Genomic DNA, 124,727 nt, shown 5'->3' on the forward strand with positions numbered 1-124,727 from the left:
AAAACTGAGGCTTAGGGAGTTGGAGTGAAGGACCTGGACCTCACAGTTTGGACAGATATCTTCTGACTCCAGCCTGCCAGGTCACCTGACAGCCCTCTGTCTCTCTCCCCACCTGATGTGGGGTCACACAAAGTGCAACCTCCAGAAAGGCATCGCCTTTGGTCTGGAGAGAAAGTCTTTGAAGACAACTGAAAGCTCCTTGCAAAAAAGACGATAGACATAGCCGTCAAGTTGGAGCAAGGCTGGGGTTGCCCTCAGGGTTTCTGGCCAGATGGAGACTTTTGGTGGGGCCCAGCAGTTCCCGGTGGAGGCCAGCTCTGCCCAGGCAAGAGGGCGCTGCTACTGAGCCAGCACAGCCAGCGTGATGAATTCCATACTTCCTCCTGCCCCGGCAACTCAGAGGATGCCAGGTTTTCAAGCAGCACAGGTATGCTCAGGGATGCTCTGAACCAGTGAGGCATCAAGAAGCAGCGAGGCATTCTTACTCTTGACCAGACATGAACAGCACCCAAGCTCTCCTTTTCTTTGTTTTTTCCAGGGCCCATGGTGGCACAGCTACCACTTTCTGAGATTCAGCACAGAGAGGCAACTCTAAGTGCCTGCCTGCACCGTCACCCGTCTTCCCCACGAGGAGGGAGAGTCCCTAGTTACATGTGTCAACTGGGATTCAATGAGGTGAAGTAACTTGTCTGAAGACCTGGAGCTGCGTCAGTGTGCAGATCCAAATCCAGGTTTTTCTAAAGCCAATATCAACAACCTCTCCACTGCTGCCCTAAACTGTCATCTCCATTTTCCTGCTCATTAACACTGCATCTCGCCTAGGCCAGGACATTTGTTTTTAATTCTATTTCTTTATTTGTAATAGGTCATATATTCAAAAAGCCCAAAACTCATGTTACAAAAGAACATACCATGAAAAGTCTTCCTCCACTCTTGATCCCCAAACATGTAGTTACTCTTCCCAGAAGCAACTACTGTTACCTGTTTTCTATACCTCCTTCCATGAATACATTGTGCAAAAGAAGTAATTATGTATAAATATTCTTTCCCCCCTTTTAAAAGAAATGCTCGTATATTAAACACATTGCTCTGTGCTTGTATTTTTTTACTAAACAATGTGTTCCTGTAATTATTCCATATCCATACCTAAAGTGTTCTCCACTTCTTTATTATTTTTTTTTAAGAATCAATTTTATTTATTTATTTTTGGTTGCATTGGGTCTTCATTGCAGCATGTGGGTTTCTCATTGCAGTGGCTTCTCTTCTTGCGGAGCACGGGCTCTAGGCATGCGGGCTTCAGTAGTGGCACACGGGCTTAGTTGCTCTGTGGCATGTGGGATCTTCCTAGAACAGGGATCGAACCCGTGTTCCCTGCATTGGCAGGTGGATTCTTAACCACTGCACCACCATGGAAGTACCTCTCCACTTCTCTTGATGATTGCAGGGTATTCCATTGTCTACAAATCCATTTAACCAGTCCCTTATGATGGACACTAGGTCGTTTCCAATCCTTTGCTATGAAAAAGGATGTTACAGTGAGCAACTCTGTATACAAGGTCATTGTGCTCATGTGCAAGGACATCTGTAGGATAAATTCCTAGACATGAAATTGCTGAGTGGCAGGCTCTGGAATTAAACATTCCCAATGGGAAACAGAACAGAATGGTGAGGAAAAGACTGCTATCTTTCATCCTGGCTCTGTCACTAACCAGCTGGGTGACCTCCAGCAAGCTATATGACCTCACTGATCCTTGGTTCCCTAGTCTGTTAAAATATTTGCTTCCTTGTAGGGTAGCTATGAGGGGTCAAGTAAAAGGTAATGTATATAAAGTGCCAGGCACAAAGCCTGGCTCACGGGGGTAAGGAGGCAATGGAGCAGTGATCATCCCTGCCCCCCTCCCGCCCCATTCCCCATCCTGGGAAAGAGCTTCTCCCATCGACTTGTCCTTCTCGCCTTCTCTATCCCCCTCCTGTATGAATTTGTCATGCTCCCAGTGCCTCCTGCGCCATCTGCCTAGTACCACAGTTCTTTGTGTAGTTCAATATGTCTCTTTGCCCATCAGACAATAAGTTCCTAGAGGACCAAGACCCTCTTACTCTTTCTGAAACACCTCACCACCTGTCAGAGGTCCTGGCACACAGTAGAAGCTTGGTAAAAGTCTGCTGAACTGGGCTTCCCTGGTGGCGCAGTGGTTGAGAGTCCGCCTGCCGATGCAGGGGATGCAGGTTCGTGCCCCGGTCCGGGAAAATCCCACATGCCGCTGAGCGGCTGGGCCCATGAGCCATGGCCACTGAGCCTGCGCGTCCGGAGCCTGGGCTCCGCAACGGGAGAGGCCACAACAGTGAGAGGCCCGCGTACCGCCAAAAAAAAAAAAAAAGCGCCTACTGAACTGAAATCAGCTCTGGAAATTACTCCTCACGGTGCAGCCTCCTGGATTCTTGGTACTTTAGCAAAGACAGGTGTCACCTCCAGCTGTCAGGCTGAAGAGGCAGCCAGCCTCCCTGTGCCGCTGAGGTTTGGTAATCAGGAAAGGTTTTCCAAAGGTGCCATATTTAAAATCCCCGCTTCTGCACCCCACCCCATCTCCCACACCACCCCCACACCCAGAGCCCAGTGTAAAGCATTCAGATATTCCACCCCTGGGAAGGGGGTGGAGGATCCTCCCTGGCCCCTGTCCATCCCTTCCCTAGTGAGTCCCAGGTTTGGACAGCACACCACCAGGAAGATCATCGCTAGGGACCGTTGCCCAGAGAGCGTAGGGAGGTGGGAGGAAATCATTTCGATTTCTCTCTGGAAGCATAAATGCTTTTTTAATTGCTGTCAAAGGCGGCTCCTTGGGAATGTATTATTGATAGCGATTGAAATGAAAGAGACAGAAAAAAGCAGCAACCTCTCCTTTGCTGGCTCACTGCCCTCCTCCGCCCTCCCTCCCCTCTCCTCCCACCTACCTTCTTCCCTGGGGCCTGAGACGGCCCACTCCTCAGAGCTCACAGGCCTCTTTCTCCACACCCCCCATCTCTCTCCCCCCAACCTGCCTCCTCCTTTCCTTTTCCCCAGCGTTCCTGACTTTCTCTCTGTCCCTCTGCCTGCCTTGCAGTAGCTCTGTCATTCTCACCCTCCGCCTCTTCTCTTAGCCTGTCTCCAGGTTCTCCAACCTCACGTCTTGCTTCTCCTCACCCTGCTGTAGATCCCTGGCCCACCAAAGTTCCTGCCATTCAGCCATTGCTTTATTCTCTCTCCTCCCTTCCTTTCCCATTCCAGCTCCTCTAACCACTGCGTTCTTACTTTCCCTTAGCCCCTCATTCTCTCCCTTTTCTGCCTGGGCTCCTTTTTTGGGGACCTTGGACCCTCACCAACAAGGAGAAAGGCCAGGCTATCATGTGGTTTGAGCTGTTTCCTGACCCCCAAACTTAGGATTTGAAAAATTTTATTTCCATCCTCTGACTGTACCTAGGCCTCTACCCATTCCCCAGATTCCCAGCCTTCAATCTTTGGTTCGAGTCACTCGGTCCACTGAACTTCTATCTATCCCGCTGGCTGTGTTTGGGGCCAAAGCTAGCAGTACCCAGGGAAGCTGCTCCTGAGGGTGCCAGGTGTAGAAAACCCCCACGCTCCCTGCACCACTCACACGGGTGTCTCTTATCCTGTGCCATCAGCGGCTTCTCCTGCAGTAGGTCTCAGTTGCACCTCTCTGTTTTAACTGGAAGATGCCCCGGGTTCCAGTGTGGGCTGGACCCAGTCTCTCCAGCAAGGGTCTCCTGTGCCTTTAAGAAAGCAGGAGCCTGGGGCTCCCCTGGTGGCAGAGCGGTTGGTTAAGGATCTGCCTGCCAGTGCAGGGGACACATGTTCGAGCCCTGCTCCCGGAAGATCCTACCTACACACCACGGAGCAACTAAGCCCGTGTGCCACAACTACTGAGCCTGTGCTCTAGAGTCCGTGCTCCTCAATGAGAAGCCACCGCAATGAGAAGCCCGCGCACAGCAACGAAGACCCAATGCAGCCAAAAATAAATTAATTAATTTTAAAACAGGAAAAAAAAGAAAGCAGGAGCCTGCAGGCAGCACCAGCTCCTCCCCTCCCCCTTCCCCGGCTAGGGGGAGGGAAGCAAAGATGGATATGCCCGCAGTGCCCCCTTCAGAGGAGCTCATAAATAATGGCTGATCTTCCCTCGGGGGACAGGAACCGTTCTGCTCTGTGGAGCCTGGGAAAAGGGTGACAAGGCTAATTTATCTATCTCCTCCTGTGCTCACACACCAGTGAGAGAACAAGCCACTTTCCCCTCTTTCCTTGCCCGGTACTCCCTCCCAGAATCTGTGAGAGAAAGGGAATGGGATGAGGAAGAGAAAAGCACCAGTCTCCTGCTTCCCTGAGGCTTTGGATATGCCCACCCTTCACCACCGCCCCAAACTGGTTACAGAGCAGCCTCAGAGCAGCAGACACACCCACCCTCCCTCCAGATCCCCACTCACCTCTCACCCCACAGAGCCAGCGGCCATGGTCAGAGCCTACCCCACACCCCAAGGGGCCAGAGCACTTGCTGTGAAAGCAAACCTAGCTGAATGTGACGCTCACGCAGTTTTAGGTTTTAGACCAAAATGCAGTGGACTCTCCAAGCCCCTCTGACAGACTTCCAGTTCCTTCTTCTCCTCCCATGTGCCTCAGCACCCGCTTCCCTCCCCACAGAACCCCCCCCACGCTGGGCTCGCCACAACCCACCAGTTCAGCCAGCTCACAGTTGGCTTCAGCTCAGCTGCTCTGCCCCGACTCATTTCCACATCAGTGCTGCCAGGTCATTGCTTCCACCTGCCTGTTACGTCCATGGCCTCCACAGGGAGGGGTTTGAAGCTAAGGAAGAAGATTTCTGAGGCTGCACTCTTTCGCTATACTATGTCTTAATCCTACCCTCACTCGGGACAGGCCATCCTGAAGGGCACACCACCACCGTCATTACCACCCTACCCCCACCCAAGGCCAAAGGCAGACTGGCTGGGACCCTAGGCCCCTTAACTACTGCCTTGGGGGTAAGGTAATGTCAGGTCTGGCTCCTAATGAAGATGTGGGGAGGCAGGCAGGGACCTGGAGAAGCGCACTGTCTCTGTGCTAGTCATCACCACAGCACACGATCAATTAGCAAGGGCTTTCAGCGGGTGGCCAGACCCCAGACCTGGGCCATCCCAACCTATCCCTATCCCAGGCGACCTCTGTTGTTCCCCCTGTGCTCCCTCCACCAAGCTAGCACGTTTCACCAGTCGGGACTGCTGAGATTTACTGTCCTTCCCAGGGACTGACTGATCTCTATCTCTCCAGCTCTCTTTCTCATCTCTTTCCCTGCAACTCTTTTCTGCATCTCTTCGTATTTTCTCCCCATTTCTTCCATTTCTTCTCTGCCTCTCCCCTGTTCTCTCTCTCTCCCTCAGACCCCTGCTGCCTCTTCTTTCTCCCTCCTTTCTTCCCTCCTCCCACTCTCCTCCAGGCTTCATTGCCCCCTCTCCTTAGTCCCTCCCCACCTCCCAAACCAGCACCACCTTGCCTCCCGTGACTATATTTAGCTCAGAGGCGGGGTTTTACAAAGGCGCCTCAGGAGCTGGCGTCTAGGCTTGAAGGGTCTGTCAGTGTTTCCATAAGAGGCTCAGCTGGAATGAGTTTATAAGTGAGCTGTTTCCTTTCCTTACCGGCACCAAGTCCTGGGCTGAGTGAGGGCGGGGAGGAGGGCTCCAAGTACATTGAAGCTTTCTCCCCAGAGGTGGGTAAGCTCTTCAGGAGAGAAAGAAACTGCAGGTTAATTTGGAGGGCAGCGACCAGGTGCCCAGCTGACCAGGCAAGTTAGGACTCTGCCAGTCCGCCTGCTAATGCAGGAGACACAGGTTCGAGCCCTGGTCTGAGAAGATCCCACATGCCGCGGAGCAACTAAGCCTGTGCGCCACAACTACTGAGCCTGCGCTCTAGAGCTCACGAGCCACAACTACTGAGCCCGCACGCCTAGAGCCCGTGCTCTGCAACAAGAGAAGCCACCGCAACGAGAAGCCCACGCACTGCAACGAAGAGTACCCCCGCCCTCCACAACTAGAGAAAGCCCACGTGCAGCAACGAAGACCCAGTGCAGCCAAAAATAAATAAATAAAGTAATTAAAAAAAAAATTAGGACTCTGCCATGGGTTAGGACTTTCAGGAGCCTAAGGATAGGGCCCATCCTAACTACAGAGCAAGCAGTAACGTGACCTGAGGGGAAGTGGCTCAAATGTCAACTACTGGTGTGTGCCCAGACCTTACTGTGCATAAACATCCATCCATTCATTTCCTCCTGAGGTTTGGGGGATGGCTTGGAGTGAGAGGTAGGGCCAGCATTATAATACCCCTTTTACAGATGTGGAAATCAAGATCCAGAGGGAGAAGTAATCTGTCCAAGGTCACAGCTAATTATTTCATTCATTCATTCACTCCATCCGATATTTAGTGAGCACCTACTACCTACAGATGTCGTGTTATATACTGGGCATACTCAGTGACAGCTAGAACCGGAACCCAGGGTCGGGATACATAGGCCCATGAGTTCTCTATGATGAAACCACAATGCAGCCTTCAGGCCAGAGTTATTGGTTCAGCTGGTAAGTGGTGGTTGAGTCTGAGCAGTAAGCAAAGCCACGGCCCTATATGGACCATCACCAATGCTTTCTTTGGCCTTTCCCCTCCCTGGCTTGAGAGGGGCCCCACTGCAGAGTTTCTTTGACAGGTGGGCAAAGAACAAGAGGAAAGAGAGCCTGAGCCAGCAGAATTCTTGGCTCCTTGGGCCTTTGTAGGTACTTTACCTTTCTAAGCCCAACCACAAATGCCATATTGACCACCCCATGGGAGGCCGGGTGGGAAGAAATCCTGACTCAGTTCAGAGCAGGGCTTCAGCAAATGAGAAGAGGTATGGGGGGGGGTGGGGACGGGGGGACGGGATTCCATTCCATCCATTCCTCCACCTTTCTGCAACAGAACAAGTTACTTCCCAGTTTCTCTCTAGTGCCACACCTATTTCTTCCTCCTTGGCTGGGAACATCGTTGTCGTTTATAACGTGAGGTCTTGTGGATGGGTTAAAGGACCGGGGAGCCGGGAGAGTTGTTCAGGACTTGTAAGAAGGACCATGCGGTGCGTTGCCTGACTGGATGTGCAGTTTTCCTAAGTCTCATCCATCCATCCATCCACTCAACCTAATTTACTGGACACCTAACAGACAAAAGCTGCCGTGCATTTTTCCTCTTTCTCTGGCTTCTTTCTCTTCACGAGATCTGCGGGTAGGAAGGGGGAGACTTTTTAGAGGTCATTTCTTCAGCAGATAGACTGATTTCCCCAGGTAGCTCACACCTATAGTGAATAATCTTTGCTGCCCAGAAGCTTTTATTATGTTGAACCTGAAGGCCTCCAGCACCATCTAAGCTGTGTTCACCGCCTCCCTGACTCTTCCATTTCTCCTCTTTGCTGCCCTGGTTTTCATTTGTTTCCTCATTCTCATGGCTCTGGGACAGAGCTGTGGACTGCAAGTCAGAAAACTTCCTTTTGAATTCCAGCTCTGTCACTCACAGTGGAATGACCATAGCCTTCAATTCTTTGAGCCTCAGTTTCTTCCTCTGTAATGAGTACAATAATAATACCCAGTTGCTGTGAGGATCAAATGAGATAATGAATGGGACGCAGGTTTGTAAACTGCCATGCTCGTGTGAAAGCTTAGCACTAATTTCCCGTTTGTTGGACACCACAGAGAGAGGAGCCGGGAAAGCAGCAGAACTCCAGGTCAATGCATCTGAATTGGAACTCTGCCCTCTGGCTCTCCTGGCGACCCTGGGAAAGTGGCATAACCTCTGAGCCTCGGTTTCCCCATCCGAAAAGGAGGAGTCATTAGACCCATTTTCGTCCCCTAGCTGAGGAGGTGAGTTGCTCATAATCAGTGTTGCTCAGTCTATGTCAGAGACACTTCTGAGCTCACCACTGTCAATTACAGTTTATTGAGCACACAGATGCAGTCTCCTGGGCTGAATAAACAGATCTTTCAAAGGTCTAGGCCTAGCCCAGCCCTGCCAAGGAGCACAGCAAGGTACCTTCTCACCACACATGTGCCTCTGCTCCTGGATGAACTGACCTGAGCAGAAATGACAACTGGGTCTCTCTCCTGGCATAGGCCACCAAAGCCAGTGAGACCCTAAATGATCAGAAAGAAGGAAGGGCTTCCTCATCATATCTGGGTCCTCTCTACTGTGGAGATCTACTGACCTCTCCTTCTCAATGTCCTTTCTGCTTCTGCTGTCCTCCTGGAGGTGTCTCAAGGTGACATTGTGGCAGTAACCTCCTAACTGGTCCTCACAGCTTTGGCCTCGCTTTTCTCCCATCCATCCCACTCACTGCTGTCGAATCAATCTTCCTAAAATACTCCTGTAGCCTCTTGGTTTCCTGCTTGGCACCATGATTCCCCATGGCCTAAAGGATAAAGTTCAAGCTGGATGAGGTCTGACATAGAGGGAAAAACAACTTCAGAACCAAGAGAATCCTGGCTCTGCCCTTGACTGGAAGGTTACTGCAACCTCTTTGAGTGTCAGTTTCCTCAACTGCCAAATGAGGCCAATAGTACTGGTAACCTACTGCTGCAATTCAACTTTAAAACATATATAAGGTACTGTGCCTATAGCCCATGGGAGTCACTCAGTGTGCATTAGCCCCCTTCTGCCTTCCTTGCCACTACTTCCCTCTACATCCCTCCACAAGACACACAGAGTGCACCTAACTGCAACCGCACCCTGGGAATTCTGGGAGACAACCAATACACCATGTTTACAAGGGCCGGGAGAGGGGCACTGAGAAGAAGGTAAAGGGCTTTGGGATAATGAGCAAACTTCTGGCACATCAGGCTTAAGGCTTCAAACGAAAAGGGACGATAAAACCTGTTCCAAGTACTGTGAGCATATGGGGAGCTCCGGAAAGGCAAGAAACTCACCTGAAATGACAACTCCTGTTCTTGATGTAGAAGAAAGGCTTTTTTAGGTAACTGAGCACATCACTTAAATGGCCTTGGCTCAGCCCTTGGGGAACCTGGTCCATGTTCTTTTAAAGAAGAAACTAAAACCAAAAACCAAAACAAATGAACAAACAACAACAACAAAAAAAAAACAGGCAATATTAGCTACAGAGTTCCTGCTCCAGCAGCCAAGAGCCCTGAGGAGCCCGCGGACATGGGGCCAGTGGGCGCAGCAACATCAAGATGACTTCATTTACTGAGTTATCAAAAACCACAATGTCTGCCAAGAAGGAGTATGAGTCACCAGGACCCACAGGAAGGAGGGCCAGGGGTGGGGTGGGGTAGGCAGCATGACATGGTAAGAAAAGCAAGTATTTTGAGGACACACAGGTTCAAATACTGACAGAGCTCTGGGGCCTTAAACTCTCTGCGCCTCAGCTTCCTTATCTTTAAAAACCCGGGATAACCTAAATGCCGATTGCATAGCATTGTTTTAGGGATTAAATGAATTAATCTGTGCAAAAGACTTCAGCAATAAATGTTACTTATTTTGACAGCTGAGTTCTTAATTTTCCCCAAAGTTAGAGAAAGAAGGGTCACATTCTCTCCTCATCTTCCACTGCCCTGACAAGAATCCTTGGCTTCAATTAGACGGACCTCAACTCTGATATTCTTCAGAGGGATTGCTCCCCGAAGTCTGGGCCTCCCTGAGTTCCAGCCACTCCCTGGAAGGTCAGACCCACTTGGTCCAGATCCTTCAAAACTTCAAGACCTGCATCAATCCAGACAGACTTTCCCTGACAATCCCAGTGCCAGGCATCTTGCCATCCTCGGAACACCCACAGCACTTCCCTTCTGATTCAAGCAACGACAAATCACAGACCATATTCTGGGACATTCTTGTGTCATTCACATCTCATTTTATTATGCTGTTGGGTAATTTTCATGGGTGTAAGTTTTTACAGCCAGCTACACCATAGCCTTTTTTTTTGTTTTTCTTTTAAAGAAGATGTTGGGGGTAGGAGTTTATTAATTAATTTATTTATTTTTGCTGTGTTGCGTCTTCGTTTCTGTGCGAGGGCTTTCTCTAGTTGTGGCAAGCGGGGGCCACTCTTCATCGCGGTGCGCGGGCCTCTCACTATGGCGGCCTCTCTTGTTGCGGAGCACAGGCTCCAGACGCACAGGCTCAGTAGTTGTGGCTCACGGGCCTAGTTGCTCCACGGCATGTAGGATCCTCCCAGACCAGGGCTCGAACCCGTGTCCCCTGCATTAGCAGGCAGGCTCTCAACCACTGCGCCACCAGGGAAGCCCCCCACCATAGCCTTTTAATAACTCTTCCTGCAGCTACAACAAAACTAGTCACATACTTGATGCTAAAGCTCTTTTGAATGAGCAAAGGAGCTGAGCTTAGCTAGACCATTAGGCTAATGAGATCAGGGCTTAGGGTTCAGGCTATAGATGGTTCTCAGAGTCCAGGCCACCCAGGCTGTCCTGTGCCGCTGGTCAGTCAAGGATGGGACAAGTGAGCATGAATGAACCTTCCACCACTTCCCACCAGCACAGCCAGAACAAAGGCACCTGCCCTGCAGAGGGGGCGCGGAGCCTTTTCCTCCTTCACCTTACTGCTTTCTGTGATACTGATCTAGTTCAAAGGGACCTCGTAGGAGAGGAAACGACCAGAAGGAGCCGGATTGAGACAGCAATGTGGACGCTGCTGCACAGACTAGGGCTGGAGAGAACCTCAGGCAGGCTAGGACTAGAGTCCAAAAGAACAGGTGTCGCTGTGCTAATGTGAAAGTACATGGTGCTGGGTATCTAATCGGCCTGACAGGGCACAGCAGCGGGGAATGCAGGGGGCAGCCAATTGTTTGGAGTCCACGAGGGTGGTGGCCACTGGGAGAGCAGTTGAAATACAGAAGGACCCCAGCCAAGGTAGCATCCAGGCTTGGGGAGGCACCTGTGGACTGGGCCACAATCAAGCTGAAGACAGAAGGGCACTGGTTCCCTGTCTGATCGGAAAGGGCTCCCAGAGAGGACACAGGAGCCTGGTGGGTGTGGCTGACTCATTAGTCCTAGGTTGGAACATTCTTCAGCTTCCCTCCCTCAGGCATTTCTAGCTAGGATATTCTTTCTTTCATCTCAGCACAGGCCAGAGGGGAAGAACATTGTGGAGATAATTAATACAAGCCCTGCTTCTCTCAAGGTAATTCAAAAACTGGATATGGCCAGAAGCCAAGATAGGTACAGGAACCAGGGAAGACAGAGGGAAGGAACAAACAAAAGGAGTGACTGACAAATCTGTCTGCAATGCACCAAAGAGTCCTGTTAGTCTAATGCATTAAAACAATACCTTGTATGTAGAGAAATCCCCTAATAGGGTGACCTGTCCAAAATGTGACCTCCAGATGTGATAATGCATACCTGCAAAAGTTCAGGTCCCTTTGCTCTTGTGGGTAAAACCACCCCCAGCTGATTCCCTGGATGGTGGGGTCTTGGATACAAAAGGATAGAAGCAAGACCTCCAAGTATTGTGGAGTTTTGAGGCAAAGAGTACAGCTATTTCAGTATCAGGAGTCAGAAGGTGCAGGGTGGACAACATCTCAAGAGGCTGTACAATTGCCCATTGACGGACTGCTACTCCCTCACCCAGTCTTAGTAACCTACCATCCTTAGGGCTGTTCCTGGGAGTCAGTGCAGCTGGGGCCACCCTAAACTGAGGACTTTGCTTCTGAATCCCTCCATGGCCTCACCTGCCCCATCAGGACAGCAGTGTCTGGAGGCTTGCCCCTTCCTCCATCATCTATACACTCTTATCCTGATGAAGTCAGGCTAAACCAAACTCCAGGGACAGCCTGGAAGGGGAAAGGAAGTAAGACAAGGTCAGTGTATAGCAGGAGATGTAGGAGGAAGAAGAATTCACTCCTGTTCCCTGAGGCTAGTGGGAAAAGGCAACTTTTTTTTTTTTTTCAATGACTATGGGCCTCAGGTCCAATATCAGTCAGGACTTTTTCCACTGCAATGAAAAGAACCCGTCTATACCTGGCCTGAGCAAAATCCATGAGTATATCAGGCCTGGCTGCATACAGAGATCTCATGACATGGTCAGGACTGGTTTCTTTCCCACTTGCAGCTGGACTTTCTACATTGGCTCCACTCTCCTGGAAGCATTGACAAGATGGCCCCACAACTCCAGGTGTTAATCCTACTAGCTTCGATTCTACCAGAAGGGATTTCGACCAAAGTCCCAGAATTGGATCTCATTGCCAGGTTTGGAGTCAGGAGTGGGGTCAACCGTTCCCAAACTGCAAGATTTTAGCATGAGGAAGCAGTGATTTTTCAAAGAAAAATCAAAGTGCTGTTACCAGAAGCAGACAAACATACAAATGACCACTACTGACCCTATCTTTAATCAGTGGGTCAAGTTTCCTTAATATGAAGACAACCAATTTAACTACTAAAGTATGTTTCAGGGGGCTTCCCTGGTGGCGCAGTGGTTGAGAGTCCGCCTGCCGATGCAGGGGACATGGGTTTGTGCCCCGGTCCGGGAAGATCCCACATGCCGTGGAGCGGCTGGGCCTGTGAGCCATGGCCGCTGAGCCTGCGCGTCCGGAGCCTGTGCTCTGCAACGGGAGAGGCCGCAACAGTGAGAGGCCCGCGTACCACAAAAAAAAAAAAAAAAGTATGTTTCAGGGTTAGGCAAAGCATTTAAACAAATGCATGCCATGAGGAACTTCTGACAAACTCCTGGACCCTCAAGAGCCAGAGTCAGTCTTATCTACCTTCGTTTCTTCGGTCTTAAAACAGCGGTCAGTGCATTTGACTTGAATACCTCCAAGGTATTTTTAAAAAACTGTGAGTTCAAGAAAAATGAAGAATGTTTAGCAAAAATTTCATCTCTCCTGGGTGTCCAGTAGAGGTAGAAACCACTTATAAAATTCTGGTTTTCGTAACTCAGGGGATGCAGTGACTTCAGACTGAGAGAGCTGTGATGAAAGCCGAGATAATTCAGAGCCCAGACAGAGGAGGTGTTGCTTCCTGTGTGACAGGAGAAGGTAAGAGTAATATCCCTGGCTCTGGACTGGGATGGAAGGAATGGGAATCCAGGAAAGGGAACTGGAAATGCGGCTGTGATAGCTGGTGTGTAAGGGAGCCCCTGCCAACCCATCCTAGAGGGCAGAGACTGCATCAGTTACCTCATTGGGGTTGAGTTTATACACCAAGATGCCAGACCCAGTAATAAACTATTCTGTGAACTCTAAACTTCTGACTAAATGTTAAGAGAGGGCGAGTAAAGGCAGAGGGATAGGGATGGAGGAAAGTCAGAAGTCCAGAAGCCATGGGCCCCAGGCTTTGGAAGAGAAAATATGGGCTTTAGAGTAAGGAAACTAGGTTTGAAAACTAGTACTGCTACATACCAACTGTGTGACCTTGGATAAGTTACTGAACCTCTCTGACTTTCACTTTCCTCTTCAATAAAATGAGGATAATGAGTTTTCATAAACTCAGATACAGTAGCCTAACTAAAACCTTTATCACCTTGGAAATTCAGAAGCCTCTGATCAATGGTGGGTACAGACCCCACCCAAGACTTCCCATTTCAAAGGGTTCTGAGCATTTCAACATTGTTCTGCCACAGGCAGCCTCAGAAACAGATGAGGGAGAAGAGGGTGAGTTCCCAAAGGGAGAACCATTGACCCTACTCTTCACCTCCTCACTTAATATCTGTGGCTTGCAAGGAGGTCAGAGGCCTATATCCCTGTTCCTAGGTCTGGCAAAACCAAAATTAGCCCAGACCAGGCAGATGGCATGTTGCTCCTGCTTAAAGACCTCCAGGTGGCAGACTTCTCGGCCTGCCTGCCTCTGGAATCTGTTAGGATGCTCTTGTGACTAACTCCAAGCCCTCCAGCACCAACCAGAGTTTATATTCATTCAAGTATTCATCCAGCTGTTGGTTCATTTTTGCTATAATAAACTACTGGGCACCTGTTGTGCCAGGCGCCATGCCAGCTTCTGGAAATACAAAATGAATAAGATGCTTTGCCCTCAAGGAGCCTGGAGTCTAGTGGGAAGGAGACACAGCAATAGACCATCATCACAGTACACAGTAAGGGCCTCAACAGAGGTCACCTCTGAACACTTTGGAAGCCCCAAGGGGCACCTAACCTGGGTTTGGGAGAGAGAACTCAGGGAAGGCATCTCAGAGGAGGTGACACTTGAGCTGAGTCCTAAGGGACTGCTGAGCAAGCAGATCTGAGCAACAGTTACTTTGAGAACTATTTCTCAGCCTTTATCACATAAGAAGCCTAACAATTGGTTACTGTCAGGCTGATTATCTCATGGAGATGATATCATGCTGAAGGCGCTGGGGTAATTACCAAGCAGAAGTTACAGCCCAATGCCTGTGATTCCAGGGTGATGACAACTTGGGCACCATGGACTCTTATGGTGAATGATGCCCTAAGGTCCTTGAAGCAGGTGGTCCCATTGGAATGCACCACAGGGATTGCTGCAGCCTCCATGTTCAATGGAAGGTGCAGGAATGGAGGCCTGGTCCTCACAGACACTGGGCGTGGTGGCCCACTGGGGAAGGGTGTGGAATCATTTTCTCTTCATGAAGAATCAGCTAGATGGGATGGTGACAAGGACCATCCGGCCTGGAATGTGGAAGGGAAGAACCAGATGACCTCGGGAGGCTCCTCTGATAAGAAGTTTCAGAATTTGGCTTTATTTCTAACTTATCCCAAGGATCTTGCCTCAAAGCGCTGCCATTGGTCTTTCCCTCAAACTAATTAGCCAGGTTTCACACCACCACAGGAAAGGCATCCATGCATCCCACTCCCATGCTTCTATGCCGCAGGTGTGGGGAGCCCACAGAGGCCTACAGAAGTTGAGCACTTTGCAAAAGGCCACTCAGGGAACCAAAAATAGAACATTGTCTGTGGCCACTCCAATGGGTCAGGTAAGCCACACCCCTCCAAACAATGCAAAGAAAAACAGCTTTTCCTGCCTACACACTTTCTCTCCACCCCCAACCACCAAATCCCAGAAGAAACTAAGCAGATAAATGAAGCCAGCCTAGAGCCAACGGCTGAAGCAGCCCCTACACGCCTGTTCTTGGCTCTGGTGGACGCACTCCCTCCGGCACCCTCACTTTCAGCTCCAGCAGACGAGGGTGCCTCTAAGGCAGAACCGCAGACCCCAAATGTCAGTGTGGCACGGGGTGCTGGGGAGACTCCGTAAGTCTTAAAACGCCCCCTATCTCAGTTATCGTCCTCTTTCTGTTTCTGGTGTGTGCCTGTCAGAATCTGAATAAGAAGGATTCAGATTAGACCTTCCGAAGAATTTACTTATTTCTAATAGATAAAAGAGGAATGTGTGATAACCCAAGGAGGCAGCAGAGTTTCCTTCTCAGGGGGATTTTGAGGAAGAGGGCACTCTACCTGGTGAGCCTTACAAGGGTCTGTTCGGAGGCAGGGGTGTGGACAAAGTGACTTCCCGGGAGCACAGGGCGTGGCTCCTCCAGAGGTCAGGCTGAGACCCCAAGGGCTCGGGGCAGAGTGGGGCAGACAGTCGTTGGGGAGGGACACCACCCCAGCCCACAGGACCCTCCCTTCACCTGGGGTCTGCCCTCCATCTGCCTACTCTCCCTCTCCCCAACCCTCCCCACGTCCAGGTTAAATACAGGAAGTAGGTGTCCTTTTCCCAGAAATGTTCTCCATCCTCAGTCCCTGCTTTCTGGAGGCTGTTAAACTGAGATGGAGGGACTTCCCTGGTGGTCCAGTGGTTAAGAGTCCGCCTTCCAATGCAGGGGACGCGGGTTGGATCCCCGGTCGGGGAACTAAGATCCCACATGCCGCGGGGCGACTGAGCCTGAGAGCCACAGCTACTGAGCTCGCGCACCTCAACGAGAGAGAAAACCCGCATGCCACAACTAGACAGAAGCCCGTGCACCGCAACGAAGACCCGATGCAGCCAAAAAATATAAAGAAAATAAATAAATAAATATTTTAAGAAAAACAAAACTGAGATGGACAAGCAGACTAGCCAGACATTTAAAACCTCTCTTTCCTCCCTGCCCCGGCCACTCTGGGTTGGTCTGGACACTGTACTCATAAGTTCATTGTTTCTTTTAAGTAGCACAGAAGGGTGAGGGCACAGCAGGCTTGGTCAGAATGTCTAGAACTGGCCCCACCTCTGTGACTTACTGGTTAGCAGCCCTCTCTGAGCTTCATTTCCCATGAAATGAGCGTAATGCCACCTACTTCTTAAGACCACCAGGGTGAAAGGAGATAAGGCAAGTGAGGTGGCCTGCCCATTGTCTGGCACATAAATATTAGTTGGATGAATGACTGAAAGGCAAGTGTCCAACCTAAGCATTTGCCCAGGCCCCAGTGGGAACACTTCAGTTCACTCTGTGTTTGGAAGGGGTCATGAAGATGGGGCCTAAGGAGCTGCCTAAATAAGGGGAGAGACTGAAGGGCCCTAGATCCCGGGGTAAAAAGCCTGAGCCTCCCCTGCAGAGCAAATTCCACCCTGGGTTTCTGTGAGGGTCCATCTCCTGTGGTCTTTCCCAGGTGAAAACATGAAGGAAGGAGGATTTCTGGAATCCAGGATCCAGTGTCAGCTTGAGAACAAACGAGAGGGGCTAGAATTCATTTCCTGGGATGGAGGCAGAACTACTGCTACCTCCCCTTTGCTGCAGCCCTTCCCAGCCAGGGGTGCTCTCCCCAGGTCTCCCTGGTACCACCCAAGCCTAGAAAGCCTGAAGCCTGAAGAACTGGCCCAAGGTGTGCAGGGTGAGAAAGCCTGTCAACTCAAGGTAGGGGCAAGAGCCTAGGTCAGCAGGCAGAGGACCTCGTTACAGTCCTGCCACATGAACTGTGTGATCTCATGCAATCCTGTCTGAGCCTCGGTTCCCCAACTGGAAAATGGGAATAATAGCTCACACCCTATTCTCCCTACCATATAGGACTACTGCAAAGATCCAATTATTCTATGCAGAAAAAGCGCTTTGTAAACTGCAAGTACTGTGCAAACACGGAAGAGCTATTAAAGGCTCTGGAACAGAGGACATGTGAGATGGGACAGATTGTAAATTCTTCCTGTCTGGCAGGGGGGCCAGAAAGAATCCTTCCAATTGGTTTTGCTTTGATCTTCATTTGAAACTTAATGAGCACTTAAGGCATTGCTGACACTCTAAGTTTAAAAATTAGGGACTTCCCTGGTGGCGCAGTGGTTAAGAATCCACCTGCCAATGAAGGGGACACGGGTTCGAGCCCTGGTCGGGGAAGATCCCACATGCCGCGGAGCAACTAAGCCCATGCGTCACAACTACTGAGCCCGCGTGTCACAACTACTGAAGCCCGCGCGCCTAGAGCCCGTGCTCCGCAACAAGAGAAGCCACCGCAATGAGAAGCCCACGCACCGCAACAAAGAGTAGCCCCTGCTCACTGCAACTAGAGAAAGCCCGCACACAGCAACAAAGATCCAACGCAGCCATAAATAAATAAATAAACAAATTTATTTTAAAAAAATTAAATTTAAAAGTCATCACTTGTTCCCTTCTTTCCACGCTCACTTCCTCAGCTCTATTGAGCACAACCATTAACCAAAAACTATTTTTAACTGTCACTAATTTGATGTAGACTGAAACAAATGAAAGACAAATATTTTGTTAGAAAAACAGATTATGAACCAAACTTGAGTTTAAAAAAACCTAGCTAATGAGTTCAAAATGAAATTAAAACCAAGCCACTGCAGCTTCTAAAACAACTGAACCATAATGAAGTTGGAACAGCAGAATATGCTCCCAAGTAAATCAAACTGATTCTACATATCATCAAAGGCCCTGGATCCAAGAAGCGCTTCTGGCCCTCACCTCTGCTGGTCCACGCTTTCCCAAGTCAGATTCTGCACTCCTTCATTTAACAGGATGCCCCAGATGTCCCAGATGTGCTAAGTCACCAAGGATGCAAAGATAAGGAAGAGACAATCCCTTCCCTCCAGGAGCCTATGGCCCAACACACAGGTATTTCCTATTCAAACATGCTCCCACTGCCCATCTCAACCGCCTCCCCACTCTAAACCCTCTTCTGCCTGAGACCACAGAGCGAGATGGAACTCTCGGCGCCTCCACAAAGCCTCATTATTGCCAGAATCAGAGCGTGACACCAGCCATAAAACAAAACACCAAAAACCCAACAAATAAAAGTTGAGCCCCAAAGGCCTCTGTGGTGAGGTGCTCCTGAGACCAGCCCTTCCCAGCCAGCAGAGAAAGCATCCTTTGATTTAATTCTGCATCGTACCCTTGCAGCTCAGACATGCTTTCTAATGATCTCAGTAAAGATTGTCCCATCATCCAGTCCTCTCCACAGGAATCCCAGAAAGTGGAAAAAAATGAGACTGTTTCTTGTCTACGGTAGGCGACCACCCACACTCAGCAAGGGGGTGAGCTGGGAGCCAGGCCTCCTGTGGCGGGCCCAGCAAATTTCCTGCAGTGGAAAAATAGCCCTGGCTTGCTGCTGCTACTGCTGCTGAGACAGCTGCTGTGATTTGCTTCTCTCTCATACTAACAGCCAGAGCTATCCATCCTTTAATAGTCCTTGGACCCTCCCAGCTGAAATCACTATTGCCTTCCAGGATAGAGTCCTCCCTATCTGGTTCCTGGAACAAACCTCACCACAGACTTGAGAGTTAGTTGTCTGAGTGCAGATGAGCTTGTCTTGGCTATCTGTGTTCTTATCTAGTTGCAGCCTTCTTTTATCTCCTGTCATCTTGGCCCAGGCTAATTCTATGGACTTCTGTCTTGATATCTCTGCCTAGCAGTCTGACCCCCAGTTACTAGCAGGTACTCTTGTCCCCCAACCTTTGAGACCAGCCTGCGGCCAAATTAATTTCCTAAGTTCTGTCTTCCAGTTTCCTCCCCATCAGTAGCCTTGTCCTGGGTTATGTACAAGGACAAACAAAGGGCATGGAGGCAGAAGTTGCTTGGATAAATACCTCTGTCTATCCTGCCTTCACCCATCACCAGAATTGTTCTGCAGGGCAGTGGGAGGAGAGACACTGGGAAGAATTTCAAAGTCCAGCTGGAGTCCCACCAACTCCAAAAAGCCTTCCCCAAAGGCTCCAGCCCATCTTTACCTTTCCCTTCACTAGATCCTCACTGGATTTTTCACCTGGATCCAAGTTTTAGACTTAATCACACACTTTGTTTTGTGATCTGTTTTATGTGTCTCCACAACTGATCAGAAACTTCTAGAAAATATGGACTATGTTAAATATAACTACATTATATAAAATTGCCCAGCATTGCACTGGGCGGGGATTATCCCTGCCTGCCACCTAGGTTTCCAAGCTACCAGACACACTGCTGCCACAGCCAGCTTGCTAAACATAGACCTGAAGTGGCCACTCAGGGCTCTGGACAGTCCATTCCCAGCCCATCTCCCAGCCTCCACTCTCTACACTTTCTGCCTCTGGACCTTTGCTCACAGCTCCACCCCAACCCACCTGCCCCCCCTCCCAACGCCAAAAACAGGCTAAAGCTTACTCTTCAAGATTTTCCAGGTACCTCCAAATACCATCTCTTTCCTAGAGCCTTCTAATGTTTTTGTCAGAAGTAATCACTCCCTGGAATTTCCAGAGAAATATTTTCATAATCCATATTTCAACATATACTGTCTAGCACATAGTAAGCACTCAATAAATATGTTTAAAAGAATAACTAAACACCTTCTATTGTGGTTATTTATGCTATGAATATCTCTTTTTCCTCTACTAAACTGTAAGTTTTATTATCTCTGTATACCTCATCTGGGCCCAATAGATGTTGAAACAGTAGACATTCAATATACGTGGACTGAATTGAATAGTAGATATTCAGTAATGAATAAAATGAATGAATAAAATTCGCTGAAATGAGTGTATCTAAGTAGTAGGTACCAGCATAAAAGGTGTCTATATTACATTTCTGTAATACTTAGTACAAGTGACCAAAAAACCCAGTTTAGTCTAGATTATACATTCATAATGAGTCATGTAACTAACTCATTTGTAGGAACAGCAAGGGTACAGTAGGATATGAGGTAGAGTTGATTCAAATGCTTCCAGAACTTGCTCTTTAGCTTCCTTCTCTGTCTCTCTCTGCAGGTAAGCTTTATTCTTTCCTATGGCAGGCGTCTTTCATGTGGCAGGGAATATAGTCCCTCATACTTCCAGAGCTTCACTCCTCTGAGTGTCCACTGCTGGAGAGAATCAAGCCTCATTTTCTTTTTGGCCTTAAACTCAAAAATCTCAGGAAAGAATATAATTGGCTCAGTTTGGGTCAGGTAGAGATGGGGAGGATATTTGCTGTTCTAGGCAGATAAAACAGTGGATATTCACAGGAAGGAGAGGTATAGTCTGCATTCAAGAAAGCTGGGGAGAAATGACACAGGTAATTTGGGGAACTCAAAGTGGGACTCTCAAGAGGCCAGAGGAACATACTCTGTTAACAGCTAAGGGAGAGACAAGGCTGACTGCATTTTCTTCAAGTAAGAGTCAGCTTGAGGACAGGGTCCACAGTGATGGAAGCGCACTAGACTGACCTGCTCTGGGGAGGCCATGACACATGGATGAGGAGAGCAGGGCTAGAGCTCAAGAAGTAGAGAACATGCAAAGTCAAAGGCATGGCAGGGATAAGAAGGAAAAGGGTCTAGTCAGAGGCTAGTCAGCCAGCCATACATAACAGCCCAACTAGGAACTTTGGATGCTAGAGACAGTAACCCCCCTCTTGCCATGGTGGGGGAAGGGGCACAACTCTACTCTCCCACACTTGGCAGTTACTTTTTTTTTGGCGGTACGCGGGCCTCTCACTGTTGTGGCCTCTCCCGTTGCGGAGCACAGGCTCCGGACGCGCAGGCTCAGCGGCCATGGCTCACGGGCCCAGCCGCTCCGCGGCATGTGGGATCTTCCCGGACCGGGGCACGAACCCGTGTCCCCTGCATCGGCAGGCGGACTCTCAACCACTGCGCCACCAGGGAAGCCTGGCAGTTACTTTTATGTGTAGATTTATCTTTATCCATTCTAGATTTCAAGCCCGCTGCTAAAAGAAACAAGGCACCAAGGCTCTGGGTTTCCAGAAAACACTGGAAGGCTTCAGGGGCTGGCTCAGTGATAGAGATCAGGTAGGTGGCAGCCACCCCACTCCCACATTCTCCCTCCTGTCTACAAGGGGGCTGGAGTTGGGATGGGGTCGGGGAGTTCTTCTCTCATCCCACAAACCCCCACCGGTGAAGGGGACACTGGGCAGATCTACCTGACACTGGGGGCCCAGGGACCCCAGCCAGCCAGAGGTAGGACAGACTTCAGAGCCCCTTTTGGCAGTACCTGCCCTGCACAGCCTGCCTCCCTGGAACCCAAGGAGTTTGAGGAGAGGATCTAGCCTTTCAAATACTAACCAGGCATCATTTCCCGGCCCCCACATGCCAGGCAGCCAAAGCAGACTCTTCCTTTAATGGGCCCACACATCTGGCCTAAATTGTTCCTCCTCCAAGACAAGTTTACGGAACAGTTAGGCAAGGCCTCCGCGCACAGCCACTGCAGACAAGCTTAAAATACACTTTAATACATTTAAAGCACCATTTCAGAGACTGCCTTTCTCATGATAAAGATGCAACTGACACTCACTGGGGACTAAAATGTCAAGCTGTTGCAGTCCGGCAGGGAGCCTGACAAGCCATTAAATCTGAAGTTCTGTTCTGCTGATTCCTTTCCTTCCATTGCCCTGTCTTCCCCAACAATTGATCTGGGCTCCTGAAACTGACATTTTGGTAGGACCTTCCAAGCTCTAACAAGGTACCGTCTCTACCCCTGCCATCAGTTCTTCCACTGAAATGCCCTGGGGAGTGGAGTGGGATGGACCAGAGGAGATGGAAGAGAGGCGGGGAGTGAATGAGAGCACACCTCACCTTTGGTGTCCGCTAAATGCCAAAGAGGAGGAGACTTTCAATCCCTAGGAAAAAAGGACTGCTTGAAAAACAATCCATGATGACTTCCAAAGAGGGTGACCCTAAACTCCCCTCCACACCCCTGGAATCTTCCATCTGCTGGGCTGGGCTGGAAAGGAGAGGCACAAGGATAGGCAGGGGCTTATTCTGGATTCAGCTCCCAAAATAGATGGCAGTAGGCAACCTCTAGCACCACATTAGGAAACTCTGAGTTCCGAGCCCAGCCCAACCACTCTAAAAAGTTTCTTTACTTTTGTCTCTTTAACTTTCCCTGGCTCAGAAATAGGACATAGATGAGTTATTGAGAAATATTAGGATAGAAAAATAAAGAGAGGAAAGAAAGGACCCCAATGTTAGGACACTGGGAAGGGTGTTAATAGGCAGAGGGAAACCAGTTGTGTCTAATCCACAACTCTGTCTCTCCACGTGCACATGGTTCTTCATCCGCGGGTAGGGAGGTCGGATGGCAAAGGAGGACAGGCGTGGTGTGAGGTGCTGAGTGAGGATGGGAGGATCAAAGAGGTCCCTTCCCCAACCCTGAAGTTGTGGCCAGTCACCCGTCTCTCAGCATAGTTTACAACTCTAACCTCTGAGGTGTGTGTTAACCTGCCTTCCATTAGCATATGAATGTGTGTGTGTGTGTGTGTGTGTATGCGCCTGCTGAGGTAGGTGTGGGACTATATCAGTCAATGAAGACATGCAGCGGGAACCAGTTGATGGTGCACGTTTGCACCTGAAAGCCAGAATTTTTCAGGCAAAATCTAGGAGTGGCACTGTTGCACAATGCTGGTGGGTGTGTGGCTGCTGGGTGTGATTAACAGTTTATAGTCTATGTATAAGTGTGCATGGATGTCTGAGTGTGTGCAAACTAAAATGGAAATGGGTGCCGGAACATGATACAAGTGCAGGAGAGTACACAGGCTTTGGAGTCAGTCTGACTTGGCCTTGCATCCTTGCTCTGTTATTTACCAGGTGTGTAATCTTGGGCGAGTCACTGATCCTCAATCTCAACTCTGAAATGGAAATAATAAGGCCCCTCAAGATTGCCATGAGCATTATAAGCCATGTATACGAAGCTTTCGGTGCCCACACATAGTTGAACTCAAAACTAGGCAGCTATTGGGACTTCCCTGGTGGTCCAGTGGTTGAGAATCCGCCTTCCAATGCAGGGTATGTGGGTTTGATCCCTGGTCGGGGGAACTGTGGGGAACTAAGATTCCACATGCCGCAGAGCAACTAAGCCCGTGCACCACAACTCCTGAGCCCACGCGCTCTGGGCCCCAACGAAGATCCCACGCGCCACAACTAAGACTTGAAGCAGCCAAATAAATAAATATTAAATAATTTTTTAAATGTAGGCAGCTATTTTCATGCACTGTGGATGTGGGAGCAGCCACATCCATGAGGGATGAGGGAGCAAAATGTGACCTGGGAGTGTGTGTATGAAATATGGGTGAGGAGTGCGTACTAATGTGTGTGTATAAGCAAACGGTGTACAGGTGTGTGCATCTAAAGCAATGCCTTCGCCTTCTCCAGTGGGCCCCCTACTCAGACAGGGGCAGGAGGGTGGCAGGGGGCGGTCCAAGTTTTCGCAGACACCTTGGGTTTCTGGGTCCTGGGTCTAAGTGAGTAAGAGGTTGAGAGGAGCTGCAGGAAGCCAACCGCCGGCAGAAGCTTCCTTTTTTCCCTCCACCCAGCAACAGTTGAATACCGCCACCCACATCCACTCCCGCTCCACCCACACCCTACTTTGCTTTCAACAAGGGAGAGAAAGGGCGGGGAGGAAACTCCACAGGAAAGAGGATTCCTCCCCTTCTTTCCCCATTCCGCCTTAAAACAAACCAGGAAGCAGCCACAGCTCGCAATCGAGCCACCTTAACAGTGGAGTAATGGTCTGGCTTCTCGCCAAGTCCCACCCCCGTTCCGTTTCTCGCTCCTCCCCTTTCTCCTCCCGCTCCGGCCGGGCTGGTGAGCCAGAGTCTGCCCGAGTTGGCTGGAGCTGTTGCCATGACAAGCATTTTCTCAAGAAAGCTCTGCTGTTGAAACCGTCTAAAGCTGGGGGTTGAAAGGGGGCACGAACTTCCTGGGGAACTATCCCTCCGAGGAGAGTAAGACCAGAGACACCCGCCCAGCTCCCCTGCACCCTTTCCTTCCAGAAACCTGAGAGGTCCTTCCCTTTGGGAGGGCCGGGGGAGGAGACCCAGCCCACTCCCTGGTCGTGGCTGGAAAGGCAGAAGAGACCAGCCAGCATCTCCGGCGTGGTTGCCACATTGGACCGCTGGGTGGTCACCCCCACCCTACCCCTGTGCATGGACAGCCAGAGGGAGAGTCCCGCGTGGAGAAGCCTGGATCTTTGCTAGAAAGAGAGGTAGGCTTGCAGAAAATGAATTGAATCTTGATTTGTAAACTTAGTTTCTTTCTTTCCTCTCAATGGCTTCTAAAACTCCCTGAATTTCCTCTGACTAGCATATTTCTTGCGACTGGGTTTAGGGTGTGTGTACGTGTGTGTGTGTGTGCACAGATTTGTCAAATACTGTATTTCCTTCCTAGATTCAGCTCTTGGAAACCATATAATCAAACAAGTGATTTCTCCTTTTTCCCCCCCTAGTTTTTGTCATTCCTGGCCTGTGGGTGTAGGGAAGTGGAGGGACTGTATTCTTCATACCCAAATTGAGCTTTTGGAAAAAGCATTTGTTTTCCCCCATTCGTTCCTGCCCTCCCCCTCCCCCTTGGCTTGGGAATGAGACGCAGAATGGAAAACTGTTGCAAAAATATTTTCCGGGTCCGTTCCCTTTCTTGAAAGCACCAAAGAAAAACGGGAAAAAAAAATGAGTATGAAATCTTCAACAGGAAGGAGGGACACCAGTGGGGGAGGGAGGGGCTCACTGGGGGGATGGCTGGAGGTAGGAGCTAGGAGAAGCTGGGGGTAGGGAAGGGGAATGTACAAATTAAATTTCCTTGGCTTTGTAGAGAAACCTCAGCAATTTCTCTCTACCGCTGGCAAAACATCCTCAGACTTTCACGTCTATAATTAGTCGTGGAAAAAGCTGGGAGTTCCCTCGTACCGTTGTTGTTTGGTTGTTGTTTGAGTGTGTGCGGAGAGTCAAGAACCAACTGTATGAGTGTCTCTGAGGGCACTGCCCCATATATAGCTGTTCCCAAAGGGGAGAAGAGGTGAAGTTGGAAAGTTTGCAATTTCAAGGCTGGTGACTGTGGGGCTGGTGAGTGTTTGGTGGTTGGGGGTTGGCCACAGGCATCCTTGGGAGGGTCCCTGAGCATCCTGGGCCACTGCGCTGTCTTGCTGAAGAGCTATAAATTAAGGCTGGGATTGTCCCTCCTGCTTTCATCCACAAACATACTCGCTCAAACACTTGGCTTGCTCTTGGTGTGGAAGAGGCAGGCTGGCATCCTTTCCAGACGAGTCCAGCCTCACACACTCTTCCATCTCACTGAAGGATCCACCACTCTTCTCTTGCTGGGTGTGGGGGATGCGAGAGTGGCTAACCACATCCTGGGAGAGAGTGGGCACTCTGCTGGCCAGAGACAGTACCCTCGTGGGCATTCCTGCCGGACTTACAATAACTTGCAGTCAGTGCCAGCCAGCCTGGTAGGGGGGAACCTCAGCTGAAGAAATAGGCGGGCACTCAACTGGCACCACGTGGGGAGGGGAAGTAAAATCCCACTCTACCAGGCTACCTCCTCCTCTGGGTGGGGTGTCTGGCAGGCAGTCTTAAGATCCTCTTCTCCCTCCTTGAGACTCCCCCCAGAGCTGCCCCTTCTGGTCCTTCCTGTTTGGAGCCCCCCACCCCACCCCTTTCTGCTCCCTCAGGTCCAGGCCCTCTTTACGAGGAAGGAGGGGAAGGGAAGAGACCTGGGTCACCCTAGGCTGCGACAGGCCACAGAGAGGGACCTAAGGGGTTAGGAGGAGCTGGGTGAGGGAAGGTTTAAGAGAAGGAGGAGGCCAGGAAGAGTTGTGGAGCTAGGTTCCCTCGCTGGTTGGCTAGGGGTGGTGGCCTGGGAAGCTGACTCTGGGAGGGGGTAAAAGGGTGCTCTATGAGGTGGGTCCTGTACCGAAGCTGGGGAGGGGGGTGGTGTGCGTGGAAAAGAAGCACCTGCCCCCTGTCCCAGCTAGTTTGGCTGGAAGAGTGGTAAAGGCAAGAGGTTAGAAACTGGAAAGAAGGAAGCAAATGAATTGGAGGATAGCAGAAATGGGGGCCGGGAAGCAACAGGAACCAGTTTTCATCCTGAGGTTTTGGATGACTGATCCGCCTGCACCCAAGGACAGACAGCTCCTCTCTCCCTAGATTCTGCTGGAGATGGGAATGAGGCCTTACCCAGTGGGCAGGGGACCCATGACAGGATCCATGCCTTGGTTCTGTAGAAAGCCAGGGAGGAGAACCTATTTCTTTGCTTCTGCCCGGGAGCCCCATCCTCCCTGCCACCATCTTGCAGAGGTACAAACCCCGAAATCACACCGCCCGCCACCCCACTGCCTGCGCCCTCCCATTCTGGGAGCCCATAATCCCACCGTTCCTGCAGCCGACCTTCCCGTTTTCAGTGCTCTGACTAGGGGTAGATTCTGGTAGGCTCGGAAGAACTTCTCCTTGAGAAGCAGAGCGCGCGCCGAGGCGCCTGTCCCGTGGCCTGGAGTCGTGGGTGGGTGGGGCGGCGGGGGGGGAACTCCCCGCAGCCCCTCCCTTCCCGCCGGGGCCGCGGGGCGGGGTCGGTGCTGCCTCACACCCTCGGCCCCCTCCCCTCGGCGGCTCTGCGGCCACGCCCGGTCGCAGCCACTCCTGCAGCGCCGCTCCACCCTCGGGCTCTGCGGGAATCTGAGTACTCCTTGCACCGGGCGCTCGGAGCTGGAGCGGAGGTTACCTGCCTCTGGGGCCGTGCTGAGCCTAGGTTCCTTCCACTCCCAGTTACCATCTCCGTGTCCCTGGCTGGATTCAAGGTCAACTCGAAGGAACACAGCTCGTTTTTACCTCTAGGATTCCTAGCACCTAGGCGCTTGGTCAATGTTGGAAGAAGGAGGTGGCATTTTGGGGGAGTCTGGGAATCAGCAGATCCGGGGATCCACCTCATTCGGGCTGACTCCTAGCTTGCCCTGTGGTCTTCGGTTTCCCCCCTGCAAGGTGGAAAGCCTGCTCCCGCAGTAATGGTGGGAGGGAGTGCTGAGTCAGATTTGTGGGATTTCTAGGGCTTTTGGTGTCAGAAGAAAGTCAAAATGGGAGGGCGCAGTTAGGGGCAGAACTGGCGCAGTTTGCCTGAGGTGTGAGCGCCAGAAGTCGTCAGGTGGTGTGGGGGAGGGGCAGAGGTCCCTGAGCAAGGGTAAGGGGGAGCCTTACTCTTTGCCACTCTGACCGCAGCCTCTTGAAAAGAAGAGGGGTCCTGGGCCCCTCAGCCCAACACTGACCCAGCAATTCAAATATTACACAGGAAACTGCCTCTTATTCAAGAATTTAACTTCTCTCAGCAACCCCCATGGGCCCTTTTCTCTTTTTTTCTATTCTCCTGGCCTTGGACCCAGCACCTAGAGAGAGGGATAAGGCCTGCCCATTCCAGATCCACCAAAGCCTTGGAGGGAGGAAAGGAGGTTGTTCATTCTTGGTCCCAGGACCTTAAGAATCATGTTTGGCTTAGGTTGACACAGGTATTTGGTTTGACTTTGAAGAGGAATGCCCTACGCTAGGCCTCGCTGCCTTCCCAGCGTAATTCTTCCTGCCCTCTCATCTCTTCCCCCCAGCCTACCCTGAGACAGGGCTCTCTTCCCAGCCAGTTCCTTGCTCCTCAGACATGCATGCATTGACTTCTGTCATCTCTGATTGCTATTTGGTGGGTAGAGGTGAGAAGGAGGGAGGGATGAGAAAGGCCAGGTCTCTGGGTCACAAGGAAGGAGAACATCTGGGCAGAGTCAACTGTGATGACATCCTTTCCCCACTCATTTCCCCCTTCTGTAGAATGGGTCAGAGGAATAAAGCTGGCCCCCCGGGGCTGGAGTCCAAAAGGGTTGTGTGGAATGTTTTGTACTCTGCTTCCTCTCCCAGCATCTCTCTTTGTCTCCTCTTTCCTCTTTCCCTTGTATGAGCCACTCTTGTTCCACTGACTTATTTCCTCTGCGCGTGTTAAAACACAAATGACGGGGACTTCTGCCTCCACCTTAAGCCAGTCCTCTGTGTTCAGCCCACATAAACGCGGGCTGAGGAGGGAAACCAGGCAGGACCTAGTTAGAACCAGAGCCAAGGACTCCCAGTCAGGGGAGGAGCTTTTGGAGGCAATTTGTGTTGGGAGAGGGGGTAGCAGAGACGCCAAAGGAGAGAAAAGGGAGGTGAGAACATAAGTGTCAAGGGCGAGGGTCCCTCCCTCTATTTGGACACCCCTCACTCTAGTTCTTCTCTGGCTACAGCCTTCTGCCTCATCATTTCTCTCTGCTCTGTTTTCCCAAGTTAAGTAGACAAATCTTTGGGATAACTCAGGGAGATGGACAGCAATGAAATCAGTGAGATTCCTTTGCTTTTGCCTTCTTGCCGGATCGCTAGGGCAGAGGGAGCTTGGGGTATTGTGTTTATTGGTGGGGAGGTTAAGGACTCTCAGGTAAGCTCAGGGTAACTCTCAGCTCAGAACACTTCCTAGCATCTTGCTATGATCTTCCACCTAGGTTGCAAAATCAATGTCAGGGGTACAAATTAGTACGGCCCCTATGGAGAGCAAGTTAGCAACATCTAACAAAACAACATATGCATTTACCCAGCAATCCTATTTCTAGGAATTCATCCAGAAAATGCACATTCACAAATACAAAAAGATGTGTGCACAAGGTGATTCTTTAAGACATATTTGTAATAGCCTTACAATATTTTTCTTTAAATACCCTTCTAACAAACTTATTCACTTGTTAACCATTCCTGTGTGGTAAAAGTCACACTTTTTGGTGTCCAGTTCTATGAGTTTGGACAAAAGTGATCATCATATAATCACCACCGCCATGAGACACTGAACCACGGTGTTTGCCTTTCTCGAATGTCCTATCGATGGAATTGCACAGGATGTGGTCTTTTGTGTCTGACTTGCACTCAGCATGACACAGTTCAGATGTTCCCATGTTCTTGTGTGTCTCAGGAGTGTGTTCCTTTTTATTACTGAGTAGTGGTCCATTGTTTCAGGTTGTTTATCCATTCACTAGTTGAAGGACATTTGGGTTGTGTCCAAATTTTTGGAGATTGTGAATAAATTCGCTATAAACATTGGATTCAGGTTTTTGTGGGAACATCGTTCACTTCTTTAGGGTTATAATTTATAAGAAACTACCAAACTGTTTTCCAAAGTGGCTGCAGCATTTTGAACCAACACTGCATGAGAATTCCATTTGCTCTACATCCTTACAAGCACTTAGCATGGTCAGTTTTTTTTTTTGGGGGGGGGTAGTGTTTTAGCTGGTCTCATAGGTGTTCAGAGGTACAAAATTAGTTGGTAATTAGACTTATTTGATGTCATCAGCCTGAAACGCAATCACCTAGTAAGAAATAAAGCAGGCATCTCTGGATGTTATCAACCAAAAAAAGAGCATCTGCTGGGGTAGAATGAGAGCCATCCTACACGATAACTGAGACTTCAAAAAAGTGAATTCATTAAAAAATAACATTAAAATTATGTGTTTGCGGAAAAGGGTGGGGAGGTGGAAACCGGTCTAGATTTAAAGAAACTAAAGAGATATTATAGCCAAATGCAATGCAGAAACCTTAATTGGATCTTGGGTCAAAAAAAAAAAAAGACCATAAAAGACATTCTGGGACAATTGGGAAATTTTTAATATAGATATTAGATGACATGTAATTTTTGTTAATCTTTAAAGGTGTGCTAGTGGTCATGACAATGGTTTTATAGGAGAATATCTTTATGAAAAAGTATTCAAGGGCACAGTGTCTGCAAGTGGTTTTCAAGTGGTTCAGCAAAAAATGTATATATATACCTCAAGAGAGGGCATACAAGATGCTAACAATTGGTGAATCTAAGTGAAGGGTCTGGAGTTGTTTATTGTACTATTTTTTTCAACGTTTCAAATTTGAAATGTTTCCTAATACCAAGGTATGGAGAGAAGTACATGCTAGGAAGGACTCCCAGATTCCTAGACTGCCCTCACTCATCGCCCTGACTCCGGACCAACTGACCAAACGGGGCATATTTTCTCAGCTCTCTAGCACCCCCCACCCCCCAGCTCGCTCGCCACCCTCCCTGGGGAGTCTTTGTTTTCATTCTCACTGCTGTCAACATCAGGCTTTTCTTTCTGGGTGGGAGTGGCTGGGGCACAATGGGCTGGGCAGCTGGGCGGGCCAGGAGCAATGGGTGGAAGCAGGCACTTCCCCACAATGCCATGGGCCAGCTGAGGAAGCCTGCGGTTTGAGGGCTTCCAGAATCACCCACCTGCCTTCCGAGGAGGGTCCCCAATTGTAAGAGGAGGAATCCACCAAGAGACCAAAAGCTGTTTCTGACCAACCTTTCACATCCCTTCTGAATTCTATAATGAGGTGCTTCTGAGAGAAGCCAGCTGTGCCTGCCCTGAGCCTTCATGTGTGGGCTAAGCAAGGGCTCCTAGGTCCTCCCTTGCTGGAGCCTGCATAGCGGCTGCACTGTCACTGACCCAAATTACTGTGCTGTCCACCACTGCCTTTTCAGCCTGGTCCTAGCTCTGGAGAGATATCAGGTTTCCAGGAGGTGTATCTCTCTCTCCCCCTCTCTTTTCTCCCTGAAAAGCTTGGGACTAAGGCTCTGTGTGACTCAGGGTTTTTTTCATGTAGCAGAGGGCTCTTGATCCTTTAGTCAATTCACCTTCTGTCTTGCTGAGGGAGGCTGAAAGAGCAGAAGCCAGGAAGTTGAAAGGGGGCAGACAGGGAGGAGTTTGTTCTCATGCGCTGCCAGGCCTGCCAGAAGAACATGGGACTGGGAGTCAGAAAACTGGTGATCATGGGACTTCCCTGGTGGCGCAGTGGTTGAGAGTCCGCCTGCCGATGCAGGGGACACGGGTTTGTGCCCCGGTCCGGGAAGATCCCACATGCCGCGGAGCGGCTGGGCCCGTGAGCCATGGCCGCTGAGCCTGCACGTCCGGAGCCTGTGCTCCGCAATGGGAGAGGCCACAAGAGTGAGAGGCCCACGTACCGCAAAAAAAAAAAAAAAAAAAAAAAAAAAAGAATCCTCCTGCCAATGCAGGGAGCACAGGTTCGAGCCCTGGTCCGGGAAGATCCCACGTGCCATGGAGCAACTAAGCCCTTGAGCCAGCCACAGCTACTGAGCCTGTGCTCTAGAGCCTGTGAGCTACAACTACTGTGCCATAACTACTGAAGCCCACGTGCCTAGAGCCTGTGCTCCACAGTAAGAGAAGCCACCGCAATGAGAAGCCCGCATGCCACAACGAAGTGTAGCCCCCACTACTAGAGAAAGCCCACGCACAGCAATGAAGACCCAATGCAGCCAATAAATAAATAAATAAAATAAATTTATTTTAAAAAAAGAAAACTGGTGATCTGGGCTTTTGACTACTGTGTGACCTTGACAGAGTCAGGTGATGTCTCTGGGCCTTCGTCTCCCCCACTATAAATTGAAACCAAGCTTGGACAAATAGGCATTTCTTTTTTTTTTTTTTTTTTAATTTATTTATTTATTATTTTTTATGTTTTTGGCTGCGTTAGGTCTTTGTTGCTGCGTGCGTGCTTTGTCTCGTTGTGGTGAGCAGGGGCTACTCTTCGTTGTGGTGGTTCGTGGGCTTCTCATCACCGTGGCTTCTCTTGTTGCGGAGCACGGGCTCTAGGCACGTGGGCTTCAGTAGTTGTGGCTCGAGGGCTCTAGAGCGCAGGCTCAGTAGTTGTGGCACACAGGCTTAGTTGCTCCGAGTCGTGTGGGATCTTCCCAGACCAGGGCTCAAACCCGTGTCTCCTGCATTGGCAGGCGGATTCTTAACCACCGCACCACCAGGGAAGTCCCAAACAGGCATTTCTGATTCAAGATTCTCTTTTTCTACAAAGGGGCAAAACTCTCAACACCCAAACCAAGATCTTTATCGTAGTCTAGCACAATGTAACAGCCTGTAGCTAAGTTCCATCCTTCTTCCCAGGATGACCAGACATAAGGAGACCTAAAAAGATCTGCCTTGTGGACAGCCACACCCTCAAGTTTTGGGACTAGAACAGGTTCTTAGAGTCCCCATCTCCACCTGTCTGTAAGTTCAATTGAGTACCTACTCAACACCTTCTAAGGCCACGATTCTGCTATGTCCTAAGCTAGAGAAAGAAAGATTAGCTAGAGATACAGAAATCCAAGCCTTCAGGTAGTTTACTATCTCCTAAGGAACATGATCCCCCCCCCAAAGAGTTATTAGGTCCAACCATATGACATTGCCAGTTTGCAACCGCTTTTAACCTATAAAAGACAATTTAATATGATTCAACGTAATATTAATATTATTAGATGTTGGAAATCAGGAACTACAGTCAGTGCCGTGGGATGGAGAGATGAGATTTTCATCTGAACACTGGATTGGGTTTGGAGAAATTTGGGTAAAGCCACCAGTTGCTAGACCGGCCTGTCCTATTCTCTCTCAATCCAGACTTTTGGCCCTGGAGGTAGACACATTGGCCGAGCCCTTGTCCAGACTTCGGTTGAGATTTCAGCATTAGCATTTCTGGTAACTGGCCGGGGCAGCTGCCCACGGGTAGAGAGGAGAGTGCTGTCCATCTATAGTCCACTATTGCTGTGCCCTGAATGCCCTGCTTCATATCTTGGGAATTGAGAATGGAGGAAACTAAGAAAGGAAGAAATAGGAAATATCCGTCTAATTTTTCCCCCCTCTAGTGGCAGACAACAGCGGGGACACACACTTGAAGCCTCATCTGGCACAGTGATACGGGAGCTGAAGGGGTATTAGAGGGAATGTGGGGACCAGAATTTGGCAGGGCTCACCTGAAAATTATTCTTGGGGGAGGTGATTGCCAAACAGGATTTGAATGAGGAGAGAAAATAGCTTTGATGAAGGAGAAGATGGGGGTGGGGGTAGATTGGGAGGAAGGGTTGTGCTGCTGCATCTGGCTGAGGACACTCAGCCGTCGTGGAGAGTCGGATGCTCTGGCAGGTGAGGGAGGCTGTCTGCTCCCTCCTGCTGAAATGCCTCCAGCCCTCTGTCTGAGCCAGCACCTGGGTCTCAAGCAGGATGGCATCTGGCCTCAGCAGCAGCCTGCTGCCTGCCTACTCTCCTGGTGCTCATGGACCATTAGGATGAATTTTGATGTTTTCTCCCCTGCCTGTACTACAACCTTCTTTGTGGGGAGCACTCATAGGACATCTGTTAGGATGCTAGGATAGGCAGAGCTGGCATCCAAACTTCCAGGGGCTTTCTGACCTTGGTACAGGGGAGGTCGGTCACCAGGCTTTGGGCTGGGCGGTAGCTCATTTTATTGAGCCAGGCATTTGAGATGGATAGAGTTGGAGAAATGGTCCAATTTCCCTTTATCGCAAGTGAGAAAACTGAAAACTAGAGACTCGCCCAAGGACACCAGACTAGTTGGAGGCCAAGCCCAGTTCTCCCCACTCCAAGTCGGTGACTGGGCCCCTGAGCCCCTCAGTGCATCACTGCGTGAGCCAGATCAATACCAAACCACGCTGCTACCCGATTTCTCTACCCATGTAACTGGGAGAATTATTCCAGCCCCTCTTAGGATGACGTGTGACACGATGAGGTCATGTGCTGGAAGCTTTTTGGAAGAAAGATGCTAGAAACCATAAAAGTGCTGTGCTGTGATTGCTATTATTAACAATTAAGGTCATTAGGACTAGGGACTATGCAAAGGAGAAGCACTTTGGGCACCACCCTTATCACTGTGTATCTCCTGATGGACCTGGTTTTCTTCCACAGCCCCTCCCAGGCAGCTGGGCCTTGAGCTGGGAGAGGCAGGATAATGGAGAGGGGAAGCAGAAGTCCTGGAAAAGGACCTCCTTCTGCCTGGGTGTCCCCAGCCCAGCCCTTTTCTCAGGATGTGGCCTCTCGGAAGGAGTGTGGAGGGGAAGCACTCTGACCTTCACTTCTTCCTTGGCAGCTGACTAGCCCAGGTTGGCTGGGAGCTCTGATTTTGGGGCTAAGAATCAGCAGGGTTGAGCCACTGTAGTGGGACAGCACAGATCGATTTTATTGCCAGAGACAATCTGTCACTCATTTGCTCGTTTATTTATTTATTTGTTCATTCAACAAACACAAAGTAAGCACAAACTGTGTGCCAGGCGCTGTGTTAGTATTTGGAGAGAAGTGGCGTCCGGAAGGCAGGGAAGGACTAAAAATCACCTACTTTCAGCTCAAGGACAGGTATCCTGAGCCTGGGCGCCCACAGCAAACTCTGATTGTAGCAGTGTTCCAGAGAACTTGCATTTGTGTTCTTGGAGAATACCTTTAACCCCCGAACTCAGGAAGATAAGGCCTAGATTACATGAAGGATTGAGCTGGGAGAGGCACCTCTGTGTTACCAGTGAGACTGTGGCCTGATGATGAAGGACTTGCCCTTGTCCTTTGCGTTCTGGGCCAGGGCCTGGTGCTGGAGCTGGGTGTTTGTGCAGCCTGGTATACCCAGTCCTTGGGCTGGCATCCCAGTGTCATCTGACTTTGTAACCCCCTGCTTATGTTCTCAGAATCTGATGGGGCAGAGACGTTCCGTTGCCGGGATGTGCGGAGTTCCATCTGAATGGAACCTCGGAATGAAAATAAACTTCAACAGAAACCCTCCAGTTTCTCCTCCAATCCTTACTTCTCATTTCAGCCCTTCCACCCTACTTGTGATATTGAAGGATAAAAGAGTGGATTTAGATTCAGTTGATACATGTTATACACATCTTTATTGAGCCTCAGTTTTCCCATCTATAACGTGTATATAATATCACCTTTCCTTATCTACCCTATAGAGTGTTGTGATGGACAAACGAGATACAGTAGATGACAGCATTGGGTAAACGCTGAAGTGCTGGATGTATGTAAGGCTTATTATTCCAGTGGCCCCCTTCTCATTTTCCAGTTCGCATTTCGGTCCCCTCTACTGCCCAGTCGTTTGACGCCACTTGCCAGCACATCCTTCTCTGATCTCTCACTGTCCACTCCAGATTCTGCTCTTACCGTGTCTTCTCTCCTTGCCTAGATCAAGATCTAAAACAACACTTGTTGCATCTTAAATAATACCAACAGTAGAAGTAATAGTCTGAGCTAACATCCATTATGTGCTAGGTATTAAATTTGGATTATCTCATGTAATGTTCTTTTTTTTTTTAATTAATTAATTAATTTATTTATTTTGGCTGCGTTGGGTCTTCGTTGCTGTGCACGGGCTTTCTCTAGTTGCGGTGCGCGGGCTTCTCATTGTGGTGGCTACTCTTTGTTGCGGAGCACGGGCTCTAAGCATGTGGGCTTCAGTAGTTGTGGCTCACGGGCTCTAGAGTGCAGGCTCTGTAGTTGTGGCTCAGGCACTTAGTTGCTCCGCGGCATGTGGGAGCTTCCTGAACCAGGGCTCAAACCTGTGTCCCCTGCATTGGCAGGCGGATTCTTAACCACTGCGCCACCAGGGAAGTCCCATCATTTTAATATTCTTAGCAGACAATAAAGTAATACTAGTATTATCTTCATTTTACAGATTAGTAAAGATGTTCATAAAACACAGGCTGAGGTCCAACCCAAGTGTAGGCCATTTCTGAATTTCCTCTTTCCATTGCTGAATGACTGAGTGGTTGACAAGAACAGGGAGAGATTCGACAGCATTTATTGAATGTCGACTAAATACGCTGATTTCAAATTATGTCACAATAACCACCTTCTGAGACAGGTACTGGATTTGTCTTAGACATCATCTGGTTGCAGAACAGAACCAACCCAAAGAAGCACAAGTAAAAGGGGGCTTTAGGAGGTTACAGAGAAATATCACAGGATTAGCAGTGCGGCACCCGATGGACCGCGTCTTTTCTCCGGAGCTGCTAGCACTCTCTTCTCTGCCTCCTGGTCCACATGCGCAGCACCCATTGTGGTTCACCAAGCAACAGGTTCGATCTCCAAATTGATGTGACCTTCCTGCTTAGCTCTCCAAAGTAAATTAACTCAGTTTCTCCATCCAAATGTCAAGAGATGCTGATTTCCAGCTCACGTCCAATGTCCACCCCAGCTAATTATCCGTGGCCTGCTTGAGGAGAGTGTGGACTGATCAAATCATGACCACCCAGGTCTATCCCTTCAACAGGGGCTATGGGTGGGAGCAGGTGTTTCTAGAGGGGAAATCCTGGACCTTAGGTAGATGCAAACCCAAGTATGCTCTTTACCACACTGGACTGTCACTAAGGACATCATGGAGATGATGCCCTGCATGCAGCCCCTAAAGAAGAGAGCATGTGAGTTGTCCCAGGATCTGCATGTTCAGGTGGGCCTGGAAAAATAAGAATACCATTTTTGAACTCTTGCTATATGCCAGGCATTTTATGTGCGTTATCTTTTATCCTTACAACATCCCTACAATGTGTCATTGTTTCATTTTATAGATAAGAAAGCTAACATTCAGTAAGCTAAGTTAGGGCTAGGCTGAATCTGACCCAGGCCTGTCTGACACTAAGACCCTTTCTAGTAACCAAGACTCACCAAAAAAAAAGATATTTTACGTTGATCCTGCTGTAATGTATGCTCCATGAGGGCAAAGATCTTAGTCTTTTTGTTCACTTATGTATCCCACCTAAAATAGTATGTGGCATATAGTAAGTGCTCAATTAAAAAAATCATTGAGTGGATTTTGTTTTAGTATCTTCTGCACTCCTGGGCTTCCCATGGTCAGAGGGAAAAGGGTAATATTCTAACTGTTGGAGGATGGGCCACTGAAATAACTGGAGTAACCCTCTGGGTGTGCCTCTGATCCCTACTCAACTCTACTTTGATGGGAGACATTAGGAACAGTCCCTCAACATGGAGGAGTCTAAAGGAAAGTATGGCCCTATATCCATCTGTGTCTCCTGTCCTGTACGTCTGACCTAAGACACTTAGCCCTGTGAAGGGAGCAGGTGAAAGGAGATTTCTCAAACACTGGAAAATACACTTAATGGAACAGGAAATAGGATGCCAAGCTCCTCTATCCCTAGAGAAAATAATGCTAATTTCCATTGGGTTTCCAGCCCCAGGATCCAGAGTTTACCAAATCCTGAATCTCTTCCCATGCCCTTCTATATAGCAATGCCCTCTGTCTTCAATCACCCAGACAGCCTTCCCAATCCCAGATTTGGGAGAGTCAAACGGAACTGGGTTCAAGTCTGCCTTGCCATCCTTCTGACCATGGACAAGTTTTTCCGTGACTGGACTCAACTTTCTCTGAAAAAAGAGGATAACATATTAATAAAGAGTGCTACATGTTCTGAGGGCCTGGCCCATAGTAGGTCCTCGTTGAATTTCAGTTTTTCCTCTTCCATCCCTCCAGTTCTCCCTTCCTTCTCCATGGATCCCACAAGCCTGCCCACCTGCTCCCTGCTAACTTTTGGGCTGAGTACCTTTATAAAAGGGTCATAGCCCATTGTCTCCAGGTAACTGAAAGGCCCAGAAGGCCCCAGCTTCCTGCAACTCTCCACCAAAGGGCTTTAGGGGCTGACTGCGGACTCCATCGTTTCCACATGGCAGGTTACCCTCTCAGTGCCAGTTCCAAGATTGTGCTCGATCCTTGCACAGCAAGAGTCCTGGCAAAATAAGGCAGAGTGGCAGGTGGAAAGCTACAGTCACCTCACCTTATTTGCTCCTGCCTTGCATTCCTCCCCCGGGAGGTATACTGTAAGAGCCATGCCGGGAAATCTCTTGTTGATGCAGGGAGCCAGACTGGGTGATGGTGCTCTACTTGGTTGTAGAAGCTGTGGCCCAAGGATGCCATTGCTATCATGCAGATCATCTGCCAGCTGCCACTGGACTCAAGCAGGCTACTTAATAAACAGGCCGGGGGACTTCCCTGGTGGCGCAGTGGTTAAGAATCCACCGGCCAAGGCAGGGGACACGGGTTCGAGCCCTGGTCCGGGAAGATCCCACATGCCACAGAGCAACTCAGCCCGTGCGCCACAACTACTGAGCCCATGAGCCTACATCCCACGCTCCACAAGAGAAGCCACTGCCATGAGAAGCCCACGCACCGCAACAAAGAGTAGCCCCCGCTCACTGCAACTAGAGAAAGCCCGCGCACAGCAACAAAGACCCAACGCAGCCAAAAATAAATGAATAAATAAATAAATATTAAAAAATAAACAGGCTGGAGAGTCCCAGTCTGGGATCTTCTCCTCTCTGCCCACTACGCACCCACACAAACTTTAGCTGGTATGAAGTGGCAGCTTGGCCAAGGTAATGCATGAACCAGAACTTGCCCTCCCTGCGCTGGAAGGGGCTTGGCAGTGAGAGGGTGGGTTCTTGCTCCTGCTTCCTATGGATTACTTAAGTGCTCCAGGCTCTCTTGGAGCGGAGGATATTCTCCAGCCCCCTCCCAGTCTCTCAGGGATGGCATCCAGTGACAGGAGATGCTTTCAGAAGAAGTGAGCATGTGAGTATTAACCAAGTTCGTGTGAGCAGGCCTATGGCAGTGTGGTTGCCGGGACGTGTCAACTTTTGTGGCTCTGGCTACAGCATCAGCCTGGCCCACACACAGCCTATGAGCTGCTTGAAGGGAGGAGTGGTGCCTTCGTTAGCTCTGTTTAGCCAGTGTTTAGCACAGCTCTTGGTTCAAGGAATGATCATCAGTAAACGTTGGATGGATGAATGAATGAATAAACAAATAGAAATGTTTCTGTAAACTAGAGTCAAGATCACAGCAGAGTTGATGTTTTTTCTTCCCAGGGTCACCATCCCTGTTCAACACTTCATCATCTCATGCTGAATAATTGCGAAGGACTCCTAGTGACGAGCAGGGTGGTCTAGAGGAACGAGTTCTAGATTAGAAGTTGCGAGATGTGGAATTTGAACCCTTAAAATTGCTCTGTCACTTTGGGGATAGATCGGGGCTGCCGTTTGTTCAGGTGCAAAATGAATAGTCTGGCCTAAGTATACTGCAGGGATGTTTTAACTCCCAATTCTCCTCATACCCAAACAACCCTGCAGATTACTTAGAGTTGGTTAGCAAATTTTAAAAATAAGATTTTCCATAGAAATCCAGATTTCTTGCCTCTTCTCCAAAAGTGGAAGTCTGACAAAACTCCTGCCTTTTTTCCATGGCAACAGTTAGCAGGAACTAAGTAACTGCCGCCCCCTTCAGACACGCGTATGCTTGCTAGTTTGCCACAGACTCCTCCTCTCCCTGCTGCCTACTGCCTAATGCTCAGCCTGCTTCACTCATTTCTGTGCCTGCCTGGTCTGTGTAGGCATTTGAATTTGCAAACCTAGAATGGGGAAAGCAAAACTTCTAAGGGTGGAGGCAAGGGCACCTAGGAGGGGGTAACAGCTCAGCTGGGCTTGGTGGCAGAGACTGGGGGATCTTCCTGGGAGGTTGGTGACTGGGTTGTGAAAAGAAACAGTAGCCAGTGCCCCAGGAGACTTTGCTTAGGGACTTGGCCTCCAGGATTTGTTAAGCCTGTCTGAGGAAGCTGTCTCCACTTCACCTGTTTCCTTTTCCTCGGACCCCTGCTGGGAGATTTTGAGGCTCCCTGGGGCTGCCTCTGTATAACTTTACCTGGCCACTACAAGGCGGGGAGGAGGGCTGGGGCTCCATCTTAGAACCCTGGCAATGGTGGTAATTCCCTTTTCACTTCTCTCACTAGTGTTTTGGGCACAAACAGGTCAGATCATTGGAATAAATACAACATGAGGCACCCCAGGATCCCAGCTGTATTCAGATTGGTGAAGTGCACGTTCTCCTGTTAACTTACTCAGCTTATCTCATGCACCTGTTGCTGTAAACAGCTGTACTTCAGAGCTCCGCAAGGCTGGCCAATCCCAAAGTCCCTTGTCTAACTGGAAGCTAACTCGTGCGCCAGTGTAAGTCAGGGCTGTTTCTTACTCAGCTCCTTAGTTATCCTGTCTAAGCCCTAGGCAACTCTGCCTCTCTCTTACCCTAAGCAGGCAGAACATCCCCTGCATACCCACTCACAGAATCTGTTTTTTGTACTTTCTGGTTTGCATGCTTTCCTTAAGGGATAAGTGAGACTTGCATAAGTCCAGAGATAATTGTTAACATTTTGGTGTATTCTCTTTTATTCTTTTATATATGTAGGTGAGGTGACTCTAAACATTTTTAAAACAAAATTGGGACTACATTGAATATCAAGTTTCTGATTCACATTTTTTCTTACCCAATACTAAGTCATGAGCATTTTCCTACATCCTAAGAAACTGGCCACAAGTCAGTTAAAAATATGGTCCATGGGCTTCCCTGGTGGCGCAGTGGTTGAGAGTCCGCCTGCTGACACGGGGGACACTGGTTCGTGCCCCGGTCCGGGAGGATCCCACATGCCGTGGAGCGGCTGGGCCCGTGAGCCATGGCCATTGGGCCTGCGCGTCCAGAGCCTGTGCTCTGCAGCGGGAGAGGCCACAACAGTGAGAGGCCCACATACCGTAAAAAAAAAAAAAAAAAAAAAGGTCCATGGAATCAAATAATATAGCAGGCAACCTGAGGCGAAAGGTTGATGTGATTTTGGAAGGGAAATAAAGATACTGTTGCCTGCACCCTTTGCCTTGAAAGTTGACAGTCTGGAGCCACCCTGGGTGGGGCACAGGGGTCTGAACCTGGGATGAAGAGATCAGAGAGGGGAGAAAGCTTGGAATTCTTGAATTGGCTTTGAAAATTCTTTCCCTCTGTGTGTCTGGATCCCACATGAGGGTCCAGGCCAACTTGTGTTTGAAGTGAGAGTTAAAAATGTAAAGTGGCTTTTACACAGGCTCCGTTAAGGGCCGGGCTCTCTGGAAGAAGATGTGGAACACCCTAAATCAAGCCCCTGTAATGTAAAGTGGCTTTTATACCTGTGAGTGGAATTACTCATTAATGGCAGAGAGGCTGGCTCCTCCTGCTCTCACACTAGCCCCTGGTTGGAAAGAACCACATGGCTTTCCCGCCTTCTTTCTCTTAAATGGGTATGTGTGAAAGAAGCCTAGTATATTTTATCTTGGGCTGCATATATTTTTTAATTATTATTTTTTCAATTATTTTTTAAAATTTTATTTATTTTTGGCTGTGTTGGGTCTTCATTGCTGTGCACGGGCTTTCTCTAGTTGTGGTGCACGGGCTTCTCATTGTGGTAGCTTCTCTTGTTGCAGAGCATGGGCTCTAGGCACGCGGGCTCAGTAGTTGCAGCACGTGGGCTCTAGGGTGTGCAGGCTTCAGTAGTTATGGCACAAGGGCTCAGTAGTTGTAGCTCATGGGCTCTAGAGCACAGACCCAGTAGTTGTGGTGCAAGGCTTAGTTGCTCCACGGCATGTGGGAGCTTCCTGGACCAGGGATCCAAGCTGTGTCCCCTGCATTGGCAGGCAGATTCTTAACCACTGTGCCACCAGGGAGGTCCCATCTTGGGCTATATTTTTAAAGAAAAGAAATGGTTTTTGTTTTTGTCTTTTAAATAATCGTCGAGGACTAGATCAAGGAGGGGCAGAGAGAAAGGAGTTAGGAAGAGCAAGAGGCTGCCACCACCACCAAAATTAGCAAACGTAGGGCTGGGGACAAAGACGAGGTCAAGTGCATATGATGGAGACAGAAAGTCCCTGTGCTTTTGGTAGGCAGCTCAACACCCCTCAACAGTTAGGATGCTTTGGAATGAAAGCCTAAGGTGTCAGCCTCTTAGAGGTTGCACGAACCAGCAATTATACATTTGAGAGTGACAGAGAGTCTTGGTGACCACCATGATGGATATAGGCTTATCTGAAGAATGTTGGCACTTGTTCAGTGCAGGCTCAAGGGCTGGGACATGAAGTCTTGGGTTCATCCACGAGCTGGTGCCACCTCCCTATGTGACTCTGGGGAAGGCTTCCACCACTTTGTGCCCTGGCCCACAGGGAGGTTTCACCTTCGCACTTTCCTCCTTCCTAGGGAGGTTTCATCCCTGTACCTTCCTCCTTCCTGGGCCACCTTAGGGAGATAGATGAGGAAGATGGAGGGAGATGCTTTGGTTTCCATTATGAAATAGAGGAATCTTTGTTATTATACTAGTTACTCCAGAAACTCCTGCCATAACACAGGAAGATAACAGACTGGGTGTTATCATTGCAGGTGTCACCCAACTGCTAAACTTCAGCCTTTTCATTCTCCTTAAAATATCAGATAATATAATTCTGAATACCTTACAGGATCATTACAAGAATCATATGAGACAGTGGATGTAAAAGTACTTTGTACAACGAAGATTCTTGAGTGGGGAAGCCCCTCCTCACTCATGTGACTCCTCTGAGGTTTGGAAGGCCTTTTCTCCAGCTCATCTAAAATTTGAGCCCTCTTTCCTAGGTAGGGTGGGTTCTCTCCATGCTGTAGATGGAGGGTGAGACCCAGCAAGTGTGAATGGTTTGCTCAAAGTAGGTAAAAAAGCTGGAACTCTAGAGGCACTAAAAAGAGCCCCTTAATGGAGTTCCACTCTTGACCATGCCACTAGCTAACAGCGCGACCTTGAGCAAACCCCTTAACCTCTGAACTGAGGTTTCCTCATTTGTCATTTGTTTCTAACCGTGAGAACTGTTAATAGATAATCTAGGGGGAGAGTGTAGAATCTAAATAGAAGTATTCTGAGAAGTTAAAAGCACTATACATGTGTGAAAGTACGCTGTTAGAGCTCAGAGGTGTTCCTGAGGATGTCAAGATGAACCAGTGTTTAAGGCTACAAATCCTAGAATCCTATTATATCAGAATTGGAAGGGGCTATCACTCAACTCCCTCAATTTTACAGATGAGAAAAATTGAGTGCAGGGAATCCACACAGTCCCCACTTGTACCCTGACCAGGTCACACTCTACTCTAGGGCTCAGGTTCCCCACATGTGTGGGGTGCCCTCCAGTTTTACCTCTCCCTCATCCCAGTGCGGAGGAGTGAGGACTGAAGAGATCATGCACTCTGCATACACACCATAGTGTCCTGTGTCAAAGGCTCTCAGATTTGCCACAGCCTTCCCTTCCACTGGGATGCTAACATCTAGAAGCACCCCGGTATTTGTCCCTGTCCTCTGACATCATGCAGCCGCCGATAATCAACATTCGTGAAGCGGGCGTGCTGGGCAGAGTGGGGGACTCGGCCCTGCGCCCGGCCGTCACAGCAGCGCCGGGACAGGGCTCTCTGGAGGATCAACTGTGCTGGGCAGCCGGCTGAGTCATTGAAGGCGCAGGGTTGAGCTCTCGAGTGTTTAGGGAGGCTAGGTGAAGGGCGGGGTGAGGCCTGGAAGGGCTCCTGAGGCTGAAAGGTGGAGATTCTTCCCCAGGGTGTGGCACGGGGAGGACAAGAGTCCTGGGGGAGGATCGGGGGCTGCCGGGCCTGACGGCGCGGTGAGTCACTGCCTCCTCTGAGCAATCGCGGGGCGGAGGGGTGGAGGCCGCCCGCCTTCTCCCGGGCTTTGGTGCAGAGCCAGACTTGGAAAGGGCCGAGGCATTTGCTGCCCCAGCTGCTGCCGTGGCCAGGCCCGGGCGCGTTGGGAGCCGAGCTGCGACACGTCGGAATCCGGCCGCCCCGGGCCAGGGCGAGGGCGAGGGCTAGACCAGCCCAGCGAGCGGAAAGGGGGGCCCGGGGAGCTACGGCGGCCCAGCTGCTACCCTGGGGCTCCGCCCGCCTACCGTACAGAGGCCGGCGAGGCAGCGTGTGGAGGCTGGGCCGGGGATTTCGTGCTGGCGGGAGGCTCGGGAGATCATCGCTGGCCTCCCGCGCCCAGAGCCTGCATAGAGCTCCCTGTCTGGGTGGGGTTGGTGGCAGCAAGAGGACCCAGGAAGTCTCGGCGGGAAGGGGTGGGGGTTCTCCCCGAGCTATTTCACTTTGGATCCAAGAGGAGACTGGCGCTTAGGCCTCTGCCCCCAGTTGCTCTCTCCCTCCATTGCGAAATGAAATGCCTCTCTTCCACCTCTCCCCACCCAAAGCGGGGGACCAGGTCACTGCCGACTTCTCCCTCCCACCTTCCTTCTGTGCCCCTCCCGCCTTCTGGCTCTCTGGTCTCTAGAGGAATAATGCAAACCAGCCCTCTGCCCTGCTTCCCTTTACTCCCACCTCTACCCAACACCGCGCCCAGCCCACCCCCCTCACCACGCCCCAAATCAGAATTTCTAAATTGGTTGATATGTTACTAGCTAACATGATCAAATGCAGTATATTGACTGTTGTTAAATGGCAACTTTAGACCGTGAAGTCGACAACAGAAAGTCTTATCTAAAAGAGTCTTGCTAACTTAACTTTTGGTTAAGATCCATGACTTTGATCATGCAGATTAAAAAATGTTGCTGGCGGAAATACTGGAAACATATTTTTCTTTCTTCTCTCTCTGATCTCTAGCTCTCTCTTGTTCTTCCTTTTATTTCTCTGGTGCACAAAAATGGATGTTTCATGATACATATTCTTCACTGGTTTATGTATGTCTCTCTTTTGCTACTTGTTTATATAGGTTATTAATGTATTTTAATAACCTGTTAAAGACACCTAAACTCACCACCCAATCCAAAGATGAGATCACTACCATACTTTGCATCCACCTGCAAGCCCTTTCTATGCTATCCCCCTACCTCAGCGCCCATCCCAACCACTATCCAGAATTTTGTGTTTACCATTCTTTGGATAAACATATGTATGCCTAAACAAATTATTATTTAATCTTACTTCATATTCTTTATTAAAAATATATACTGTGTACAGTCTTCTGGGGCTTGCTTATTTTCATTCAATATTATAATACTAAGATTCGTCCCTGTTGAGTGTAGCTGCAGTTCATTCATTTTCACTGTTATGTAATATTCCATTAGCGAAGCTATCACCCTTTTTCACCATAATGAACAGTACTACCACAAACTTTCCTGTTCATGCTTTTCTCTGCAAGCCACTCCTAGGCATCAGTCTCAGAAGGGAATTGCTAGGCCTTACTATGTGGACATTCAGCTTTATAAGATAATGACAGATTGTTCCCAATATGTTTGTAGTGCTTCTGCCTCTACCAGTAAAGTGTAAGAGATGCTGTTGGTCCATGTCCTCTCAAGGGCCTGGTATCATCAGACTTTCGAATGTTTGCCAACTGAATGGTGTAAATAGTGTCTCTTAGTGGTCTTGATTGGCATTTCTCTGATTACCAATGAAGCTGAACAGCAGAAATAACACTTCACAGATCAGACCCACAAAAATTGCAGACATTGGAGTTATTGGATATAGAAAAATTTTTAATGTATTTAATATGTTAAAAGAAATAGGAGGGTATTGAAAGAATGATGTAGGGACAGGAAACTCAATTGACCAGGCAGATATCCAGAGAGAACTTCTAAAAATGAAAAAAATACAATAAAAGAAATTTAAATTTCAATGAATAGCTTAAAGCAGTATTTTGCAGCTAAAGATAAAATTAACGAGTTGTAAGATATTTCTGAGTAATTATAGACAATGGAAGACGGAAGAGATGAAGATGGAAAATGTGGAAGAGGTATAGGGGCATAGAAAATAGATCAGAGATTGGCCACATAGTAAGTATTTTAGGCTTTGTGGCCCATATGGTCTCTGTCATAACTACTCAACTCTGCTGTTGAAACATGAAATCAGTCACAGACAATATATAAATGAATGGATGTGGCTGTGTGCCAATAAAGCTTTATTTACAAAAACAGGCAGCAAGCTAGATTTGGCCCAGGTTATATAGTTTCCCCACCCCAGGAATAGAGTAAAAACATCCCGATATACACTTAATTAATGCTCCATACTGAGATAATAGAGAAAATAGGAGTATGACAATGTTTAAAGCAGCAGTGGTCAAGAATTGAGGAAGTAAAAAAAAAAAAAAAAAAAAAAGAATTGATGAAGTATAATCATTATATTTGTGAGGCCTAATGAATCCCAAGAGGGATAAATAAAATTCACCATTAGACACACAATAATGAAACTACGAAACACCAGAGATAATTTTAAAGTAACCCAAAAGATAAATTATCTTCAAGGGAATGACAATTAGACTGACAACAGATTCTTCAACCTCAACAGTAAAGCGAGAAGATAGTGGAATAATATCTTCAAAGTTCTGAAGCAAAAACCTGCTAACACAACATTCTGTCATCAGTGAAAATCTTCCAAGAATGAGGGCAAAATAAGGCCCTTTGTAGACAAACAAAACCAGGTTTCTACCAATAGGCCTTCCACAAAAGCAACTTCTAAGGGAAATAGTTCAAGAAGAAGAAAAATTACCCACAAGGAAGGTACAAGGAAGAATGATAAGCAAAGAAAATTGTAAATGTGGTGCTAAATCTAAATATTACTCACAAAGAAAATAAAGATAACAGTGTCTAATTTATAGCAATAAAGTGAAGCTGTAATTAAATTTGCCAGTAACAATAGCATATAAATTGGAAGATAAGTAGAGTTTAAGTGTTCTAAGGTCCGAGTATTGTTTGGGAAGAGGCTAAAGATATTGATTTTCAGAAGTTTTTAAGTTAAATATACATTCTAGGATTCTTAAGATTTCTAGGCTAACACTAAAAAACTAGGAATAATATAACTTCCAGACTAGTGGAGGGGAAGAAAATGGAAAGAAAGAAAAGAATGAAGACAACAGGAAATGTGACAGTTTAAAAAGGTTAAGGCTGTGATATAGAAGAAAATAATAACTGTTACCATTTATTGAGTAGATGTCATGTTAGTCATTTTGAATCATTAATCTTCATAATTTCATGTAATATACAAAAGAGTACCAGGCACAAAGTAGGCAGTAAAATGTACAGTTTCTATTATTACTATATGTCTGTGCTTAAAACAAGATCTGGAACTTAGTAAGCACTCATTTATTGAAGAATGAATTAAATGGGAGTGAATATTGATTCCTATCTAAAGATGAACAAACTGAGGCTCTGAGAAACATGATAAAAAGAAAAGCATCAGGCAGCATGAGAATGAAACTCGGCGGCTCTTCTACTTAGGAGCTTTGTGGTTTTGAGCATAAATGCCCCTCAATTTTCTTATCTGTGAAAATAAGTCGAACAGTGATTGACACATGACAATGCTCATTAAATGCTTAGTGCTCACTAAATGATAGATGCTATTGGTAGGGAACTCGTGCAGAGTCACAGAGCTTGGATTCCAATCCAGGTATTTGGAATTCAACCACACCTACTTTCCGCTCTACCATGTAGTAGACTTTCCCTCTCTTCTCTGATGCAGAAGTATCCATACAATAGCTGAGAGCAGGAATTTGGATTCAGGCTGACCTGGGTTCATGGCCAGGCTTGACCACTATAGGACTTTGGGCCTCAACTTCTTCAACTGTTGAAAGGGGATAAAAAAAAAAAAAGAAGCTATTTAAAAAGGTGGTTGTAAGATTGTGAGACTGCGTGCCAATCACTTTGATGGTGGAGATCACAAATTAGATCCCAGTTTAATATAAGAGAGAGTACGAGCTTTAGGGAGCAGTAAGAAGAGAATGGTTTCTAACACTGGAAAAGAGGTTAGTCTGGATGACCTTAAGGTGTTCATTTCTTCCTTAAGCAGAAGCAAGGGAAATACTGCAGTGCTTCTCCACTCACCTTCTGATGGTGAGCAGGTCTCTAGTGACTCCAGACCCAACAGTTGAAATGCGCTGACTGATAGTGTTAAATAATAACCACGATAATTATACTTGAGTGCTTACTGTGTGGTGGCAGTGTGTGCTTTTACATGGATTATTCAATTATCTCAAAATCTTGTGAAATATTTTAAGTGGGGTTACTATTATCATCCCCGTTTTATCAATGCCAAAATGGAAGAACAGAGACATTAACTAACTTTCCCAAGGTCAAACAGGTAGTGATGGTAGATCCGGGGTTTGGGCCCACCTGCCCACAAAGCCTGCGCTTTTGATCACTGCACTATACCTTATAAGGTGACTGGTCCCTGAGAAAAAGAACCCTCGTGTCTGGAAAGCACCTTCAAGGCAGTAATGTGGGAAAAGTGTGGCCTTTGCCAAACTCGGGTTTGGATTCTGGCTCTGCTTTAGTGTGTGGCCCTAGACAGGGTATTTAACCAGTTTTCTTCTCTGTGAAATAAGGGTGGTAGTATCCACTTAGTTTGTTGGATCAACTGAGATCGTATATGAGGTCCTTAGAAAGACTGGAGACCCTGTATTTCCCTCATGGGTCAGGAAGGCCTTAGCTGTGCCTGTTCTAAGCAGATGCCTATGTGCTCTGAGCTGATGATGGGGTGACTTTGGGAGAGTGAGTAGATGAAAGCTGACTTTTTTCTCTGCTTCTTTAAAAGGTGATTTATACATTGCCCTCAACCCTTCTACATCCCCGCCCCTACCCCCCCCCACCACCACCACCACACACACACACCACATACACACAGAGCATGGTATTCAGAAAGCCCCAGTCTGGACTTCCCTGGTGGCACAGTGGTTAAGAATCCGCCTGCCAATGCAGGGGACACAGGTTTGAGCCCTGGTCTGGGAAGATCCCACATGCTGCGGAGAAACTAAGCCCGTGTGCCACAACTACTGAGCTTGCGCTCCAGAGCCCACGAACTACAACTACTGAAGCCCACATGCCACAACTACTGAAGCCTACACGCCTAAAGCCCATGCTCCAGAACAAGAGAAGCCACCACAATGAGAAGCCCCGCACCGCAATAAAGAGTAGCCCCCGCTCGCCGCGACTAGAGAAAGCCCGGGCATGGCAACGAAGACCCAACGCAGCCATAAATAAATAAATAAATTTATATTAAAAAAAAAAACAGGAAAGAGGGGCTTCCCTGGTGGCGCAGTGGTTGAGAGTCCGCCTGCCGATGCAGGGGACACGGGTTCGTGCCCCAGTCTGGGAAGATCCCACATGCTGCGGGACAGCTGGGCCCGTGAGCCATGGCCGCTGCACCTGCATATCCGGAGCCTGTGCTCCGCAACAGGAGAGGCCACAACAGTGAGAGGCCCGCGTACCGCAAAAAAAAAGAAAGAAAGAAAGAAAGAAAGCCCCAGTCTGCTTCCCCTCCCCCTGGCCTTGCCACTCAGCCTTGCCAGGTCCCCTGTTGAGTTGTTTGATGTTGTGCTAGGCCCTCCATGGGCTCTCAGCTCTGGGCAAGTCTGTAATAACTGACCTCTGCGCCACTGGGCCTCCACCTCCACTGCCAAGACGGGGCTGAGCTCCTGGTGACAGCAGCAGCTGGATTCCACAGTCCTGGACTAGACTGTTCTTCCCTTCTCACCTGTTTGTACCAGCACTATTCCATTTGCTTTCCTGTCTTCTTTTTTTTTTTTGCGGTACGCGGGCCTCTCACTGCCCGTTGCGGAGCACAGGCTCCGGACCGCCGGACGCGCAGGCTCAGCGGCCATGGATCACGGGCCCAGACGCTCCACGGCATGTGAGATCTTCCCGGGCCCAGGCACAAACCCGTGTACCCTGCATCGGCAGGCGGACTCAACCACTGCGCCACCAGGGAAGCCCCTGTCTTCTTTTTTTAAAAAAAAAAAATTTTATTGTGGTAAAATACACAGAACGTAAAATGTATCCTTTTTAACCATTTTTAAGTATACAATTCAGTGGCATTAATTACATTCACATTGTTGTGCTACTATCACTGCTATCCATTTCAAGAACTTGTTCATCACCCTAAATAAAAACTGTACCCGTTAAACAATAACCCCCGTACACTTTTCCCCTCAAGCCTGGGCAACCTCTATGCTACTTCCTGTCTCTATGAATTTGTGTCCAGAGTAGGCACTTCACGTAAGTGGAACTGTACGATATTTGTCCTTTTGTTTCTGGCTTCTTTTACTTAGCATAATTTTTTTCAAGCTTCATCCATGTTGTAGTATGTATCAGAATTTCATTCCTTTTAAAGGCTGAATAATATTTCATTGTATGGATATACAACAGTTTGTTTATCCATTCATCTGTTGATGAATGCTCTCTTTTTTAAAAAATTAATTAACTTATTTATTTTTGGCTGCGTTGGGTCTTCGTTGCTGCACGGGGGCTTTCTCTAGTTGCGGTGAGCAGGGGCTACTCTTCGTTTCAGTGCGCGGGCTTCTCATTGCAGTGGCTTCTTCTGTTGCCGAGCACTGGCTCTAGGTACGCGGGCTTCAGTAGTTGTGGCACGCGGGCTTAGTTGCTCCGTGCCATGTGGGATCTTCCCGGAGCAGGGCTCGAGCCCGTGTCCCCTGTACTGGCAGGCGGATTCTTAACCACTGCGCCACCAGGGAAGTCCCTGCTCTCTTTTCTTTAATCGAACTTCTTTGGGCGTATCATAATTTGCAATAATATGGAGAGAACAGCTTCTTGCAGCAGAACACGGAGGGGTGTCACTGTCCCAGATGGTGGGAGAGGGTGCAGCCAAGTGTGCTGTTTGTAAACTCTGCTCTGAAGCCTCTTCTGGGGTTTTACCCTTCCAGAGGTCTCTTCCCAACAGGTACATAATGTGCTGACGTCACCTGAACCCAGAAGTGCTAGTGGCAAAGGAGAGAAGGGATTATCTGGGGCTACAAGCTTGCATTTGCCTGCCTTCCTGGGGACAGAGCCTACTGCTGCCCCAGGGATGCTCTGTTTTCAGTGCTGTAGGCAAAGGGTCTAGAGACTCTAGAGCAACTTTGGTTTTCCTGTTTATATTGTTAAGTTTTTGTCTGTATGTTTTTGTTTTGTATATTTCTTCTCATCAATCTCTGTCATTTCTGGTCTCCTGCTTGACACGTCAGTATTTCTGTGTGTACTATACTATAATCGTAGGGTTTATTAATAGAGACGTGTCCTGTCTTCTTTATTTAGACTTCTGTATCTGGGAGTTCCCTTAAGGGAAGGGCTCTCTTCCTTTCTCTGAATCTTCCTCCACCCTTTTTTGTTCTCCCTTCTCTGCTTCTCTCCCTTTCACACCCCCTCAATGCACCAGAGCTGCATAGCCTTTATGTGGACCACAACCTGTACCCTCAAGGTGTCCGTGGCTAAGATGATGACACACTCCGTCATCACACATACCCTCAGTGTGTCTCACAGTTACTTCTCGGGGGAAGTGGGAGAACCTATACTAATCCTCTGAGCTCATCAGGACAGGAATCTCCCAGCTTCAACATCCTGGGTTGGGCCTAATATCTGACTGTTTTATATAGGCTGCTCTCTTACCTCTTATTCCTGTTTCTTTCCACTTTCTTTATAGGAACTTGGAGCATGTAGTATGTCTTAGCTTCTAGGCTCTTCCTGTGGTTGCGTGGCCTTAACTGAGTCATGTCACCTTTAAGACCCTGTGTTGTAAAATCTGTAGAAGGAATAATGTCATCAGTCCTGTTTATCTTAAAAGGCTGCTTTCAGATCACACATCAAAGTGCTTTGAAACTACGAGGCAGTACCCGGATGTGAGTTCTTACCTCAGTCTTCTTCGACTCTCATGAACTTTTCTGCCTTTCTCCTCAGTCCTCCTGACACCACTTAACAGAAAACCTCAGGCAGACAGATTCCCAAGATAAAGCTGCCAAAGTTGGAGATTATGGAGAGATGCGTGAATGGGGAGTATCAATGTCTTCCTGGCACATAGAGCCAGGATCCAGACCCAGTACTGGGAGGTATAGGAACAAGGTGGCCAGAGGCACTGTGAGCCTCTGACAGAGGGGCAGCCTTGGTTGTCTCCATTCTGCAAAAGCTTCTTAATGCAACTGATCTTCATCCAAAGGCAATGGACCTTTGGATACAAAAGAAGTAATAACCCTCTCAACTTCATATGAGGCCAGTTACTCTCATGATCTCCTTTTTTCAGATGAGGAAATTAAGGCCTAGGCAGAATGGATTTGGAGGAGAGTGTGCTGAGGGGAAGGCAAGCCTAGTGCTACTTGGGAAGAACTGTTAAGGGAAAGCCTGTGAGCTGTGAGGGGCAGGAGCCTGGCCAACAGTGGGCAGATCTGGCCCCCAGGCAGAGCTCCATCAGGGCCTGGGTCCACGGGGCTGGCTGCTTCTGGGGTATCCTCTGGTCACACTGGATTCACTTCTGGTTTTCTTCCTTAGATATTTCTTAGGGTCTGCTGACCCAAGTCAACGTGCCAGGTTGACGGTTAAGTGCAACTGTCAGCCCGTAAGACACCTTTATGAAGATGTTAGCAAGGTGTTCCCTTCAGACGAACGCAGCGCATGGGTGCGTAGCCTACCTGGCAAAACTTAGCATGTCTCATCTCCCAACCCGCTCCTTACCATGGCTCCTCACATTCGGGGCACACCCTGCACACCTGTATGTAGCAGCTCTGGAAAGCTGTAAGAAACCTCTGCTTTGCTCAGGGTGTGGGCTGAGCCCAGAGTTGGGGGGTGGGGGTGCTGTGAGTGAGCTCTCCCTGGCAGTCACGTGATGGCTGCAAGCTGGCCTGCAGAGCAGACCCTGGAGGTGTCGGATACACACAGGTGAATGGGTAAGTGAGGTATTTCCGCCCTTCATTTGACACCTAGGACAGATTTCTTCATATCATCTGCCCCCGCTTTCCCATCTAGATTTTCTTAAATTAATTAATTATTTTAAAAAATTATTTTCTTTTTGGCCGCGTTGGGTCTTCGTTGCTGCGCGCGGGCTTTCTCTAGTTGCGGCGAGTGGGGGCTACTCTTCGTTGCAGTGCGCGGGCTTCTCATTGCAGTGGCTTCTCTTGTTGCGGAACACAGGCTCTAGGAGCGTGGGCTCAGTAGTTGTGGCTTGCGGGCTCTAGAGCACAGGCTCAATAGTTGTTGTGCACGGGCTTTGTTGCTCCGAGGCATGTGGGATCTTCCTCGACCAGGGCTCAAACCTGTGTTCCCGGCATTAGCAGGCGGATTCTTAACCACTGCGCCACCAGGGAAGCCCCTAGATTTTTTTTTTTGTTTAATATTTATTTATTTGGCTGCGGCAGGGTCTTAGTTGCGGCACGTGGGATCTTCGTTGCAGCATGTGGGATCTTTTAGTTGTGGCATGTGGGCTCTTAGTTGCAGCATGCAGGATCTAGTTCCCTGAACCCAGGCCCCCTGCATTGGGAGCACAGAGTCTTAACCACTGGACCACTAGAGAAGTCCCCCATCTAGATTGTATAGTCTTTTTGTCCTAGTGCCCAGCACAGTGTTTGACTCAGAGAGGCTTCAGTGTAAAATGAGGGGATTTGTATTAGGCTTTCCCCAAAGTTCCCTACCGGGCTGTGATTCTGGGATTCTGTGAGGTGTTTGCTGTAGTTGGTAGGAAGAGCAGGGGATCTGCTCCCTGGAAAGCCGAGGAACTTACTCTTGAGTGCAGTTACTAATAATGAAATTGTGATTAGGTCTGGCCTGCCTCCTAGCTTGTGGCCAGTCAACCCCTGGCCCCACTCTGCTTTGAGAAGGTAGCGGGGCATACGTGGTACTTAACCTACAAAAGTGCTGCAGTCACTGCTTACGGGTGTAGTGGAGTCCTGAGCAGGTCTGTCTCCTTTCCATCTCTCCAGTATGAGTCAAGCTGGCAGCAGCTCTAGAGGAGGCATCCAGGGGCTTCTTGTACAATGCAGAGAGCTGCCCATGAGCATGAAAGGGAATTCCTAGGCCAGGTGGCCCCATTCACCTGCCAGCTCCTGCTGGAAAGACATGGTAGCATTTTGGCACTTGACACTATTTTGCCCCATCTGGCTCCTTTTGGAACGAGAATGAAGAGTCCTGACCAGGGGGCCTGGAGAGGCAGTACGCTGATGCTGGTGTAGGGAGCGGCCAGTGGGGTGGGCCTCAGTTCTGGGGAACAGCACCTCTACGTGTCACTTTTGGGGATAGTTGTCTCACCTGTCTCTTGCAGGCAAAACTCAGAGGCTTTGGAGGTCCTTGCCTTTCCCAAAGCAACTCAGTTTCAGCCTCTGTTCTCCTTGCCTCCTAGGTTAGGTTGGCTGGGCATTTGAAGAGAAGTTGCTCATCTTCCTAGGTAATTCCTAGGTTTATTTCACCCCCTACATAGTGCCTTATCATCCTAAAAATGGGGCCTTCACCCTAGCCTCCCCAGGAAGAATGGGGACTATCAAGTCCATTTCCTGTCCCCTGTAACCTTCTGTAAACTTCTCTTCATTTTACGATATGCCCCTCCTGTCTTAGCTCTTGAAACTACTCCCATTGGAAAAAAAAGGCAGTTCACCCTCCTACCCCTCTTTAGGGCCATATTCTGTTTGTTCTCTTGGAAACCATGGCAACTTGGCCTAAGAGGCCACTTCTACCACCTTGGAAGTTAATGCTCCAAAGCCTTGTACTCACAGCTGCGAGGTCTCTAACACGTTTTTCCAAAGTGGGACAGGAGCCTCTGAATTTTCAGTTCTGCTAAAAGAAGAAAGTTTCAAACAAACCAACCCCGATATAATCCTTTTACAAGTTGGTTAGGAATGGGAGCAACATTCCCCGTAAGATCCAGAGTATGAATACAGGCAGCATTAGCTGGGAATCCTGAAGCGTATTCTGGAGTGTCTGGTCCACACTTATTTTTCTTATGCTCTTTTCTCCTTTCCCTTCTCACAATTACTCGGTTGCTTAGAAAATTCTGTTGGAGGTGCTTATCTTTTAGCTCACACCAACTTTTTTTTCTTTTTCTTCTTGACATGTTTGTACTTCTTGCTCTGGTGCTACCTTTTAAAGCCCCAAGTAGGGAATCCAGGGAGCTGTGATGATTGACTGCAGGAACCCGGTAGAAGAATTCCACAGCCTTAGACGGCAAAGTTTCCATAGCCTCACTGCCGAGGGACTTCCCCCACGAAGGAGTCCTCTTTCTTGAATTGGCCGCTGGGGGTGGGAGGGGAGAGAGTGGGCTGGCCTGTCCTTGGCTTCTCTTTGGACTTGGAGGCTTGCAATGGGAGGGTTTAGTGGCTGAAGCCTTGAAGGGAGGGCACTGACCCCTCCCCCCACACTGAAAAGGATTTTCTCTGGAGATAGAGGTCTTAACTGATTTGGAACAGCTGGCCAGGGCATGTGAGACTGGAGCTCCCCCAAACCTTTGCAGAAGCAAATGTTGGGTAAATAGTGTGAGATGCCTACAGAGTTCTGGCTCTGCTGGACTAGGATGCCTTCTGCTGCTCCCCCTCTGGTCCCCTCTGCAAATCCTTGAATCCTTGCAGGTGGTGGGGAGAGCTAGGAGAAGGTGGCCATGTCACCAGGGAGCTGAATGTTTGCCTCCATCTGTCTATACCCAGCCCCAGTTTTATAGGCTCAGAGTGGAATTCAGGTGGAATAGTGGAGCCACCTTGCAGCTTGTGGTTGGGTAGGACTAGTTTATCATGTTCAGTTCTGAATTTTCACCTTCTGTGGGAGTACTGAAAGGATCCAGAGTCCAGTTGTAGCACAAGGTGTATTTTACATCTGTCTGATCCCCCAGCCTCTTCCTCCATCAGGCCACTTCCTATTTATACTGGATTGGGAACGGCTGAGCATACTAAATCCTGACTTTACTTTTTAATCCATAGGAATAGTCTCATATCCTTCCTCTCCCCCCACCTCTGTTAGGGCTTCTCACTTCTGAGTCCTCAGTGTTTGCCTCTGCTTCAAGCATGGTTAGATACTGCATATTCGACTTATCCAGGCAAGCTCCAGGTAGATTTGGGAGAACGCGGATTGGTTCATAGAGTTCATCCTGTGTGCCTTTGGGCCCATGATCCATGACCCATGACACGGATCAGCCCTGTGTTGGCACTAGCTGTGGCAGCCCCATGAGTTCCCGGCTTGCCTCTCAGCACTTCCATACTCTTTCGCTATTTGAGCCAATGTGGACTTGACAGGGCTGATTGGTTTCAGAAATTACCCAGGTAAGGAGAATGGAATTCTGTCCAATTAGGTTGTCCTTGGAGATGTGGAAAAGAGAGAATGAGAGAGATTTTGAGATTGAGATAAATAGATAGATAGATAGATAGATAGAGGCTATTTCTATCTATTTCACATCTCTGTATATCCCTTTCCCTTCTTTAAAGATAGAAGATAGATAGAGGAGGTGAGAGGAAGAGAGAGAGAGAGAAGGAAGGAGGCAAGAAGAGAGGGAGAGATGGGGAAAAGGATATACAGAGATATGAAAAAACAAAGTGAGAGGCTTGGAAGTGAGGTATAGAGAGAAAAATGAGGAGGTGGAAAGAGATTGGTGCTGGGTATTTTTCCCATGATTTTTGGTAGCTCAGTGCTTCAAAAATAATCCAGAAAACACCCTTTTTTGCCACTTCCTACAGACCTCCCCCCAACCACCATCATCATAGTTCTCCCAGGTTTTTCCTTGGAGGTATGGCAGTGATGTTCAAAATGCTGTGTGTGGGAGTTTAGAATCAAATGGGTGTCAGGAGAACTTGAATTCTTTATAGTTTACCTTTGCTTCTGCCTAGAGAGCGGATGATTCCTACAGTGATGGCTGGTTTCCCTTCTGTCTGCACCAGAAAAGCCCTGTGACTGTGTCTTGGAGAACAAGGGTGATGCGCCTCCAATACACCAACACTATATATCCCCAGAGGGAAGAAGGGGAGATGGGGCCTGTGCTGAGGCTGTGGTTCTTGGGACTTACAGACAACTGACTTTCTGTGCAGATTGGGTCCCCTTCTGGGCCTTCCATCTTTCTGCTTCCCTTAGAAACAAAAGCATACTGGAGCAGAGAAGGGTGGTTCATTCATGAACTCCACATGTTAGGTTGGACGCTGGGACAGACACTGGGAGAGAGAGGTGATACAACCTTTCTGCTCACTCAGAAGAATAAACAGTACCTTCCTCTTTCTCTCCCCTGAGATTTCCATAAACAGCCACCAGCTGGGGCTGAGTCACCTCTCTGCCTGCCCGTTGTTTCTTTCAACAATGGGCCCTGTGTCCATCACTGTGAATCTGAGCTCTTTTGAATAGATGCTCTTTCTAACCATGATTTTTGGAAGCTTACTCTACCTTGGGGGTTCTGAGACATGTCTGTTTCTTTGTCTTTTATGTATTCCCAAGTAACGGCCACTCAGCCTGAGTAAATACCCTGAGACTTAGGAACAGAAACACTGGTGTCTATGATGCTATCAGCCTACTCCCGACAATCCAGGACGGTGCCCCGTGTTGGGCCCTTTCCTCACCTCCTCCCTTCTCCCTTCCTACCCTACAGGAACAACGGGAGGGATGCTGGTGACGGTTGGTTTGACAAGCCTAGAAACCATGTGTGCTCTGCTCTTTTGACCTCAAGGTGCTGCCAAGACCGATTTGTGTCCCAAGTTCTGATTTTCCCAGCAAGGTTTTATCAGCTCACCCGGCTGTCAGTTAGGACTTTGACCTCTCCTGGGGCAGCGGAGGGCGCTTCCCTTGTGGAATCGGCAGCAGCTTCCCGCTTCTTCCTCCCTCTTCCCCTTGGGGGCTGTTCTCATTGATAGCCTTTCTGAGCCATAGTGGTATCTGCAAGACATTCACTTATAATCTGAGATGGACAGAATTGAACAGTCTGTGAGATTTGCTCTTCTTAACACTGCCCTAACTTTATTTTTTAATCTGATTAATATGCCCATCGGCAGTGGGGTTTTTTCTCCTACTGAGTGTATAACAGTCCAAAAGGAACTGGAATAAGGTGGAGAAAGAAGAATGGTAAAAATCCTGCAGCACCTTTTGTATTTCCAAGCAGCTGTTTCTGGAAGGTGTCTCTCTATTCCTTAGATAGCATTTGGTGACTGGCATATTTATCAGTCAGCACACACTTTCAGCTCAGTTGTGTATGTGTGTGGGTGTGTATATGTGTGTGTGTGAGATTACCACATGGTAATCTTCCACTCTCTTGCCCCACTTGATCTGCCTATGCCTGATGGCCCATTTCTTTGTTCTCATTTGTTACTCTAAGTTTGACTGGGCGAGTGGAGAAGGTAGGAGGCTATAGTGCCCCATCCAGTAGCCAGAGGCAGGAGGTACTCGCTATTTCTACCAAAATCTTTTCCCAAGTGCCTAGTGCCCTGGAGACATATGTGTCCAAGGATAAATCAACCTCGCTTTTGGTCATCCTTCAGCATCTGACTCCTTGGTGCTGGTGAGAGGTCCTCACCACCCTGATTAGAACCTTGAATCTTGTTGTGCAGGAGTATCCCTTCACCCCAGAGCTCCCTGAGGAGTGAGAATTGGATGAAAGTTCTCTGTACAAGTGGCGGAAACATGTGTCTCTTCAGAGATACCTCAGAGGTCATTTCCGGCAGCCCTCCAGCCAGGAGTGACCAGGCTCCATGCTGGGTGGCACTGCACCCAGGTTGTAGGGGGTGGGGCTTGCTTTGAGGCTCTCTTCCCGCGACCCCTGGTGGAAGTCTCCGTATCTTCATCCTGATGTTACAGGCAGCCAGTGGGGGCTGGTAGGGAGTAAGGGGATGCTAGGAATGCTGCTGGCTGGAGCCAGCCTTTGACAGGAAGGAAGAGGACAAAGCGCCTTTGTCTCTTCTCAGTGTGAGTGGTGCAGAGGTGAGAAAACCCTGAGTTTGGGCCTTTCTCCTTGATGAGCTGAGGCAGAGGCATGTAGGGGCAAGAAGCCGTACATTCCCTTCTTTAAAGGAACTTACTTACTCTACTCCTCACTTCGGTGTTCCCCCTGCTGGCTCAAACCGCATGCTCTATAGTCTGGCCATACTCTTTTCGTTCCTGAGAAAGTTGTGCTGACATTTTTTTTTTAAGCTGTTTTAGGGGGTTGGGAAAGGAAAACTTTAAAAGTAAAATAATAGAAAACAGACCACTCTGCCATTACAGGCACATAAATAGCTACACCATAGCCAGGCTGCAGACTCACTTTGCCATAGCAACCTCGACGAGTGTTTATAGCAGCCTGCGCCCCAACTGGAAAACAGCAGCTGCCGATGCTCGTCAGCTGCACCCGTGCCGCTGCCTTGGCCTCAGCACAGCGGGCAGGCACCCCCCCACCCCGAGAGGTGCTGCAGGGGCCACAGACCAGCCCTTCTGCGGGGGCCGTGGGAAATGACAGAGCAAAAGCAGCATGGGATTCAGATGTGCTGGGGGGCAGTAATATTTGGGGGGCCTGAAGTGAGTGGTGGGTGTCTTTTGTGTCCGTGTTTCCCCCGCCCCTGGGTACCACACCGTCTCTCATCTCCTGCCGAGTAGGAAACAGGAGTGCAAAGGGTGCTTAGCTGCACCAGAACCCGAAAGGGGCCTGGGTTTTCCTCTGAACCTCACCAGGTATCTTGTTTTAACTTTCTGAATAAATCTTGGCTTCAGTTGCAGCCTGTTCAGAGAGGTCCTCTCAAGTCTATTTTCTCAAGGACTCACGGGAGAGGAGCTTTCCTTGGGAGGATCATGGGTCTCTCTGGGAAAGGGGGCTGCCCCAAGATGAATGGAAGCAGAGATCAACATTCTGGAAGGACTAAAGGAGGGTGAGACGTGACAAGAGCCTCCTGTGCCTCCCCTGTCAGGCTGGATCTGAGGACAATGTCGGGACTGGGCCCCCAATCGAGGCTCTCAAAGTGCTTTAGCCTGGTGTTGCTGGAGATTCTCACGACGTTGTAAACTCGGCGTCGTTCTCAAGTGTGGTACCCGGACCAGCATCAGCATCCTCTTGTTAGGGAGCTTGTTATAAATGCACATTCCCAGGCCCCACCCCAGACTTCCTGAACCAGCAGCTCTGGGAGCCCTCCTGGGAGTCCTGATGCTCAGTCAAGTTTCAGGATCACTGCTCCAAGGCACAACAGAAGTGCAAGAGAGTATGGTCTGCCCACTTTCTAAAGACCAGAACTGACTTAGTACCTCCTGTGTGAAGAAGGAAGAGTGAAGCTGGGCGACAGCTATTCGGGAATGCTCCTGGCTCTCTTTCCTGGTGAACTCCATCCTCTCAGCATGGAGCCCTTGTCCATTCGCCTAGGAATTCCGGGAAGTAGCTGGGCTGAGAGAGCCTGGAAGAGGCAGCGGGGGGGGGGGGGGGGGGGGGGCTGGCTCTCTGTAGGCTGTACCGGCAAGACGGCCGTGGACTGGGAGAGGCGATGGGATGCCGGCAGGCACAGTGTCCAGGGTGTGGCACTCTGGCTAGTGTCTGGGTCCCACAGGAACATTATTTTGCTTCCTCTCCTGCTGAGCCCCTGGGACAGCTGCCCCGGCAGTCTCTTTTAGGTAGATGCCATGTGGCTTCCTCAGTCTGAGGCCAGGCAACTTCCCTCTCACCCGGAGGCCTCCCCAGGGCCTGAGGCCCGGGATCAGGGAGATCCTGACTGACTCCAGTAATCAAGGGAGATTGGCCCTCCTCCCCCCTCCACGAGCATGGCAGTGATTCTGCTGAAATTTGTTTCTAAAAATAACACAGGATCCAACCCAGCTGCTAAAAAGCCCCTTGATTCCCTTGGGACCAAAATGTGGCAACACCGCAGCAGCCTCAAGAAAGGCAGTCTGTATTACCCAGGAGAGTGTGTGTACTGGATATTTGAATGCTGCTGTCCAAGGGTCTGCCTCTAACCGTCCCAGTTTCGAGCAGCTGCACCTTACTGTTAGAGGCAGGTACCCTTCTAACCCACATCCTGAGCATTTCCCACAATCCGGCCAGCACTCCTTTCATTAGACAACAGACCTAGATGGCACTGTTGCTCCCACCTGAAGTCACCTCTTGTCCTCCTTAATCAGCTGAAGGAGGGGGAGGTTGCTGTTCCATCCTCTACATTTTTTTTTAGCTCTAGCTTGCTGTGAACATTTCCTCAACACTCCTTGAGTCACAGGAGTCCGCGGAGGTGACCCGGACCAGTATGACTCATAATATTTGGAAAAGAGGGTATATTCCCTATGGCTCTAGGCTCAAGGGACTGCCCGTTTTCATCTTGATCTATTGATGCTATTATTAGGATGAATGCAGGGGGGTGACAATGCCCCACTAGACACACGCCAGCTTCAGTTTCCCAACCCATGCTGTGAAGCTTCCTGTCTTCATCTTGATGGTTCCTGGAGTCTCTGAGAGGGGCCGGATCAACAGGCCAGATGATCAGGAAGAGACTGTCATCAGCCTTGGGTCAATTCTTGGTATCACTGTTGAGAGAAGGCTGTGCTATCTATGGGCCTGACCTTCTCCCTGCCCTCTGAAGGCATCTGGCCAGAACTGATAAGTTTTGTCCTCATTGTCATAGCATATCTTAGACAGTACAGCCCCTCCAGGCTTCAGCATCACAGTATGTTTTATTTTGTTCGGACCTCAGGTACAGACTATTGAGTCAATCATACTATGGATTCACGGCCCAGTAGTATCGTTGGTCCATGCAGGGCCCTTCCTGTGCTCACTGTTTCCCCATATCCCATGTCTTTTCCCTTCCTTGCCTAGGAGCAGCATTCTCATGTGTTAATATGTATCTTTTTGTTTAAATACATCCCTTAAAATGTATAGTTTCACTTTAGATGCATGTGTTTTTAACTTTTGTTAAAGCACCTTTTTTACCCCCACTAAGCACTATTTTTAAGATAGCAGTATTGTTGTGTGTATATCTGATCTGTCTTTCTAACTTGCATAATATCCCCTCTTATCTAGCTCACAATTCGTACACGGGCCTTTCACTGTTGTGGCCTCTCCTGTTGCGGAGCACAGGCTCCGGACGCGCAGGCTCAGCGGCCATGGCTCACGGGCCCAGCCGCTCCGCGGCATGTGGGATCTTCCCGGACCGGGACACGAACCCGTGTCCCCTGCATCGGCAGGCGGACTCCCAACCACTGCGCCACCAGGGAAGCCCACTAAGCACTATTTTTTTTGTTGTTTTGTTTTTGTTTTCTTTTTGCGGTACACGGGTCTCTCACTGTTGTGGCCTCTCCTGTTGCGGAGCACAGGCTCCGGACGCGCAGGCTCAGCGGCCATGGCTCACGGGCCCAGCCGCTCAGTGGCATGTGGGATCTTCCCGGACCGGGGCACGAACCCGTGTCCCCTGCATCGGCAGGCGGACTCTCAACCACTGCGCCACCAGGGAAGCCCAGCACTATTTTTAAGATAGCAGCATTGTTGTGTGTATATCTGACCTGTCTTTCTAACTGTTGCATAATATCCCCTCTTATCTAGCTCACATATTTTACCTGGCCATCACTGGGAGAGGGGATCCCAGGTTGCCTTCAACTCTCTGTCACCACAAATAACGCCCCAGTGAACGTCCTTACACGTGCCCTTTTCTGAACCTGTGTGAGAATTTCTTTGGGAGATGTACCCACTTGGTGACTGGATCCAGGGTATGCATAGACTTAGTTCGGTCAAGTACGAGGTGGCTCTAAGGAGGAGGGGAAATTCTGGATCCCTGAGACCCAGGGGTTGAGGGCAAGACATTTTCTCCAGATAGACGCTTTGATTCTAGCACTGCATTTCTGCTGCTGAGTTGAAGACATTCTCAGGGTAGCAGACTTGGGGAGGGGGAGGGTAAGGGAGGGACCCTCATGTATACCACCTCCTAACCAGCAAGTGATGTTTTCTGTTTAGGAAGGGAGCACCCACCAGAACCCAAATCCTAGGGGCTGGCTGAGAATTAGCACCGAGTTCCAAGACCAGGACCAGAAGCACAGGCTACAGTGTGCCATGCTGTAGTCAGTACAGAGGCGTGGTTTGGTGCCTCAGCCCTCACTTGGCTTCCTGGCACCAGCATGGCTATTGCTGATGAAGACAGGTGGTGCCGCCCACCACCTGATCTTTAGCCAACATCCTTTGCCTCTGACCTTCTTCCCATATGCCTCCAAAGGGCCTCAGTAGACTGAAGGAAGGTATGTGCGCAGGTCTGCTGTGCAAGTCAGCAGGCATTAGGGGAGCAATTAGGGCAGGGCAGGCATGGGGAGGGAAAGAGAACCTGGAACCACGATGAGGATGGCTGCTACACCCAAGTGGTGGGAACTAGCGCGGGTGGGCTAGACTCTGGGTTATGGGAATAAGGGGCCTGTAATGAGGAGGGAGCAGAGCAGCCTTCGTGTAGAATCTAGACTTTCAGAGAGAAGGGCCAACCAGGGATGTTTTCGCGCTGGGCAGCCTGCCATGTTCAGGTGCTTGCCAGCTTTCTTGAAAGCCCCTCTAAGAGGTACGACAGTGCCGAGAAAAGGAGTGAAGCTTAAGACACTGTAGGTAATGGCCGAGGAACTGCCCCCGCTGGAGAAAGGAGGGAGAGAATCTAGAGCCAGGGCTCTCTGTGCCTCTCCTCAGTCCCTACAGGCTGCAAGGCCCTGGGTGTGAGAAGAGGAGTGGAGGGAGCCCTCAGCCCCACTCCTTCAGTCTCTAGGTGGGAACTGGATATACTTGGAATCATGCCAATCCAGAGCTAAGGGCATTCTGGCTGGGGGGATACGTATGTGTGGGGGTGGGGATGGAGTGGGGAGTGTCTGCCCCTCACAAGCTGTAGCTCTACCCCTACGCCTGCCCTGATGTGTTGTAGAGGCTTCAGGGGTTGTGGGCCAGGGACAGATAGATAGGTTTTCGTGGGCCTTCTGATCAAGCTGTAGGAAGTAAATCTGTAGCTTTTTTTTCATTTTTCTTACAGGATTGTCCTTGTACTTGAGGCAGGGTGGCTTTGGATTCAGACTAAGACACAAATCCTGGTTCTCTGAATCTCTATTTCCCTGCTATAAAATGGGGTGCCCTCCTTATAGGGCTGTTAGTGAAGGTTCAGTGAAACAATATGTGGAGTAATGATAACTAACTACTGTGTATGGACCAACCGCTGCATATCAGCTGCTGTGCTAGGCCGCCGCCCATACACTACACCGCGTGTGCGCACGTGTGTGAGTTTACATGCATGATTTCTCTTGGGGAAGTGTGGGCTTGAAGCAGGTTTCTTATTTCAGTTTGGTGCATGCTAAGGTGGGCCCAGCCTACTCCTGTGCCACCCCCCTCCCCACCCGCACAAGGTCTCCCCTCCTTGGCACTGACGCTCCAAACACAGCATCTCCGAGTGCTACCAACTCACTTCTGAGCAGAGGCTCCCAGCCCAGCGAAGAGGGCAGGGCATGAGAGTCCGCTCCACTGGACAGCCCCTGCCTGCAGCCCGGAAGCCAGGGTTGAGCATAGCTACTTATTATTCCAGGCAAGTCTGGCTGCAGTGCTGCACCAGCCTGAAGCCCTAGGCCCCTGGCCCCTCCTGTTTCCTTTCTCCTCTTTCCATTCATACTTCATTTCCCATGCATCACACCAGATTCAATAGGAGCCTTTGGCAGGGGAGATTCAGGGGGTGGGTTCCTTTCAGATTCTCAGAATACCCTACTCCCTACATAGGGAGTTACCCTTTTTCCTCATAGCCTGGGGATGTACCCCAGGAAAGTTAAGAGTAAGGGATTTCTTGACAAAATTGGAGGAAACAGTGTCTGACTGTTGTTTATGGTTTGGTGACTTAAGGCAAGAGGTTTTTGTCTCTGGCGGCTCCTCAGTTTAGAACTTGCTAGGGAGCTTAGGTGCATATTGAGTCATCAGGAAATATAGGATGGTCTGCTTCTCAGGTATGTGTAGGAACAGGAGGGGGTCTCTTTCACCCTCATTGCCTGGGATGTGATGTAGTTGATTCTGAAAGAGAAAGAGCAAGTGTAAGAGTCAGCATTTCCTCTAAGTGGTTATGTGTATTCTCTGTATCCCAAAGCTGCCTACTTTTTAAAGGACTTATATTTGTCAGAAAATGGGGAGGTCCAGACTTGAAGGAAGGAGTAAGGTATAACAAAAAGAGGACCAGTCAGTCAAGGCCACTGACTTGCCAAAGAACAAATCACTTTTTATGTCTTTGGACCTCAGCGTCTCCATCTGTAAGGTGGGAGTCACAGCTGTCCTGCCTAAAATTGATATGACAGTCCTTTTACATGTCACTGCAAGGTGTAGAACAGATGTTACAGAACTTTAGGAGGAAAAAAATTAAAATGATTTAATGATCATATAAGTAGTATGATTTCTTGCCCCCGCAGGAAGGGATGAGAGTTTGCTCTTCCATCCCATCATCATTAAGCTGGCAAAATGCTAGAAATGGGGAGTGAGAACATACCTCACCCAGGAGGCCCTGAGCCGAATGACTAATCCTGACCTGACAAGAGGTGGTACCTCCCTGGCATCTGAGCATTGCATCTGAGGCTGAGCCTGTGTGAGCATTTACATACTATTCTTTGCCAGTTGCCTAATAAGGTTAGGGGCTAGGCAAGCTCAGCCGTTGCCGAGAGCTCTTATTCTAGGAGCTCAGAGAGGAGTATCGGCACCAGCTATGCCTCTGGATTCCGGAAGAACTTTCGTGGAGAGCCCAACTTGAGAAAGGGTCCCGAACGGGCACCGTCCCTGTGACTTTGTGCCAGCAGCTCAGTGCTTGACCTACATGTGTGTCTCTAGAGCAACCTGAAGCAGGCAAACCTCATTCTTTTCTGCTTGTCCCATATGTTCTAATCTTAAGTGACCTTTCCTCATTGGTTGTCTGTGTGAGTGGAAGGACCTCTCCTCTTTGATCTCTTCAGACTGCCCCTACTTCTCTGGAGATCCAAGGCCGCATTGCCTAGTGGTTATAGCAAATGGTTATAACCCAGCTAATGGTTACTGCTAATGAAGCTGCCTTGGAATTTTCCATTCTTTTGGGGGTGTGGGAGTTCCCCCTGGCAAGGAAAGATGGAGGGGCACGTGGAAATTGTTGCTCTTCTGCTTAAAGGGCTAGATAAAAAAAGTTCACTAAGATCAAATTAAGCTTTTTCTCATCACTTGAGTGTCCTATACTGGACACTGGTCATCTTTCATCTAAGATTTCAAAGCACTATTTCTATTTATAATCCCTTCCCTTTATCACTTTCTTAGGATGGTGTGAAAAGGTAGGGCTGATTCTTTCCCCAGATAAAGATGGGAGGAGCTGAGCGCTAAGAAAACTGAGCACTGAGAAGGCCAAGTGACTTGCCCGAGGGGTACCTGGGAAGATGGTGAATCTGGTTCTGAGTCTACTACTGGTTATTCAACCAAAAGAATTAGCTGAATGCCCGCTCTGTGCAGGTGCTTATCTAGGCACTGGAGAGAAAGCAGTGAAGAAGACACGTGAGAAATCTCTGCCTTCATAGAACAAACATGGCAGTGGGTAGAGTAAAAATAGTAAAATCTCCTGATTTCCAGTTAAGCTGTCAATCAGCACTGTCCTCAACATCCTCTTGAAAGGTTAAAGGTTCAACTTAAGGGTCAGCTGGGCTTCCTGCTGCTATAGCCCTTCCCGCTGCTTCCAGACTTGGAGAAGAAGGTGAACTGGAGAGAAAAGTCTGTGGCACTGCCTATGCCTATGCCAGTATGATTGAAGGGAGTTTGACACTCTGCCTCAGGTCCTCTCCAGACCTCCTTGTTCCCCAGGATTCTCTGATGACATCTAAAAAGAAAGGGAATATGATGTTTAAAAAACAATAGCAACAACAACAAAACAAAAAACCCTGCTTGCGTAACCCTTTGTAAGTCAGAGTAGCTCTAAAAATTTTATACTAGAAGGAAGAGGCAGAGGGCAGACTGGGAGAGGGAGGGGTTTAACCACCTCCATCCCAGTGGAACCTGCCAAGGACAGGATTGATTACAATTAGCAAGAACTTTGGCCACATGTGATTTCTGGAAAATTAATTGATAAAAGAGTCAAGTCCTTATCTGATGGTCCTTGTGCTCCTTCGTTCACCTTCTAGAAGCAAGGATGTCATCCATTTGTTAGAGAGGGGCTGGGCCCCCAGCGTTTGGGTGCTGTGTTCAGGAAGAGCCCCTTCACATTTAAATAGCCGATGTGTGGCAGTCCTCACAGCAGCCCCTTTCTGACGCTGAGAACGGGGCTCAGGATAAGACTTTTCACCTTCATCCTCCCTGTTCTCACCTGTACATACTCCTGACCCTCTCTCCCTAGTGAGCACGTGTAAGAGGTAACACATGCCTTCCTGAGGGGAGAAATGCTGGTTTGAGACCCTCTGGTGTCACTCACACGCAGACTAACTTTGCTCCCCTACTCACCTTGTTGTGGCCCTAGGCTCTAACTGAATCAGTAGCTGTCGTGTTCCTGCCACCCCAGAGGAACTTTAACACTCATAGGCTTCAAACTCGCTATCTTTCCTCCTCAGAGGTCCTTCTGTCCCCTTTATGTAAAAAGGTTCCACCCTGTATCGCCTACTGACAGAGCATTTTACTCATCCTTTCCCCCCAAAAGCTTTTTGGAGCAGTGGGGGGCTTAGCTCCTGATCTACTGACACCTGTGGCATCCTGAGGAATTTCTATACAGCATCAGGCTGAGTATTCTGAGGGGCTGCAGAGGACTGGGCATCTTCTACCAGGTTGTCCTCCTGGTTTGTAAATGTGTGTGTTAGGAGTAGGGGGGGGTGCAAGGTATGGGGGAGGGTGGCAGACTGGCAGGCCACCCTCCAGATCACTCTGGTCTGGACTCCTTTTCTGACCTCTTCTCACCTCTTAGAAGTAAGGTCAGACTAAAAGATTCTATAGCAGGTCCCTCAAATAGACAGGGAGTGCATTAGAACAATTAGAGGTCATAACCTTTTATTTCCAATTTTCTGAAGTTGTAGGATTTGTGTTACGTGGTTTGGAAGAGGTGAGGTATGAAGACTGGGGTGTATCTAAAAATTTTGGAGCCTACAGGCTGCTGGGGCCTCCCAGGGAGGAAGGGGCCTCAGCTATCAGTTCAGCTCAGACATCAACTGTCACCTAAACCCTGTGCTAGAATGAGTACCTCTTGCCCTTCCAGATGCTGGATCTCCATGCTGCTCTAATTGTTTCTTTTTGTCTATCTTTGAATCTTTATTCCAGAGATCCTGTTGTCATCGGTATCCAGGGAACCCTCCTCTTCCTCCTCCTCCTGCCACCTCTCTACCACCGCAGTCGCTGGTTGTTGCTAAGGTTGCCTCCATGGTAACATGCACATCCTGTTTACACCTCCATCTGTGCAAGTTGGTCTAAGCTAGGAACCTACCTACCCTGGACAACCACTTCCATCACCACCTGGGGACACCAGTCATCGTGACGCGTGGTCCAGTTCCACTCAGTTCCCCCGTCCTCTTCCTCCTCCTGCTGCCAAGCTTCATACCCAGAAAAGGATCTGGGCTACGGGTTGCTACTCTGAAGCTTATTGCACAAGATATAGTCGATCTATTTCCCATCTGGGCTCCCAGTGAAGCAAAAAGTAAGAAGAAGTGAGGCAGAGAGGCAAGAGACCCTGATCAGTGGAAGGGAAATTTCACATTTTCTCTGGTTGAGGGGCTTGGTAACATCAGGCAAAATGACAAACCCAACAGAGCACGCCTTGCCAGCCAACTCGATAATTGAGAGCCATGAAGGGGAATTTGGCTGCACAGTAATGGACCTGAGGAAGCTCATGGAGCTGCGTTCAACTGATGCAATAAACCAGATCAATGTCCACTATGGAGGAGTAATGAATCTCTGCAGTAGACTGAAAACCAACCCGGTGGAAGGTAAAGGCCGTACCAGGGGTGGGGAGTTGGAGGAAGGTGGCTAGTGTTAAAATATATTATTTTCCCAACTTCTAGAGAAGGAACATTTCTGGAGACCTTGCTGGTATATCTGTGTCTGGTGGGTAAAGTATAGGATCTGAAGCGCTGAAAGGAGGTGCGGCTATGGAGAGAAATGTCATTTCTTTCCCAGAGATGATGTTGAGTGACTGTGGTATTCTCTGAAGATCATTCTTTCCTCCTTTTTCTGTACCAATGTACAGAAGGCAGAAGATCTCTATTTTATAAATGTTTATGTTAGAGATGCTTTTATCCGTAATCAAGTCCCTTATTCTGTATCAGTCTTTGATTGCAGAGGTTGAAGATATAATTCTTCCCCACACTGATCTTACAGTGTAATATGAAGAAAAGTGGGTGAGTCCATCTACCTAATGTAGCACTTCTCTATGGTACACAGTTACAAACGGAATGGTAAGTCATAATGTAGAGAGTTGTACCCACCATATCTTTGGATTACTCTGTTTTGTTTCAGGGAATTATTGATGACTTTTTCAACCCTGTCCTATGCACTTTTAGTATAGTTGTTCTTAATCTATTCTTAAAAGAAAATGAGGGCTTCCCTGGTGGCGCAGTGGTTGAGAGTCTGCCTGCCGATGCAGGGGACACGGGTTCATGCCCTGGTCTGGGAGGATCCCACATGCCGCAGAGCGGCTGGGCCCGTGAGCCATGGCCGCTGAGCCTGCGCGTCCGGAGCCTGTGCTCCACAACGGGAGAGGCCACAGCAGTGAGAGGCCCGTGTACCAGAAAAGAAAATGAAAAATCCAGCTTCATGCTTACCTGGCTCAGCCCAGTTGCCCAGTGAGCCATGGTAATTTTGCCTCATTGAAATGGAAAGAGTACCAGAGGAATCTTATTTTCTCCTTTGCCTGGTTTCAGCATCTGTTACAGGTCCTTGCTTGGTCCTATCAGTCAGGCAGGCCATGGTTGAGTATCTTGAGATAGAGCAAAGATCTTGTCCTTTAGATGCCTTCAGCCTCTTGAGGTATACCATTTCTGACCCTTCCTTGGAGGCCACATCATACTTCTTGCCAATTCTAAGAAGTTTTGACCCCTAGCCAATGTTATGTTAGTGACTTGGAATCCAGACTCTCTAGGATTAAAAAAAGGAAGAGATTTTTATCTAGATATCTGTACATTGCCCGTGTCTTTTTATTTTATTTTATTTTTTGCAATCAAAGAGAGCTGCCCTACACGTTCTCTGTACTTCTAGAATTCAGTTTCTTATCTCATAGGCTCTAAGTTCAAATATTACCTCTGGGCTTCCCTGGTGGCGCAGTGGTTGAGAGTCCACCTGCCAATGCAGGGGACACGGGTTCGTGCCCCGGTCCGGGAAGATCCCACATGCCGCGGAGCGGCTGGGTCCGTGAGCCATGGCTGCTGAGCCTGCGCCTCCGGAGCCTGTGCTCTGCAACAGGAGAGGCCACAACAGTGAGAGGCCCGCGTGCCGCAAAAAAAAAAAAAAATTACTTCTACCATTTACTAGCTGAATAGCATTGAACAGTTTGCTCAGCCTCCCTAAATAAACATCATTTTCTTCTTTGAAAATGATGTTAGTACCTAGGCTGCAGAGTTATTGGAATTAAATAATGTAATGTTGTATACAATGCCTACACTTATAATGGGTGTTCAGTAAATTAGTCGTCTCACATTAAAGTGGAGTCCACGTGTCTGAAGATATTTGCCAGAATATGAGTGCCTATGGAGTGCAATGTGTTTTTACATCTGGAGAGGCTGCTGCAGTCTACATGCAACCACTGTCCATTTTCTCCATTCACCTGTTGATGTCAAAAAGCCTGGTTAAGATGGCAGTGCTTAGTTGCTTTCATGTGGCTTAGCAAAGGCCTTCTGTTTAGTATCTAATGACTGCCCTTTGGATAATGCCTACTTCTTGTCAGCTAGATTTCTTTATTCTGCCACTTTCACAGTAGCATTGACCTTAAAGAGAGGGTATTCCTATTATGTTTAACTGAGATACTGCAATACTTTCGAAACATTCATCAGAATTTAAGCAGGATCTTTCTTTTTCCCTTCCTCTTCTGTTCTTATCCCTTGGGTCAGTTGTTTCTCTCACAAAGTGAAACTCAGAAGTCCAAATAAGCTGGAACCTAAGAAACTCCTAAGAGCAGGGTCCACACTTTCCTCCCGATTTTCCAAACCCTTTCTCATAGCTGTTATTGTTAACTTCCTGATTCCCAGAGAGCTTCCATTCCCAAAGGCCAGCATATATATTGTACTTTAATCTCAACATCAGATATCAAATGCTTAGATTCTTTCCCAGTCCTGGTTTCAGACCTGTAGTTGAAAGTCACCCTTCTGATGTCAGGTGCCCCTGTTGTTACAAACCCTGGCCATGCTTATATCCCAGTACCCCTACCATTGTCACAGTTGTCCACTGCCATTCTCCTGCTTCCTTAGATCACAAATATGTATCCTGATTTATTTCAATATTACGACTTACCCATAGGGCTGGTCCTGGAGCTGGGGAGGCAGGGTGTCAGAAAATAACTTTTCCATGAGTAATTTCTAGCCCCCAGTGCCAACAATGACCCCCTCATATGTGAGAAGAGTAAAGGGATAGGAAAAGGAGACTCGGAAGAGCTATGACACAGGAGTCTCTCCCCAGACAGGGATGGTGCTGAGCGGTTTGGTTGGACAGGCTGAGAAAAGAGCATCAATATCTAGGTGCCATAAAAAAACAGCCTGTTCACAAAAGACTGCTCTGAGGTGCCTGACAGCCTAGCATAGCTGTGCGAGGCCCCTGCATGCTAATAATAAGAATAAAGAAATTTTCCTGGTGTTAGAATTCTGCTGATTGGAAACCAAGGTGAAGTAAGATAGGGGAGATTGGTTCGTAGAATATGACTCTTCCCCTTTATTTTCTGTTGGATTGATAGTATCTTTAGTATAGATTGGTAGATTGTTTTTATTTATTTATTTATTTATTTATTTATTTGCGGTATGCGGGCCTCTCACTGCTGTGGCCTCTCCCGTTGCGGAGCACAGGCTCCGGACGCGCAGGCTCCACGGCATGTGGGATCTTCCCGGACTGGGGCACAAACCCATGTCCCCTGCATCGGCAGGCGGACTCTCAACCACTGCGCCACCAGGGAAGCCCGGTAGATTATTTTAAACCATAGCTACTAAGGGGTCTTATGGAACTTGGAGTTTATAACATTTCAAACACTAACATGTTTTTTTAATTGTCTCACTCGCTCGCTCTTGCTCATAACAGACCAAAAGGTTTAAATGACTTGCCTAAAGTCTTACCACAGGGTAGAACTCGATGGAATAATTCATGTTTTCTGATTCACAGTCCATTAATGTTCTCCTGCCCCTTTGGCTAGAGCAGCAATATGGAGAATCTCAGAATCACAGATAATTTTACAATTTGTTTTGTATTCCAATGCCTGATAAAATGTCTAACAGTGGCCCAATGCTAATGTGAGTTTAATATTGGCTTGCGTTCCTTGAGTACAATGGCTAGCTGGAACAAGAGGAGATGCCCCAGTAGCCAAGAGTTGGTTACATTCGAGATGACGTGGAGGTGCTCAGCCTCCATGGCATTCAGCAACGACCAGACACAAGGCTGAGTGTGAGCAAAAAAGGGAAGGAAAGTTGGGGAAACAAAAAGGGGTGGGGGAGACGTGAAAGACGACACATGCTTTTATCTAAGCCACTAAAGAGTTCAGCCTTCATGGCCATGTTAAAGAAAGGCAAAGAGGCAGAGGTGAGGCCCTAGTTCCTGGATAAGTGGTGGTTGTGTTGCCTGAGGTTTATCAGTAGGGAAAACCTGAGCGTTTCGCGCCAATGGAATCTGTTTAAGTTTGCTTGCTTCTTTCCTCATTCCAATTTCTTTATCCCCCCTCTTTCTATTGCCTCTTCTTTCCCCATTACATCCCAGCCCCAGCCAATCTCTCCAATCCCCAGAGAGCTGAGCATTTTGGGTGCTACCCCCTAGAAGATAGCCTTTTATCTTCTGATCAGTTTTCCATGCCATCTCCTGGCTTCCAAGAGCAAGAGAAACCTTTGTGAATCTGGAATGAGAATTACCCGTGGCTTAAGGGGAAGAAAGAAGAGGTATTTTTCCTTAGTCTCAGTCTCCCTTTGTGTGCAGGAAGCAGAGAGGATCCTAGTTGAGAGATTCTCTGGTCTAGATAGAAAGTTGTATGAATTCTTCTTCTCCATAGAACTTTTCCACATTGGTCCTCAGCTGTGTTACCCTTTTTAGGAGGAAGAATGATGTTTTCTGAGGAGGAGCTAGGCCAACGGTTGGTGGGGAGGTCTGGGCCCAGATGAGAAAGGGCAGAGAAGGGGAGCCTTGACTAAACAATGAGTCATTACCTGTGGACTTCTTTCGGAAGGCTAAAGACTATTTATGTTGAATTTGAATCTAGAAGAATGTTGGTGGGAATTTCTGTCTCATGTTCCCTCTGTACCCTGCTATTCCTTTCCGCCTCTGCAGAGTTGAGGGTGTGACAGTGGGATACAGAGGGTTTCTAATTTCTTTTCAACCACATTAAACAAATATTTAATGTCCAGCAGGTGCTGGGGACAAAATGGTGAACACGACAGGGACAGTTCTTGCTTCCATAAAGCTTACAGGCAATAAGAGGATACACAAAAATTAAGGCAATTTCAGAAATATTGTCATAGTGCTATGATGGTATTATGGGAGCACACAATACAGGGACCTAAGCTGAGGGGATTGTAGGGAAGGAAAAGGGGACCTAGGAGTCAGAGGTAGGACTCCTCCATCGTGTGATTGCCTAGGGAAGCTCTGGCCTGGCCATGCTCTGTGGTCATTGCTACCACTTAGTAAATGTTCCTGGCATAAGATGCAAGCATCTTTGCCTTGCCTAATAACTGAGCACCTACTAGGTTTTGGGAGCTGAGATTCTTTGCGGAGTAAACAGCAGGAGGGGGAAAGAATCTGTTTTAAGACAGTGCAAACTTTGATTTTGGTTCATTAACTGCAGGATTTAGGTTAATATCTCCTGCCACCTTAAAGTCTCTGGGGCTTAGCTATGTTCCTGTTGCCATGCCTTTTGAGGTTAGTGGCATGTTCTACCAAGAACTATCCATTTTCCCATAAGCTGAGACATACTGGGATTGGGCTCTTCCTCAGTGTAGGAGATTGAAATTTCCAGTAGCATTGTCAATCTGAAAGAAAATTGCACACGTAGCCCCAATAAATGTTCACCTACAGTACTTCTAACACTAATATTATTTACATAGTAGGATCTACAAGAAATAGAAATGGATGAAGTAATACAAAAAGTTCCAGTACCTTTCCCACGCTCTAACGGATGAATGCATGCCCCCCATTTAGAGACCACTGCTTTAGAGAATGTTGATGTTGCAGGGGATGTAAAGAAATGGGCAAGTGGATATGGGATGGAACGGATATGAGAAGAAGATGGGCAACTGGCTTCTCTGAGATTTTCCTCCCTATCTGTAGGGCTTATAGTCTGTTTTAGAAAATCCACTTTTAGGAGTCCATCAATTTCAACTTAGAAGTATAGTCAAGCTACCTCTCTTTCCTCATGCCCTCTGCCCCATAGCCATCACCTGGAAGATGCCAAATAAATTATTCTAAAAACAATTCATGTGAGCATGACTGCTGAGAATAACAATCTGTGGTCCTCTCTGCCCATCACACTTTGGGCAGACATACTAAGTTTAAGGTATGACAGAGACTCATGCCAAAAGAATATCTTAGAGGGAGGAGAAGGGGTAGAGATGGGCAAACCAGCTCAAACAGCCAGAGAGCAGCTACACTGTGATGTGAGTAGCTGTGAAATATTTAGTACTTGGCAGAGGGGTGGGAAAGGTTTTCACAAAACCTGGGGGAAGCAGCATCAACAGTGGGATGGTAGATGATTGAGAAAGACAGGAGAGAAAAAGTGCCCTCCCTTAGTCCCTCCTCCCCCTTCAGGGAATTCCACGTTGCATCCTGGGAGTTCCCTGTCTGGTTTGAGTTATATGCCTAGGGCTGAATTAGGCCAACCATGCGTGACAGCTATGGGCCTGCTCTTTCCCAGGCCAGCCCCAGGCTCTGTGAATTTTTTCTATCCAGCTCCTCCTTGCCCGAAACAAAAAGTTTTGTTTTGCTTTAAACCTTCTTGTCATTGCCTTGCACTGAACCATCAGCTAGGGGAAGGAAGAAAGATAGCATCCCCTCCTTGGCTGAGGCAGATGTTGCATCCACCCTTGGAAGTGGAGCTTTCGCTCTTTGTATTTAGCTCTGAGGTATGAGTACTGGGGGGTGTGACACCGGAGGGGAGTGTGTGCATGCAGCGTGGGAGAGGGCGGCCGAGCAGAGGGTGAGGAGGGCGCTCTGGGGAGCTGTCTCTTCTCCGTGCCAGAGTTGGAGTGTTCACAAAAGGCATACAGCAGAGGGCCAGATAGGGGGAGACATTCCCTGAGGAAGCTGTCCACCTAGGGCAGGGCTTTAGGATTGCGAGTGAGAAAGGGGCATTCTTCTCTAAGTCCATCACCCTCTTGTTGTGACCTTAGGGAGACTGCCTTCTCTCTGGGGGCTGGAAGGCCAGCAGGTACAGAGCACATCTCCAAGCTGTGGGTGTGTTAAGCTAGAGATGCAGAAGCAGGGAAACTGCTCTGAATCCTCGGAGGAGTGGCAATGGGTTAGCAGCAGTAGCTGGCTGAAGCCTGTCAGTCCTTATGTTGATTTTAGCCTGCTCTTCCCTCTTGCCCCCTAATCCAGGGTTTTTAAGGTAGGACTTGAAAGGTATTCTGTTGTCTGTTCTTATATACCAAATAGGATTGCCTTCAAATCAACCCAGAGAAACCTCTCCCTTATACTATTTTTGTAGGAGAAGATTCTGCTGTCCCATTGGCAAGGTATCATAACTCAGACAGCTGGGAAGTCCCTCATGATGTCTAACCTAGCCCCACCCTTTCTGGGCCTGGGCTGGCTCTGATAAGGGGTGCCTCTGCCAACAGTCCTCGGCCTCCTAGGGAAGCTGGCCCTGGTCCTTCCCTGCTGGAGCCAGGCCACTGAGGGCTGGGCCTCTGCTTCTCCTCCCAAGCCCTGGGTCCCCGCACAGGCTCATAGCAGACACAGATTTTCCACTGCTGCTTATTCCGTCTCCCGCCAGCCTGAGCAGGGCTGTGTAATTCCTCAGCGTGGGGTGGGGGCAATGACTTCACAGACTGACATTCTTGTCACCTCTCCTAGCTCATGTGTTAAGTCTGGTTCTTCGGGCCAGATGTATTCCCGATTTGGGTAGGATTTTCTCTCTTATGTTCTTGGGGACAAGGTTTCTTCTCATTTTCTTGATGTATTTTTAGGGGAAACCCTTTTCCAGTGTTTCCAGCATTTTCTCCCTGCCAAGTCTTCCTTCCCCTCTTCGGGAAGCGGTATATTTTAGAAGCAACTGTGGAGATAAGGGACTAAAACCCCCTCCTGGGCTGGACAAGTATTTATGTGAAATCACAGCTGCTGAGATCAAGGCCTGAGAGCCTCTTGGGGGCAGGAAGAATGGGAATGGAAAGCCCAAAATTGGGGATTGGCTGAGCTCCCAGTCCCACATGGCTTTCCTGTGCCATGCCACATGTCAGAGAGGATTCCCAAGGCTACTAGGCTGACAGCCCCAAACTGCCCCTCCCTGCCACAGGGCATGCTGGGAACTTGGGCAGCCACTTGACTTCTTAAGGTAGCTATTGTAAAAGCGTAGGGTGACTTAAGGTGGAGCAGAGAGAGGAGAGAAAATGGCAAAAAGGAAGTAAATGTGTGACTTTGAGGGCATCTAGGTGAGAGCAAGGCCTGACCTTTTTTGTTTTCCATAGCCTGTCTTGTTTCATTTGCTTTGGTCCAAAAAAAGCCAGTAATGAACCTTTTATTGAATACAAAATTCATAGATTAGACTCTGACAGACCTGGTGTTACCATCCCTGAGGACGGGAAAAGATGGGACTAATTCACCCCGGTTGTAAATAAAGAGTGGGAACTGGACTGATTTGCCTAGAGGTGTAGAGAAAAGCAGCATGTGGGCCTGCCCTGAGGTAAATAAAGGAGGATGGGTGACCAACCATCCCTGTTTGCCTGGGGCTGAGGGGCCGTCCCAGGAGGCAGGAGCTCCAGTGCTAAAACCTGGAAAGCCCTAGACAAACTAGGACAAGTTAGTCACGCCAGAATGAAGCCTCAGCTGAGTGCAGCTGCCTCCACACCCCAGCCCCACTGTGTGTAGGTTGGCATCCAGCTGCTTCCTGTAGAGCGGTATAGACTGCCGCGTACTTACTTGAGTAGTTAGAAAACCTCTCCAGGCCATAGTTTGCTTATATGTGAGGTGGGGTTAATAGCAGCTACTACATAGGGCTTTGCAGTGTTTCAGTGAGAAGACACAAATGTGCCTGGTGAAGCATCTGGCACAATTGTAATCGCTTCAATGTTCACAATCTTATTTATTACTCATTCATGCAGTTCATTCAATAAATTTGTGTGCATACTATGTGTCCAGCACTGTTCTAGACCTAAGGAAGAAAGACAAAAATCCTGCCCTTGTGGAGGGGGGTAGACAAACGTAGGATAAGTATATAATCTGTTCTGAGAGAAGACCTGTAGAGGGAAACAGTTAAGCAGGATAAGGGGATCAAACGTGCTAGGGGCAGAAAAGTCTGTGTTAAATACGGGGGTCAGGGTGGGCCTCACGAGGAAGGTGGCGTTTGTGCAAAGACCTGAAGGAGGTGAAAGGATGAGCCCTACCTAGTGAAGAGGAATCTGAGAAAGGAAACGTGTGCAGGGGCCCTGAAAAAGAAACGTGTCTAGTGCATGCAGAGAATGGCAGGAAGGCTAGCTTGATGGCATCTCAGTGAACAAGGGGAAAATGGTAGGAGTTAAGGGGTGGGGTGCTGGGGGCTCATAAAGGGGGCTTGGCTTATAGGCCATTGTAATGTCTTCTGTATCCAGTTTCATTCCAAATAAAAGGTACCAGAGGATTCTGGGTAGATGAGTGTCATGGGTTGGGCTGTAAGAGATCATTCTGGAAAGAGAAGAGACTGAGAGCAGAAAGGCAAGGGTGGAAGCAGCAGGCCAGTTAGACAGACCGCAGTGGTCCAGGCGAGAGACGACCGTGACTCAGACCAGGATGGGAGCTGTGGAAAATGAGAAGTGAGGGAAACTTGGATATATTTTGAAGATAGAGCTGACAGATTCCCTGACTAACCTCAGATGGGGTGCTTTTAGCGAGACTGTTCTTGTTGTGTTGACGCCATTTTGGCCTTCATTAGATTTATTGGGATGTCCCTTGATGATAACCTCTAATATCTGATGTCTTGATTTGCCCTCACCCTTGTTAAGGAGGGAATAACATCTCCTCCCTTTACATTGTGAATCCTGCTTTCTTGAGAAACATCCTAGGTAGATTAACAAATTAGCAGAACTCCTATTTCCCTCCAGCAAGCCTGGCCGTCCAGCACAGCAGTTCCAAGTTGGCACAGACTTGCTATCTCAGGTCCCTGAGAGGAAGAACCAGCAAGGCCCTGTCCCCTGGCAACTCTGCCTCTGCCCGCCTGGGGGTCAAGATGCCCTGCCCAGAAACACTCCTTTCCCAGGCCCTGGATTTTCTTTCCTGCTGAGAACTGACTTCTCAGAGTGGTAGAGGCAGGGATTCTCTGGCAGGCAGCCCAGCTTGCTTCTAGCGCTTTGGTCAAACCCGCTCCCCTGCAGAGCTCTGCTGTGCCTCTCAGCTTTCCAGCCAGGGTGGTGCTTTTGGGCCCAAGGAGGCAGGAGGCCGGAGGCCCTGGATAAGAGCATCAGGCGCCACTTCCCCTGTTTCCCTCTCCTGAGCACTGGCAAGAGGAAGTGGTCTGCAGTCCTCACTCCACAATCGTGGGTGCCAGTTCACACCCCCACTTTACCTCCAGGCGGGGTCCCCAGGTAGATTTCAAGTACCTCTCCTGATGGTTTTTGTTTTTAGGGTGGAGAAATGGACCCCGCAAACAATACTCCCTTGAGTACCTATTTTCCCATTTTCAAAATCTTGCTCTGTCTTCCTTAGTTCTAACCCAAATCTCTCTCCTTGCCATTTAAAGTAACACTCTTGCATCCTATTCAGTGGAGATGGAGAATAGATGTCTGCCCTCCTGCTAAGCCCCCATCCCCCACCAGTGGAGTAGCCCTTCACGTTGACTAAAGTGTGAAGAAGTCCTCTGGCATCAGCATCCCCATTTTCTCCTTGCAGCTTCCCGTCATCTGCTTTTCTTGCACCTCTGTGTGAAGCTGGGTTAAGTGTCCCCATCCTTTGATTCTAACCCTCCTCAGCTGCTGATCTTTTTTCAAGACAAAGTTTGCCTCACCCTGCCTGTGGGGATCCCACAGTATAGCCAACAATGTCCAGTGCCAAAACCAGGGCTAATTTGCTAATCAAGTTGTGTAAACAACTTGATAAATGTCACCTGGCATTAATTAAAGTTAGAAGCTGTCTCCTCTTCCCTTAAAGTATAACACCCCTGGGGCCCAGGAGAAGGGCCTAAATATGAGGAAGACACTGGGAATAATTCTGCCTCACTCTTCTTCTCTCTGGCAACATGCCTGGACTATGTGTGCACACTCACACAGGTATGTAAGCACATGTGTGTTAGTGGGGGGCATGCTGATAATCAAGGACTGAGTACTAACTCAGTGGCTTCACCTTCATTGTTCTCTTTTTATGCAGCCTGAATAATAGTGCTTCTCCTAGTACTTTGTCTAAGTAGTACTTCTCTTAGCACCTAGTACATCTCTAAGTACATAGTACTTAGCAGAACAATCGTGCCTCTTAGTGATGTGTGTGTGTCTATGCATGTATGCCTCTGTGTGTGACAGAAAAGGATGGCTGTGTGCAAAAAGGGGATGCCCAAAGTTGGAGTCTCGAAGCCTCTACTCTGTTGATCTCCTGAAACCACTGAAACTTGGACAGGACAACTGGTTGGGCTCTGTCCCCTAGCCTCCTAGCATGACCTTGGGCAGATAGCTTATTCTTTCTTGTTTTGTGTATGAGCCACTGGGTGGAAGCCAGCTCTGTTTTTAGTTGTTTTTTTTTTTTAACATTTTATTTTATTTTTTAATTTTTGACTGTGTTGGGTCTTCATTGCTGCACACGGGCTTTCTCTAGTTGCGACAAGCAGGGGCTACTCTTCGTTGAAGTGCATGGGCTTCTCATTGCGGTGGCTTCTCTTGCTGCTGAGCATGGGCTGTAGGCGCGCGGGCTTCAGTAGTTGTGGTGCGTGGGCTCAGTAGTTGCGGTGTGCAGGCTGTAGGGTGCACGAGCTTCTGTAGTTGTGGCACGTGGGCTCAGTATTTGTGGCTCACGGGCTCTAGAGCACAGGCTCAGTAGTTGTGGTGCACGGGCTTAATTGCTCCACGGCATGTGGCATCTTCCCGGACCAGGGATCGAATGCATGTCCCCGGCATTGGCAGGCAGATTCTTAACCACTGCGCCACCAGGGAAGTCCCAGCTCTGTTTTTAAATCATGACCAGCATTTACATGTTAATGTGAGAGGAAAGTTCTGTGTGAGTCTCAGGAAACATTTTAATGTTTGTGCTCTTAGAGCTGGAGCCTGGAGCAAACCCCATGAGGAAGAGATGAAGTTTTAGGTCTAGGTTAGCTTACCCTGGAGACCAAGAGGAGTGAGTGGCCCCTGTGACCAACTTGTCTTGGTTTGCCCCCATTTTTAGACTGAAAGTTTCACACCCCCTGAGTCTGAGCAAAAAGTCTGTCAGCCACAGAGACCAGTCACCCTAACTGGATCTCATACTTGGGCAGGTCGGGAAGCAAGGTATCTTTTTTAAAGGGATCTTTTAACTGCCTTCTTCTGTCATTCATCTCTACCCCTTTTTTCTCGCTCATTTGCTCCACTCTTATGTCTTTTTCAGGCCTATCTGGAAACCCTGCAGATCTGGAGAAACGTAAACAAGTATTTGGACAAAACTTGATTCCCCCCAAAAAGCCCAAGACCTTTTTAGAATTAGTGTGGGAAGCCCTTCAGGATGTCACACTCATCATCCTGGAGATCGCGGCCATCATCTCCCTGGTCCTGTCCTTCTATCGCCCCCCTGGGGAAGAAAACGAACGTGAGTGTCTTGAACAGACCAGCATGACTCTGGTCTGGGTTCTTTCCAGCACCACCGAAAAGCACTTAGTATTCACGTTGACAGATTATAGCTTTAAAATGTGCCCCCATTATCCAGAGTGGGTTCTCCAAAGGAAACTAACAAGTAGCTAGTAAGCTATTCTTCCAACCTATCCTGATTCCAGGGTCTTTTCCCCCTTTTCCTATCAAATCCTTATTCAGAATGTCTTAAATCCTCTATGCTCACTCAACCAACAAAGCCCTGCATCTCAGAGTTCCCCCAGTTGTGTGAGCGTCATAGGAAGTGGTAGTGGGAGCTACCATGTTGGCGGTCATAAGTTCTTTATATGTGACTTGCCTGTAATTTGTATTGACATGTTTCATGCTAGTCATTTGCTTCTTTTAGGTAAACATAAATAGTTATATTGGTGGTGAGATGACACCCAATCCTGCTGTCCTCCAGTATCCTCAGAGGAGAGCTATTCTACCCAAGAGAATAGCTGTTATTCTCTTTCCCTGTCTTTCTATTCTGGGGGGTTGCAGAAGCACCACCCCCATTTTTAATGTCAACAAAAGCCCCTAGGTGACCCTTCTTTTCTCTACTTTCCCTGGGCTAGAGTGTGGTCTAGCCGTAACTAGCCCAGAAGATGAAGGGGAGGCAGAAGCCGGCTGGATTGAGGGGGCAGCCATCTTATTCTCAGTGATCATCGTGGTACTAGTGACTGCCTTCAATGATTGGAGCAAAGAGAAGCAATTCCGGGGGCTGCAGAACCGCATTGAAAAGGAACAGAAATTCTCCGTTATCCGAAATGGTCACATCATTCAGCTCCCTGTGGCTGAGATCGTGGTGGGGGACATTGCCCAAATCAAATACGGTGAGAGCTCTGTGTTTCTTGTACCTGTGACACCCTCCCTATTTGAAGGCTAGGTCCTTTGGCATAAGGGGGCTGCTTGGAATTGCTGAGGACCCAAAAAGATAAGACCCCAAATTGTGTTAGCTTCTAGGTTAGAGTTTAAGGAGGTTATGGAAGAGAAATTCACAGAAAGCAGTAACTGAAACTCCCAAAGACTGTTAGACTGTACCCTGTGTGTCTTAGATTCAAAGTATATAATATTCAGGCCACGGGAATGTGTTTGGGGATCAGTAACTGTTTGAATTTATAATACCCGGAATGGAGTCTTATCCCAGGTTGTCAGAGCTGAAGCTGTCTTTCAAATGCTCTCCAGATTCTCCCTGGGCCTTTGCCGTATAGGCAGGGCCCATGGGAGCAGCCCTGAGATGGGGTTGGATGGTCCTTACCTACCCTCTTTCCCTGTTGCCCCTTCACCTCTGTGTACTAGGTGACCTGCTGCCTGCAGATGGAATCCTGATCCAGGGCAATGATCTCAAGATTGACGAGAGCTCTCTGACTGGGGAATCGGACCATGTGAAAAAGTCCCTGGAAAGAGACCCCATGTTGCTCTCAGGTATGGCCTCTGGCTACACCAGCTCCCATTCTACCTTCCCCCACACAGTCAGCCACAGAGACCATATCCAGACCTTGCTCTCCCTTCTGGCCCTGCCCCAAGGTTCAGCTGAGGCAGTAGCATATTAGTGGGTTGAATACAAGGATATCAAGCAACCTCTAAGAGGTTGCCTATGAAGCAGGTGCTATAAGGGCTCTGCTGGCTGGGGATGGGTGGTGGGAAAGGAGCCTTACCCTAAGGCAGTTGGGCACATTGTTTTCCTTACCCCGCAGTTTGCTTGCTCTTCATCTTTTCCTACTATCCACGGGAGAGGAAGAAAGAGCGATTGCTTTTTTCCAGCTCTATGTTTCACACCAAAGAATGGCCAGGTATGAAAAAAAAAACAACACTTCTCTTGTCTTCCTTCTCATTTAGGGACCCACGTCATGGAAGGTTCTGGCCGAATGGTAGTGACTGCTGTGGGTATCAACTCTCAGACTGGAATCATCTTTACCCTCTTGGGGGCCAGTGAGGGGGAAGAGGAAGAGAAGAAGAAGAAAGGTAAAGGGCTTTCGGGACGAGAGTCTTTTCCCTCCCACCCCCGCGGACAAACTAGGAAAGGGAGCAGGTCTGGATGCAGCACCTGGTTGGAAGAATCTGCAGGATGATGTGTGCAGATATCCAAACCCCTTGTTGAGCTAAGGGTATCATCCCTGGCTCCCCACAGTGCTCTAACGGAAACCAGATCCTGGCTCTAGGCTCCCCAGTCAGGTTGCATTGATTCCTGTGTCTATTGGTGGATTGTAAAGGAATGAGGTAGAAAGCCTGCCCCAAATGAGCTGGCGAAGTGCTCAACTCTCCTCTGTGTAGTCCTCCGGCCCTTTGCCCCTTTTTTCCTCAGACATGGGGGATTATGTGAATCATCAAGGCTAAGGGAAAACTGTCCAGGAGAAGAAACTGGATTCCTGCTGAAACTATGGGCTGTCAGTGGAAGAGAGACACGGCCAGGAGAGTGGGAGCAGAGAGGGAGTGTCTACCCCGATGTTAGCCCTGTCTTTGCCATTCACTTGTTCCTGAAAGAAGGAAAAACAGAAGGCAAGAAAGACACCAAATCATATCTACACCTTTCCCTTAAGAATTCCTTCTTCCCTTGGAGGAGAGGAGGATTTCTACCAGTTGGCTGGAGGACCTTCTTGGGCTGTTTAGGGAAGGGGAGTTAATGAGAAGGAGACAAAACACATTCACTCAGGAGCTAGACTCCGTTTCTGCAGCTGCCTGCAAGTGAATAAGGAGGACGCTTGCTTGGCGCTGGTAAACTGACATGGAGGCACCTTGCAGGGCCTTTGCCACCAGGCGGAAACAGTTCAAACCTCTCGCTTCCTAACCCCCACCCCATTTCTCCAAGTGGTGTGACTCAGGCCGGGAGCACCCTCCCAACAGCAGCTGTGCTCCAGGAGAAAGCAGCTCAGAAGTGGGTGTGCACTCACCTGCGTGAGTGGCCTGGTCCATACCCCAAGGATTCATGAGAGCCCTTAATGAAGATGGAGGTAAACAGACGTGAGCTTCCTTTACATTCCCTTTCCTGCAACTCAGCCCCTTTGCTGTTGCCCTTTTGGGCTCTGAGCAGGACCGAAACATTGGATACCTGATCTCTTAATAGTCACTTTGGGTCTCCACCCCATTTTTTTCTTTCTTGTTCAAACAGGTAAAAAACAAGGAGTCCCTGAAAATCGCAACAAAGGTAACCTTTCCACCCACTCATTTACCATCTCTACCTGCCCACACTCAAACCAGGCCTTCCCAGGCCATCTGCCTCCTCCCTTTTCCTCACCATAAATTTGTTATCTGCTGCTGTGGCCCAGATGCCTTATCCTGAGGAAGGTGCAGAGATTTGGGGGTGGTCGCAAGCTCTCAAACCCAATCTAAGATGGGACAACAGCGTCCTCTGCTGTTGGCTCAAGGAACCTTACGTCAATCTTGGAGAGCCTGTGAGATTGATCTGCTCTTCCCAGGGTGCTGAACTCTTTGCTTCACTGCCCTAGGCCAGATTTAAACAACAACGGTCATCGGTTTCTGGGTTGGAAGACTTCAGGGTCCTTATGGTGGAAGGAGTTGGGATGGGCAGTCCCTGCACCCTCCTCTTTTGGCTTCCTCATCGGTGTCCTCTTCTGATCTGGATTCCTTCTCAGCTAGTCTTCTCGGGGGTGGAGAGAGCCCTTTCTCCGTAACCTCGCTCCCCACCTCTTTCTTTGTTCTCTCCACAGTCTGTTTTCTTCCTCCTCATCTGATGTGTGTTGCTTTTTTGGTGGCTGTGTTTACATCCTGTCTCTGTCTTGTTTGTGAGTCTGACAGCAGAGACAGTATCTCAGGAAGGGCATCTAACCAAAGGGGTTGAGCTCTGCAGGGGTGAAATTGGAGGGGTGCCAGGAACCAGCAAGAACTGCTCTCTTGAGACAGCTTCTAGAGATTTTTTCCTTTTGTAACCCACATCATAGTAGTTTTTAGAAATAAAGGCATCATGTCGGAGAACCAGGGCTCCACAAAAATAATTCTTTAATTTTAGATTTCTTTAACTCTTCTTTTTAAAGCAAAGTGGATTTATATGTCTGTCTTTATCCTGCCTTTCTCTCATTCCAGGGAGTCCCTCACACCAGCTTCTTCCCTTTTCCCCTAGGTCCCACTCTGTACCTCCCTACCTTCATCAGAGAGGGGAGAAAAGAGATTTCCTTCCCCTATCGTTCAACTAATACGAGAGGGAACTGGAAAATACCCTGTGTCTGGGGTCCGTGTTTCTTCCTTGACAGTCGATATAGATATAGATATAGATATAGATATAGATATAGATATAGATATAGATATAGTGAGAGAGAGATGAAGCTTTCAAAGAGCTGACTAGGACCCTTACGCTCTAGGAATATCTACCAGCCTTCCCCTTCAGCCCCTTTCTGCAGTAAAGATTCACCATATTAAGCCCTGAATTCCGGGAAGGATGGTTGTTGGTAATAGCACTTAGTGGCATGACTAATCCTCTTGCTGGAATAAACCTGGCTTGGGACTCTGAGGTAGTGCCAGGAAGCTGCCACTGAAGTGGAAATCCATACCCTGAAAGCACCATATTTCACCTCCAGTTGTTAAGATATCATTCCAAAAGCCCTAATAGAGGGTCAGAGTCAAGTTCCCTGTCTGGCATGGGGTGAGGGTGGTCAGATCTGATGTCAGGGGTCCAAGGTATATTCCAGGAATAAGACAGAAGGATTTGTTAGTTTCCACTTGCCTGCTACTCAGTGCTACTACCTTGCCTGCTTACCTGTCCTATTTGTGTGTACACCCTAGCAAAGACTCAGGATGGAGTGGCCTTGGAAATCCAGCCACTCAACAGCCAGGAGGGGATCGACAATGAGGAAAAGGAGAAAAAGGCAGCCAAGCTGCCCAAAAAGGAGAAGTCGGTGCTGCAGGGCAAGCTGACGCGCTTGGCTGTACAGATTGGGAAAGCTGGTGAGTAGGGTGGAGCCTTCTTGGTTTGTTTATCAGTGCTATTCTGGATCCTCGCTACTTTGCTTGCCTTCTTTCTACACCAGCCAGGTCTGGCAGAAAGAAGCTGAAAATTCCAAGCGGCTAGTGCAGTCCAGGTAGCTGTGTCTCTCTCTGTGACTGTTTAGCTTTTGCAGAGAGAGATGTTTTCCTGTGTGTTAGGGTTAAAGGCGCAAACAAATGGGAGATTTACATTAGCAAGAAGGAAGACCTTAATAGCTACTCACCTGCTTGTGTATTGGCTTGTAAATTCCTTAAAGGTAGAGAAGGCTGTTGTTTGCTGAGGGCAATTCCCTAGCATAGGAATGGCCAGGCATAGAGCAATCAGTTCAGAATAAGGACTGGAGGGAAAAGGAAGACAGTGATTAAAGAGGCGCTTTGCAGAGCAGAGGTCAGTAAAGGCAGTCCTGTGCATCGTGAGAGGAAGCAGCTTCTCCATCGCTTGCCTCTGCACTCTCCTCTCTCCTGCCTTCTTTCAGTGGTGGGGTGGGGCGGGGGATTTAGAGGAGGGAACAAAGGAAGATCGCTCCTTCAGCGCACATATCCCTTAAACTACAGTCTTTTTCCACTGTTTATTTGCTGACCTCACCTCTCTGTTTACTACAGTCAGAGTCTAGTCCAGTACGTTTCTGTGTGGGGCCTGAGATTCCGCGTTTCTAACCATCCCCCAGGTGATGGCAGTGCTTGCTGCTCTAAGCACACATTGAGTAGCAAGAATCTGTGCTGTCCACTACTGCAGCCACTAGCCATGTGTGGCTGTTTCCATTTAAATTAACAAAAATTAATGAAATTAATGAGAATTAGATATAGTTAAACATTCAGCTCCTCAGTCACGTTAACCTATTTCAGTTGGTCAATAACCACATGTGGCTACTGGCTGCCATATTGGACAGTGCAAATAGAGAACATTTTAAGCACCGCAGAGAGCTTTATAGAGTGTCAGCCTGGCCTATTCATCAGTTCCAGTGCCTAGCTAATTTTGACCACCATGAAGCCTCTTGCATATAAACAATACACAGATGAGGGGCTTCCCTGGTGGCGCGCTGGTTACGGATCCGCCTGCCAATGCAGGGGACACGGGTTCAAGCCCTGGTCCGGGAAGATCCCACATACCGCGGGGCAACTAAGCCCGTGCGCCACAACTACTGAGCCTGTGTTCTACAGCCCTCGTGCCACAACTACTGAAGTCCATGCACCTAGAGCCCCATGCTCCGCAACAAGGGAAGCCACCTCAGTGAGAAGCCCGCGCACCGCAACGAAGAGTAGCCCCCGCTCGCTGCAACTAGAAAAAGCCTGCACGCAGCAACGAAGACCCAATGTGGCCAAAAATAAAATAATTAATTAATTTAAAAAAAAAAAACAATACACAGATGAGATAAATTGCAAGTGTGGAATCAAACTTGCCTGGCACACGGGTTTGAAACATTAGACAGATCTCACTGTTGTGCTCCTAATCCCTAGCTTATTCTTTAGGGAGTACAAGCTACCTGAGGGCTAGCCACTGGTCTCCTGTTTATTCATTTCACATATCATCTAGACCAAGGACCAGGGGGAAGCAAGTGAGGTGCCTTGCACCACCCTGAGAGTGAATGCCTCCTTAAATTTTGCAGCCTAGGCGCCTTGCTTGCCTCACCTCTTAGGCCTGACCCTGATGAAGCAAAGTACAAAAGAATATGCTTTCAATGATACAATCACCTGTAGCCTTGTTCTGATCCCTCTGAATCACTGGGCCCTCAGGAAAAGCAAAGACACAAATCAAACTATGATTTGAAGTGGAACTTTTCCCAGATATTGTGCCACAGGCAGATACAGATGCCCAAATACTGATCCCCTCAGCCCTCAGAGCAGCCAGGCAGCACCCAAGGCAGTTGGAACCCCTAGACCAGTTGTTTTCTGACCTTGAGCCGATTCTTCCATTGTAGGATATGTAGGATGACTGTCCCAGTTTGCTTGACACTTTTAGCACCGAAAGTCCCACAGCCCAGGAAACTGGTCAGTCACAGGCAAACCAGGATGGTTGGTCCCCCCCCAGTGCGCCATACCAAAACCTCTCCGTGCCTTAGAGAGACACATAAAAGGAGATGACAATAGCAACATCTCTCAGGATTGTTGTGAGGATTAAATGAGTTAATACGCGTGAAGTGCTCGCCTGACTCATAGTAAGCACTATATTAATAGTTGTTATTATTGTCATCTTCTGTCTATGCCATGTCAGGAGAAAGGTTGGGAAGCACCGCTCTAAGGGTTAGTTATGTAGGTGATGTGCTAACACCATAGGGGCAACACTGTGAACAAGTTGTGAATTGCCTGACATTCTCAGGCTACTAGGGAAGAAGTTAAAATTGATAAACTACTAGGAAATAGGCACCTATAGTCACTACATTATGATTTGTAGGAAGAGGGTAGGTCTGAGATAGAATCATAGAATGCTATTTTAGAAAACTAGACCAATCCTCTTATTTATGAAGGAGGAAATAGGCCCAGAGACGGTCAAGACCAGTCAGAAGCCGCAAGTCAAGTTAGTGCAGTGCTGAGAATAGCACCCATGTCTTTAGGATGCAAAGCCACCTCTTTCCCCTACACTGTAATGTACAAGCACCAGAGAATGGATAGGGGCTTTGGGTATGACTTAGATAGTCATTTTAAAAATGGATAGCAAAGGCTACAATTTATGCCAATCCATCTCTGGCTAGGGCCCTAGGAATACCCTGAAGCCTGGGTTCATTTGACTTGTTTCCTGGACAGGTCTGATCATGTCTGCAATCACAGTTCTCATCCTGATTCTGTACTTTGTGATCGACAACTTTGTGATACAGCGCAAACCATGGCTGGCTGAGTGTACTCCCATCTACGTCCAGTACTTTGTCAAGTTCTTCATCATTGGCATCACTGTGCTGGTGGTGGCTGTGCCAGAGGGGCTGCCACTGGCAGTCACCATTTCACTGGCTTACTCTGTGAAGGTGAGACTGGAATGAAACTGTGTCTTATTTCAGAACAGAGACCGGAGGGGAGGGTACCGTGTAGCCTCTGGTGAAAGGATGGGCCACTCTGTCTTCATAAACTCTGGGTGATGCCTTCAGGAGCAGAAGCCACTGGCACTTTGGAAGGACCATCTGCAACAGTTGTATCAACATTTAAGTAACCCAGTAGAATCTTAAGAGTATTTACAAAAATGGTATCCTGCATTTTTGTGTGGGACCAGAGAATGAAATGTGGAGAGATGCTGGCTAGGAAATGGCCTTTGACCTGTATTTGGGAAGTCTTTTCTCTTCTCCTTTGTAGAAAATGATGAAAGACAATAACCTGGTACGGCACTTGGATGCTTGTGAAACAATGGGCAATGCCACGGCCATCTGCTCCGATAAGACAGGCACATTGACCATGAACCGCATGACTGTGGTGCAGGCTTATATCGGAGAAACCCGTTACCATCAAATCCCAAGCCCTGATGTCCTCGTGCCCAAGGTCCTGGACCTTCTTGTCAATGGTATTTCTATCAACAGTGCCTACACCTCCAAGGTTCTGGTAAGCGTTTCCTTTGCCAGGACACTTAAAATGGGTAGGTGGAGGGAACCCTTCATTTTCTCTTGTTTATTCTGCCTGAATTGCCATCCCACATCCCATTTCCCACTCCCCAGTGAACATGTTTGGGGTGAAACTAGGAAATAATCCGTGGGAGTGGATTGGGGGATGGGAGGGAAAGGGGGAGGCAGGTAGGAATCTATGGCTATGAAATGACCTCCAATCACCAGGTAAAGGTAGTATCTCTAAAAAGATCTTGGGACTTCTCTGGCAGTCCACTGGTCAAGACTTCGCCTTCCAGTGAAGGGGGTGTGTGTTCGATCCCTGGTCGGGGAGCTAAGATCCCTCCCACATGCCTCGGGGCCCAAAAACCAAAACAAAAAACAGAAGCAATATTGTAACAAATTCAATAAAGACTTTAAAAATGGTCCACATCAAAAAATCTTAAAAAAATAAAAATAAATAAATAAAAAGAGACCTCATGCTGGTCAGGAGTAAATTACTCAGTTTCTAGAAACTAAGAGAGAGTGTTAGAATAAGACCCACACAGGGTGAGACACCAGCACCACCCCCAGGGCAACTAAAAAATCCCCACGCCCTGGGTGGCTCAGGGACCACAGTCGGCACCCCCACGGGCCCTGGGTACACGTGTGAAAGCCTCGAGCGGAGTCCTTCCCTTCCTAGGTTCTCTCCCCAGCTTCGGCACCTCATCCAACACTCCCACGTGTGTTTTTCCTCTCAGCCTCCGGAGAAGGAGGGCGGCCTGCCGCGGCAGGTGGGCAACAAGACCGAGTGCGCCCTGCTGGGCTTCGTCACGGACCTGAAGCAGGATTACCACGCCGTGCGCAGTGAGGTGCCCGAGGAGAAGCTCTACAAGGTGTACACCTTCAACTCGGTGCGCAAGTCCATGAGCACCGTCATCGAGAAGCCCCGCAGTGGCTACCGCATGTACAGCAAGGGTGCTTCTGAGATCATCTTGCGCAAGTGAGCGCCCCTCCCCCGCTTCTTCCTCCCTTCAGGATCCTCCCCTCAGGGAGGTCAGGGTGCCAGGCCTCACGCTGAATCCACCTGGATGATGAGTGAACCCTCCTTCCAGGCGGTGACATCGTGACTAACATCTGAGCTTGGTTCAGGCCAAGCCTTGCTGTTAAGTACTTTGGATACTGTACTTACCCTTCACAGCTCAGCGAGGTAGATGCTGTCATTATCCCTGTTTGACGGATGAGAATTCAGAGGTGCTGGGAAGTTCAGTAACTTGCTGGAAGTGATACAGCTCTTAGTGGCACAGCCACGGTTCAGACCTAGGCAATCCAAACTTCCATTTCCTATTCTGAAAAGAGATAATAATACCCACCCATCTCACAGGGTTACTCTGATTAAGTGATTCAATGTATGTACAATGCCTTGCACATAGCAAGTACTGATACTAGAAATGTTAGTTCTGCGTTCCCTTTTCCTTTTCATTCTCAATTCTGATCACGTGAAGTTGCATAATCAAAGTGGCTAGATGATCCATAGGTCATTAAGAGGTGACCTACGTGGATCACCTACGTGGATACAGGGCCAGTAGCTAAAAGCCAGTGCCCCAGCTTGGCGTTAGCCACCCCCTTTCGAGTGACACGTTCTTGTTGAGAACACCCTCTGCACTGAGCACTCTAGATACTGAGGACTGAGAAAGTGTCTCTACCTTTGTGAAGCTCAAAGGAGCAGGCAATCCACAAATGACCCTTGATATCGTATCCACGTAAGAGTAGGAGCAGACAACATGTGAGAATCAAATGCTCTGCCCACCTAGACGTTACCCACCTACTGGCCACCCCACCTTGGAAAAAGGGGCTCAGCTTTGGGCTATGAGTGGAGATTTATGGCCACACAACAGTGTCTTTAGGAGTAATGCCGAGCGGCCAGAATGTCTGTAAATGACTATGCAAGCACATAGGGGGGATGCTGCTTTCTGACTGTGTGCCCCACCAGGTGTAATCGAATCCTGGACAAGAAAGGGGAAGCAGTGCCATTCAAGAATAAGGACCGAGATGAGATGGTCCGCACCGTCATCGAGCCCATGGCCAGTGAGGGACTCCGGACCATCTGCATAGCTTACCGGGATTTCAGTGACGGAGAGCCCCCATGGGACAGCGAGAGCGAGATCCTCACTGAACTGACCTGTATTGCAGTGGTGGGCATTGAGGATCCTGTTCGCCCAGAGGTGAGGCTTTGACTTGAAAAAAGGGCTAGGAAACATGAATGGAAGTCTTCCAGTGGCCCCGGCCCATGCGCCGGCCCAGTGTGACCTAATGCGAGGCCACCCAGGAGTCGCAGGAGCTGGGGTACTAGCTCCGTTTCTAGTTGTAACTTAGGAAACTTAGGCAAGTTACCTAACTCTCATTTGCTGGGATAGATGTGTTTGTGCTTCCTGCTTCACAGAACTGCTGTAGGGTACTGAACTCATAGAAAGTGGCATTCCTACGGTTCATGCTGTCTGAGGGGTAAGAAGTATAGGTTTTACTGGGCTTATTGTTTGGTACTCAGGAATCGTCAGGAGATGGAATTAACTGGAACACCAACTTTGTGTCTAGCCACCTTCTTTCAAGCAGCACATTCTTGTCGAGCACCCCTAGAATAGCTAAGCACTACTCTCCATTGTAGGGCATTGAAAAAGTCTCTGCTTCTAAGAAGTTCAGACCAATGGACTATCAACCATCAAGACCCAGAGGCATGACAGTGTGTCATGCATTTGGGAAACTTAAAAGAATTGATATTGTTGGAGTATGTGCCAGGGGGGTGGAAGGCGGTTAAAACTTCTGCTAGAAAGGAAGGCAGTGGCAAAATCTCAAAAGGCCAGGCATGCCCTGCTAAGAAATCTAGATTGTAAGTGGGAGAGTAAGCTTTTACACCCGACTCCTGAAGCAAATTTCCCCTTCAACTCATGACACAATAAGGCAAATTCAAATGTGAGTATCATGGATAGGACAGAAGCGAGGTGGCACCAAGCGATATAAAAATGACCAGACTTAGCCCACGCCCCATGGTTCTGCTTCCAGGGTGCCTCTCCACTGTCCACAATGAAGGGACAACTGAACAGGAACAGCTTACCAGGCCTCACCACCCCCACCTCCTCCATTCCTCTTGCCTCACTCTCCACAGGTGCCAGAAGCTATTGCCAAATGCAAACGAGCTGGTATTACTGTCAGAATGGTGACAGGTGACAACATCAACACAGCCCGGGCCATCGCCACCAAATGTGGCATTGTGACACCTGGGGATGACTTTCTGTGCTTGGAGGGCAAAGAATTCAACCGACTCATCCGAAACGAGAAGGGCGAGGTGGGTCTTGGGTGGGAGGAATCAGGGCCTCCTTTATTAGGCGAGGGCTGGTTCACGTGTAAGGCATCTGGGACAGGTGGGAGGAAGTGGGTGGTTTTTAAACTGAAATCTATTCATAGTGAGATGTCCCTTTTACCAAAGCTGTTCAGACAGTGAAACTGGATTTCTTTTCTTCTCACTATCTTCATTCACAAGCCATCTTTTGAGACAGTGTCACTAACCTTTCATGTCTTTCCATTTTTTTCAATTGTGGGATGATTTTGTACTGAGTTCCTTCTACCTCACCCCTCCTATGTCACTGCCTTGTGACTGACAGTGGCAAAGGTTGGTAAGAGGACATGGTCTGGGTGTGGAGCAGGCCAGAGCTACATTAGGTCAATGTAGATATTGAACCTAAGACCTCAGAAGCACTACTTTAGCCACCTGAGCCAACAGCTAACCCTGGCCCACCTCTGTCAAGGGTCTAAGAAATACGGAATTGGGGCTTCCCTGGTGGCGCACTGGTTGACAGTCCGCCTGCCGATGCAGGGGACACGGGTTCGTGCCCCGGTCCGGGAAGATCCCACATGCCGCGGAGCGGCTGGGCCCGTGAGCCATGGCCGCTGAGCCTGCGCGTCCGGAGCCTGTGCTCCGCAACGGGAGAGGCCACAACGGTGAGAGGCCCGCGTACCGCAAAAAAAAAAAAAAGAAATACGGAATTGGTAGGGAATTGGCAGGAAAAAGAAGACAAGCAGGGCCTGAATGGTCACCATCCGTGAATCTGCCCTGGAGCCTGAGTTGGCTGCTTCCCCTCCACTGGAGGCCAGGATAACACTCCCCCGGGGCCCATGGAATACCAGCTCTCCCAGAAGCTCAGCGTGGGTAAAGAAGTAAGATTTTCCCAGATGGCTGTTCTGAGCTTGACTGACCCAGGTGTGGTCTGGTGTTGGCAGGTAGAGCAAGAAAAGCTGGACAAGATCTGGCCTAAGCTCCGGGTGCTGGCGCGATCCTCCCCCACTGACAAGCACACACTGGTGAAAGGTGAGGCTGGTTCCTGAGGAGGTACCTAGGATAGAGGAAGGCAGGCGGGGATGAGCACAGATCAGAGCCATCAACCAAAGCAACTCTCCTGTCCTGAGTAGGGAGGTCCTAGGAGAGCTTCCCCGCTCGTGGGAAGAACATACAGTTTAGCAAACATCTGAGGCCCTGGTGAGTATAAGATATATAATATAATAAAGTTGTTTTTAAACATTATCCTGTCTTGTTTGTCGATAGCACTGTGAATTAGACAGTACAGGTTAAGCTAGTCCCATTTTGCAAATAAGGAAGTTTGAGGCTGAGACAACAAGTAACCTATCCAAATTGCCCAACTGGTAAGTGGAAGTGTTACCATTCAATCCCTGGGTCTCTGCCTTCAAATCATCCAGTGCTTTTTCTACCACATAACAGCTGCCTTGGGGCACCGGACAGGATATTCGACAAGGTCAGACATTCTTAGCTTAGAGTGCTACCCGTGAAACAATTTACTGCCATCAGGTGACACTACAGAACCTCCAGCATTGGGAGAAAAAGAAGGAAAGAGCATAGAAAGGGAGGTGGTGGCAGGGACCGGAGAGGAAGACCAAAAAGCTGCCTTTCGTGGGGAAATGGCCTCAGATGGCACATGTGGAAGTCACTGTAGTGTGTCTGTTTTTCCCAGGCATCATCGACAGCACTGTTGGGGAACAGCGGCAGGTGGTGGCTGTCACTGGGGATGGCACAAATGATGGGCCGGCTCTGAAGAAAGCAGATGTTGGTTTTGCCATGGTAAGCAGCTCAGCGCAGTGTGTCTCTCTGCTGCAAGCTGCCTCCTCCAGTGGGAAGCCGGGACAGGCTTCTGGTAACCCGCTGCTTCCCATACCTTCACATCCCCCTTTGTACTCTTTCTCTAACTCCATCTCGCCTCCCTACCTGGCCAATGATAATATGTATAATGAGGGACCCATCAAGTATGAAGGCAGGGAAATCATGAGGTATCATTACCCAGCAAAGCAAGACCAACTGAAACTTGCCCATGGACACGATGATATTGTCTGCCTAGGCACACTGTGGAAAATTCACATTCCATATGGAAAGTGTGCACTCTATAGTTAGCACTGTTCGTCACTCTGCTTTTCACTTGTGAGGCCCGGAGCATCAGAGTCACTTGGAAAGTTCATTTAAAATCATATATTCCAAGGTTCCACAGTCGGCTATCTTGATTCAGTAGCATCTGAGCTGGGTCCCAGAAGTGTTTGGATTTTCTGAACAGGCACACTTATTGATTCTAATGCTCAGGGACATTTAGAGGTCCCCGGATTGCAAAGCACATTCTCACACTCAAGTAACTTACGATTGTAAGCTTCCCATACACATTGAACTGTTGGTGATTTTTAAGAAGTGGAAGAAGATTCAAGAAGAAATCTGTCTTTAGGGTGCTCTCTTTAGCCAAAAGATAAATTTAAAAAGTTTTTACTCTAGGAAATTTCAAGAATATACAAAAATAGAATAGTTTATTGAATCCTCATGTATCTGTCACCCAGCATCAAATATCAACACTTGGCCAGTCTTGGCCCACACATACACATTTCCCCATCTACACCTGAATTACTCTGAAGCATATCCAAGATATCATGTCATTTCATCCAGTATGTGTCTCTGGAAAATATATATGTATCAATAAAATATCTAAAAGAATCATAGTACCATTGTCTCACAGCAAAATTGATTCTTTACCATCATTAGATATCTAGTCAGTGTTCACATTTCCCCAAATGCTTCATAAATGTTGTTTTTATAGATTATTTGTCTAAATCAGAATGCAAACAAGATCCATACATTGCAATTGGTTGATATATTTCTTGAATCTATTCATCTGTAACAGTATTTGCTGAAGTGTGCTCTTCCTTCCAACTCTACCTGGAAACCTATAGAAATGCAGATTCTCAAGCCTCACCCCAGATCTACTGAATCAGAAAGCTTGGAGTTGGGGCCCAGCGGTCCATGTTTTAACAGTCCCTCTGGGTGATTCTGACACATCCTAAAGTTCGGCAGCCACTGACCCTGTAGGATCTATGCGTCAGGGGTCCCCAAGACCACCCTTTACATTTGTGCATTCACTGGAAGGACTCAGGGGACTCAGCAGAAGTTGCACTCATGGTTCAGATTTAGTCCATTGGTATAGTAAGAATCTAGTAAGGCAGAAAGTCACAGGTAGAGTCTGGAATCCACACGCAGGGTCCCTTATGATCTCTTCCTCCCGTGAGGGGTCACAAAGAGCACCTTCTTCCCCCAGCAATGAAAATGCAACAATACATGTGACGTTTCTGCCCAGAGAAACCCACCAGAGACTTGGTGTCGTAGGTTTTTATTGGGGTTGGTCATATAGGCACCTTCTGCCTAGCACGTGCTAAGATTCCAGACTTCCAGAAGGAAGCAGGTTTTCAGTGGAAACCATATGTTTGGGCACAGTCTAGGCACAGTGAATCACTGATTAATTTTCAGTTAATTGTTGACTGAGAGCCAAGTTTCCAGGTGCTGGCCGAGGGCCAACCTTGCACACAGAACTTTCTCAAGAAAGCAGTCTCAGGCCTGCTATGTAACTCTTTTCTGCACAATCCCTTTCCATCTTTTTTTCTAGCTACTTAGTTTTGAAGGAATAAGGTGGTTTTCTACATAGAATATCCCATGGCAGGGATTTTGTTGATTGTATCCCTATAGTGTCCTTTAACCTGTTCTTTCAGCCCTTGTATTTCCTATAAACTAGTACTTAGTTCTATGAGCAATCAGATTCCACATGCCATCTTTCATTAGGGGTTGCAAAATGACAACGTTCTGATTTTCTTTATTTATTAACTTGAATACTTTTGTAAAAAGAAATTTGCCCTCGTCGATTATTTGGTTACTGTGAGGTTCACTTCCTACATGAAAGACAGGTTAAATGCTTGATTTTTTTTTTCCCTTTATTTACCAGTTTTCAAAATAATGAGTTGACTTTTTAGGATCCTCCAAAGGTGACCAATGAATTGTTCACTTTTTAAATTTACTAAACTACTAAAAGTTAATTGTCTGTTTTTTTTAAATATCATTGTGAGCTCATGGTTTTAAGTATATGTGATATGTTTTGATCCATTGCCCTTATTATTATTCTGATGTTTATACTGACCCATCGTTAACCTCTTCAACACTGCTAAGTCCTTTGGGTACAACCTCAGTTGTCTTTAATATCCTTCTTGGTCTCTTGCATGATAGGATGTTCCAGATTCATCATGCATATTTCTTGTCCTAGATCTAGAATCATCCTCTTCTCAAAGGAGTTCTGCTTCATTTCAGTGAGAAATGATATTTAGAGAACACAATCTGAATGTCAGGATGTTCCTTACTTCTTAGTAAATTATTGTTTCTAGAACTTTTCAGTGGACAAAGCTAGGAAATATGTCTTTTATGTCTCTTTTTGTTTTTGTGTTTCTTTGTTTTAAAGATAAATACTTCATGAATTCATGTTGGCATTTCCAATTCAAATTTAGAATTCTAGAACTCTAACTTCCTATTTTACTTCCCTGATTTTATATTTATCGCTTAAGCTGAAAAGTTTGATTCCTAATGGTTTAACATAATCATTATTTGCTTTATCCTAAAATATATGTAATAGTCTCAAAACAGCAATAATAATACAATTACTTTACTAAAAACAGTTAAAAATTTTTCTTATAGTTCTTTTTATCCTGTAGGTATATCCTACTATGTACTTACATCAAGTTACTGTGTTTTTCAAAACGTCATTTGGAACTTTTCCCTTGGTATGGTTGTGCTACCAACTGGTTATACCAGTTCGTTTATATCATGGGGTTTTTTTTCTTCCATTTTTGAGATTGCTTATTTTAAACTTAATTTTGTTTTATACTTGTATAAAGTAGTTACATAATTCTAAAGTAAAATATACCAACAAGGTCTATTCATAGAAGTCTAGCTTCTATCCCTATCACCTCCACGCTGTTGCCTCCTTCTTAATCCCACAGATAACTTACTTCTTTGATTTTTGGTTTATCTTTCTGTTTGCTCCTTTAAAATACAATCAAATGTGTAGTATATTTATATCCCACTCTCTTAGATAAGTGATACTTATCTATATTTATCTATATACACACTATATACTCTTTTTTCCACCTTGCTTCTTTTAATTTAACAACCTAACTTAGAGATTATTCTGCAGTAGTACATATACAAAGATACTATTTCTTTCTTTCTTTCTTTCTTTCCGTCCTTTCTCTTTACAGTGCATGGTACAGCATTGTGTGGATGTGTTAGAGAACTTTTTGATGGGGAAATTTAATTGTATAGTCTATCTAACAGATATTCATTTGTTGCGATCTGGATAGGAAAATAATACTGCCAGGTAAATGGTACAAATAATCTACTAGTGCAGGTCAGATTCACAAACAAGCCCCTCTGTAGGTTATAGGGGTTGTAAGACATGGAAAAGAAGAATAGGCTGGGGATGTAAGGGACAGCTTTGCCAAGCAAGCAGGGCTTAATTAATTGAATGGAACCTTAAGGACAGATAGGATTTAAATAGATGGGGAAAGAGGATGTTCCAGGCTTGGAGAAAAGGGTGTAAGTAGAAGACTGGACTCTAGAAGTGAATGAGAGATTCAGGGAATTGTGAATAAAGCAGTAGGTTTTGAGCAGAAAGATATAGCAGGTTGGAAAATGAACCAGAGTTCACTTGTTGAGGGCTTTGACTACCAGGCTAGAAAGTGTACTGTTTCTAAAACACTGCTTTCAACCACTGATCTGTCTATTTAGAAACCTTTGGTGGTTCCCCAGTGACAGGATTTTGAATAAGGACAGGACATCTGAACTGTACTGCCAGACTATTCCTCCTGGGAAAAAATGTAGAGTAACTTCAAGGTGCGGGAGAGATAAGGATTTAAATTAAATATTGGCAGTGGCAAAAGAAATTTTAAAATTTAGAGGTAGAACAGATAGGACTTTTTCTCTATCTTCTAATTATTTTCTAAGATGGGGAGGTAGGAGGGACGGGAGAAAGGAATATCAGAGATAACTGTAATTTCCAGTCTGAGTTCAGGAGTAAGGTGGTGGCATCATGGCCCAGTCCCCTTTCCCGCAGAGTGACAGTGACACATTTTCCCTTCATTTTCTTTGGGAGAGAAGACCGCTCAAAATGTGGTGGTTTAGTCTGTAGGATTTGTGTGGCTAGTGTGCCCTCTAGTGTTTATGCTGAGTTCTGAAGCTCCTTGGAGGTCAAGATATGAGTTCAGAATGTGCATGAATTTTGTCCAGTTCCTCACTGTTTTCCTTCCCCTTCTTACCTCAGGGTATTGCAGGCACGGATGTGGCAAAGGAGGCCTCTGACATCATCCTAACAGATGACAACTTCACCAGCATCGTGAAGGCAGTGATGTGGGGACGAAACGTCTACGATAGCATCTCCAAGTTCCTACAGTTCCAGCTCACTGTCAACGTGGTGGCTGTGATCGTGGCCTTCACTGGAGCCTGTATCACCCAGGTGAAGGGAATGTGGGGTGAGCTGAGATGGGAGGGATGAGGCTGGGGCTAAGGAACAGGGGGTGCGGGGTACAGTATGTCGACTGAGGAGTAAGGACCAGAGTTTCCGAAGGGGTGTTGGGGCAGGGATAGCTCTACTAGGTCTCCATCTGCTCATGTGGGAGGATGATAATTTATCTACCATTAATGTAGTACTTACACGTTAGCCAGTGTGATGAGCACTTATATGTAGTTTCTCTGTTCTTCAAAAACAACCTTGCAAAGTAGGTATTATCCCCATTTTACAGGTGAAGAACCCAAGGCTCAAAGAGGTTAAATAAGTTTCTCAATGTCACTCAGCTAATAAATGGTGGATATCAGGAGGTAGGCCATTTCAAGGGCAAAGATGAGGCTGATGAGTGAGGCGGGGGGTGGTCTCCAAGGAAAGCTGAAAGGAGTGGTTCTCCTTCCCACCAGGATTCCCCGCTGAAAGCCGTACAGATGTTGTGGGTTAATCTCATCATGGACACTTTTGCCTCATTGGCCCTGGCCACAGAGCCTCCTACAGACTCGCTGTTGAAGCGTCGCCCCTATGGCCGAAATAAGCCTCTGATCTCACGCACTATGATGAAGAACATCTTGGGTCACGCCGTCTATCAGCTCACTGTCATCTTTTTCCTTGTCTTTGCCGGTGAGCCAAGGCGGGGGTGGGTGGCGGCATTTGGAGTGCTAGAAGGAGATGGGGGCAGAGAGCAGCCCAAGGAAAGAAAGTAGCAGGGAGCAAGCTGAGCACAAGATGGGAATGATAGCAGCTTCGCTTACTGAGTGCATCCTCTGTTCCCACTACGTGGTGCATTGTGCCATTTTATTACTCCTTTTAAGAATCTCTGTAAAAAGATATGAAAGTGAGTTATTTGTAGTGAGGAGGATGGACCTAGAGTCTGTCATACAGAGTGAAGTAAGTCAGAAAGAGAAAGACAAATAAATACTCTATGCTAACACATATATATGGAATCTAAGGGGGAAAAAATCTCATGAAGAACCTAGGGGTAAGACAGGAGTAAAGATGCAGACCTACTAGAGAACGGACTTGAGGATATGTGGAGGGGGAAGGGTAAGCTGGGACGAAGTGAGAGAGTGGCATGGACATATATACACTACCAAACGTAAGGTAGATAGCTAGTGGGAAGCAGCCGCATAGCACAGGGAGATCAGCTCGGTGCTTTGTGACCACCTGGAGGGGTGGGATAGGGAGGGTGGGAGGGAGGGAGACGCAAGAGAGAAGAGATATGGGAACATATGTATATGTATAACTGATTCACTTTGTTATAAAGCAGAAACTAACACACCATTGTAAAGCAATTATACTCCAATAAAGATGATAAAAAAAAAAAAGAATCTCCAAAGGGTGGCTTTATGTTACCTTTTTCTTAGATCATAAAACTGAAGCTTAAGTCACATATTGAGTAAATAGTGGCACGAAGATTCAGACCTATGTCTGCCAGACTCTCGTGCACATAGTTCTATCGCAATGCAGCACTACGAGAAGGCAAATAGTGATGGAGCAAGCTGAGAAACAGGGTCAGAAATGTTGAGGGACTTCCCTGGTGGTCCAGTGGGTAAGAATCTGCCTTCTATTACAGGGAGAACAGGTTCGATCCCTGGTCGGGGAACTAGGATCCCACATGTTACATGGCACAGCCAAAAAATTTTTTTTTAAAAAGTGGGGGGGCTTCCTTGGCGGCACAGTGGTTAAGAATCCACCTGCCAATGCAGGGGACACGGGTTCGAGCCCTGGTCTGGGAAAATCCCACATGCCGCAGAGCAACTAAGCCCACGTGCCACAAGTACTGAGCCTGTGCTCTTAGCCCGCGAGCCACAACTACTGAGCCCGTGCGCCACAACTACTGAAGCCCGCATGCCTAGAACATGTGCTCCGCAACAAGAGAAGCCACCACAATGAGAAGCCCATAGACCACAATGAAGCGTAGCCCCTGCTCAACGCAACTAGAGAAGGCCCAGGCACAACAACAGAGACCCAACACAGCCAGAAAGAAAGAAAGAAAGAAATAAAATTTATTTTTAAAAAAAAAAAAGTGATGTTGAGACCAGAGCTAACACTGAAAATATTTGATGACTGTTGTGGTTCGGATACTGACCAGTTAGAATGGACACCAGTCATAAGCAACGAGTGAGGCCATACTCAAGTGTTCTGCCTCAACCTGAACCCTCCTTGAGAGCATACTTATCCTCCGATGCGTCCCTTCTCCCAACTAGGTGAGAAGTTCTTTGACATTGATAGTGGAAGGAGAGCACCTCTGCATTCACCACCCAGCCAACACTACACCATTATTTTCAACACCTTCGTGCTGATGCAGCTCTTCAATGAAATCAACTCCCGCAAGATCCATGGAGAGAGGAATGTCTTTTCGGGCATCTTCCGCAACCTCATCTTCTGCTCTGTGGTCTTGGGCACATTCATCAGCCAGGTGGGATTCTAGCTGGAGTTGGGATAGGAGGTCTGGGACGATAAAGGCCAGGAGCTGGGGGCCAGGATTCCCTGAGCGCCCGGGGAAAGGAGTGAGGGAGTGATGGGGACTCAGGCTGTGGGTTGAACACTTTGGGGTTCCCAAATGCTTCCGTTTGCTCATTGCTCTAGAATTGGATCCTGCTGTGTCAAGTGCTCCAGTGCAAGGCAGCATGTTGTTAGCAAATAAAATAAAATTTGTGGAATCCTTTCCTTATCTTTCTAAAACACAGCAATTTCACATAGTGACCAGGAGGAAGATCACTGTCTTCTAACCCCTTTCCATGCCTCCTGCCAGCATACTTGAAATGTGCATGCAAGTGCTATATGGGATCTCTCCCTGTCCCTCCTTGCCCCTTTGTTTGGAAAGCGCTCATGGTAGAAAATGGTACGCAATTCAGAGAAAAGGAGAAGACATGGAATGTTGCCATATGTAGTTGACAGATAAACCTGAGGTGGGCTCCTTCTGTGGGAAGTGGGGTCAAGGGCATGGCTGCCCTGGTGGTGAAAGGATTGAGCCCCTTCCTTCTTGCCCCAGTCAGAGGTACACTAAGACATCTGCCAATACAAGAGATCATGAGCCTGCCCTGTAACGAAAGAGCTCCTGCCTCACTCTCATTTGCCCCGCTCCTAAATTCCTCTTCTCCATCACTGTGCCTTCTCTTTGTCACCTACTGGCTTTAGTCACAAGAAGCCTCCAGCTCCCCTTGCTCCCCCAGCCTTTGCGTTAATGTTCATAGTAACTGTATCTGTCTCCCCATCAGAGTGCTCTATAAAGACTGTGTCTGTCTTCCCTTCTCCCCACCTGGATCTCTCCTTTCTCCTTCCCCAACAAGCAGATCAGGGTACACACCACAGGGATCCTGGGGTAGGGGGCTGATGTGGCTTTGATGGCCTTGACTGGAGGGCTGGCTACCTGTTACCTCCCAATGATGGGCTGCCTCTTTCTCTGTTCTAGATTATCATTGTGGAATTTGGGGGGAAACCCTTCAGCTGTACGAACCTCACCCTGTCCCAGTGGTTCTGGTGTCTCTTCATCGGTTTTGGAGAATTGCTGTGGGGCCAGGTGAGTACGGGCACACCCTCCCCATGCAGTCATATGGCCGGCAGACACCCCCCTCCCCTAGATGAGATGGAACGAGCAGCTGTGGAGACGCCCAGCTCCTCGCCTTCATATTCTTCCCTCTTCTCTCTACCACCAGGTTTTCAAGTTCTTTCCATCTTGTAGGAACCCAAAGCAGAATGATCTGTGCCCACCACTTCAGAGGCTTCTGATCTCTTCTCTAATCATGCCTGGAGACAGACAAATCCCTTAGCTTCTCTGAGATGGAAGTGGAAATTTTCAATGGAATTTTGCTAAAAATAAAATTAAGGGTCTTAGAAGTAGAAGAGTTTGCAAAGCATATGTCTTCAATGAATCCGCAGTCTGGCCGTGAGCTGCTGTGCTGTCATAATGTAGGGCTCCCTTGCCTCTTCTGTTTCTCACCATCGCCTTATCCAGGATGGGTGCCTGACTGTCATCTAAGATAAATCCAGACTCACAAGGTCTCTAGAGAAGCAGTACAGCGTATGGTTCAAAGCACAGACTTTGGAACCGACTGTCTAGGTTTGAATCCCGGTTCTTCTTTTTACAAGCTGCATCGTAGTGAGCAAGTTTATTAGCAACTCTGCCTCAGTTTCCTCAACTCCGGATAACAGGATCATTGTGAATCATTGTCAATCAGCAAATCAGTTTCAATACAGAAATGACTTAGAACAATGCCTAGTACCCTGTAAGTACTCAGTAAATGTTAGCTATTAACATTATAATAATATAATCAGGTTTGATAAGAGTTTCATTCCTTCCCTAACACCACTTTGCGAGTCCCTCTCATCCTCAGCTCTGGCCTGGCCTTTACCTCTGCTTGCAGACCCCAGGTCTCTACTGATTGGTGCCCAGCCACCTGGGTAATGGAGGCTTTGCTCTAACTGGCCCCAAAGATCCCTCCCTAGGGCTGCAGGCTTTCCCCCATAGACCTGCTAGTTGTTTCTTTCATAGCTCCTAGATGCCTCACTGATTAACCCCTATCCCCATTCTTAACACAAGTCCTTCCACCCTGCTCTGTTTGCTGAAGTTTATTTACCAGTGGGTCCCTAAAGCACTTCTACACTTGGGTGGAGCTTGATTATTTCACGTACTGTTTGAAACTCTCACCTGGGTCTAGTCTCACATGTGGCCATGTGGCCTTGATGCCAGGTAACAACAGCCTTCCTTCTGTATCACAACAGCTCCTTCTAACATCTGAAAGCAGAACGTGGACATTCTTTCTATTTCAAACACTTGACTCCATGTTGGACTGCTCACACAGTCCCCCTTTCCCAGCTGAGCCCTTGTCTTATTTGTAAAGGAGAACTGACTGACAGCTTATAGACTGATTTATTTTGAATTGCAAGCCCCAACCTACTGCTCCATGTCTTCTGATAATACTCATATGTCCCTTCTATGGGCTATCCCACCCAGTTCCTCACCCCAAGCCCAAGAAAACTTTTAGTATCCTCTCACTATAGTTTTATAAAAGAGGAATTACTTAGCATATGGTAACTAAGAAGAGGGTCATTCCCCTCCAACACCCTTCTTTTCCCCTTGCCCATGCACACACATTTTGACCATCCTGTCTCCAGACTTGTTTTCTCCCAGGTCCTTGTCTCTGTCTCTTCCTACTGTGTGTATCATGCATTATGGTTCTACTTCCTTTAAGAGACAGATGGCAAAATGCAAAGAAAGAACTGAGACAGGAGGAAGAGAATGAAGTATATAACAAGGCAGATGGCTGGTCAAATACTAGAATATAAGTTCTCCTTTGTACGTCCGCAAATACAGGAAATCTTCCTGAGGGCCTGACAGCTGGTAGGCACTTGGCAAACGCTTGCCTGAATGGGTTGGCACTTTTCCCACTGCTTTCCCAGCGGGAAGGTTTATAGGGCAAAGAGTGACCTACCCAAGGGCCTGACCCATAAAGTTGAGTGACAGCTCTTCTCGCCCTGATTCTGGCGTCTACCCTTTTGCTGCACCTGTTCTCAGGTCATCTCCACAATACCTACGCAATCCCTGAAGTTCCTAAAGGAGGCTGGGCATGGCACCACCAAAGAGGAGATCACCAAGGATGCTGAGGGGCTGGACGAGATTGACCATGCAGAGATGGAGCTGCGCCGAGGCCAGATCCTCTGGTTCCGGGGCCTGAACCGTATCCAGACCCAGGTACTGTGATAGTGGCCTATCCTCGCCCTGGGAGAAGGAATCTCCCCCATCTTTCTTGGGAGGTGTTGGGAGGGCAGTAGTTCTTGCTGGCCAACGTCTCTTCCCTTCCTAAGGCCCTCTCACTGGTGGGCAGCCCGAGCTCCCTTGCTTCAGGACAGACAGGCAGAGGCAGTGGTATGGGCTCCTCTGAGAGGAGAGTGATCATGGGGGGCCGAGAACACGGGACACTAACTGCTAGCATCATCCTCTAGCTTTGGGTTCGTCTGAAGCCCACTTCCCACCCTCTGTCGGGTGGGCCATCTTCCCGCATAAGGTCTCTTGTAAGCGCTAGGCCTAACCTCAGGGTGGGAAATGTTCAGAGTCTTTCTGACCCTGCAGAGGGAAGGATTTAGACAATATCTCTCTGCCAGCATCCCCAGCAGACATTTACTGTATATCCTCAAGCTGCTGTTAGGGGAATGTAGGTATTATCTGGATTGATCTTTGTAAAAGAAACTCGCTCTCTTATGTCTTCCCCACTCAAAATTTAAGGCCATGATGGGGAATCTAATGGCTACGTGTATATAAACGACAATAGTCTCTCAGTGCCTGAGTATCTTTTACAGGATTCAGACTTGCTTCCCAGAAAACAAGAAGCTATAATTTCTTCAAACCTTTTCCCTTCCTGCAATTTCTAAAACGGGATAGAAGCTGCTCCTGCTGCTATTAAGTCCCCTCTTATAGCCCTACAGTAACTTTTTTCCCCCACTTCCTGTGCAGCAACTGTAACTACCTTCTCCCGGGTAAATGGGCTGGTCTAGACATTGATAATCCTATCACTTTCCCTGTTCTTGTGTTAGTCCTGAGATTTCCCATCTCAAGAAATTGTAAATCCCCAAGTTCTCAAAGGTCTTCACCAGAGAACAGGCCTATCCCTCTTTGCTGATTGGCTAGAGATCCCAGAAGTAAATTTCACTCTCTGAAATTAGCCTTGCAGATGGTTTCAAAAGCTCCCTAGTGGAGCCCACCACTTCCTAGGGAAGAGGTGAAATGAATAGTCTAAGCTAAATACAGTAGTCCCCCGCTTATCCGCGGCTTTGCTTTCCTTGGTTTTAGTTACCCTTGGTTTTAGTTACCCGTGGTCAACCACAGCCTGAAAGTATTAAATGAAAAATTCCAGAAATAAATAACTCACAAGTTTTAAATTGCATGCCGTTCTGAGTAGCTGATGAAATCTCACGCCCCGCACTCTGTCCTGCCCTGGACATAAGTCATCCCATTGCCTATCACATCCTCGCTGTATAAGCTACCCACCCATTACTCTAGGAGAAAGCATAGCATATACAGGGCTCAACACCATCTGCAGCTTCAAGCATCCACTGCGGGTCTTGGAACGTGTCCCCCACGGGTAAGGGAGGACTACTGTAGCAGCCGGGCGTTGGTCTCCTGTAGACAAGACAACAGATGGAAATGGGAAAGCAGGGCTAGGGAGGGAAGCACACTGGGGCTCCTCTGGAGTTCCCCTTCCCAGAGAGGGAAATCCGCATGGGACCCGCAAACACTACCTCAGCATGTCCAGAGTTTCCACACGCACCCCACCCTCCAGGCTGCCAAGTCCATCACGAGCAAGGGCCTCACGTGCCCAGAGAACTTGGCATCTTTGGCTCATGTCTCTAAGGCCTCGGTGCTTCCCTGTAGGTCTGCTCTTTTCAGAATAACCTGTCTGCTTTTCTTCCCTTCAGGATCGTCTGCCTCCTCTTCTACTATGTAATTTTTTTCCTAGCCAGGATGCCCTCGTTCCAGTGTCTCCTGGCTCCTTCCCAGTCTTCTCTCCCGGGGCTGAGATTCATGGATCTTCCTTCCCCACCACTACCAATTTCCATTCCCTCGACTATATACCTCTCTGGTTTCGCTGTCTACATAGCTTTAGGTATACTACCTTTCTCTGTTGGAGCAAAAGGCGGTTGGACCAGAATGACGTTAAAGCCTAAACTTAGGCAGCAAAGGCAACCTGTTAAAGATGCCATGATGAGCATATCTGTGCCGTCCCACCCGACTCCATAAGCAGATGGCTGTGCTAACCTGCATCCTGGATCCTAAAGCTCTCTCCTGGCATCAGCTCTTCACCTCGGCTGGGTTCTAACGAAATTCCCTGCCATCCGATTGTTGTTCCTTGTTGTCATTCTCGCAACACTTATGGGTGGGAAGTGTTGCCAGGCTATTGTCCCATCCTGGTCCCTTTAGCTTTGGGAGAGCTAAAAGCACTAGAAAGCAGAAGGTTGGGAAACTTGAGGTCTAGAATCTTGGGAAGGTAAATCTGGGGGCCAGTTGCATTGTGGAGGTTGGGACCTTGTGACCCTAATAAGCACTGAGGAAGGTGACTCTCCAGCCCCTTCTTCCGTGTGGCTGAACCCTCCCCACATGCAGACCTTTTCCTCTTACAGCATCAGGCTCCTCGGTCCCCTGGAACTGAAAACCGTATCACGTGATGAAGAGTGGTATTTTAGCTCAAACTCGGTCTGAGTCCAGAAACTAGCCCTAAACATTTCATGGCTTCTCAGGAAGCTTTATAAGTAAGGACAACTGTCTGACTCACAAGGTGCCTGCTTTCCCTCCTTCTCACCTGGGGAAGTGAAGTTAGATGAGTGATGTCAGCACCTTTCCTACATCCCTGGTCAACTGGCCCTTGGTCAGGCAGAGGTCAGGGATGAGGATGGTAGGTTTGACTGAGGCCCTAGATCAAGACCGCTGTTGGAAAACAAATGGCATTCATTGCCTCAGTCTCTGAGGAGTAGGACGCTGAAAACCAGAGACAACTTGTATGGGGCTAGACTTGCAGCTGGTGCCACCACCGCCAGCCAACTCTTCCTCCCCCCACCCCGTCTAACTGCTGAGTTCTCGTCTGCACTTGCGCCAGCCTCTCAGGATCTCCAGTGCGCGAATGCTGCCGGTGGCATTCTCTCCACAGAGCCTGGCCACTGGGCTCCTGAGCTCCACTTTCAGGGGCCTTGTCCACTTCTGCCCAAGGACAGGGAGTCTCAGAGAAGAACCCAGAAGAGGGTGAGCCCAGCAACTCATGGTCCAGGAGCCTTTCCACCATGGCACCTGTGTATGGATTACTACACGCCTCTGTTTAAACACATGAGTTGTTTTCCTGGAAAATCTGCAAAAATAGGTAGTCAATTTAATTGGTTTAGAGGTTCCTGAGCCTCAAAATTCAGTAGTATATACACTTTGCCTACTATCTTAAATTGCATGCCTTATTTTTTTAAGAGTGCAGGTCAAAAAAAAAAGAAAGTACAGGTCAGGGCGTTAAGACAGTGAATAAGCTGTCACTCTCTGTCAGGACTCATGAGTGGGAAAGTCCATTTAAATTTTTAGATACTTTTGGATACCAGCACACCTAAAATATCCATCGTAGGCTAAAAGGGAAGAGAAGACTGGATTCTGGCTGGGTATTTAGACTCCATGGCAAACTGTTCCTTAAATGAAGTGTGATGTGCAATTAATGTTTTTCCCCCTTCTCTTCACCATTGTTTTGTGTGTAAGGGACTCTCTCTCTTGCTTTCCGTCTCCTGTCCCCTTTTCCCAGCTCTTTCCATCCCCGTCCCTAACCCTCTTGGACCCTCCCTTCCTCTTTCTTCACTTCTTTCTGACTGTGGAGCAAAGCTGTCTCACTTTCTGATTCTTTGCAGATCGACGTAATTAACACATTCCAGACGGGAGCCTCTTTTAAGGGAGTCCTAAAGCGCCAGACCATGGGTCAACACCTTGATGTAAAACATGTTCCTAGCTCATCCTATGTAACAGTTGCACCAGTCAAATCTCCCCCCACCACTTCTGTTGCTGCTGCTGTTTCATCTCCTACTCTGGGCAGTGAGTGATAGTCTATTATGATGCATGATTTGCTAAAATGACCACAAGAGAGCACGTGGCAGTCACTTTAACCAGCTGTGGTTATCTTTTCCTTTTGGTTTTTCCCCTTGACCTTTGACTTAAGGGAAGAAAAGCGGGGCAAAAATTCCACTCCAAAACCGGGCTGTGTGCCATTTTATTTAATTTTATTATTTTTCTTTTATGTTGAAAAGCTCTTAAACCGTAACCATTTTAAAGACAGTAATCCTGTTTTCTGATTGTTCCTCTGCATTGCCTGGTCCTTCCTTGAGTTTGTTTGTTTGTTTGTTTTGCTTTACTTTGTTTGTTGCTTTGTTTGAATATGTTGTTTTTCCTCTTCTCTCCTTCTGCTCCTTTGAGTCTCAACTCTGTCTCCTAAGGTTAGGTGTAAGGTTAAGCCGAATGAAGACTCAGGAAGTCTTTTGTTTTCTTTTAGGAATTTCCGAAGAGCAAACTTTCTTTTTTCCCTGCTCCTTTCCTCTAGTTTGTTTTACTTATAGCCAGCACTTCATATCTTATTTTGCACGTAAAGTTTGAGGAACCCCTTTCTCAGCCAGCCTATTAGCCGGAAAGCTGTGAAGGCTCAACCTAAGATCTGGTGGATTATTGGTAGATTATTGGATTCTTGCTAATGCTTATGCCTTCCTATTCCTGATCTTTTTACCTTCCCCAAGTGGGACACAGAGAGGAAATGGAAGGCTCTTTGCTGATAATGCTATTAAGGTATTTGGTGGGGAAGGAGTCTCTCTGTGTTGAGTATACTGTGGGCCTCGAATATCTGAGTGTTTGGGTCTGTTTCTTCCTCCCCCGCTCCCAGTCACCACCACCGTAACCCTGGGATGGGGGTAAAGAAAGAGCAATTGCAGCGTCTGTGGTTCACTTGACTGTGAGTGCGTAGGTTGATCAGACTTAGCTTATCTGTTGTCTTTCTAGCCAACTCTAAGTGTTCCCGTGTGAGAGATGAGGGGCAGGGGGAGAGGAGGTTTATATAGATGCATATTCTTTAGGCTCAAAGGCAGTCAAAGAACTACGTAAGTCTTACCCTACAAATATGCAAGAGCCTCTCATTCTAGTCCTTCCATATTCCTCTCATTTCCTTTGTTCTTCTAGTTTTGTCATGTCCTTCTAACTAGTTACTGTTGTTTCTTAAATCATGCCTCTCTGTTAGGAGGGGTAGTGTCAGCTGCCCTGGTAATTTGAAGGTAGAAGGAGACTAAGGAAAAGACAGAGCCCACTGGGCTCATGTAGTAGAGTTGCTGGTGGAGGATAGGGTGCAAACCCTCAAAGACTAGAGACTCAGGAGAGTCAGGCCGCACCTGCTCTTTCTCCAGCTGTGCCTTCCTATTGGAGGGCCTAGAAGTTATAGTCATGCATTTTAAAACCCATTTCCCATTCCAGAGTTCCAAATGAATTCCCTTATTTATCTAACCTTCAAGTAGATAAACCTCTAAGATTTCTCTCTGTAAGAAGGTCCTAATCCCTCCTCTTCCCCTTGTTTCTGACAAAGGAGCAGAAACCTACAGAATACCAGCTGAGGAAATGGAGTCTTCATCTGCCCATTCATTGGGCTCCAGAGAGTGGCCCTTAGTGCTCACACCTAACCTAAGGTCCAGCCTGGTTTGGGCTTCTGAGCCATGAGAAAGGGTTGTCCTTCAGTCATCCGCTTTCACCTGTAGGATAGGGGCCACAGAAGAGACATTTCCCAGAGACTTTGAGAGATGATGACTGGGGAAGGAAGGGTTGATTGACTGAGTGGAGAGGACCTGAAGCTTTCACAGCACCCGCCTCACTCTCTGTGTCTTATTCCCCATACACTGCTCATGCACCAGGCACCATGCATCAAGAAAGGAAGATGCCACCACTTGGGGTGGATTGGTGATGACGTAGCTGTGTGATTGTCCATCGGCACACACTATATAGTCTCTGAGGCCAGTGTTGGAGTTGAGGAGCATTCTGGCACAGCCCCACCCTTCTCTCCACCTGCCAGGCCACAAGATGGTGCTCCCTAGCTCTCTGACTCCTCTTGTCTTGAGCTTCCCTTACAGGTGGCTGCTTTCCCTTTAGATTCCAGAAGTCCTGTTATCTAGCTGGATGACTGTTCCTTGCTCCCCCAAAAAAGAAATTGTCCCTATCTTTTCCATCTACCCATCCCCAATTCACTCTGATCTCCCTTATTGTTTACCTGTAACAGTGATTGATCACCCCAACAGGTGAGAGGAAAAGCCAGCAAACAGGGCTCCAGACCCCCATTCCAACTCCTATTTTTAGAAATCTGTTTTCTAGATAGGACTTCACATATCACTATTTTAACAAAGTATTCAATTGCTTCAAAAAACATAGAAGCAGGAATATCACTGATATTGAAGATGATCAGCTCATGGTATAAAGGTACCTGTCCTCCTGTAGCACTCGTTAGAAATGTTGAGATCTGAAGAGTGAGTGAAGAGTGTGGGCTATATTATCACTCCTACGGGGGGGTGGTATGGCTTTGAGCCCATTTCTTGACTAGGGCCAGGGGAGAAGGCATTGGGTTTGGGCTCACTTAATCCAAGTTGCCTTGCTCTAAGATGTTTGGCACAGATCCGTTAAAACTGGGGATTTCCTGAAAGCCAGATGGAACCTATATTCCATCTGATCTCACCTAAAGATAGAAAAGTAGGTCCTAACTTTCTGTGCAGCATGGTGAATGTGTGCCCAGGTTCCTTGATTCTTCTTGGCTGAAGCGTTGAGCGGATTCCATTGAGTGACAGAGTCCTTTGCCTTCTGGGCTCTGAGCACCCTCTATCCTGGGTGAGTCTGCCAGTCTGTTGTGGAGTGAGGCAAGGTAAGGAAAGCCTTAGCCAGCGGAGACACAACTTTAATGAACCTTCTTTGTGCATTACTTTTGTAGGTTCTGTACAGTGATAGGAAACACTGAGACAAGCAATCCAACCAGTTTATTTGCCTGCCTCTTTGGGTGCTCTGATGTCTCCACATTCTTGCCTCTTTTCCAGGAACATATTCTTTGCTTAAAGAGCAGAGTAACGAAAGATGTGCCCTACCCCCACCCTCATCATTTCTCCTTATCCCCCTCCCCACCTCAACAGTTTCTCCTGCATTACTTCCATTTCTTTTCTGAGGAAAGAACTTTGGGACAAGACTAGGATCAGCCACCTCCCAACAACTTAAACTGTCCCAGGACCACTTTCTTTTCCCCTGGCCTCCCTCTCCAAACTCTCAGGATCCAACCTTCTCCCCTCCTCCGATTCTACCAACCCAAGTTGCAAAGCATACCTCAGCGGGGCCCCCAGTTCAGAAAAGGAGCTGCTCCCTGTGGATAAGGTGAAGGCTGGGCCCAGGGATCAATTATTGTCAATTTTTCCTCTTCTCTAAACTGAATCCCTTCCTTTGTTGTGCAGTAGAACAAAGACTTTGACACTTATAGGGCAGTGCATTTCCCTTTGCCCAGTCAAACTGCAAATTGTTTCCTTTCCCCCATCCTCTTGGTCCCCCCCATCAGAAAAGCCTCTTGTTTGTAGCACTGCCTCCTGGATGGGGTGTTTTCTGTCCTGGTCCCATCCTTTCCCTTCTCCACATAAGATCACATTCCTCTTCATAATTTACAAACAGCTGGAGAAAGCTGCACGACTGGGCACAGCTGCTGTGTGTCAGAGACATGGCCGTGCGTGTCCGGCCTCATCTGAGCTGAGAGAGCGGGCCTTCTGTCAGCGTCAGGGGGAGGCTTCTTTTGATGCCTGTATTCGTTCACCTCTTCCAGGGGAGGGGCTGAAGGAATGGAGTCGTACTTTCTTTGGGGGAAGAGGACATGGTGGAGGCTGTGGACTATAAATATATGCATGTTTCCTGACTGAAAGAGCAATTATTAAATTGGAGAGTATAAGAGTTTTCATTTCTTGCATGCTGCTGACACAAATGAAGATTGGTTTGTCTGCCTTGCTGAATGGTATTCATGGTCACTTATCACCCAAAGTGTATTGCGTGCGAATTGATATGTGTTTGGCTCTTTGAGGGTTTTAAACAGATAACTAAACTTCAGTGTGTAATTTTCCATTCCACATTCACAAAATGTTTGGCTTCAACACAAAAATCCACATGTCTGAATTATCTTTTAAGTTCGGCTATTAATTTGCACCTAGTTCCAACGTCCTTGCCCTCCATCCAAAAGAACTAATGAATCTTTTTGTTTCCTGTTTCATTTTAAGAGTGGATTGTTTGGGAATGCTAACTTTGCTTTGGGTTTTCTGCTTTGTTTTTATGCAGCTTTTGAAATATTCCAGTTGTTTGCCATTACTCACTCTCCCCACCCCACCTCAATGCTTGAAATTTGAGCCACGTGATGTTTCTAGCGTTTCATGATCTCCTCTCATATGTTTGGTTTTGGTTGTTGAGCAGTAGTGTCTTGTAGTTTGGGTTTTGTTTCTGTCCTCAAACCCCCCAGTTCCTTGTTCTACTAACCAATTCTTGCCTCCGTATTTTCTCATCCTCCTTTTCCTTCCCCTGGTGTAGATCAAAGTGGTCAAAGCATTCCATAGTTCCCTCCACGAAAGCATTCAGAAACCCAAGAACCAAAACTCCATCCACAACTTCATGACCCACCCTGAATTCGCCATAGATGAGGAGGGGCCACGAACACCACTCCTGGATGAGCAAGAAGAGGAAACTTTTGAAAAGGTCTCTAAGCCTGGGACTAGGATGCTCCCGTCGGATGGTGAGGTCACTCCACAAGCCAACAAAAACAACAATGCGGTGGATTGCTGCCAAGTGCAAATTGTTGCCTGCCACTCAGACAGCCCTCTACACAGCCTGGAGACATCAGTTTGAACTTCATTCTCTGACTCCCATTCCTGCTTTCCCTATTTCCCTTTTCATCTACCCCATCACTAAGGGGATGATGGGACTTTTCACTGTCGTGTCAGCTGCTCCCAAGTATGTGTGAACCCCCATCTGGCCATGAAGAGGCAAGAGCACAGACCTACGAGGACTTCAGCTGAAACCTGAGTTGGGGTTTGTAGCAGGACCCAGTTAGACCCCAGGCAAGTAATGAATGGTAGATCTATACTCCTTGCCTGTATCAGTTGTCATCTTTAAAGAAATGACAAGAATCCTTTTGGCATTGACCCCAACCCAAATTCTCACCAGTATTCGTACCTGTGTCAGCCTTCTCCTCACTTCTGGATTTTTACCCTATGAGTCTGTGCTGTTTACAGGCTCAGTTAAAAGCTCAGAGTGACAGATATCCTCAAATGAAATGTGTTGAGGTAAGAATGGAAGGTACAGAATCAGCCTGTAGCGTGATTGTTTTAAAACGATTTTTCCATTTTGAAAACTTATACCTAAAGCCCTTTACCTCTTTCTGCCCTTCCAGTCAAGCCTCCCCATGGTCCCTTGGTCTTTTGTGACCATTGTCTTCCTTAGCTTCACTAATTTTTTTTTTTTAAGTTGTGATGATTAGAAAATGGAAAGGACATGGATGAGTTAAGTCAACTTTGACCATTCTCCCTTCTGGCCCCAGTGGAGCCCTTGATTTAGTTCTAGAGGCAGATAGGTTTCTTTGCTAACAGGGTCCTTTGGAAGCAATTGAGAGCTGGTAAAAATATATTCCTGTTGTTGCCAGGTTATCTGCTTCTAAACTGCCATGTTGTCAGGTGTGTGTGCTTTCTAAGTGCCAGGGAGATCAGCATTGACGTGAAGCTTGCATATATGCGGTTTGTAGTTTTTACCTGAAGCCTGAGCTTTCTCCTGTTCCTAAAGTGGTGGCAAAGGAATGAATTAAGAATGACCTTGCCTCCTAACTGGACGTGGAAAACAGACCATCAAAGTCAACTCGGTGGAGTCCTCCTCGGGGTGACCACTACTGCTTTCAAAGCCATCCACCAAGGCTCTTCCAGGGCAGGACCTGATTGTTGGGACAGTGAGTATTGAGAAGCCTTGGGAGAGGCCAAAGTGCCATTCCAGCAGCATCTGAGCAAACCTTCCTCTCAGAAACCAGAAACCTTGAGCTTAGGTGGCTGGGGACCAGCTTTGACATGCCCTTTAGTTTTTAATTCTACTCTTTGCCACGTCCGCCAACATCAGTCTCTGAAAAGGCCCCAGCCTTTCTCAAATATTCTGATTCTGAAAACATGTATCCAAAGTGGGAGGCTTCATTGACGCTTTCCCGACTTAAAGAAGCAAAAGACCCACCCTGTAAAGCTCCCCTCCTTCCACCCTCCGTCTTGCACACCCCACTCAAGCCCCCTCCAGAATGTGCTCAGTACTGCACAGTTAAGCCCTGTGCCTTCTCTCCCTGAACACTGCCCAAAGCGTCCCCTTCCCACCTGTCTCTCAGGAGCCGGGGACTTGGCTAGGAGATTTGTTAAGTGTTCCTTAATGCAACAGGGTGGAGCCGCCTTTGCAGGATCTCCATTTCTATCCCTACCATGCTGCTGTAAGCTCTTCCATGTAGGGGTCAGCTCATGTCTGCCAATTCCCATCTCCCACTGGGTAAATGAAGCCTACCCCCTCTTTCTAGAATGATGGGAGTAAGGAGAAGGGGCTTGAGGCTGTTAGGAACTGCCGAATTTCCATTTGGGAGTCAGGTGACCCGAACCTCTCCTCTCCGGCCTTTTCTTCTGGATCCCTCCTCCCTCACCCTTTCACCTGAGCTGCCCTAGGAAGGAAGAATAAAGAAACAGTGTCCCCTGCACATCCCTATTACTACATCAGCGACCAGATCTGATTTTGGTTTTGTAAAGGTTACATGTTTCAGTGATCTTTTCTCTGTCTTCAATACTAATGGGGGAAAAAATAGCTCACCCGAGGCGTTAGGTGTTCACATATATATTTATTAAGTACAGTGGAAGATTTAGTTCTGTCGAGTCTTTTTTATTACCTCAGATCAGTTTTTAAAACAAACTTTGGAGGCTATTTTATCATTCCTGCTCCCAGAAGACTCTCATGGTGCCTGACAGGTTACTTGTGAGGGCTTGTGTCTACTTGTTTAAAGTCAATGGGGATTTTGTGTGTATTCTAGTTTCCATAGTAGGAGAGAAAATATAGAAATATTATGCAAAGAAATATAGTTTTCTTTAGACGAGAAACTGATATTTTTTGAGTCAGCCATATGTATTTTGTTTAAAGGATTTAAAATAAAGTGCTGTCATGTAACCCTGTGGAAGGGAGCACATAACCAGCTGTTAGACATGGCAGGTGACTTATAGTATATTTGCAATTGGTTTTAAAACCAATGCACCAAACTTCCTTTCTCCAAACAGCCATCTTTATACTTAGGGAAAAAAAAAATTTGTTGGGTTCTAGAATGTTTTTAATATAAATTTGTTGATATGGAATTAAGTTTAAGTATTTATGTGCATATATTTTTTATATAAATTTTTTTTCCTGTTCAGTTGCAGTGATCCAACTGGCAGTGAATAAATATGGCGTAAGTTAATAAAGCTTTCCCCAAAAATGGTGCTTTGGATTTGAAAAGGGTCTGATGGGGAAAAGGGGGAAATATTATCCTAGATTCCTCTCTTGATAAACCTAGGAGAATGGGCAGTGGATTACGGATGGGAAGGAAGGCATCCAGGAAGAAGGGACAGCCAGCAGGAAATGAGCGTGCACCCCCATGGAAATGGGTACCAGGAGCTAGTGGTCAGGATCAGGGACCTCAGATAGATTTATATTTCTTGAAGAACAGTTGGCAGAGTGGTACCCAAGACACTGGGCTGCAAGGATACTCTCTCTGATTTGGGGTTTGCCTTTTTTTATGGTTCTTTTCACCTCCTGTTTCCCCTGGAGTTTTCCATTAGCGACTTTTTGTGCAAGGATTTGATTTGAGACTTCCTTCCCTCCCCTAGAAAAGTTTCACGTGATATATTAGTTGGGAGGTAGAGCTCTAAGTGGAAAAATAAAGGCTGGTTCTAGCCTGCGTGACAGTCTTGACTAGATCCTTCCCACAGGTGCCCTCTGCCCTCTGAAATGACTCTCCATCTCTAAAGGTTGTAGAGAGACCACCGAGAAATCCCACCAGCACATGTGAGTTCTTTAGAGTTTGTGTTCCTTCTTCCCGTTGAGCTCCAGAGGGGGGAGTCTGCACACTTAAATCTGAGTGATGACCTTACTGCCAAAAACCAGAGGGGTGTGGCAAGCTCACATGTGCCCTGAAACCTCTGAACACGTCACTTCCTTTCTTTCCTCCTTTCCCTGCCTAGTGATGGAAGCAGCCCATGATGCCATCACGAAGTGTGTACTTCCTCACTCTTCCTCGCTCTCCGTGTCTGAGGACCACCCCACTGCTGTGGTGGGGGTGGGGCACTTATAAATGTCTGCTCTTCTTAAGCCATTCCAGGCTCTTCCTCAGAAAAGACCAGACACCCTTCCATTTAGCTCAGTGCTGTCCTTTGCCTTTCCAGCCCTGCTGTTGGGCCTGCTGCCCCCTTTCCTCCTGATTAGGAGAGATGGAGGGAAGTGAGCTCCCCATGACTGAATTGGCCTTTCGTACATATTTCTCCCCATATGTATATATGCCATATGTGAATATGCCATATATATGTGCCAACAAATCTATCTGTGTTGTTCTTTTCAAATCAGCAGATAGGAATTTTGAGTTTCTTCTTTTTTTTTTTTTTTTTTTTTTCAGTAACTAGTATAACAGGCACTGGTATTTTTATATAAAAGGAAAAAAAAACAAAACAAAAGATTGACTATTGTGATCTGCATGACATAAACAAACAAATGGTGATATCACAGCAATGTGTACCCCAGTGTGTGTTGCCGTAATCTGCAGTTCAGCTAAACCGTGCACCCGATCTGTATTTGCATTTTGATATTATTTAAGCTCTCTGTACAATGTTTTGCATGTATTTATAGGGTTCTTAGAAAAAAAATGCTATAAACTGGCAAATCTGAAATTCAAATATGTTGTTCCATTGAGAAAGGAAGAATAGAAGGGGAGTTTTAAAAGAAGGAAAAAAAAGGGTGATTTTTTTGGAACCAATAAAGCTGTTGCTGATGAGCAGAAACCAAACTGTTGTGCACTGAGAATAAAAACCCATGCCCACTTGAGACTGTGCTGTGCTCAATGTGTATCCACTTTTGGGTAATGTCAATGGATGTCAAAGTTGAGAAGGGGTCTGCCACGGCTACATGGAGAGCTTACCTGTGCAAGCCCAGAGCTTAGCCTGTCATTGGACCCTGACATGCTTCTCTGCCAACGCTTGCCTCTGGTGACTCGCAGCCCTGGTTTCCAGTTTCATTCCCTTGGAGTACGAGCTTTGCCCTGCCCACCTTGGTTAGAATCTGCAGTCAGAGAACTGTGAAGCTGAAGCTTTTGAAGAAAGGATGAATTTGGAAGGATGAAAAAGAGTCAGGCTTGGCAGTCCTTTCTTTCTTTTCTTTGTTTTATTTTTTTGTTTTTAACAAAACGCCTATCGGGAAAATTAGTTTCCCGTATAGCAGCTATTCCCTATCTTTCTTCTGGGGTTCTCCAGTTCCCACTTTCCCAAAGGTTTTTGGGGAGGTTGGGAGTTTGTTTTTTGTTTGTTTTAGCTGTTCCATTCACTGGGTCTCTAGCATGACTAATAGCAGGCCTTAGTTTCAGGTCAAAACAGCTTCCTGGCAGGTCATTTAAGTTCTGAGCTCTCATATCTGAGAACACAGAACTCCTTCCAGCAACTCTCATCCAGGCACACAATCAAGTTCCCTTCTCTCTTTTAAAACAGCAAGGAGGATTTCCCTGGTGGTGCAGTGGTTAAGAATCCGCCTGCCAGTGCTGGGGACACAGGTTCAGTCCCTGGTCCGGGAAGATCCCACATGCCGCAGAACAACTAAGCCCGTGCACCACAACTACTGAGCCTACGCTCTAGAGCCTGCAAGCCACAACTGCTGAGACCACGTGCCACAACTACTGAGCCCACATGCCACAACTACTGAGCCTGCACTCTAGAGCCCGTGCCCCGCAACAAAGAGAAGCTACCACAATAAGCCCACACGCCGCAACGAAGACCCAACACAGCCGAAAATAAATTTTAAAATAAATAAATTTAAAAAAAATAAAAATACATAGGGCTTCCCTGGTGGCGCAGTGGTTGAGAGTCTGCCTGCCGATGCAGGGGACACGGGTTCGTGCCCCGGTCCGGGAAGATCCCACATGCCGCAGAGCGGCTAAGCCCGTGAGCCATGGCTGCTGAGCCTGCGCGTCCAGAGCCTGTGCTCCGCAACGGGAGAGGCCACAACAGTGAGAGGCCCACGTACCGCAATAAATAAATAAATAAATAGAACAGCAAGGAAGGAAAGGACTTTGTCGGCTCCCCAAGGTATTTTAGGAAAAGTATGATGTTGAAGAATAGCCCAACTCTCCTGGCTGTTTGAACAGGCTGGTTCCGAAGGAGGAACGAGCCCTTGAAAGAGTCTTCTGTAGTGAGAAGTCTCGTCCCCACTTTTCCTTCCTGTCCCAGCTTGCTCTCCACAGGCACAGCCACACTGCCCTGGTTTCTTTGAAACATGTTGGGGAGAAAATAATTAATAACCAACCAAATAAACGGGCTGGGACTTATTTGTTAACAAATCTTTCACAAAACAGAAATAAAGCCTCTTTCTTTCCACTGTAGCTTCCATCCCAAATACCCTTGCTTAAAAGGGGTGCAAAATACACAAAATATACACACCCGCACACACACACATGCAACTAGAGTCCTTTCTAAAGCTTGGCCCTATATTTCCCCTCTTACTCTCACCTTGTCTTCGTTGGGCCCTAGAACTGTGCCTCTCTGCTACGCCAAACAGGATCTTTTTTTTTTTTTTTAAATTTATTAATTTATTTATTTTTTGGCTGCCTTGGTCTTCATTGCTGCGCGCAGGCTTTCTCTAGTTGTGGCGAGCGGGGGCTACTCTTCATTGCGGCGCACGGGCTTCTCATTGCGGTGGCTTCTCTTGTTGTGCAGCACGGAATCTAGGCGCATGGGCTTCAGTAGTTGTGGCACGCAGGCTCAGTAGTTGTGGCGCACAGGCTCTAGAGCACAGGCTCAGTAGTTGTGGCTCATGGGCTTAGTTGCTCCACGGCATGTGGGATCTTCCCAGGCCAGGGCTCGAACCCGTGTCCCCTGCATTGGCAGGCGGATTCTTAACCACTGCGCCACCAGGGAAGTCCACCAAACAGGATCTTAAGGACCATACCTGCTAACCCCAGTGTGTGGTGAGGCATGAGCTACAAAGTAGCTTTCTGGCAGAGACCAGTGTTTCCTAAGACATTGGTTTCATGGGGTGTAAAGCCAGCTCAGCTCCTTAGGCCTAAATTACCATGTGGGAAAAAAGCATGCTCTTTCCTTCCATCTTTTCCCTACCCCCGCTTCTAAAAAAAGTAGTTTCTTTGCCCTCCCTCTTTAATAACGGCTTGTGAATCTCTTTCTCAGCTACCATATCCTCTCCCTGTGGTCATCGGGTTTGTTTGAAACTCTCCATCAAGACTGACTGATTCCCCCACCCCCAAGTATATACACACAACTAGGAACACCCTGGCTTAAACTCTGGGCAAATCCAAGGATTACTCACTGGATTTGAGTGAGTGAGCTGGTTACCAACCAGTATGCTGGTTACCAACCCCTGACCTGGGTCTATTAGGGCACGGCCTCCATGTCACTGCAAGCAGGATAAAAATGCTATGTCCTTTACCAGCAAACTTTGAAACCCTGTTGTAAATAAAACACACCTATTACTATCTCTGTGTTATGTTGTTAACATCCAGTTGTCCCCAACATGAACCTAAGCCCCAAGAAGCAATAACTAGGTAGATTCATAGACCAGAATACTTTTAGCCTTGACTCTTAGCCTTTTAGGCAGTGAGTTCTGGGTTCTGGGCTTGCCCATATCTTGTTGGAACTAATCTTCTCTGAAATTTATTTTAAAGAACACCTCCCAATCCTCAGAAAATACACACATAGAAGGGAGCGGTCTCTTTGGAATGTCCTCCCAGTGTCACCTCCTGGGAGGCTGGTGTCAAAACCAAAATGCCACTTCACACTTACTTACAATGAGAATTTAAATGACCCACGTATTTGGAAACCCGAATTATAATCAGAAGTTTAACTGATGCTCATGAAGTACTTGAGCTGTCTGAGTGGCTGGCGCCATCACACTCAGAGCCAGTTGCATCGTTCCCTAGTCGGATAGACCTGGTCCCTGAGTTCAGGCTCAGGCCCCACTTGGTTTCTCTGATGTCCCCTGTACTAATGGCCATGCAGACCATCCTCCAAACAGCACAGTTGATTAGGTTAAGTTTCTTGTTTTAATTCCAGATCTTCATATCCTGGCCTTATTTAAAGCAAATATAGGGAATCCCCTGGCAGTCCAGTGGTTAGGACTCCATGCTTTCACTGCCGAGGGCGTGGGTTCAGTCCCTGGTCGGGGAACTAAGATCTCGCAAGCCGCTTGGCATAGTCAAAACAATTAAATTAAAAAAAATAAAGTAAATATATATGAAAACTTTTGAAAGAGAACGTGAAGGTGAGGAGGGAAGGTCTGGAAACGTGATTGCCTTCAGCCACGGTTATCCAAACCCTTCATCTGAGTCAAGCATTCCTGCACCTTTTGCATTAAACCTTTGAATTGAAACTGCTGCTGATCAGGTAGGAGAGAAAAGGGGTTTGAATGTTTTTCTGCTCACCCTTTGGTGGAGGAGCTTAAACAGAAAAATTAGATAGAGCAAAATCCTGATGTGAAGTCTGCTTCTAGACTGGCTTGATTTTCCATCTCTACAATAAGAAAGTGGAACTACATCAATCATTTTCCAGTTACACTTTGAAGACCTGAAAGGGATTCCTCAACGATGATTCAGAGCCCACAGTGTTCATTTTTTCTTTTTTTTAAGTGTTTGTCTTCCAGGTCAGCTGTAGCTTTAAAAAATGACTTAAAAGCACTATGAACTAGCCATCTCTAAGGTCCCCCAGCTCTGGAATGCTAAGGTTCTAATTAACAAATCAAATAATCAGTGCTGAAATGATCCAAACTTAGGTGACAATGTCACAACAAGTTGTGTGATTAAACACACAAGCAAGCGTAATTGGGTTCCTGTCTTCATTGTCTCCCATTATAATTATCAACGTTAGCATAAATAATATAGAGTAATGGATTATAGTAATGGATTATAGTCCATTCTGCTGAGATTGTTATCTGGCTGTTCTGCTTTGGAATTTGCTGTGAAGAAGAACAGTAGTTCGGAAATCCAGAGATCTAACCCAATGGAATGGCATAAAATTAGAGAAGCAAAGTGGCTCATTTGAGCTTTGGTGGAAAGAGCTGGCCTGGGAATTAGAAGGCCTGTGTTATAATCCCAACGCTGCTGCTAATTTGCTGTGTGACCTAAGGGTCTCTCCAACTCTGACACTCTTTCTTGCTCTGGTGTCTAAAATTGCTATTAATAACCATAAGAGAATGTCTAGATGGTGTTTCTCCGTTGCTTTATCTTCCCTGAAATGCGGCATTGTGTGTGCATTGAGCACTACTGCATACTGGGACAGTACCTGCAGGCTTCACTTGGGGCTCAGCCACCCACACCTGCAACAAAGACAAATTTTTCCATAGCCCTTAAAGTACAAGAAATCTGTTTCTCTTCTTTTCTAAATCAAGTCAAATCTAGCACCAAACTAGCTAGCACTGGCCAAGATCTGTGGGAGGCCTCTGCTAGTCATTTTTTATGGTCTCATCTCCTCCACTTGAATATTGGTCCACTCATTCGTTCATCAGGTATTTATTATGCCGGGCACCAATGTATGCACGGGGGATAAAACAAGGGACAAAACAAAGGCCCTGACCTTTTTGAATTTAGTCTTGTGGAGAGAGACAAAACAAACAAGTAAAATACAGAGCATATGGAATGGTAACAAGGACCAAGGAGAAAAGTAAAGTGGCGTAAGGAAAATAGGGAGCACAGGGCACGAGGGTTGCTCTCTTGTAGAGTGGTCGGGGAAGCCCTCTCTGACAAAGAAGACTGTGAAGAGAAGTGAAGGAAGTAAAAGGGTGAGCTAGGTAAATATGGAGAGGAAAGAGATTCAAAACAAAGGGCATAGCAAGTGCAAAGGCCCTGAGGCAGGTGCTCTTGCTTTGTTTGAGGACATGCAGGGAAGCCAGGGATTGGCACTGAGTGACCAAGTGGGAAAGTGAAGAGATAAGTTCGGAGGTGGAGGGCTGGTAGTGGACGCAAGAACCTATAAGCCAGTATAAGGTTGGCTTTCATGAAACAGGAATTCATTGGAGGGTTTTAACTGAGGTTTCCAATGATCTATCTTACAGTTTAAGGGGATCACTTTGGCTACTGTGTGGCTGCAATCAAGGGAAAATGGAAGGACAGTAATGCAGCTTTAGCTAGCACACATGCCACACATGGGCCTAGGCTAATACTAAGGGATACAGGTAAATTCAAGCCCCACTGTCATGCTGTTGTCCTATGACACACAAAATAGTGAAAAGAAAATTCTTGTTCAGAAAAATTAAGATATATTGCTTGCCACCCCAGCCTGTTCAGGATGCCCTAGTTAATGAAATGATTGAAATAATATTTTATTCACTCACACAAGAAGGAAACAAAGAAAACCATCTTGACCTGTGCCTTCCCCATTCCAACTTCCCGATCCTGTTGTCATGCTGCTGCCTGGTCCCCAGGCAGGCCCTCTGCTCTCAGCGCCTCCTCTGACCTGCGCTGTGCTCTAATCTGATTCTTGGTGTGACTACCCACCCTGCTCCCTCTGCTGAGGAGTCATCACCCTCCTGCCAGAGCCTCTCTGCCTGTATGGGCTCAGGGGATGGAAGCCAGCTCTCGCACAGCTCTGGGGCTGAGGGAAGACCGGGCTGTCAGCCTCACAGCTATCTATGCTCCGTGGCTCTCCAGCTGCCAGGACTCAGGGGGAGGCTGCCAAACGAAGAACTCCAGAAGGACCAAGCTGGCCGAGGTCGGCCTTCTCTCAGGACACCAGGCTTAAGGAAAGGGCTCGCTTACCTGTCGGCAGTGCCAACCCGCCTCCTCCACTGGAGCTTAGCGGAGGGGACAGAAGCTATCCCCTAGTCTGGTCACACTCCTTGCTTCCAAATTCTCCTCACTCTTCCCAAGGACCTTTGGCTGAGTGGGGGCAGGGAGCAGAGAGGTGGAAGAAATATTTCTGTACTTTCTAAATCGTTTTGTCCTAACCCTGCTTTCTCACAACGTTAACTTAAAAGGAAGGTATTCGCTGCCTTTGTTCTGTTTCAGACATGCCTGGACTGGAGAAGGCCTCTAGGACACGAGCAAATGAGCGTAGAGGGGTGGGATTGCTGCCATTAAGGCTCCAGCTGTCATCCTGCTGCACTGTCCCAGCCCCCAGACCTTCAAAAACAAAGCCTGGCTGCAGTTGTCTTTCACACGGGGCAATTGTGGCATTTTGGGGGGCCCAGAAATACAAAAGCCACTGTTAACCCCTTGCTAGGACAAAGGAGACCCAACACAGGACCTCAGGTTGCCCTTCCTGTGAGGTGCAGGGAGAGCAGTGCAGAGATAGCTTTGTCCTTTGGCCCATTAGTGCACAGCAGGAAAAAGACAAGGACACTCATATCTTTCTCAATATCTCACCCTGTTACACACTTAAGTCACAAATTCACAGCAGCAATAAGCACCTGAGAGAACTTCTCCAGTCAGGCACCGTGCCAAATGCCAGAGATGTAATAAATTAAAACACAGTCTCTGCCCTGAGAGGGTTCAGAGTCTACTTGGGGAGACATACATTTAAACAACTAATCCCAACAACTGAGAGGTGCTATTACACACGGTGCCATGGAGACACAGAAGAGCAAGAATCCAGTTCCAGGTGCAAAGGGCTTCACAGAAGTGTTGATGCTTAGGGCACATTTTTTAAAATAACAATTTTATTTTTTATAAAAATGACACTTGGGCTTCCCTGGTAGCGCAGTGGTTGGGAGTCCGCCTGCCGATGCGGGGGACACGGGTTCGTGCCCCGGTCTGGGGGGATCCCACGTGCCGCGGAGCGGCTGGGCCCGTGAACCATGGCCGCTGGGCCTGCGCATCCGGAGCCTGTGCTCCGCGGCGGGAGGGGCCGCAGCAGTGAGAGGCCCGCGTACCGCAAAAAAAAAAAAAAAAAAAAAAAAAAAATGACACTTGACCTTTGCAATAATTCAAACAATGGGTCCAAAAAAGAAAATAACAAAATACCTCAAGCCCCACAACCCAGAAATAACCAGTATAAACTCTTAAAATGTGATTTTATTGGAATTCTACAAGAGAAAAAGAATCCGCTGGTAAGATGAAGGAACTAGTGC

At 47.9% G+C, this 124,727-nt stretch overlaps 1 protein-coding gene across 4 annotated transcripts; it reads left to right on the forward strand.

Annotated features, from left to right (window-relative positions):
* The first annotated feature begins 24,230 nt into the window (after positions 1–24,230).
* Positions 24,231–117,494, forward strand: ATP2B4 (ATPase plasma membrane Ca2+ transporting 4). Of its 4 annotated transcripts, XM_022593730.3 has the most exons (22): positions 24,231–24,345; positions 67,694–68,355; positions 80,288–80,485; positions 81,102–81,359; positions 81,826–81,951; positions 82,366–82,491; positions 83,636–83,671; positions 85,264–85,425; positions 88,207–88,421; positions 88,744–88,986; positions 89,726–89,967; positions 90,958–91,189; positions 92,128–92,307; positions 93,240–93,327; positions 93,986–94,092; positions 98,642–98,833; positions 99,289–99,502; positions 101,089–101,300; positions 102,297–102,404; positions 104,400–104,576; positions 108,251–108,431; positions 112,956–113,099. In XM_022593730.3, the coding sequence occupies exons 2-22, from the start codon at positions 68,163–68,165 to the stop codon at positions 112,979–112,981; spliced, it is 3,516 nt and encodes a 1,171-aa protein (XP_022449438.1). In that variant the 5' UTR covers positions 24,231–24,345; positions 67,694–68,162; the 3' UTR covers positions 112,982–113,099. The 4 variants fall into 4 exon arrangements, with proteins under 4 accessions (XP_022449438.1, XP_022449435.1, XP_089764361.1 ...); XM_022593727.3 differs by lacking the exon at positions 108,251–108,431 and having other exon boundaries at positions 112,956–117,494; XM_089908235.1 differs by lacking the exon at positions 83,636–83,671.
* Positions 117,495–124,727: the final 7,233 nt, after the last annotated feature.

The sequence above is a fragment of the Delphinapterus leucas genome, chromosome 1 (assembly GCF_059928025.1).
Source record: "Delphinapterus leucas isolate spDelLeu-1000000601 "Yukka" chromosome 1, BTC_Dleu_Yukka2, whole genome shotgun sequence".
NCBI classification, from domain to species: domain Eukaryota; kingdom Metazoa; phylum Chordata; class Mammalia; order Artiodactyla; family Monodontidae; genus Delphinapterus; species Delphinapterus leucas.

Bases quoted from the DNA above. Each gene is read 5' to 3' on its own strand.
- ATP2B4 (XM_022593727.3), top strand. From the start codon at position 68,163: ATGACAAACCCAACAGAGCACGCCTTGCCAGCCAACTCGATAATTGAG. The intron at 83,672-85,263 runs GTAACCTTTCCA...TGTACACCCTAG, and splicing joins CCCTGAAAATCGCAACAAAG to CAAAGACTCAGGATGGAGTG. The intron at 92,308-93,239 runs GTGGGTCTTGGG...TGGTGTTGGCAG, and splicing joins TCCGAAACGAGAAGGGCGAG to GTAGAGCAAGAAAAGCTGGA.